Source organism: Camelus dromedarius, unplaced genomic scaffold, assembly GCF_036321535.1.
Source record: "Camelus dromedarius isolate mCamDro1 unplaced genomic scaffold, mCamDro1.pat HAP1_SCAFFOLD_114, whole genome shotgun sequence".
Lineage (NCBI taxonomy): Eukaryota > Metazoa > Chordata > Mammalia > Artiodactyla > Camelidae > Camelus > Camelus dromedarius.
Genome location: NW_026989787.1, coordinates 3,623,311 through 3,767,489, shown reverse-complemented (window position 1 = coordinate 3,767,489; position 144,179 = coordinate 3,623,311). Strand labels below are relative to the sequence as shown.

At 37.0% G+C, this 144,179-nt stretch overlaps 2 long non-coding RNA genes across 2 annotated transcripts; one reads left to right on the top strand and one right to left on the bottom strand.

Moving 5' to 3' along the window:
• Window positions 1-68,359: 68,359 nt before the first annotated feature.
• Window positions 68,360-114,490, bottom strand: LOC135320718 (uncharacterized). The gene is made up of 3 exons (XR_010379979.1): window positions 114,247-114,490; window positions 77,602-77,741; window positions 68,360-70,199 (listed from the first exon to the last, which is right to left on the bottom strand). It is a non-coding gene; the product is annotated as an uncharacterized LOC135320718 (long non-coding RNA).
• Window positions 114,491-117,293: 2,803 nt separating this feature from the next.
• On the top strand, window positions 117,294-143,794 carry LOC135320724 (uncharacterized). The gene is made up of 4 exons (XR_010379993.1): window positions 117,294-117,558; window positions 124,983-125,135; window positions 125,885-125,992; window positions 143,243-143,794. It is a non-coding gene; the product is annotated as an uncharacterized LOC135320724 (long non-coding RNA).
• The last annotated feature ends 385 nt before the right edge of the window (window positions 143,795-144,179 follow it).

Below are 144,179 nucleotides of genomic sequence, written 5' to 3'. Positions count from 1 at the left end.
ATAGTAAACAACACACTTCTACATTATACATAGGTCAAATAAGTCTCAAGAGGGATTTTAAAATGTATTCAATGAAATAAAAATAAAAATACAACTCATCAAAATTTGCAAAATGCAGTGAAAGTTGAAGGAGACTTATAAGATACTTTTGTCATGATATATAATCTTATGGATACCATAAACTCAATTTTGGGAAGGGGAATAGGAAGACACAAAGCAGCAGTTCCCAGGAAGGGAAATGATCCTAAAATTAAATTCATAAATGGTTTCCAAGCAAAGAACAAATCCAGGGTGTTGCCAGAAAACAAAAGAAAAAAGATGGAGGGGTCAAATATGAAACGAAGGACGTGAATGAAGAGTCTTTTGCTTAAACCTCAGAATCATTATGGTTGCATCCTTCGAGTATGACATAATCAGAAAAAGACTCTCTGAGGAGATATAGTATGTATCATAGATGCTTTCAAACAATTGGGCTTCTGGAAAGTTTAAGGGAGTTTTTCCTCAGACTTCTCAGCAAAAACCCAAGGTAGAGATAGGGCTACATTGAAAAGATTTGTGGGTTCAGCATTGTTGAGCCTTGATGAAGCTCACCTCAGAAGGCTTAGAACAAATTGGAGGGTATTTGTGCTAATGAAGAGCTACAGGGGAACCTGTTGATCCTGACCTGGCACTCCCATGCATGACTATACTTTTATACATTTTTCCTTACCATTTTATTCTCTTATCTGTTTTTACCCTTTGTTTTTCTTTCTTTTATCATTTCTTCACCTCTTTTTGTACAGTTTTGTGTAAGTAATGGACAGAGGACAGGCCTTGGAATCAGAGAGCTTGCATCTGAGACTAAGCTCTAGAATCAAGTTAAGTGACATAGAAGATGTTAAGTCTAATCTCTTCACTTGCATAAATGTAGGAATAATATCTAATTTACTGTGTGATCATGAGTATTAGAGATAGTAAGTGTACTTCCTTAAAGGTAGAAAGTTTCCAATAAGAGTGGCTGTTATATTGTTTTTATTACTGTTGCTACAATTTTGTTTATGTGGTTGATTTGGGTTCTTGGAGCAGCTGTTAGTAAACTCTACACTGAATTTCTTTACTCTACATACTCTTTACTATGATTATTTTTATGAGGTTGATTTTCATAGCTGATATTGAACTCTCTTAGTCTCTTTACAGCAGAGTATCCATCCCAAGATGCTTTGAGTGCTGGCTGCTAGAAAGGCTCACATGATCGCCCTTTAGAAATGCCTGTGAACTTGCATCCTCCTATGTCTCCACTTCTCTAAAGATTTCTTCTCATAGGATTCAAGCAACAAATCATCTACAGGAATTGCCATCTTATGCTTTGCTTCTAACATACTAACATTAAAAATTTTTTTTTTAATTTTTATTTTTAATACTACAAATATATCTTAGGCCTTCCACTAGCAACCAAAGATACAGCAAGCCCTCAGTTAAAGAGAATGCTAATCTATACTGTATCTGTTTCCCCTTCCTGGCTCCACTTCTGGCACGATGGTGTGCAACTCAGAATCACTCCTCAAGAAACTGATGAAAATTATTTTTAAAACACATTTAAAAATAGTTGGCCTTATGACCATACACAAATGGAAATGCCACTACAGATATACAGCAAATGAGGACACATTTAGTCAAGAATATTTACTAAAGCTCCATAAAATGATGAGTCTTTAGTATTTGAAAATCCGTACTTTTCCCCTCTCCATTCATTGAGCTGGGAACTCCACCCAGACTTGTACAACCAAGAACACAAGTTTTTGACTCCCCCCAGGTCCTGGTTGGAGGGTTGTCTTCCTAGGAAGGACATGACATTAGCATTTCTCATACTGCCCCTAGATACTTGTTGCTGAGGCAAAGTTCTGTACTACAGCAGCCAACAGGTGGGGGCCCCATTCTTCCACCACGTTTCCTCTCATGAGACAAAGGTTCTACCTTGGGCATGGTAGGACATTGAGGTCCCAATTGCTATTGACTCAGCTTATAGGACAGGGGCTTGTGCCGATGGAGACAAGCCAAGGACACCTGGGGCTCTTGCCCATATATCCACTGAGCACTTACTTCTTCAAACTGGGCTGTCACTTAGAATTGACATATTGTTCCTTACTCCAGCACCAGAGTTGTGGCTCAGAGATTTTCCCTCGGAGGAAAGGCAGACCATAGAACAGAGAGCTCAAATTATCTCCCCAAAGGAGCCAACATTATTTGCAACAGCATAAGAAGTTCAAATCTAAGGGTGCTTTCAAAAGCAGAAGAAGTGTTGGTAAGAGGCAATGGGGAGGAGACTGAAAAATTCATTGAAGATACAGGCTAAATGATAAGCCAACATTTTGCTGAAGAAAAATAAGAAACCAGCTGCAAGAACTAGAGTCTGAATAAATTTCAAACATTGACCATCAGGAACTGTCCCTTCATAGCAGCCTGAATTTGACTGGATTAGGGTGTAAATAATTTATTCTCCAGGGCATTGTTATGAACAATAGAGCTTTTAAACAGCAGTTAGTGGAGTTTCATAGGTTAGTGTGGTCAGGTAACTAGACAAACACTGCCTAAGTCCTGCTAAAACCTTGTTATCCCAAAGTGGCTGGGCATGTCCAAGGATGAATCCTTGAGGAAAAACATCAGAGGCTTTACCCGGTGTCTGTTTAGGGGATAGAGGAGGAAGAGAAGGGAATGGACAACACTAAAATAATCGTTAGTCTTTAAACAAGTAAACAAGCTAACAACAATGACAAGCACTGAAAGAGGGGAGAGATGAAGCCAGTACCCAAAGTTGCTGCAATATCTAAAATGTTCATTTTCCAAAAAATATGAGACATGCAAAATAAGCAGGAAATTATGGCCTAGATACCAGAAGAATAGCAGTCAATAAAGCCACCTGCAGGAGAGACCTGATGTGAGAAAAGAAGCCATTATAAATATGTTCAAAGAAACAAAGAAAACCATGATTTTAGAAGTAAAGCATGATGACAGTGTCACATCACATAGAGAACATTAATAAAGAGACAGAAATTATTAAAAATAACCAAATGGAAATTTTGGAGCTGAAAAGAGCAATAACTGAAATTTAAAAATTCACTAGATGGAATCAATAATACACTTAAATGGGCAGAAAGTAAAAGTACTTAAGAATAGATCAATAGAAATTATGCTATCCAAGAACAGAGTGAAAAATGAATGAAGAAAAAATGAGCAAAGCCTCAGAGAAATGTGGGACACTAATGTATACCAACAGACATGTAAAGGCAGCACCAGAAGAACAGAGAAGGAAAGGAGCAGAAAAATATTTGAAAAATTAGTGGCTAAAAACTTCCCATTTCTTAAAAAATTTAAATCTACATATCCAGGAATTTCAACAAACTGCAAGTAGGATAAACTCAAAAAGACCCATGAATAGACACATAGTAAACATGCCAAAGAAAATCTTGAAGGCAGCAAGAGGAAAATGACTCCTTGCTTAAGGAAACTCCTATAAGATTAACAGTTGACTTATCATCAGAAACAATAGAGGGCTGAAGGCAATAGGATAACCTATTCTCAGCCCTCAAATTTTAAAAACCCTTAATCAAGAATCATATATCCAGCAAAATTATCATTTAAAAATGAAGATGAAATAAAAAGATATTTGGAAAACAAAATCTGAAAGAGTCTGCTGCCAGTAGACCTACCTTACAAGACATACTAAAGTTAGTTCTTCAGGCTTAAAGCAAGTGACCCAAGAAAGTAATTTGAATACACACACACACAAAACAAAGAACACTGATAAAGGTAATTATGCAATTATAAAGGAGTATAATTGCCTATTATCCTTTCTTATCTTGTTTAAAAATCATAAAGCAGTATACTTTTAATTGTATTTGTGGGCATATAACATACAGAAATGTAATATATTTACCAATAGCAGGGCAAAGAGTTTGGTGACAACAAACCAACATTGGGTTAAGAACTGACTCCAGATGTTTCACTTGAATCCAAAGGAACAAATGCATAGAACCTGAAATGGAAAGAAGGCTAATATGAGAAAAATTATATATATAACATAAAAATTGTGTTCTACACTGGAAACTGACACAACATTGTAAACTGACTCTAACTCAATTAAAAAAAAGAAAAATGTTATACGTATAAACTTGCTCTCTTTTCTCCTCTCAGCTTCTTTAAAAGACATAAAATTACATAAAGGAATAATAATTATAATGATGTACTGTCGGGCTTATAACATGCATAGAGATAATACCTATGACAAGAATACCACAGTAAGAAACAAAAGAGAGTAGAGCTATATGGGAATGCTGTTTCTACATTCTCTGAAATTGCTGGTGTAATTGTGAAACTATTTTTGATAAGACATATATGGTAAGGCCTAAAGCAATCACTAAGTAAATAACTAAAAATATATAGCAAGAAAATCATTAAAGAATTTAAAAAGTAATATTAGAAAATATTCAATTAATGAAAAAGAAAACAGTAATGCCAAAAAAAGACTTGAGGTGTAGAGAAAATAATAACTTAAATGAGAAATGTAAATCATATTATTTTGCTTAGTTTTGTTTTTATGAACTCTGGATACAAGTCCCTTATCAGATATATTATTTGTGAATATTTTCTACCATTTTGTGGGTTGTCTTTTCATTTTCTTAACATTACTTTTTTAATTAATGCTATGTCTCTCTCTTTTTTTTTTTTTTACTTAAAATGAATCAAAGCAAATGCAACATGTGTACAAATCTATAGATAAAGCTGCTCTGGAAAAAAACGCATAAATACATGGCAAAGAAATGAGACTTGGCATTTTAATGCTGATCATGCCATCCTCAATGCCATAAAACCAAATCTGTGCTTGCAACACAGTAAACTATGTGTATCTGCTATACCCTACTTCTCAAATCCAGGACTTATGAACTCAAATCAGAATTTGCCATCAAAAATTCAAACTTGAATTCCTGTACTAGGAATGTCTCCAGTAGAGAGAACCAATGTTTTTTGAATATTCGGTGTAAGTAGCTTTAATTGAGATAAGGCTTAGGAAGGACTTACAACCCTTTCCCATTCCCATATATCTGGGTACAAAAGACATAGGCATTTATTCCATATCCATTAACAGTTTACAGAGCACCCACTGTCCCCAGGCACCACATTAGGCCTTGGGATCCTGAGAAGGAAAAGATACACTCTTACCCTCAAGGAATTTGGCCTAGTAAAGAAGACTGTCTCAATCCCCTAATAATATCTCCTTCCATCAATCAAGGAAAGCATTTACTAACTAATCATGCACTTTACTATCACAAACTACATACATATATGTAGAAAAGCACATGGAGTGTAAGCATTTGAAAACAGTAGGTTCAGGAGGGCCTTAGAGAAAATCTAGTCAAAATCTCTCATTTTATACCTGGAAACTAAACCCAGAGTGGATAAGTGACTTACCCACGATCACGACAAGAAATAAGATTAATATGGCACTTCCTATACGCCTAGAACTGCTCTAACAGTATTGTTTATTTAATCCTCACCACAACTCATTTTTGAAATACAAAACTAAGGCACAGAGAAATTAATTAACAACAAAAATCAAACAGCTCACAAGGGCAAAATCAGGATTTGAATCTAAGTAGTCTTGCTCCAGAATCCATACTTTTAGTCACCATGCTATATTTAAGTAGCTATGTCTAAAGGCTGTCATGAATTTCTGACTCATGTTTTTACACTGTCTTGTTATTTTATACTGTCAGGGTTTCCAGCATCTCTAGAACCCATTGGTCAAAAATTATCAAAGAAATCTCAAGATATTATGGTACTTCAAAGTCACAAGATACTTGATTTGGGGAAAATGGCTCAATTCAACGTGGATGTATATGTTACCAGAAGGTGAAGATGAAGACATGCACAGACATGAGAAATATAATAAGTAATCTTGTAATAAGTATTCTTTTATCTTACTTTGACAAATGTTGCCACTTGTGTCTCATTTCCTTGTTTTCCTGAATCACTTCCATGTACACCTTCTCACTTCCAAATCCCAGTCTTTAAGTGTGTTGATTCTTCAATCAAATAAGAACATGTTAATGTAGACAGAGCTAGGAATTAAATCTTGAGAGGACCCTGCACTATACAAGATGGAGAAGATGTGCATTTCAGAAGCCTCAGACTTCATTTCACCCATTCATTTATTATCTAACAAATATTTATTTGGTGCCTGCCATATGCACAACAATGCACTGAGTTCTGGGGATGTGCTAGTCTATGTGATGGATGTGACCTTTACTCTCCTGAGGTTCACAGTCTTACAGCATTCCTCCAGAGTAAGTTAGGGATCCATAGTTAAGCACTTGTCAATTCTCAACCTGTTGGGCCTCTGAATGATGCCTGAGCTACAGGAGGATGAACAGAATGACTCAGCAAGACTGGGGACTGCTAAGAGATGCTGTCACTCTCAGGTGTGCCAACTACAGAGGAGAGAGAATGTTATTTTGAAATGACAGTAATACACTGTTTGAGTGGTATGCATGAACTATAAAATAGTTTATAAATAGAAATTATTTGCATTATGATTATGTTTTGTCAGAATGCATACATCGTTTGTGTGTGTGTGTGTGTCCTTGAGGACCCTGAAGAACAAAATTTTATATCTGATTATTGAATTGGTTAAGTAAATTAAGCAAATCCAGGCATTTTATTTGATAATTAAGTTCATTCAAAGATGAAGGTAAAATTATAAAATTTACACCCACTTACATATTTGTTTCATTCTTTAGTATGCTTCCCTGCTCATTTTTACTTGTAATCAATCTGTCTTTAACTCCCCCAGTTACACAGAGGCCTTTACCAGACACCAAAAGCTATTCTGCTCACAAAAACAACAGGCTTCCTTAAGCCTTAAGTTTTTTTTTTTTTTTTTAATTTGCCCTTTAGGTCTCAATTTCTGTGAGAAATCAGGGAATTCCTCTCCACTTTATCCCACTCTTTCATATACCAATGTAAGACCCAAATACTTTTGCCCTTCAATTTTGTAATGAGATAAAGGACGCCTGATTTATTATCATACTGCTCTTTTTCATAAGGTGACCTGGTTACATTCAGCTATTATAAAGCATATTTGAGTCATAGGCTCTGAACCATGTCAATATCCTGTACTAGGAGATTTTACTCAGCCCTGAATTTGCTCATATATCCAGCTACATATTTGCCTCTATTTTTTTTAAACTATAAGTTTCTTGAGGGCACATGTTTATTTGTTTTTAAATCCTCCAAAAACAATTTGGTAGAGAGACTGAATTGGAGATAAAGAAGTTAGCAGAGATAAATTAGTAGAATAAGTGGATAACTGGAAGGTGTGCCTGCATTTGGATATATAGGATTCAGGAGACAAAGCCAAAGAGAACTGTGGTGTGGGGACACACTGGGGTTTGGTTAGTTAGTCCTCACTGATTTATCATGTCCAGCCTAACGGTCCCTGGAGGAATGCTTGGAAACTTGTGGAACCCGGGAGGGCAAAGGCCACATCCATCAAATAGACCAATGTATCCTCAGAAACCAGTCCAGTGTTTTGCACACAGTAGGCATAGAATAAATATTTGTTGGATGATAAATGAGTGGTAAAATGAAACGAAGTCTGAGATATCTGGAACATGAAATATTCCTATCTTCTTTTCTGATATAGTCCAGGATAGTTACATTAAACACATAGTAAACAGAAACTCCTGCCTAGACTGTTAGTGGCTTGCCCCAGATCTCACTGACAGAAGAGCCACAAACAGAACCCAAGATACCAATTCTCATACACTTTCTGAGTCATATCTCTTTTTCTCTATTTCTAAAATGTTCTGAATCTTGTTCTTTTACAATTTATATTGATTCTTAAAAATTCTTAACAAATTATATATGTGTGTATATATACATACATACATACACACACACACACACACACATACACACACACACACATACATGTGCATACATATTATGTCCTAGTCTTAGAGAATCAGTTAATGTTAGAATTGAAGTTCAGTATTAAATGTGTATTACAATTAACAGATAGCCTAATATTAGGCCAAGAAACACATATGCACAAATACATACACACACAGATATTGAGGAAGAAAAGATGGGAGGGGCATGGAATCAAGGCCTAGATGGTATTAGACCTGGGTTACTTCAAATCAAAGAAATGAAAAAGTTGACTATGAGGAACCTCAGAAACCAGCTGCTTTCACAGTATCAGGAAAACTTTTGCCCAGATTTCAACATGGTCCAGGGAACAGATTGAATTCTTACAGGGATCCCAGCAAGCACTATCTCTGTCACTAGCAGAACCCATCAGGGTGTTTTTTATATCACTTCACAGGAGCTAAGGAGCACCAACTCTGCTTTAATTCTAAGCTTTCAGCCTGGCTTCACTTGCAAATATCTTCTTAGAAGTCTTCATTTTATGGATGGGAAAGAGAAAATAGTCAATAACTGGCTGGCTCCTGTGTGGCAGATTCCAATATGGGACCCAGATGACAGTACATATTCTTTAAATGGGATGCATGGGAAACTTTCAAAGAAATATTTGGACATCTTCCCAGAAGACAGATTAGCTGGAGATGGCGGGCATCCTGCTGCAGGAAATCGTGTTTTTCCTTTGAAGAAGAGCCTGGAAGATCACCTACCTAACACTTGTCATAAAAAGAAGGGATGTCATATAGTTAAGGCAGAGGGTCAATCAGCACAGTGGGGTGAGAACACAGAGTAATTGGTCGTGAATATTTAAGACTGGGACCATGATAAGGGATCAGCTCACACAGAAGTGCACAGCTGGCCTTGCACAATTACAGTTTCTAGTCAACCTACCTTATTCCAAAAACACTTGTAATGTCGACCTCATCCTGTCCTTGGACTTCTCACCACTGAGCTCATTCTCAGGGGTCATTCTCAGAATTTCTCCCAGGCCCGAGGAGAGCTCACGTTAAAACTCTGCAAACAGGAGATTGAAAAGTTCAGGAAAACATGGTGAAGTCTTTGATCAAAAATAAATAAAAATTCTTCATCAATGACAATATGCTCAATCATACACAGTTGAACCAGCAGGATGTCTTTCTGAGAATGCAAAGCCATGAATGCCTTCTCACTTTTGTTCTTTTCTTCTGACCTGATGTCTCAGTAGGACTAACAAACTTGAACCCTGGTGTTGAGAAAATATTCCAAACTAGTATTTCAATTGAGCACTCTAAAGCTAGCCAAACTTTCCCAGACCCATATTCCTATGCTCCTCCTTCAACCCTGCATGGCCCACCAACCTCTCCTCCCCTTTCAGGTGCTGCCTGCTTCCCCTGTAGATTACATACCTCTCAGAAAAGGAATAACGATTCCTGTTTACCTTCGTGTTCTGCCTCACCTCTCCAGAACTCCAGTGCTTTCTTTTATACACTGTAGAATTTCAATGTTTTAATTAATTTAAAGAAATAGAGACTTTTCCATTATCAAAAATAATTTTATAATACAGAATTGGAAAATAACTGTTAATACTGGATAATATTCTGTCTTCCATTAATCATAAAAATTTTCTCATGACACAGAGAAAACTGAACTCTTATCAAGGCAGCCACATGGAGCAAAGCTGATGACACTCAGAGTCTCTCATTTTTTAATTTTTTTTTTAATTTTTTATTTTTTGGTTTCGTTTGGGTTTTATTGTTTTGTTTTGTTTTTCAGGGAATCAACTCAGAAAGGCCCTGCCAAACCTAGGAGTGAGTTGATTGTTCCATGTAGGTCATGCAGTTCAATAACACAATTTCTAGTGATCCTTTCATTTCTGTTATTTGTGACTCTGCTTGTGCCATTGGGCAGAGGAACCAGCCACATTGCTGCTCACAGTCATCTCCTTTATCATATGAATGTGAGGAGCCTACCACTAGATATTTCCCCAAACCAATGGGATGCTGTAGAAAACAGAGTATTTCTATGTCTTTTTCTTCTGGATATTCTCAGGTTACCAGAAAGAGATTGACTGAGCCCTGAGGGTGGATTGGTCATTTTAAGACAATATTTGGGGCAGATAAGGCAAACATATAGTTTAGGTCTTTCTAAATTTTACTTCTCTTTCATGAGTCTCTTTCTGATTATTATCACCTGCACTGATCCATCTCTTCATTTAAGTAGTACTTGGTTGTTTTCTATGTGTTCACCTAAGTTCTGAGCTGCTTGAGGTCAGAAATCAAGATTGATGTTTTTTTGATATTGTGCTTGATATCTAGCATACTGATGGGCACAAAATGAATGCTTAATATTTATGATGAGACTTCTAAACACAATTTTACACTTTGACAAATTTGGCTGTGGAAATAGTGACTGAGTCTTTTAGAATTTTCTATGAACAGAATAATAAATGCATATAGGAAATTTATAAAATATAGATGGGAAATAAAATACAGCAGCATATTTCAGAGACACAGCTTCTGTTTCCTTTCTCTTTCCAGATCCATGCAGGTGACAGATCTTTCTCTGTCCACCTCTGATGGAGACTACATTCTTTACTGTCCAGTAGCATATACCCTTTGATTTTCTCTTAGGTATGCAGAATTGTGAGCATATTCGAACTTTCCTTCTTTCCTTCTGTCAAATTCTTGTCAGCAGTTTTACACAAACACACACACACACACACACACACACACACACACACACAAACACACACACTTCCCCCACCACCAATCTTTTGCAGATTATAAGCAGGAGTTCTTCAGGCTTCTGCCTAAGAGCGTGGACTTTGCAGACTGGTGGGCCTGGGTTTGAACCTTACATGATCACTTTGGATAAGTTTCTGGATTAGTTAAAATTAGCTGCCAGTTACAGAGACTGCAAAGAACAGTGGCATAAACAAAGTGATGTTTGTTTCTCTTTCACATTAAAAAATATTTCTAGGAGATGGAGAAGATGGAGGAGTAGAAGGATGCTCGCAGGTCACCTTCTCCCACAAATACACCAAGACCCACATCTACAGACACACTCAGCCAACCAGAGCACCTGTGGAAATCCGACAGAACATCGCCCTCTTCAAAAGATAAAGACACCAAAAATCTGGTAGGAGAAAAGGAAAAAAGAAAGAACAAAAGGCAAAGCAGCACGGGATGTGGCCCGCGGGGAGGGAGCGGCAAAGGAGGTCTGGCGCTCGCTTGCTGGGTCTCCCCTCTCCAACTGAGAGGCCAGCGGGATGGAGGGGGAGCCTCCGAGGCTCAGATCTGTACAGAGCAGCCCTTGACTAACAGAACTAAGTTAAACGGGCACAGAGCATCCCCCAGACACCCAGCCTGAGACGCGGGCCGGCAGCCGTGGGCAGGGCCAGGCTGCACAAGCCGGGCGGAGGACGGGGGCGGCTGCACGGAGGCAGCCCCGGTGGAACACAAGGGTCTGTGCGCCGTGGCTGTGGGTGCACAGGGCAGAACAACCTGTGCCCTCCATAAAACAGCAAGGTTGATGTGCTCTCAGGGGAAGGGTGCACACCCCTATCTCTGAAAACCTGCGGAAAGTTTTCGGGGGAAGAGAGGTGGGGCTCAGGCACAGCCGCCATATCCTCTGCGCTGAGCACTCAGGATGGGGCGGGGGCAAAACCTGCATCTGCACTGAAGGGCTTAGCAGCCTCAAAGGCCAGACTGAGACTGGCCTACAGCCTGGGGCAGATAGGATCCTTCCATCCTGGCCCCTCAGAGAACTTGCTCCACAAGGACAAACAAGGAGCTGGGTTTTGCCTTGGAGCAGGGACAGGGCTGTCCCTCGGTCTTCCCAAAGCCCACAAGTGGAGCGCCGACCAGGGCGGAGCAACGACCAGGGCAGAGTGCACAGCCGCACAGAGAGCGGAACTACCGGCGGTGCAGGTAGAGGGAGAGCGGCCCCCTGCCTTTAGGGCAGGAACACAGCCCCTGACCTAGGTGCTGGGAGGGGGCACGACCCGCCCTCCTACCTGGCCTGTCTGCAACATCTGACTGCAGCATCCGGAGGGGAAGAGACCTGCCTGCCCAAAGCAGAGAGCTGCACCTGACCCAGTGTTAGGAGGAGGCACGATCTGCTTGCCGACAGGTGCTGGGAGCAGCACAGAAGAGGGCGCCAACAGAGGGCCTCTGAAAACAGCAAGCTGAGATTCCAAAACAGGACCAAGACAGAAAGATTCCACATTAAAAGAACACAGACTCCAGGAGAACACCGACAACCCCCCCTTTTTTTTTTTAAATCTGTTTTTACCTGTTCTATTTTCTATTACTCTCTTAATCTTTACTTCTTAATTCATTTCTATTTCTCTTGGGTTTTGATGTCCTGCTATTGATTAGACACAGCTTTCAAATACATCTATTCATCTCCCCCCCTTTTTTTGTAAAGGCTTTAAAAGGACGTCTCAACCTGATTAATACTCTGCTTCAACTCAATCTTCTTTCATTATACACTGTTTTCAAACCCTCTTTCTCCCTTCTTTTAAAATTCTTTATTTCTCTCTCTTATTTTTTTTCTTTTTTTTCCTAAGTTCTATTCCTAAATAGGCATCAGATAGATAAAATCCTTAAGGACCAAAATAAACAACTGATACTCCATAAACAACAGTGCCAAGGAGGTATGAGCAAGATGAAGAAGCAGAAAAACCTTTCCCAATTAAAAGAACAAGAGAAATCCCCTGAAAGAAAGATCAACAAAATAGACATCGATAGCCTACTAGATCAAGATTTCAAAAAAGGAGTGATTGAATTGCTGAAGGAATTAAAAGAGATAGTGTTTAGAGATATAAAATATGTCAAAAATGAAATTGAAGCTATAAAGAAGAGCCAAGTAGAATGGGTAAACTCATTGACAGAGATGAGGAATTATCTAATAGCTGTGCAAAGCCGACTAGATAATACAGAGGAAGAAATTAGTGATCTAGAAGACAGGGCAATATAAAGCACCCATTCAGAAGAACTACAAGAGAAGCAAATAAAAAGTAATGAAAATAGCATAAGGGACCTATGGGATAATATAAAGCATCCCAATCTTCGCATAATAGGGGTCCCAGAAGGAGAAGAAAGATCAAAGGGGATTGAAAAGGTTTTTGAAGAAATCATGACTGAAAACTTCCCAAACTTAAAGAAGGAATCAGATATCCAAGTACAGGAAGCTCAGAGGGTCCCAAACAGGAAGAACCCAAATAGACCCACACCAAGACATATCATAATCAAGATGGCCAGAGTCAAGGATAAAGAAATGATTCTAAAGGCAGCAAGAGAAAAGCAAAGAGTAAGTTACAAGGGAACCCCCATAAGGCTCTCAGCTGATTTCTCTACACAAACACTACAGGCCAGAAGGGAGTGGCAAGATATATTCAAAGCCCTGAATGAAAAAAAGATGCAGCCTAGGATCCTTTATCCAGCAAGGCTATCCTTGAGGATAGAAGGAGAAATAAAGAGTTTCACAGACAAAAAAAAAAAAAAAAGCTGCAGGAGTTTAGCAACACTAAACCCATGCTAAAAGAAATATTGAAAGGGCTATTCTAAATAGAAAAGCAGCAGGATGCTACATAAATGAGAAACACACAACTGGAAAGGTGATAACTCATGAATTACAAATAAAGTAAACATGAATTTATAAAAGAAGACATACAAATCACTGAGAGTGGGAGAGGGAGGCAGGGAAATATAGAATATTTTTTTCTTTCTTTTTTAAAATTTTTTAACAGTAGGATGGGTTTGAGATCATGTTACTATCAGTTTAATAAAAACAGTTATAGTAATGGGTTGATAGATTTAAAAAATAGGGTAACCACAAGCCAAAAATTTACAAAGGATTCACAAAAATTAAATAAAATCCATGATAATACAAAGGAAAATTACCAAACAACAAAAGGAAGAAGAAAGAAACAAAGAGGATATAACAATTCAACTGCAAATGTAAGTTCAAAATGGCAATAAACACACATATGTCATTAATTACTGTAAATGTTAATGGACTAAATGCTCCAGTCAAAAGACACAGAGTGGCATACTGGATAATAAAGCAAGAACCTTCAACATGCTGCATACAAGAGACCCACTTTAGGGAGAAGGACACATATAGATTGAGAGTGAAAGGATGGAAAAGAATATTACATGCAAATGGAAAAGCCAAAAAAGCAGGTGTTGCAGTACTGATTTCAGACAAAATAGACTTTAAAACAAAGGCCATAAAGAAAGATAAAGAAGGGCATTTTATAATGATTAAAGGAGTGATACAAGATGAGGATATTACACTCGTTAATATATATGCACCCAATATATGAGCACCTAAGTACATACAAGAACTACTAACAGATATAAAGGGGGGTATCAATGGGAATACAATCATAGTTGGAGATTTTAACACTGCATTAACATCACTAGACAGATCTTCCAGACAGAAAATAAACAAGTCAACAGAGAAATTAAATACTACAATAGAAAAACTAGATTTGGTGGATATTTTCAGAGCATTACACCCCCCAAAAATAGGATATAGATTCTTTTCAAGTGCACATGGAACATTTTCCAGGATCGATCATGTACTTGGGCACAAAAGAAACCTCAACAATTTTAAGAAGATAGAAATTATCTCTAGAATCTTTACTGACCACAGTACCATGAAACTGGAAATCAACAACAGAGAAACAAAGGAGAAAAAAAGGAAAGCATGGAGATTAAACAATATGTTATTGAAAAAACAATGGATCAATGAGGAAATCAAAGCTGACACTAAAAAATACCTTGAGACAAATGATAATGAAAGCACAACCACTCAAAACCTATGGGACACAGCGAAGGCAGTGCTAAGAGGGAAGTTTATAGCGATATAGGCCTTCCTCAAAAAAGAAGAACAGTCTCAAATAAACAATTTAACCCACCACCTGAATGAAATAGAAAAAGAAGAAGAAAAAGCCCCAAAAAGCAGCAGAAGGAAGGAAATAATAAAGATCAGAGAGGAATTAAATACAATAGAGATTAACAAGACCATGGAAAAAATCAACCAAACCAAAAGCTGGTTTTTTTTAAAAGTAATTAAAATCGACAAACCTCTGGAAAAACTCACAAAAAAGAAAAAAGAGAGAGCACAAATTAGCAAAATAAGAAAGGAAAATGGAGAAATTACAACAAACAAAATAGAATTACAGAATATCATATGAGAATATTATGAAAAAATATATGTAACCAAACTGGATAACCTATAGGAGATGGACAAGTTTCTGGAAACATACTGTCCACCAAAACTGAATCAAGAAGAATCTGAACACTTGAACAATCCGATCACTAGAAAGGAAATAGAAACAGCAATTAAAAACCTCCCTACAAATAAAAGTCCAGGACCGGACGGCTTCACCGGGGAATTCTACCAAACATACAAAGAACTCATACCAGTCCTTCTCAAACTCTTCCAGACGATTGAAAAGGAGGGAATACTCCCAAACTCATTCTATGAAGCCAAAATCACCCTGATACCAAAACCAGGCAAAGACACTACAAAAAAAAGAGAATTATAGCTCAATATCACTGATGAACATAGACGCCAAAATCCTCACCAAAATTTTAGCAAATAGATTCCAACAACACATAAAAAAATTATACATCATGACCAAGTGGGGTTCATCCCAGGGACACAAGGCTGGTTCAACATATGCAAATCAATCAGTGTAATACATCACATCAACAAGAGAAAGGACAAAAAACACATGATCATCGCAATCGATGCAGAAAAAGCATTTGATAAAATTCAAAACCTATTTATGATAAAAGCTCTCGCCAAAGTGGGTATAGAGGGAACGTATCTCAACATAATAAAAGCTATATATGACAAACCTACAGCCAGCATAGTACTCAACGGTGAAAAACTCAAAAGCTTCCCACTAAAATATGGGACAAGACAAGGATGCCCACTATCACCACTCCTATTCAACATATTCCTGGAAGTCCTAGCCACAGCAGTCAGGCAAGAGAAAGAAATAAAAGGGATCCAAATTGGAAAAGAAGAGGTAAAAGTGTCATTATATGCTGATGACATATTACTATATATAGAAAACCCTAAAAGGTCCACACAAAAGCTACTAGAGCTGATTGAAGAATTCAGCAAGGTAGCAGGTTACAAAATTAACATTCAAAAATCAGTTGCATTTCTTTGCACTAATGATAAATCAACAGAAGAAGAAAGTAAAGAAACAATCCCCTTTAAAATAGTACCCAAAGTAATAAAATATCTGGGAATAAATATAACCAAGGAGGTGAAAGAATTATACACAGAAAACTATAAAACATTGATGAAGGGAATTAAAGAACACTTTAAAAAATGGAAAGATATTCCATGCTCTTGGATTGGAAGAGTCAATATTGTTAAAATGGTCACACTGCCCAAGGCAATCTACAGATTTAATGCAATCCCTATCCAATTACCCAGGGCATATTTCACAGAACTAGAAAAAATCATCATAAAATTCATATGGAACCATCAAAGACCTAGAATTGCCAAAGCATTACTGAAGAGAAAGAAAGAGGCTGGAGGAATAACTCTCCCAGACTTCTGACAATACTATAGAGCTACAGTCATCAAGACAGCATGGTATTGGTAACAAAACAGACATATAGACCAATGGAACACAATAGAGAGCCCAGAAATGAACCCACAAACTGTTGGTCAACTCATCTTTGACAAAGGAGGCAAGAATATACAATGGAATAAAGACAGTCTCTTCAGCAAATGGTGTTGGGAAAACTGGACAGCAGCATGTAAAACAATGAAGCTAGAACACTCCCTTACACCATATACAAAAATCAACTCAAAATGGATTAAAGACTTAATCATGAGACAAGATACAATAAACCTCCTAGAGGAAAACATAGGCAAAACATTATCTGATATACATTTAAAAATTTTCTCCTAGAAGACATCAAAGCAAGAATAAACAAATGGGACCTAATGAAACTTACAAGCTTCTGCACAGCAAAGGAAACCAGAAATAAAACAAGAAGAAAACCTATGGAATGGGAGAAAATTTTTGCAAGTTATTCCGACAAAGGCTTGATCTCCAGAATATATAAGCAGCTCATACTACTCAATAAGAAAAAAATAAACAACCCAATCCAAAAATGGGCAAAAGACCTAAACAAGCAATTCTCCAAGGAAGACATTCAAATGATCAAAAAGCACATGAAAAAATGCTCAATATCGGTAATTATCAGAGAAATGCAAATCAAAACTACAATGAGGTATCACCTCACACCAGTCAGAATGGCTGTCATTCAAAAATCCACAAATGACATCGTATATTTTTAAATGAGTATTAATTCTACAGTTATCAGAGTATTATTTTACTTTAAGTCGTATGTAGCTTATAGATACCCTCATGTGTGCAATACGTATAAAAAATTCAATAAAAATTGTCACATATTTCAAAGTACATAGGTTCCCCTATAATACGTAGAAAATCCCAAATCTCTTTCTTATTGCTTTAAATAGACAGGAACTGTATTTTTTAATTTAATGGAATAAAAATAAAACATTTAGATTTTAAGCTATATTTTGGCATATTTCAAAGGAGAACACATCTTTATTTTGTTTTCATCATGAAATATTAATAACATAATAACCAAAAATACCTGGAATCTTGGTAGCCATGAATAATTAGAGATTTAATCACATGTATTACAGAGACCTGGTTCCATCTAAGGATAGACACATGGAAATAGTGTCATACTTATCAAACCATAAGAAAAAGCTGGGAAATCTGCAAAATCACACTGCTGCTGAACCCATCATAGTGCTGATTTTGAACGGCTACCATCAGGGTAAAATTTGAGGAACACTGGCATGAGCCTCCAGACAGACAAGACACTGGCAATCCCTCACCTACCCCAGAGCACTGGAAGTGTTAGGTAGTTAGATAAGGGGGGAACCAGGCAGACAGGTGGAGGAGAGAGAGGATGGTGTGTATGATGGTGGCATGCCTGCCACCAGCATAAAGGGGCTTTACTTCTTTTATGTGTGTGCCAGCAAGAAACCAGTTAGAACTAAAAGGCTGGAACTTCATGGTAGTGACAAGGACCTAACCGGACATGACCCAGTTCTCATTCTAATATAATTAGCATTGAGGTTCTGGCCCCTCCATGGGTTTTTCTGTGTTCATCATGGATAAGGGCATTCACAAAAGGGGACAAACATGACTGAGCACTCCAGGGGTCAAGAGCCATCAATCAATCAAAAGACCACCTCTAAGTGAGGGTACAAGAGGAAGGAGCAAAGACCATTGCCGTCTGCACTTGGATCAGCCTGCCTCCTGTTCTTGGAGGGGTACTTCCCTTTTCCTAATAAAATCTTTCACTGCACAATGCTTTCATCTCCCATGTGAATTCTTATCTTTTGAGTAAGTCAAAAACTGTGGCCTTTTCCTTCCTCCTTTAGGGTAACAGAAGGAGACAAGGTGGCGATGCAAACAGATACAAAAGTATCAACTAACTCCTTAATGAACTGCTCAAAGCTGAGCACTCCCAGTTGGGAGAGTATGGAGTCCTGGGATCACAGATGGTCGCAGCCCCTTCTCCATGGGCCTCACTTTTTGCTTGTGAAAAAGCCTGGGGGCAGGAAAGAGTTGAGAAAGCCTCCCACAGTTGGTGTGTTCCTGTTGTCCTGGGATGGCACTGCTGAGGGAGAAAACAATTTTTACCTGGATGCTTTCCCCAGTGGAATAATGTCTTAAGATGCTGAAAATAAAGGGCAGTAAATCCTGTCACTTTCAGCGGTTGAAAACTCAGAGTTTGGTTAATGGAGACAGGCAGAAATCCTCCTAGTTTCAGAAAATTAAAGATTTCTTTTTACCATGGAGGGCAGGGCAGGATCACCAAGGAAACTTGGATCCAAAAACTCAGAGACACGTGAGATACCTAAGACTGATGCTAAATGAGGAAAATGTGGAAAGCCTCTTTGTTCCTCACCACCTGGAGTAACCAGGACCAAGAAAAAGCAACAGCAGACCAACCCCCAGCAGAGGGATAAGAGCACACAGGGACAAAGATACTGGGTCACAGGGAACATCTACAACTGAAGGTGGACCAAGCACATTCCAGAACAAAACTCAGATAGTCTATCAGTCTAGCTCCCGCCCTAACCACAAGGTGACACTGAAGGAACCTGAGGTTGGCCACATATGGCAGGTAATTGAAACTACCAGCAAAACAGAAACACAGCTCAGCTCCTCAATGAAAGCCTAGCAGGAAAAGAGGCATGCCTATTTCCAGACTTAAACATTATTTACTTAGGCTTCTGACTCCCTACATGGAATATGTAGATTTCAACTAAAACTTATGAGACCTATGAAATGGAAAGAAAAAAGAATCCACTGTTGAAAGATAAAACAAATAATAGAAGTGAAAATCAGACAGGGAATATAAAATCACTATGATTAATACATCACACGCTCCAGTGAAAAGACTTGAAGACATTCATGAATAGATGGGTCATTTTAGCAGAGAAATGGAAACAATAAGAAAATGTCAAAGAGCAGGCTAGGAATAAATTTAAACACATGCCCAGCAAAGGGGATGAAGAATGTCTTTGACAGGCTCATCAGTAGGCCTGACAAATTCAAGGAAAGCCTTGGTGGACTTGAATATAAGTCAACAGACATTACTCAAATGAAAACAAAAGAGGAAATTCTTGGAAAATTTTAATAATTTAAATTTAAAAGAACAGAGTATCCAACAGATGTAGGCCAATCAGTCTGAAATATATTTAATTGAAGTCCCAGAATGAAAAGAAAGTAAAAGAATGAGGAAAAAAAATTGCAAAATGAATGGTCAAGAATTTTCAACAAATAATGAATTAAAAAACAACCTAGAAATAAATTCATAATGCTAAAGGCCAAAGATGAAGGGAAGCATTAAACTCTGTCAGAGAAAGTACATGATCATCTTTAAGAAATGGGGTGTCTCCCAGGCGTTTGAGACCAGGTGGAACCAGAATAAAGTTATCAACGTGCCTAAAAAAAATGATATATAATTTAGAGGAGTGAATGATCCACTAAAGTGGTTAAGAGAAATCAGAGAAGGGAGGTGACAAGGTCAGTTATCCCATGTAAAGTATGCTTTTCCTGGCTAGAATTTGGATCACCCTGTCATATATAGTGTACAAATCAATGAATCAATTAATTAACTGTATGAACATATATAAATAATGAATAAAGACAATTTAAAATTATATTCTGATGCTATTATATATTCAAATGATAAAACAAAATATGTCTCGGGATTTGTACTCAAATAGTATACATTTCTGATGATTTTTTTTAATGTAAGTATAGTCAGTTTACAATGTATCAATTTCTGGTGTACAGCATAATATTTCAATCAGACATATACATACATATATCCCTTTTCATATTCTTTTTATTATAGGTCACTGAAAAATATTGAACATAGTTCCCTGTGCTAAACAGTATAAGCTTGTTGTTTATCTATCTTATACACAGTAGTGTCAGCAAATCTCAAACTCCGAATTTATTCCTTCCCACTCCCTTTTGATTTGCTTTTCAATAACATTTGCTTCTTTCTTTCAATGTAATTTCAATAATTACTTTTCCAATATCTCAAGTTGATTTTAATATTCTACTAAGTTGAGCTTAATATTCATTGACAGATATTTTAAATTTCATAGATTAAACTGACAAATAATACTATACAAAATGCACCCAACTTTACTACTGTGAATCATGTCTTGAATCAGAAGAGCTCTGGGACCCTGAAGGAAGCAAGCACATCAGTCAAGCACTAATCCAGAGGCAGGAACCATGTGGTACCTTGAATGTGGACATTTTAATTAAAAGTATTAACTATAACAGGGAAACATCTACTAAAATGTAAAGGGTCCTACAAAAGATCTAGAAATAACACATAAAATAACAACCAGATCTCCTAGAGATGAGATCATGAACCACAGGGAGAGACTCATTTCCTGAAGTGTGGAGAACACCCAGACTTCTTTTTAGAGGGTGGGTATATCTATGGCTCATGAGAGAGTGGAGAAGTTCACCGAGGCCACAAGCCTCCCAGGGAGTACAGGAAGAAATTTTTAATAGGAGGTACCCTGCTGGAAAATCCCCACTAAGAAGCCACTGTGGAATTGGTGGAGAAATCTACCCCCCAGGACAATCCTGAGCTGCTTATAAGTCAGGTACTTCTGGAGTCAAGGGACTGGAGGAACTATGCCCTCTGCTGAGCTTGGAAGTTGACATGGTGCAGGAGCCAGCCTAGGAAAACACAGCAGACTTTGAAGAGAAACCCCTTTCTTACTCTAGTGTCTCTCTGGTACTCTCTACTAACAAAGCATGCCATCTGCCACAGGAGAAACATCTACAGGGTCCAAATATATTATTTCAGAGCAGTCATTTAAGGGTGGTTTGCAGCAGAGAGGCAATGTACTGATAAAAAATATATTACATTTTAATGTCTCTCAAGAAAAATGCATCTGGAAAAAAAAACATGGTCAGCTATCTGGTCTAGTGTGAACCACACATTTTGCAATACACGCACTTGCTATTCTAAGTATTTGCCAATAATAAGGGGAAAGAAAGAGACAACACAGAGAAAACATTCAAAAGCATCCCAGAGCTGGTTATGTCAGTGTTTTCAATTTGTGAAATCTCATCAAGCTATAAAGTTAAGTTTTATGCACTTGTCTTATCATTTATATATTTCAATAAAGACTTTTAGAGTAAAGAATATATGTGGCAAAGTTTAGTTTTTGATTATGTAGCACTCCATAGAATTCATGTATTTAGCTCTATTGGCACATGGATTTCTTTATATTTCAATTGCCAATTCAATTGCAAGGACTCTGAATTGAACATAATTGTATTTCCAGGCTCTCAATAAAGATTTTTTTTTTTTAAATTGAAGTATGAGTGTATTTTGGAAGGAAAGACTTATCAATCATGCAAAATATGTATTTTCTTTGACTTCTTAGAGGCTCCTAGTTTGCCTCTAACTGAAAGTTATAGTCATTATAAATGCCATCAGGAAGCTAGTAATTATTGTATGGTAATTATTTTATAGTAAAAAGCCAAATGACCCTCATTTCATTCACTAAGTTCTTTTATTTTAAACTGAAGTATTTTTGACTTACAATATATTAGTTCTGGTGTACAGCATGGAAATTTTATATTTTTATAGATTATACTGCATACAAAGCTATTATAAAATAGTGACTATTTTCCTTGTGCTATCCATTAGGTCTTTTTGTATCTTGTTTTATGCATAGTAGCTTGTATTCCATAATCCTCTATAATAGATTTGCCCCACCCCACACCCCTCTCTCCTGACAACCAACAGTCCATTCTCTGTATCTGTGAGTCTGTTTCTGCTTTGTTGTATCTGTTCTAATTATTATTATTATTATTATTATTATTATTATTATTATTATTATTATTATTATTATTATTATTATTACTGTCTTCACCCTTTAATGGAGAATCAGTCCCTGTCTTAGAAGACAGGTCTTCAACTGTGTTATTAACAAGCGAATCACCTTTTGTGGTAGGCTAATTTCATTCATGGTCTCATTAATTCTTTTCTAAATCCTGTCATTTACTTTGTAATTTTCTGCTCTTCCCTTTGACAATGGACTTTTCTATGTTGCAAGCTCTGGTCAAAGCAATGTTAACAATTGTGATATAAGCTGAAAATTAATTGAAGATAGAAGAGTGCACTTTTGATTGTCCTGTTCATGACATGACCTACTCTCTCTTGAATCCTCACCATCAACCTGAGAATGAGCTGAGACTAGCTTCCTGGCAGCTAAGAGACCCCATCAAGCAGGGTTAAGTCACCCCAGCTGAAGCCAGCCAAGTCTGGTCAGTTCATTACTGACTCATAAGCTTATTATACAGGAGAAAGAACCTTCAACAATGTCAGTCCAACTCAATTCAGATTAGCAAGACCTCCAAACTGAGTCAAAACCTTGCAAAAAAAAAAAAACAGGTAGATGTGATTTTAAGTCACTATATTTTGATATGTCATGGGAAAATATCTACATAGCATAACTTTTCACTTCTGGCAGAAGTTTTCTCTCTCACTCAATGTTTTAAAATTTAAAAACAATGTTTTTTGTTTCCTTAGGAAATATTATTCATAGCACTCCTCTCGAGTTTTATGCATTGACAAGGAATTAAGAACCAGAAAAAGCACTGATATTCTTATATGAGATGGTCATGTGAATTTATTATAGTTCAAAAACATTTTTCTTCATCTCAGCAAGAGAAATTATGAATCTAAATTTCACTATAAATAAGATACAAAATATTACATACTATGAACTTGTAGGGTTCCTTGGGAAGAGTTAAAAGTTTAAAGTTAAAATCTACAAGTGTTGAGTCCACCAAATGAGAGAATTGATTAGAAACTAAGAATGGTTTTTAATAATTATTTTTGGATCTAGAGATTATCATATTATCTGAAGTCAGAGAAAATCAAATATCATATTACTTACATGCTGAATCTAAAAATGATACAAATGGACATATTTACAAAACTAAACCAGACTTACAGACATAGAAAACAAACTATGGTTACAAAAGGGGAAGAGGCAGTGGAGGGATAAATTAGGAGTCTGGGATCAACAGACACACAAGGTATAGCACAGGGAACTATATTCAATCTCTTGTAATAACCAATAATGGGAAGGAGTCTGAAAAATTTTATATATATACTAAATCACTATGCTGTACAGCTGAAATTAACACAACATTGTAAATCAACTATACTTTAATTTAAGAAAATAAAATAAAGCCAGCAACCTCTTGGTGCTGGTCATTGGCAAAACAAAAACAAACAAACAAAAATAAAACAAAAAAAACAATACTGGTGATCTGATTCCCTCATTAAGAGATGTTGCAAGAGTTAAGTGAATTTCTTTTCAAAATTATTTAGAAATATTTTACAATAAAAAAGTGATAATTGAATAAGTGTAGGCTTAATCATTGTTACACCAAGTGTGCGTGAACCCAAAAGTTATTAAAAAAAAACAGGGCAAATTTAATGACTGACAATCAGGCAATTATGAGAACAGCTGCCAAAACCAAACTGTCCCAAGTCCTGAATCATTGTGAAAACTAAGGGAAAGAATCTGTGACTTGATGAATAGCCAGTAAATATAATTTATGTGAGAAATGTATTGCTATATTTTATGAAGAATTGTGTGTGTGTCACTAGGTGATGCCACGTTTGGTCTCAGCTGTGATTCATGAGTCAAGAGAGAATGGGGAGCGTTGTTCTGCTAATTGCACACACCACAGCTAAAACATACATCATATTCCAAAACAATGACTCTTTTTTTTATTATTATTTTTATGTTGTCTATCTGTTTTGGAGACAAGAATAAACAAGAATTTTAAAAATGAAGAGCACTAAAAACATTCTGTAAGACTATTTTTTTGAGAAATGTTTATTGAGCACCTCATCTTTACCAGCTACTATGAGTCACAGGCAAAGACTGCCTAACTCTCCTTTCAGAAGTTGAATGGGAAGAAATAGTTTCCTTTTAACTAATCACAAAGAAAAAGATATAATTGATGTTGAGGACCTGAAAAAAGCCATCTGATTATTATTCTACTTCTAATCTTAAATAATTTCAACTCTCCAATTTTATGTTTGTTTATATAGCTAAGAAGATACTTACAGTATTCTTGGATGATGATTATTTATCATCTCTAAATGTTGTTTTCTTTTGACATATCCTTTCTGCTTCTTTGAGCTACATTGGATGATATTATCAACCCACATGTGTTCAATAATTTTCCCATGAAAATTAAGCTTCTTAGAGGAAATCTATTGTTGCTTGGGTTAACTTTACAGCACTTCAGATCCAATTATTTATTTAGGCCATTAAGTGTTTGAAAAATGAAGACTTAGATTTGAAACCCAATTTGGTCACTGACTGGTTTCAAGAAATTGGAGAAAATTATTTCCTTTCTCTCTGTTTTGATTTCCATATGTACAAAATTGGAATTAAAACATTTGCTCAATTTATCTCACAGATAGGTGTAAGGAGAACATGAAATGCAGTTTCAGAAAGAACTTAGTAAATTACAGTGAAACGTGAAGCATATTCTCTTAATGATAAGGAATTAAAAGTTCATAAATTGACATATTTGATTCCTCATGCACTGGAGATTTCTAAATGGGTGTAAACCTGTTAGGGTTGTAAGGATGAAAGTTTTATAATTACTTCTAGCCATTCATTCCAATATCACATCCCTGTATTCTTTGTGAGGTTGGTAAATTTAAGATGTTCTGGGTTCCCTTATAAGTGAAGCTGCATATTCTTGCTTTCTCAGGGAAGGACTACATTTCTAAGGGTCTCTTTCATTTTGGCTGTGAGGGATCAGACAGCTTCATTGTTCAGATGATAGCTTCACATTCAGAGAAAAATAGGAAGGAAAAGAATAACTGGAAATCAAGCTATTTTCACAATTTGGAAAATTTAGACACATTTCTAAAATCATGAAAAATCATACAAAAAAAGTCATGACTATAAATCTTAAAAGAGCAATTCTAATGGGTTTCTAGACTGAATATATTATAATGCCTTTCTAGGAAATCATTAGTACATATCGCTAAAAAATATTTCATATCTTAGGTTAACACTTATAAGGGGGGAGACATATGGTACAATAAAAGAAAATGTCATGAGTGGTTTTTTTTCTGAGAGTTTTAAATTTTATATCATAAAGAATATCTTATTGCCTCTCCAATTTTATCTCCTGCCATCAGACTTGGCCCAGGGAGGCCTCATCCAGAACCTCCAGCTGCCCAGGATCCTTGGTATCTTGTGGTCCACATATTTGTCACCTGGGATACACTTTTCAGAATATCTCCTACATATCCTTGAGACATTAAGTCTCTTCTGGGATAACATAAATTAGGTTCCCTTTGTAAAATCTATCACTTGGCATGTTGTTAAATAATTTAAAAAAAAGTCCTGTGTTTGTGGTGAACATGAGGTTGTAACATTCTGCTGAATACAATCCTCACTGGTATATTTTTATAGTTGTATAATGGGTATATTTTTGCTGAATATCTTTCAGGTTAAGAAATATTATGTTGCTTTAATTTCCTTAAATCAAATCACTTGTATATTAACAACTCTTCCTTATGTGGTGAGAAATATTTATTCTATTCAGCCAAGTTACAATAGGGAGCTGTTTCCTCCTCACTGGCATTTTTATATTTGACCCTTTGGGACTTTCACTGGCTGGTATGTTAGACAATGCACTCCCCTATACACAGACTCCCTCCCTGACATGATCTTTTCAGCACATCAATCTTAGGTCTCTGCTCTTTTTGAAAGCATCCAAACTAGTTGGCTAATGTCCTATCACTACTATCATTCACATAGACAGAATTGAGTTTGTCAGGCTCCAGGCCAAAAGCCTATGTCTAATTTAAGTCCAACCATAGGCAATTGCAAAGGATTTAATTGAGGAAATTCACAGGGGAAAGCTGCTCAGCCCACCCAGACTCAGTGCCCAGCCAATGAATTGCAGTCTCAGAACCCAGGGCCCCTAGTCATGCATGTCTTTACACTTACCTCATTTCCTGGCCCAGGCCCTCCTCTTGGAGGCTTCATCATCAGTGTCTCACTGCAGAGGAGGCTCTCAGGCACCTCTGCCCAGAAAACCTTATCAGGGACCCTTGAAACTATTTTTCTCTGTGCTATCCTAGCCCTTACCCTTTGGCTCCCCACAGACCTCAGATCCAACATGACAGGAGCATTTGGTTTGGAGGCTCCCGGGAAAGTAAGACAAATATTTTCATTGATCCACCTGACCATTGTCTTGGGCAATATCCTGGGGGAAAGTGAACCACCATGGGAGCTGGCACTTTCTCCTGTTTAACCTCTAACTGTGTCATCTCAACAAGTGATAGAAGGCTTTACTGTTACATTCATCTGGCCTTTTGTCTTGATCAACTACTTCAACATCTGACAGCTTATCTCTCTTTAGCTCAGCAGGCTCTGGGCAAGACACAGAGACGGTGCACAGCAACAAATGCAGCATGTAGTAATAGAGCCAGAGCTTAAGGAAAATACTCTATGAAAATCATCATTTGGGGCCATGCAGCTCTCTTTCAGTTATACTCTTTTTGCGTTTACACATTTTGGAATACTCTAATTCTAAAATTTGAATATTCAAATTAGTTTCTCACCATTGTCCATTTAAGTCCAGAATAGCCACAATTCCCAGGACACAATGCTTCTCTGACTTTGAGGAGGAGGGTTACCATGGTCTCTCACTCTTTGCTGTGTAGGATACAGTTGTAAGAATAAAACAGAAATTAACATGTATTAAACAATCCTGTCAAATCTGTGACAGGAAAATCTTCTTTCTGTGTTATCCTTCCAAGGCTTAATTTCTCCTGTATCTTAAGTCAATTGCTCTCTTTCTGGGTCACACCTGCTACATTGCTTCTGTTTCCTGTGTGTTTAATATTTATGCTAATGGGTTTTTGACAGCATTCTCTCTTATGATCTTCCCCTCCCTTCTACTCCTCTTCCCTTTCCTTATTTTTTGGGGTTTGTGTTTTACAATTGTACTTGTTTGTTTGTTTGTTTATGCATGTATGCTTTCTGATGGAAAGGATAGTTCACCAACTTCTGGCCATTCTGCACTGTTACATAGTGTGAGAACTTAATGACAATACAATGGGGAAATGGAGAATGTGCACACAATCAGAAAAGTGAAACTTGTATCACTCTTGTTGTCATGCTTTATTCCTTTTGACACTATATTTTTTTATTCTGGAATTTGCCATGCATCAGTGTTTCATGTAGATTAATTGGGTGGGAGTGGTGCAGGGAAAAAGACACCATTTGTACCCTTGACTCATACAGCATGGTTCCTTGACTCTGTTGAGAAATTCCAGATCCTGTTTTAAAATATAAACATTTTTCCCTAAGGGAAAAACTAGATTTTGAAAGGAATAAAATCAGAAGAATATATGTCCTATGGAAAAACATGATTGGCAGCTTCAGGTTTAAAACAAGAAAGAAAAGAAAATAGGAGAACAAAATGTATGGTTATCCATATTTTTTTTTCTAAAACTGAGTTTCATACTTGCTTCTATTTATTTACAATCCCCAAGTTTGAAATGGAGAATATAACTAGACTCTTAAAATATTAATTCTCAAACAGTATTTTAATATTTTAAAGAATAAAATATTTTGAGTTTATTCCTTTAATAATCTTACAACAATTAATTTTTGAATGTCCTAAAATAGCTTTTAAATGCATCTGAAACTATATATATCAGATGTGTTATTAGGATCTGATAGACAGCATAATATCAATAGATGAGAAAGATCATCTGCAACCCTTCTTGTCTCCCTTTATGAGTATGGAAATGAGATACTGTCAAATATCTCTTTTCAATTATCTATTTTCAAATATCCATTGTCAATTGCTCAAAATTTTCACATTTTCCTGGGTTTTTTTTGACTTGTAATAAATCACAATTGTAACAGATCCAAATTTTTTAAAAAGCAACTTCCTTAGAAAAAAGTGTTCCCAAATATGTATTATAACCAAATAAATTAAACTGACTTTTTTATTTTCTTTGATGTAGGGTAGCTCTCAGAGGGTATTATGTCCCTTTGGAGAATTACTGAGGAACAACACTGATAGAAATTGAATACTCTTTGGAAGAAATCTGTGAGGATCAGATTTGTAAGAGGACAATAAAACATGTTTTACTATTGCATTATTCAGTAACCGTTTGGTTTAAAGTGACATTGATTCAAACTAGTTTAAGCCATAAAAAATTACTTATCAGTCCATACATTGAGAAGGATAGATACTGTGATAAGGGAAATAAGAATTATTATGGTTCTTAGTGAACTGAAAAAAAAAATTAATGAGAGACAGAAAGTGTGATATAAGCAAGGTTTTTATTAGTAAAGTAAAAAGGTACTAAAAGAGAGTACACTCCTGAGAATCGGGAGCAGGACAACCGAGGGGAAAAAAGCTCATTTCAGGTAAGAATGGATTCCAGGCCTCAAATATGTAACTAGCAACCTGTATCATTTTCTGCACCTCATTTCTGACTTCTTTCTGAGACACCCTCTCTTCATCATTATGAATGCTGCTCAGAGTTCCAGTTTAACAAAGAACTTATTTTTCAGGACCTCACATGCAGAGATATCCTCCTTTCCAAATTCCACGTTGAAAACTCCACATATATCTACTTCTACCACCCAGAAAAAAGAATCAATCAAGATAAATCAAATTAATCAAGCAATCAGGCAAACAAGCAATCCCAATTCTGTCTTGCATAGCTTAAACCACATAATCATCCTTAAACCAATTGCAATCTGTGGAAGATACATTCTAACTGAAATGTTGGACTCTGTGTTTTGCAGTGACTGCTTCTTGACAAATTATCAAAACTTTTGTTGTGAAAATTCATTTTGCTTGTTGGTTCTGTGGGTCAGTGCTTCAGACAGGGAATGGTGGGGAAGCCTTGTCTGCTTCACTTGACATCTGCCAGGGCATCTCAGAGGCAGGGTTCTGAAGTAATCTGAAGTCTCTCTCACTCATATGTCTGCAGGTTGAAGTTAGAGGGAGTTGGACAGCTTAGGGGCAGAATAGACAGGAATCCTATGGCATCTCTTCCTTACTCCATGTGGTCTCATAACCTGACCTCAGTATGAAGCTTAGGGTAATCAGGATTTTAATGTGTCAGCTCAAAATTTCCAGAACAAGAGATTCAGGTGGAAGGAAGTTGCATTTCCTTTTTCTTAGAGTCAGAAGTTATACAATGTAACTTCTGACACATTATATTCATTAGAAATGAGTCAATAAACCAGTCCATATTCCAAAGACTCATATGTCTTGTGAGAATTTGAGAACATGTTTGAAACAACCTCAATGTGCCTAATTTTGTGAATGGTAAATGACACATTTTGGTAGAAATTTCCACAAAGTAGAAGAATAGATATCCAAAAAAAGGGGGTGTATGTGTTTGTTACAACCATGTAAGAAATAAATAGATAATAATCACAATCAATTTTAGTTTTAAAGGTCCAATATGCTATAGATATTATCTTATTAATTATAATTTGCTATTACAGTTGTAATAAAGTTAACAATTATTTATATCATCTCTGAATTATCACTAAGCATTGTTCATTGTTAGACATTTATTCAATCTTTCTATTTAAGAGTATTAATTTTCCTTTTTCTATCAATTGGTTAAAATAGATTTTTTTTTTTTTAGGCAAAGTAAACAGGTTTAAATTCTTCTTGAGTCCTGTTTACTTTAAGTGGATTTTATCTTGAAAAGGAATATCTGATCATGAGCTTTTATTTTCAATATTAATCTATGGATGATGCTGTGAGTTCATTTTTTCTTCTATCATTTTGTGTTTCAAAAGAAAATGTGAGGAATATGACTTTGTTTATTTGCTATTTTTAGTATGAAGCTAACCTTTATCTTTGACTTTTCTGTTATATATTTTATGGGATGAATTTCCTTCCTCTCTCCTCTGTGTTTACATGTAGGTGTCTTAAGAATTATATTACATGTACCATTGTGAGCATTTCATTACACATGCAATGATTTTTAAACATTTTTATTTGTCTAGAAAACATATCCACACTACAATTTTGGCTACCACTTCTTCCCTTTTTGTTCTGTTCTATCAGTAATCACCAGTAATCTGCATTTTAGAATCACCAGTTTACAGCTTCTATAGATACTTGCATATTTTTTCTTGTCCTGTGAATTCAGGGAAATCTTTTCAAATTGTTCCCCATGTCACTTAATCAATAACATTCTTCTGAGAATTCAAAACAATTTCCCAAACATTTTCCAAATTATGGAACAGATCATTTTCAGAATTAATACCCTCCTTTAAGTGTTTTGTATTTTGTTCAATATATTTGATTCTGCACTATACTTTCATGGCTCACAAGTTGTTAGTAACTATGTTTTTCTTTTAATATCATTTGAATTGTAATCCCTCCAACATTGTTTATCAAGAGGTGGGTTATGTTAACTTGATCTCTATCCTTCTGACAGTGCCACACCATCTTGAATAATGTAATTTATAGAAAGTTTTGAAATTGGGAAATGTGAGTCTTCTACCTTTGTTTTTCTTTTCCATTTTTGTGGTATCCTGGACCCTTGAATTTCCATATAAATTTTACAGTCAGCTTATCAATTTCTGTGAAAAAGTTAGGTAGAATTTCAATAGGGAATTCACTGAATCTAAATCAGTCTGGGAACTACTGATCCCCCCAAAATATTGTTTGCCAATGTATGAATACAAGATTCCTTTCCACTTATGTAAGTTTATCTTAATTTCTTTAAAAGAGGTTTTACAGTTTTCAGTGTACAAGTCTTATAGTTCTTTCGATAAATAGATTTTAAACATTTTATTCTTTTATATGCAAGATCATAAATGTATGAAATTTGTCCACTGCTATTGTATAGAATTACAACTAATATTTTATACTGATTTGATATCCAACAATCTTGCTAAACTCATTTGTTACTTGTAATTGTGTTTGAGTGTGTGTGAAATACTTTGTAATTTCTGTATCCACTCACATGTCATCTGTAAGTATATGGAAACATTTTTATATTTGGCAAGGCATAACTCTTATGTTTTCCTTTAGTTCATTAAACATGATTTAATTTGATTCTTGGGAGATATTTGTAGAAGTTGATATAAAGTCTTTGTAAAGTGTATCCCACATCTAAGTTTTCTCAGGGACAGTTTCTTTACTCTTTTTTCCCTATTGTGTAGCATAGTTTCGTGATTCTTTGCATGTCTCATAAATTTGTTTGTTTGTTTGTTTGTTTTTGAAAACTGAACATTTAAAGTAATATAATGTGGCAATTGTGGAAATAAGATTTTTTTCTTACTGCTTTTTTTTTTTTTGGTACATTTCCTGAACAAATCTATAAAGTCTGTGTTCAATATCACTTGTCACCAGAACTACCTCTTTTATTAGCTTAGCGGTCACCTAATAAGTGCACACATTTTACTTAAATGCAATGTTCCAATAAGTCTCCTGGATATTGCTGAGGGGTTTTATGTGCATGTTAGACACATCTTTAATGCTCCTTCAGTTTACACTATGCTTCATCTCTCACTTTGAAGTTTCAATATCAGCCAGAAGTGAGATATTAAGACCTTCTTAGTTCCTCCTGGGCTTAAAAACTGCCCTATACATGACCTTCCACATTCTCAGGAATATATCCGAGCTATTTAAAACCCCCTATGGATGTCCTATTTTCCAATTTTTCCTTTAAAGTCTTTTGGTCATCTTCCCATTTGCTCCAGGTGTTGTTATTGGCTCAAGCAGTTGTGGTACTAAACAATTATGGCTGATGGTCTTTAACATGTGTCCTGGGGTAAATATTTCCACTTTACATGCTGACTCATATCAAATAAAAAGCAGCTGTTGAATTTGGGTTTACAGGGGGCTGCCATGCCAAATAATAATAAAAGTTATCTGTAGGAATAAGGCTCTATGGGGTAGTCCAAATCTATTCTACCTTATTGGGACACCAACTTCAGGAAGTGCTTTATATTTGTTTATATTTAAATAGATACATAAAAGTATTTAAAGAATATTATCCTATTAATGCAATGAATAGAGGGTAGCTATTTATCCTATTAATGCAATGAATAGAGGGTAGCTATTTTAAGAATAGAGGGTAGCTAATCGTATATAGCTTTCTGTAAAAGTTAAATATACTAGAAAATTTTATATGGGTTTTTTTGGTATTAGTTTCAGGTATGCAGCATAGTGATTCAGTATTTTTGCAGATTTTATTCCAGTATATGTTATTACAAGATATTAGGTATAATTCCCCATGTTATACAGTAAATCCTTATTGCTTATCTATTTTATATATTGTAATTTGCATTTGCTCATTCCATATTTTCTTAAGATTGACAATAAGACCAGATCACCCACTATCACTACCCAAACCATCATAACTTCAGTGAAGTTTAAATTATAATTCCTGACAAATTATTTTTAGTAAATACTCAGCATACATACACAAGAGCATCTATTTAATAATAGTTCAATCATTAAAAAAAAAAAGAACCTGGAAGACTTTTCCTACCCAAGAAGATGTCATATTTTAAAGAAACAAACAATGTAGTATAAACATCACAGTAAACAAATCAGCTTCTTGGAATAAAATGGAAATTTTTAAAATAGAAATAAAACACATATGAATGAATCTATTCTGTGATAAAATTATCACAAAAATTGGACAAAGTGCAGCTTGTTTAAAGGAAGGTATTGGAAAAACTGGATCATGGAGAAGATTATAACTTTGGATCTCTACATATCAATATACACAAAGAACTATATGGGAATAGTAAAATTGTAAAGGTAATAGAATAAAACCAAGGAAACTATATTCACCATTGTGTTCAGTAAGGGATTTTAATAAAGCATTTGAAAGCACATATACAAGGCCAAAAATTAAAAATTCTGGTTCAGTATTGGCAAATTTAATATTGTTGTTCAATCAAAGGCACAACTGAAAAATAAGCTGAGATAATAGACATATGAAAGTATTTGCAAAATTAGTATCTGAAAAATATTTCACATCTACACTATACAAGTTTATATCAACATAATAAAAAACAGTAGAGACCAAATGCGAAGAGGAAAAAGCTCACTAATAAGCAAAGGAAAGAGGGGCCTCTGTACATGATATGTCCTTTAGTGTATATTTTCAAGATGTTTATTACAGCATTCTATGTGGAAGCAAACAATTGGAACCATCCTTGTTACTGATTACTAAAAATAACAATGTAAATGTAGGATATGTGTAATACATACGATGCCATAATAGGTAGCAAAACAAATATGTATAAACTAGAGGCCCTCAGAGCATTTTGATGGATCTTAAAACATGAAGTTGAGCACAAACAATAATAAAAATAAAATGTCATTGTATTATCATTTCTCAATCACATTTATGCATGTAAACAATGAAGATATGCAAGAAAAATACATTATACTTAAAAGCATACATATATATTCAACATATATGTGTAGACACATATATTCAATTATTCATGCCCAAAGCATTAGAATATCTCTGTTGGGGGAACTGGGGATATTGAAAGCATGTATAAAGTAGAATGGGGAAATATGTACTTAATTCTTGTACTACAAGTCTGCAATAGTGAGAGGAAAAACAAAAATAGAGCTATTCTAACCTATTGGGTAAAACTTAAATCTTAACCTTTGATACACTAGTTTTATACTTTACCTCCTACATTCTCTTTTCACAATCAACCTATTATTTATATAATAAATAAACGTTAATTTCCTGGATGCTGATGCCCAATATCTTGGATGTGTTTTCCTATAATATCAAGATAATAAAGAAACCTAATTCATGGTGTTGTTTTAAAGATTACATGATTTAATATGTGAAAATATTTAGAACAATGTTTGAGACATATTAAACGCTCAGCAAAATTGCCTTCTTGAAATATTTGATTGTTTATATATATATAAACAAAATTTTAAAATAAATAAAAATATATGTATGCTATAATATGTACAATTTTTAGAATAAATAATACTGCAATGTTATTTCTTCATTATTAAGTGATTAGAAATCTGAATTCAGTATTGTTTCACTTACTTCTAAGGCTTATTGGTAGTCTCAATTTTGAACTTGGTCTTTGAAAAATTTGAGTTTTATAGTTAAATATAAATATATACATAATATATTTAATATATGAAATATTTGTAAATGTATATATACTCATTTAAATAAAAAGGTAACTGTTTAGATCACAGAGCAGAAAAGTTTAAAAGAGCCCTGGATTCTTTTGAATGTTAATTTCCACATTCACACATCCTCAGAAATTTTGCTTTATTTCTGTGTATTCTGTGATGTTTTGGGCATTTTTCTCCTTTGTGAGCCACTTTCACCATTAGGACAGCTCGTCTGATGAGTAAAATATATATAGGAGTTCCTAAAATCCCTATGCTACTCCAACCAGTCCAATATTCTGTTGTTCTTAAGGAGTTAGACAAAGCTTCTTTCCTTACTGCCTTAGCTAAGTGTTCTCAATGTCACATGACCTGGATTAGGTCTTGTGGTCATCTCAGAACTGAATTCTGTGGCTAGGAGAATAGGAGTCCTTCACGGAGCTTAAGATTAATCATTCCCATCGAACTCAAGGAGAGAGTGGAATGGGAATGCCATTTCACAAAAGAAAAACTGAGTGCTCTAGTTAGAATTCTAGGGAGTGAGCCTTAAGCAAAGAACCAACAAATAGAACCTTTAAAACGAATACACAATAGTTCCATGCATTCCCTCTAGAGTCTTTTTTTTTTCTTATTATAAAGGATTATTCAAGATGTGTGTCTCCATTTAATCTGTTTTCCTCATGTTTTTAAAGACTTTCCCAATATGTCTAAGTTCTTGGCTTCTCCTTATGACAACATTTCAGATATTGACAAATCCATTGGTTTCATTTGTTCATATTGTTTGTGGAGTATTTAGAGGCTCTGCTGTAAAAGGCAAAAAAAGAAGAAGCAGCACATATATTTTCCTGAAAAAAAAATTGTCCTACAAAGATATTCAATGTTGTATTTCTTTGTTATTCTTTAGCTTTAGACGAACAAAACCAAGTGCATATAGTTTGATGAAGTCTAACTGAAATTATCATGGTCAAGCTAAAGAATATAGGTTGGGTGCATCATCTAACTACATATTCAGTTTTCCCTACAGTGCAAGCATAAAATCACAGATGCTGACACTCTGAAAAGGCCCATCAACATGATGCTGAAGATGTGTCTGGTGAGGGAACCAGGATAATTTCAGAGGATGTATTATGCTTTTATTTAGAGGCATGATATATATTTGAGAATGCTTTCAGAGAATGTGTATAAAGAAAGAAATGGGTGTAGGGCTTTTCTCTCTCACCTATAGGTGTCAGATTGCAGAAAAAACACAAGCAAAAGACCTCACATTTGGGGGATTGAAAGATTGTTTAGATAAAATAAAACATAACAACATAAATAACCATAATAAATTTATCTCTGACCACTGAATGGCAAGGATTATATTTTATCCAAGAAACTTGGATTTTTTTTCATGATTAGTCTAAGCTGCAAGTGAATATTTTACTTGATGTTGCAACATGTAGCATGAAAATCACTAATTCAGCTTGTTTTGCTCCTTTCACTAAGTATTTAATAAATAAAGAAGGTACAAAAATTAGAGGAGCATATCTCAGTACTGCAAATTTTGCTGTTTGAAAATAAAAGTTAGAATATATTAAGGTACAGATTTTAAGCCTTAGGCCATAGTTTATAAAATTCAAGTGTTAGATATAAACCTTCTACATCCCAGAAACAATGTTGTAAGGCAATAAAGTCCATCAGGAAATTTTCTAGAGAATCAAGCACAACAGGCCAGCACATATTGTTAGATTTCAAATAACAGAAGACTCCAAAACAATTTGCATTTAACTGTATGTATATTGTTTGAATACAAGACATTTAGAGGCAGGACATCATGAAACTGTATTTGTTGACATGCAGTGACATCAACAAAGACCCAGTTCTTCTCATCTTTCTTCTCTGCCATCCTGAGGGTGTTTGATTTGTCCAGCCCTCAGATGAGGCTAATGGCTGATGAACAGGAAGGAAGTTGCTGCATACTGCTGTAGTCAAGGTGGGTAAATTCATCCTGCTGTAAAAATTTCTTTTTCTGAAGACAAAGTCAATGAATTTATCTAGAACAAAGTCCACAAGCTGGGATTAATAGCCCAGTGGCCTGCATTATCAAAAACTCACGAAAATGATCCCATAGTGCCTTGCACAGCCAAATAAGCATATGAAAGACTGGGCTAGACTAACAATTTCAATGAGATTTGTGTCCTGAATGGATGAATTTTTTTTTCTGCACCCAGCAGGGATTCCTACAGAAGTGAGAATTTTCTTAATAAATCTGAATAAGAATAATAAGCTTTCTCATCTAGTGTGATACTGGAGGCCATGAATGTGGTCATTCTTTGATCCCTATGTGTTCAATTCTGCTTTACAGATTTTTTGCTTGGCAAATTTTTGAAGCTGGCTTTATTTGTTTTTGTCTGGGAATAATTTTTCAAATGTCAAATCTGTGAGTAAATTTTAATCTATTTTGCTGATAGAAAATTTTAATTATTTTATATGTCTTGATGATTTCATTAGAAATGTAGGAGACTAATCTTGTGGGGGGAAAAAACATCCAATTTCAATTTGTTTTACTCTTTACATTATACCATGTGAGCGTTTCTATTTTATGCATATGGACATTAATACATTAAAAATACTTTGCATCAATATGAACATTTTGATCAGCTGTTTTATCTTAAATTACTTTATAGAAAAAAAGAACTGTCATTGATGGTAGTACTATAGGATATGTAATTACTGCTATTCATATAATTCATTCAGAGGAATCGATAACAAATTATTTTAATGAGCCTCCCAGACATAAATTTGTTTCAATCTACAAACTCACTTATGTTTTTGTGGTATATCCAAGTTAAATAGTCACTCTCTGATATTCTCAGAAATGTTCTTTCTTATAAAGTAATAAATATAGCACATAGATCAAAACAATTTCTTTACTCAAGTGTTATAGCACTTTCAAGAAATTATTAACACTTCCGGCAAGCTTTCTACTTATGATTTTAAAAAACAATATTATTAGTTTCCATTCAATATGGTAAACTCAGACATCACTTTATGATGATGTGCAGTAGAACCATGAAAAGCCACTTATCTAAAGAGTCTTATTTAAAATATTTCATAATTATTTTACCCAAACAATTGCAGCTATCACTACATAAATGTACAAATGTTTAAACTAGTAAACTCTAGAGTAAACTGCGTGGATTGGAATTCTGGCTCAGGTATGTTCTAGATATAATCAAGTAACTTAAAGCCTTTATGCTTTAGTTTCCTTATCTGTAAAACTAAGGATTAAAATAGTACTTTCCAAGTGAGTGATAATGGCAATTGATATTACAATATAGGTAAAATGCTCATTTAAGGCATATTATTTTAATTATTAAATATATTTCCTTATCTTGAATATATGAATATATGTGAAACATAGGATATATATTTGGTCTTTGCTGCCAATTTCTGACACAGAGCTTCTAAGTCTCTTGTAACTTCCTGGATGATGAGAATATCTTTTGTTCTAATGGGTAAATTCTTGTTGGGCTTTTGGATAGCTTCAGCATCAGAGCTGGTCATGAGAAAGAAAAAGCCATTATCAGAAGTTTGGAACTTTCAGCCTCATCCCCTGTTCTCCAGGGAGGAGAGATAGGCCAAAATTGAGTTAATAATCAGTCATTTCTACCTGTATCTCAGCAACTCCCTGTGTCTCAGGGCTGACAGCTTTTCCTTTTCTATGTGAAAAGAAGTGTTTCCTATATTCTGTGCATTCTCTGAAAGGCAGAGAAGGGCTCCTTGTTTCATTTTTTCTGGACCACTACATATTTTCTGCTTCTAAGCAAAGATCACTCATGCTATTTAAACTTGAAAAGATTCAGTGCCACTATCTTTAAGGTGTTAATAAGAAAGAAAAAAAAAGAAAAAAGACAAAGATGGAGAGGACAAAAGAGAAATAAGCAAAGAGAATAAAAGAAAGGAAAGGAAAGGAAGGAAGGAAGAATGATATAGGGAAAATAATAGGCAACAAAAATAACACTTAACATTGTTTTGTTAGCTAAACTATAGAATATAGGATGCAACAGAAACATCAGAATTCTTTGATATGACCCTTTAACATCAGATGAGAAAACTGAAGAACTGCTGTGCTTGTATCCTTGAGTTCATTCATCAGTGTTTATTTAGTGCTAATGAAAGTCAGGCTTTGGTCTAGATGCTAGAACACAGCAGTAAATAAAAGAAAGTCCCTATTCTGGCGATCTTCTTAGCAGAATTAAAATTCTTGTTCTGATTTCCCAATTCCCAATTACTCTGCCTACCTCATTACACTCATGCCCTAGTGAAAGTGACCTCAATGATGCCATGAGCCTGGTGTGTATTTTTGGAAGAAGTGGCTACATTTAGCATTTTAACATGCTAAGAATCTCTGGTCCTAAAAGTAATTATTTAAAACACCAAATTATTAATTAGAAAATTATTTCCATAACATGTATTCTACTGAATGTGTGCTGGCCTCACTAAAAAAAGAATAAATGACTTGTGGTTGGTAGATAAAAGCAGCAAAGGGATCATTCTTAGAAAGTTACATTATTCTTTGTTTATGTTTCCAGTCTTTTAGTGTGCCACTTATTCTGGCAAACAAACAAGCAGCCCTTAAATACTGTTACAACACAGAAAACTTGTTAGGAAAAGATAAAGTCTATATTAGAGAGGATTTTAAAATACTTGGAAATATTGCATATGCAAAACAGATAGAGGAGTTGCAGAAAATGCTACATTTTTACTTGTCTTGATTGGCATAGGTAGGGGAATGTAAATTGCTTGGCGTCCATCAAAACATGGCAGGTGACTCAAAGATGCCCAATGTGACATTGTACAAGCTAGACAATTTGTCACTAGAAACCTCTCCATTTTTGAGTGTGTCTTTGTTTGGAATCATATTGTTGAATTATCACATTTTATAGTGCATTCAGTATGCATTTATGTAAAAAATAAACATTATTCTGCAAAAAATGTTTTCTGAGAAGAGATTAAAAAAATGTTTAAGAGCTTTGTAGCAGGAAAGCATAAACTGAACGGTCCTATGTCTGGGAGGTCTACAACCTTCTCCTGGTTTTACCTTCTTTTCTTCTTATCAGAGTCTCTGCCTTTTCTTTTCATTTTTTACCCCCATGGGGAAATGTCTGTCTCTTTATCAAGGTCAAATTTAAATGTCAGCACATTGTGAGGCTGGTCACACCTCCAATTCTGTCTTTCTTTTGTCAATCTCTTCCTTTTCTGCCATTCTGAATCCTTCACATTTACTTCCTTTATAGTAGTTTAGAAAGATCAGTCCTGCAGTGTTGATAGGATTAGAGTAATGAGATGAGGAGGCAGGAACACTAGTTAAGAGTCTGATTGCATGATCCAAGTAAGAATTGATGCTGACCTGATATAAAGTAATGTGGTGGAGATGAACAGAAAACAATAAGACAGGTATTAGGAAATATAAAATAAAAATATGAAATTAAACAAAGTAAAGCACAAAACCAAAAAACAAAATAAAGGCAAAAACAGAAAACCCGGTGAACTAAACTAACAAAAAACCCTTGATTCATCAGACTAAAGAAAAACAGTAGAATAATTTGGGTGAATATATAATATATCATCTGAATCAGGAAACAGTTTAGGGTGAAAAGGAACACTGTTGATAATTAAATCAAACAAGAAGCTTCTAACTAGAGCAGGCTTGTGAAAACCTGGGCATCTGGTCACCCTGAGGATAATGGCATCATTGCTGAATTATACATTGAAATGTATTTAAATCCTAATCTTAATTAATCACTAATTTTCTGGGAAAATTTTTGAAAATTAGCTAAATGATTTGAGGGTTAGTTTTATCTTGCCAAAATTGGTCTAGATGTACTGAAAATGGTGGGTGAAAAGGACTGAAATCTAAGCATCTAGCTATTTTTCTAAGATTGTATGAAAACAAAGAGGATAAAAGCTCTCCTTCCTCTTCCTTCCTTTCCCACCCATCCTCCAACTCCTGAACACAAATAAGCAAACAAGACCTCCTCTGAAGAAGCCAGGTGCTCACCATGATCACATTGTCAACCCATGGGAAGATGTTACTCCTTGCTAACCACACTCTTTAATCAAATGATTAAGTTCCAAAGCTTCAACACTGTGTTTTTACTGATGCTTTCAAAATATGTATCTCCAATCTCAATGTCTCCAACGAATGGAAGACAATATATTTTATGGGGTACTCACCTCAAATTTTTGAAAACTAGCATGTATTTTACACTTAAAAGATCCCAATTCTGATACTAGATTTTCATCAATTACTTGATCTGTATTTGAATTTTATAAAATTTGCAGTTCAGAAAGTACAGTCACAACGTAAGTTGATCCAAATACAAGGAAAATTTTTCAGTGAGTTGAGTAGCAGCTTTAAATTTAAGTTTAACTTCAGTAGATTAAATAAAATGTAAAATTTGGTCTCTGCTAAGTACCAGAGGCTACCACACAAAACAATGTAGGAAAAACAGGTGTCTCAAAGTTACAGATTCACAAATTGCATGTTTACCCTACCCTCATTTCTGCTTCTCTCCTAGGCTTCCCGACTACAGTACCTGGCACTGTCATTTGCCTGTGGGCTAAGGTCAAAAAACTTGAAGTCAGACTTAACTCTAGGCTATTTCCACCCCTCATATCCAGTGTCCAGGAAATTGTGATACACATGTAAAAAAAAAAAAAATACTGACCACCATTCACCACCTCTGCTGTTAAAGCTCAAATATTTATTGATTCTTCTTCTTTCACTTTTAGTGCCTATATGGTATTTCCCAGGCTAACTAATCCTTTTCATCTGAATGTGCTACTTAGTTGCTCAGAGTTCCTCAAAATATTTTCATTACTCATAAAAAAACATACTGCAATCAAAAGTCTGACATGATCTGGTCTTTTCTCGCTCTGTTGACTCATCCGCCATCTGCAGATCATCCAAGGTGTTTTCTTGATTATGCCCTGAACACAGGAAGCACATCCCACAGTAAGGCTTTACCTTTGCAGACCCCTTTGAAGTTCTTTCTCATGTAGTTACTTGGCTAACTCCCTTATCTTCACATTGAGGCTCTCCCATTTTTTTTACTTTATTTCATTTTTTTAATTGAAGTATAGTCAGTTACAATGTATCAGTTTCTGGTGTAAAGCATCATGTCCCAGTCATGCATATATATATACCTATATTCATTTTCATATTCTTTTCCATTAAATGTTATTGCAAAATATTGAATATAGTTCCTTGTGCTATATAAAAGAAATATGTTTTTAATCTATTTTTATATATAATTGTTAACATTTGCAAATCTCAAACTTCCAAATTTATCCCTTCCTAACCCATTTCCCCCAGTAATCATAAGATTGTTTACTATGTCTGAGAATCTGTTTCTGTTTTGTAGATGAGTCCATTAGTGCCCTCTTTTTCCTTTTTCTTTCCTTTTTTCTTTTCTATTCTTTTCTTTTTTTTTTTTTTAGATTCCTCATATGAGTAATATCATATGGTATTTTTCTCTCTCTTTCTGGCTTACTTTACTTAGAATGACAATCTCCTTATCCATCCATGTTGCTGCAAATGGTATTATTTTATTCTTTTTTTTTTTAATGACTGAGTAGCATTCAATTGTATAAATATACCACAACTTCTTTATCCAGTCATCTATCAATGGACATTTAGGTTGCTTCCATGTCTTGGCTGTTGTATATATTGCTGCTATGAACATTGCGGTGCATGCATCTACTTCCTTAAATAAAAACTCTATCACCTTTCACACATTAATTCTATTTTCTCTTAACAAGTTACACTCTAATTTATTTTCAGAACTCTTCTTCCATGGAGAACTGTCATAGCATAGTGGTTAGGAGTACAGACTTTTTGGAGCCATATTTTCTGGGTTTTACTTCTTAGTAGTTATGTGACCTTGAGCAATTTTACCTTACCACTATGTGCTCTGGTTTCCATAACCCTAAAAATGAGGCTAATATTAGTGCCTTGATAGTGATAATGTTACTTTATCTAAGGAGCTTAAAACAGAGTCTGGCACATGGAAAATACCCAATGTTAGGTTATATATTTATTAATTATTATTTATTTCTCACATTAGAGTGAAAGATACATGAGAAGAGGCAATTTGTCAGTTTACTTACACAATCTTCCTAGATTCTAGAAAAAATGCCTGGCCTATACGAATAGAAAGACCAGAGTTAAAAAATATACATACAGATGCAAGAAGACATCAACAAATAATTATAATTAAATAAGATAATGCCCAGAAGAAATATTCAAACAGGGAATTGGGAGAAGAGAGGATTAAAAAGAAAATCTATCTGTACTGTTTTGAATTAAATTAAATTGTTCTTTTAGCTTCATTCTTTTGTTAGCTCATTTCTGCATCCATCCTTCATTTAATATTTTACATAGGTAAGGCTAACTTGCCTTGGCTTATCAACAGGGCAAATCATGTGACATCCAAGATGCTCCATTTGAAAGCATGCCATGTAATGAAATTAAGAGAGGACCATGTCAGTAAATAGGAACCTGGATTCATTTCTTGACTATACCACCACAAGGGATTGATACTGCTTTGTGTCTCTCATCTTAGTTTTCTTATGAATGGAACTGGATTAAGTAGTTACTATTAACCTTCTAGCTTTCTAATTTGTTGCATTTTTGTGGTATGCTCTGACTTTTTCCTGAATGTTTTCTATCTTTGTCCTCTTTCTGTCCTCAATTGGCACCAGTAGAAGGCATCAAAGTAATTTTAATATCATGGTAAACAGAGCATAATTGCAAAGATAAACATAAGACACAAAATTATATGCTATACATGTGTACTCACTGATAGTTCAATGTTATGCTATTTGGATTAGCATGGGTAATATTTCTTATTTTGCCCAACCAAATATGGTAATATGAATTGATGTTAATTGATAGGATAAAGCACATGAAAATGAAGCAGTAAAAGTAAGTGAAATAGAGAAAAGAAGGGTACCAGATAAAATTACAAGTGGACAAAATGAGGACAAGCAGATACTATAGCCATCATAATTTATATATTTCCTATGGCTTCAAATTCTTTCTGGTTTCACAAATTAACCAAAACTGCTTCCTAGTGGAATAAGAGAATGGAGAAAATCAACAAATATGTGTAGTCCTGAATCTTATTTCCAAATGGGCATCTGATTCAGTGAGGATGTGTTGTCTTCAAGTTGCAGAAAATCTGAATAATTTTGGCTTCTACTGTAGGCACATGTATGCTTTCCTTTAATAGAGATTCTAGAAAAAGAGAATCTCACAAAGGGTGCTCCAGTGATGGAATGATGGAATCCTTTTCAAGCATTCTGCTGAATATTCAGGCTACTCCTCCATTCATCAGATGGTGCTGGGGTTTCAGTATCACATCCTCAGTTAACAACATCTGAAAGCAGCAAGGAAGGAGTGTGTAGAGGAGATCTTTCTTACTACTCTCCCTTTTCATCAGGAAGAAATAATGTTCCCTGAAACACCAAGTATTTTCTCTTATGTTCTCTTTGAAGACAATCCCTGGCAAACTAAGCCAACTGGGCTGAATATTGGTCATTTCCTGAGTTTAAGGTGTCATCTGAAAACACTGATAACCTTATTAAGTTTATTTGTGGTTTTTAACACAGAAGTGGGAAGGAAAGACAGGCTGTTGGGATCAAAGTGTGTTTGTGTATTTGTAGTTGTTCTTGCTTTTCACACGTCCTTTAATAGGTAATAGTTCTAAACAAGTCTATATTATTTTTGGCCTTGTATAGATTGTGCTCCATTTCTTTACCTTTTATTTTAATATGATTTTCCCCTCAGGCTGAATATCCCCACCGCCTTCCCAGGAGCAGGAGGTGAAAAGATGGAGTCCTTCTTTGGAGTTTTGCTGTAGGTTTTTGTATAAGTAAAGCTGATAAACACACATGGGAACATTTCTGGACCTACTATGTGGTGGTGCACTTAATACTTTTTAGATTTTTAAGTATCATAACTGCTGACTTCCATTGATCTTCACAAAATGAAAAATAGAAATAAGTTGTGAACAAATCACTCATAAACTCTTTAGCCACAGTTGAATCAGTCATTTCCTTGTGATGGCATTTTGGGAAATGAGGGTTACCAATAAAGCAAAGTCCCTACTGGGAGAGTTTCAACCACCAAAACAACAAAACAAGTGTTAGATATGACACTGTCTTCTTAAGAAGGAGTCCTTAACATTGGCCAGTGTAAGAATTTTTGTGTTAGTGTGTGAGTGTATGTGTGTCTGCATATGTGTGTATGGAGTAAATTATTAAATATCAGGGCTGCTGTTAATTCTTAGAATTATTTGTATTATTAGGAATAAAGAAGTATTCCATAAGGGCAAAGCATTTGCCATAAATTTTTGTGTCCTTTATTATAGTATTTTAATAATTTGTCAGAAACTATATACCTATACATTTTTATTAATTATATAATTTATTGTAACTTCATAAAGAGTAACTATATAATTTATTACAATAATATTTATCATAACTTATTAGAACATTTTAAGGTGCTCAAATGTTTTATTATTTTGATATATAACAGAAATATGTGAGAAATTAATATATTAAAAAATCAAATAAGGATAAAAATTAAAATAAATTCTTAAATGCTAAGTAGTACACAAATTTCATGTTGTCATGGTAACCTAAATATCAGCGATCAACTGGAGCATCAGACAGAATGGCAGGCAGCTTTAATGCGTTTGTTTTAGAATTTTTGCCTCATGTAGTGATATTTTATGCATTTAACTACAATTTCATTCATGTATTATCATCTAATGATTAGTATAAATGACTGTCAATGAACCAGATATGTTACTGTAGAAAATATATTTTTAAAAGACATGAAATCAAAGTGAATTTTGTACAAGTACCATAAATGCAGACTTCCTTCTCATCACACATTAATTAAAATATTATTATTAAAATCCTCTCAGTACAATGATTTTCAAACAGAATAACATATATTCAGCTCTTAAAATCATCTTTATATGAGTGTCCTGTTTTCCTGTGGAGTTTCAAGTTAAGTGACCATTTCTTCCTCTTTTGCTGTCGTCAATCAGGCGCATATTCAAAACATAGAGCTTACACAGTCATTGTCAAATGAAGGGCCAATCCGAAGGAAAATAAAGAAAAATAATTATCATGGACATCCTTTGAAAGCAGAATCTACATAGCCAAAACTAATGCCAAGTAAATGCAAGGGTTTTTTTTTTTTTAATTTTTTTTCTCTCTCTCATTACTGCTGTGTTTCCTCTGAGAGTAAAATTCTTTTTAAAACTGCTATATAATTTTAGTTTTATTGAAAAGTCTCCAACTGATTTTAAATACATGAGAATTTACATCAACCTATCTGAGACTGGCCTTTGGGGGCAGGAAAATGGATATTTCTGCCTCTTGAGGTCTTCAGGGTTTTTACGAGTGACAAGATGACAAATGCTAATGTCATTGTCCTGGATGAGCATATCAGTGATTTGATATATGACATTCTGTTTTGAACCACTTGTTTGGGATATTGAGATTGAATGCTATTGCATCTATGTGATTGAAATTGTATTAAACTTTATTCTCCACCCCCCATATTCACAATCAAATATCAGGGGAAATATTAAATCCGTGGTTATAGACTATTTCATTATGTTTCATTGATGGATTTCAGACAAACACATAATCCTGATACTTATCACAATTAAGTCTCGATAAATGCTCTATCCTTGGTCACACTTTGGGGAAAAAATATCAAAGTATTGTGAGAGAAGTCCTTAGTGTTTATGAATACTAGGTTTACAATTGGTAGCCTCCACTCCAGTGTTTGTGTTTTAGTGCCAGTCTAGCAGTTGTACATTCTTAAATAATGTCCTAGGATTTAAATTTCCTAATGTCCAAAATTACTATTTTTTGGCTTCAATCACCAAATATGTACTGATGCATCTCTCATCTTTATTTCCAGATTAAAGAATCTTTGCATTCATCTTAATTTAATGTTGTTAAAATAAATAGCAAGGTGAGTTTTTAGATTTACCAAATTCTCTGTAACTTACAGGTTACTATTTTAGTGGGTCATTTTAGGATAAAGAATAAGAGACTTTGTTCCATTCTAAAGAATGTGTTACTAACCCTTTAACATAATAGAAAAATTTCAGTGTTTTCTCTTTAGAGCTTGAACTGAATGTAGGCATTAAGAAATAAAGAAATTGTGGTAACAATAGAAGTTACATATAGAAAAGTAAAGAAAATGATCACTTTTAATTCCTAATTTTAATGACTTTGATAATGATAATAACATAAAACTATAGTATAAAAGTCTAGATGTTCTAATAAATTAATGTATTTTATCCTTTAAAGCCTCCCTGATAATTCCATGAGCTAGGTTTCATTATTAATCCAATTTTACAATCAAGAAAACAGATATTAAGAATTTAAGCTACTTGTCCAAGATCACACTACCTAGAAATGACAAACTTAGTATTAGAGCCAAAGGAGACCCAGCTTTTTACACTAGGTTGATACTTCTTTCTCATAAATTTCAGACATCTTTGGTGTCCAAACATCACAAATTTCTCCCTGCTTCTTCTTAGTCTATACATTGCTTTTATCCTGCTACCTTTTGAATATATATGAACCAGAGTTTAGTTCTAAGATTTTATATTCTCACCTTGTACCTAGTTAACTTGTTAATGTAACTAGAGTAATTTATTTCACAAGGCAGCAATCTTTTGGAGATTAAGACATTTTTACTCAATATTATTCAGTGGCTGCTGGAGGCATCTTGCCAATGATATTAAATCTTAAATGCGATTGAGCTCTGCAGTCGTCACATATGTTAATACAGGCAGACTTCCAAGTTTTCATGCTGTTGGGTGTAAGCCTCCTGGGAACCATGAGATATCTCTGCCCTGTTTGCCATCAGGTAGAATCTCATACAAATCAAACCCTTCTTGCATTTCATCCAAGAAAATTTGCAAAGACTTGTATACAAAAATTCTTCCCTTTAATGCATCAAGCTTGCAAATATCTTGTGAACATGTTTGATGGCAAGCTGTTTTCCAAGGCAGGGCAAACTTCTTCCATGAGGAAAATTCATTTTTCAAAAAAAAAAAAGCATAAAGCAATAAAAAAGATCAACTTATATCACCTTTAACAAATGGAACTAGGGGACTTAAAGTTTTTCCTGAATGTTTTTCCTTTGATGAATGTGGTTAAATTGTATGTCACATATCTAAGGACAAAATGATGAGTTTTCATTCTTTGATTTACAAAGGCCTCTCATCTACTTCTGCTCTTCAACACACATGCCACTTTCCCCTTCATAGGACAGTAGGGAAGAGAGTTCTGGATTTAGAAATAAGAGATCATGGAGTAATAGTCCTATTCAAAAAAAAGATCCACAATTGCTTAGGCTCCTACATATGGATATGTGTAATGCAGTCTTTCTTATATGCATAATGTGTTTTAAAAATAAGATACCAAGTGCATAGTTCACACATAAAAAAGGAAGTCCTCTATATAAGTTTACAAATATATATAATGGATATTTTGTATGTTTGCTTGTGGGTGTGTGGATGTGAAACTAAGTAAATGTATTCATATACACATATATATATATATACACATACATATATATACACATATACATATATATATTTATATACACACACAAACATATATATATTCAGTGCTGTTCCAGAAGGTAGATTATTACCTACATTTTTCAGATATACTGGAGGTACAAATACACTAATAAACATTTTTCAAAGACATTAATCCATGCATAAAGTCTCTACCAGTTTAGCTATTTGCTTAGTTTCATCATTTATATTATAGTGGGCCTCATGGTGTTAGATATGAATGCAAAATGGTCTATTATGTCAGGCCCCAGGTTGTTAAACACTCCCAGTGAGCTGGTAACCTTTTCAGAAAATTGCATTGTCATAATACTTGTCAACCACAAGCAAATATTAAGAACTTACTTCTTCATTGTGCATTGCTAATTGCAGGATAATTAGTTGAAGGGTTTTGTGACTTACAGAAGCAAAGTCCGTGATCTCTCTGGTATCATAGACACAGTTATATAACAGCCTTAGGAAATAGAGATAGGAAATGTTAATTAAAAATGAATATTTGGATAAGTACTAGAACAATATAAATCAGACATCCAGGAAGCTTTTCATATAGAAATACCAGAGAAGAATGCCATAGAGGTTTGAAAGATTTGGAAAAAATTTGTAAATTGAGCTGGAAATTTGACATATATTTTTAAAGAAGGAAGGGATATTGATTTGGAATTGGATCAAACATCTACCTTCTTTATGTGATTTAAAGGACTTTTCAAACATTTCTTCTTCAATGATTTGATGAACTTAACAACCACAAAACAAGTTTTCAGTAATTCCTGTTAATCCACTGAAGAACTTCATTCTAACTCAACTATCCACATATATATGAGTTTTATGTTGTTATTAGCTTCTACTAGCAACCATCACCCATAGCTGAATAAATAATTGTACAACTATTTTGATGTCACAATTTACAATATTCTCACTCTTACATTTGAACCTCAATATAATGTGAGTTAAGGAGGACATGGTATATATTTTTTCAATTTTGCAGATGAGAAAAATGAGCATGGCATCTTGAATCAGATATACTTGATTTCAAATTCTGGCTTTATAACTTACTATCAATTTGCATTCCCATACATTCTTCAGTATTTTTTAAATAAAATTGTTTTGAACAGTTAAATTAAATAGAGGAGGTAAAGCTGTTAGTACAGTCTAACAGATTAAGAAATGGTAGTCATTTTGTTTTAAATTTAAAGCGAACATTTTCTCACTCTGTCAAGTTGAATGCTAAATCTCAATCATTGAGGTATTTTAGAATTTTTGTATACTAGACAGTGTATTCATAAATATTCATGCAATTTAACTTTTAAACCCTGAGCTGTATGTTTTGGCACATATTCTATTCCCTATGTAATGACAAAGACATGCGAGTCCCAGTCATTAAATGGGGTTAGGTGAGGCAGAAAGGAGAAATGACACTGACCTTTTCTGTGAACCACAGATGTTTACATTAAGCTGATTAATATTTTCATAATTCACAATAGATTAATTTATTGTGGGTTGCCACCTCCAGCTCTTTTATAAATCAAATTATTAAAATTGTATTTAATAAATCATTTTCATTTTCTAAAAATATGTAAAAAATTTAGCTGTCATATTAACATATATTGTAAGTCCACAAAGGAAGATTTTTTGAACTCTAATTCCCATAATACAGAAAGAGATTTCATATATTGAAATACAGACAGCCTTTGAAAACATTTGTACATCATTATTAGATAATAAGTTTAAGGCAGGTGTCATCTTTTCATCTTTATCAATCTGATCAAGTTTGTCCAAATATTGGTCAAAAGAAGAATCTGAGTCTATAATCTTATTCCTGTTTCCTGCCCTTACAAAGTTTTAGTTTAGTTTCTTTAGAGACCTCTGTTGGAGGTACATATTTCATGTTAACAACCTTCTTTCATCTCTCTATATATTTTCTTCTCTCACATTTTATGATTATAGTTTTCATATTATCTTTAAAAATATGAGCAGATTATTCAGAATGATTTTGTAATCAAGTAAGTTAATTATTCATACTTGACCCTAACTAGAAGCAAATCTATAAACTAAAAATGCTATTAAATAATTGATTTCCTGTCTTGTTTTAAGCGACCTGTTCAAACTGTGATTGTTAATTTTGCTGGAAATTTCAATTTAATCTCCTCTAAGATAGTATGCAGTTATTTTACTAGTTTCTTCTCTCCCTATCATAAGTTTTTAAAACAATTTTCTAAATGTATTATTGATGAACTTTACCTACCTATCTATCCATCTATCCCTTCCCTTCCTCAGGATTTAACTCATTTCTCATTTCCACCCTTCTGCTTATCTGTTGTGGACTGAATTGTGTCTTTCTAAAATTCATATGATGTCATATGATGTCCTAACCCCCAATGTGATTGTGGCCATACATAGGACACTTATGAGGTAATTAGTTAAATTAAGTCATTAGGGTAGGACCCTAATCCCACAGGACTTCTGTCTTTATCAAAAGAGGAAAAGATACCGGTTCTCTCTCCATGTACATACAGAAACGGGGACATATGAAGACACAGAGAGCAGATCATCATCTACAAGGCAGAAAGAGAGGTCTCCCAGAGACCAACCTGTTGGCAACTAGATATCAGACTGCCAGCCTCCAGAATGGTATGGAAATAAGTGTGCCTGTTGTTTAATCCACCCAGTCTGTGGTATCTTGTTATAGCAGCCTGAGCAGTCTAATCCTAAGCAACCAATTTCTACCACCCTTTCAGATTTCTGTGTAAATATTACCTTTTCCAAAGCCCTTTCTATCACATCCATTTTCATCAACAACACATTACTAGACTTGCTGCATTTTTATATGTTCTAGCTAATACTGTTTTGGATTTCTGTCACCTGTGACTGATTTAGAAGCTTCTTCAGTTTAGAGACTGTTTCCCACCAATTAAACATCCTTAAGACCTATCACAGTGAGTGGTGAATGTTAGGCTACAAGAAATATTTGTTGAAGTGCATTTTTGGAGACATATCAGTACCTGGAAGGCTACCTATCATAAAGTTGTCAAACAATTGCACATGTTCAATTTAACTTGAACTGAAGTTCTAAAGATAGTTTTATGTGATAAAATCATGGGGTTCTTCTCACCAGTGAAGTAAAATAGCTACCAATGAGAGTATTAATTATATTATGCTATATCAACTCAATATACATTTAAGTGGCCTCTAAAAATAATGATTATGAACTCTGTGTAGCATTGTGGAAATATTATAATAAACTGTATATGAATTGCATGTAACATAATAGAAACATTATAATAAAATGGAAAAGACAGGAGGTGAAATTGCTCATGAACTATGATTCCAAGATTTAACAGATTGAAACATGAGAATATTTAGAGAATAATTGTTATAACATGTTGTCAATATGAATATTTTCTCCATTTTCCAAATTTCTGTGTTGTTTTCTGTTTTCACCATTAAAATATTAAATTTACTTAAAATTCAAGGAAACATGTGAGTAGCATAGATAATACGTATTAGAAGAACACGTGTTAAAAAGGTGAAATAGCATGGCAGCTGGACTCGTGGGCATGGGCAAACTGGATGGAGTTAAATCTAATATTTAATGCTTACTAGCTTGATGATCTTGAAGAAGTGATTTGCATGCTCTGAGATTTCACCTAATTGTCCTTTGAATAAGAAATGATATTAACATAATGCCCACCAAAGAACTAAGACTGCTGGAGTATCAGGAGTGCTCTTAAATGCCAGCTAATAATTTCCAATACAGTGTAAACTCTGTGAGGCTAGGGACCTGTGAATTCACTACTATAGATTAGTGCCTGGCATTTGGTAATTTTATAATACAACTTTACTTATAGATAAATGAATAAAAGGGTGAATGTAATGAAGCTAATAGAAAAGACTTCATAGAAAGTCTAGGAATTTTGAAGAAAATAAGAGCAGGACTTTATATACATATACGTGCATATCTATCTATAATTTCATTATATGCCTGATGTCTAAGCAGATAACTAAATAAACAAACACTTTCTGCTTCCTGAAGAGAATTAATCCAGTTTTCCTTTAAGTTGTTTCCTGAGTAAGATAGTTTTTTTCATAAACTGCTTTAACCCATAAATTGTGATAATTTACTGTGTCTCTGTTCAGAATGATTTTCTTGTGATAGGTTAACTCAGGTTCTAGTAGAATCAGCCATGGTAAATATGTAAAATAAAATTACTGTAAGAAAGATGAATAACATTGGTAAGATCATTTAATATTTTTGGAAGAGAAAAAAAGCAGAAACTGCCTAAAACTTAGAATGCCCCTAGGAACAAGCTGCATTCCCTGCTTTCAAAATCCTTCTTGCTACTTCTGCTCAGTGATGGCACTGAAATTCACTGATGCCTCTGCACACAGTTTTCTTTTTTCAACCTCAGGTCATATCACATTTACAGTTTACTGTCTTAAAAACACATCTGGAATGCACCCAGTGTATTGATTATCTCTCATATTTAAATTGAAAAATATAATGGACTTGGAAGGGAATAAACCAAGTGGTGGGCAGCTTTCTCTATCACTTTTTCTGTGTGTAGCACAGCAGATATATCTAAACATTTTCAGGATAAAAGGAGATTCGAGTGAGCCACTCAGTGATGTCATAATAAACTTCCTCCCCATGCACACATAGGAGTGTAACACTGACTTACATGTGTTCCAGGAGATAAACCACTCACCCATTTTTTAGGAAATAATTATGAATGGAGTAAGTCAAAGTGTGTCTCCCTGTCCCCTCTCCAGCCCTTAATAATATATTCATACATCTATTGATTCAAAAGGTTTGTCATTCAAATATATATACTATGTATTCATCACACATTTTCTCTATACTAAAGGTCTGTGGAATTTTTGCATTCCAAGAACTTACATTCTAACTGGGAGAGAGACACTGTAAATGAAAAAAAATAAGTAAAGTAATTTCAGAATGCAAAAAATAAAAAAGTAAAGAAGAAATAAGGGGCAGAGGTATAGAGTGAGGATGTTTTCATGGCTATTTTAGAGCTAGTGTTCTGAATGTCTTCTCTTAGGGAGTTACATTTCAAGCTGGGGTGTGACAAATGGACACTCAGCCACAACAGGATATTGGGAGAAGAGAATGTCAGGCTTAATTTCCAAAGAGGATAGTGGCTTGAGGTTTCCAAAGAATTGAAGAAGAAAGGGAAAGAAGGAAGAGGGAGAGAGAGAGAGAAAGAGAGAAAAAGATGAGAAAATGTTAGTGGGATTGAAGAAAACCATGACAAGTATAATGGGGTGGATGTGAAGGAATAATATGGGTTCAATTTGGCCATGAAAAAGTCTTAGGTATTCTTCTAATTTCAATTGATCTTCAGTGGAGCATTTTCTCTAAGGCAGCGATATTATCTATTAGATAATTTCTTAAAAAAATTACACACACACACACACACACACACACTACTCCAACATCTTTTGTCTTATGAAAAAGTTGTCTAGACACAGAGATAGGACACCATATACTGAAAGATGTCCAAAGGAATCAATGTGAGAACTGAATTGTGAAAGCTTTGAGTTCCAGTCCAGATGAACAAGAGGAAAAAAGCACTTTTTAAGTATTTAAGTATTGGTGAATCAACTTTACACTAACATTTTTTAACCCTTGATTTTGTCAAAAAACATAAATATCAGCAAGATGCAACTGAAATTTTTTGACATCCCTGAAGTTTTAAACAGTCTAGACGTGTTTGCTTAAAGGTTGAGCAAAGGTTGAGAGGTTGACTTCTCAAGTATCTGCATATATTTTATTTACTACAAATATGAAAATTTCTTGTATAACAGAAACAGAATAGAAAGTGGTTCCTCAAAAATATGTTGGTGTATATTTGTAAAATGTCTACCATTTATTGGACTATTACACTCTTCTGCACATATTTTAATTTTTCAAGAATTCAGATTTGAGGAAGAGGGTAGAGTTCAGTGGTAGAGTGCATGCCTAGCATGCACGAGGTCCTACATTCAATCCCGGACCTCCATTATACAAACAAACAGACCAAATTACCTTGGTCCCCACTCACCTCAAAAAAAGATTGTTTTAAAAAAAAATTCAAAATTTACATTGACACTAACAGGGAACTATTATCTTGTTCAATTTCCTTTTGAAGAAAATGAGTTTCAGGGAGGCTTCCCCAGCTCATTTCAGATAGCAAATGTCGGGGTAGGACTAGATCTGAGCTCAGGTCCACCGAATTATTCTGCTGTCCCACACAGTTTAAACCATGGCTTCTTTCAAAGCATGCTTGAGTATTCAGCAGTAGAATGTGGGTTTCTTTTACTGTGTGGCTTACTCTGAAAACAGTAAAAGCACATAAAATTGTGAAAAAGAGGAAAGAAAATATATACATTGCTTTTTTGTAATTTTTTAAACTACTCTATATCATTCTTCTCCTCATCCTCTTTTCTATTGTCCTTTCTTACTTAATGGCTTCAAACTTTCTTATGTCCCTTCTTCATGTCCTTTTTCATACTGTGCTTTGTTTCTTTGTGGCATAAGCCTTTATTCTTAGATCTACAGTCTTATAGTACATTTATGAATATATCTTATCTTTTTAAGAGAAAAATATGTAATATACATATGATCATAGAATAGCAAACTTTATAGGACTCCTAAATCTATAATTTTATACAAATATTTTTGTCATTTTTAAGCTTATAAGCAAAATCTCCATGTGAATAGTATATTTGCAAATACACAGACACCAAATATAAAATGATATAATTTAGAGTTTTTATATATTAAAAGCTATGGAAATAAGCCAGAAGCAAAGTGCTTATAATTGTTGTCATGGCAGAGAGAAAGTTATGTAGTTTACATAGCCTCAGAGCATCTGTTATCTGAATATGAACCAAAAACACTCTTTAAAAGATCCTGGGCACATTAATGGAATCATGATTTCCCCTAAAAATAAATAAACCTATAGATTAATATTACAGGAAACTGTGTAAGAGGATATAGTAAAATATTTATTCAATGTTATTTAAAAAAAATACTACTTCTGTTCTACCACGTGAGGACATCCAAGTATCAAGAATTTGAGTGGAAAGAACAAAGGAAGAAAAATAAATAAGTAGAAAAAAAGCTTGCAGTCAATTTTCCTAGAAGCAGTAACTTTTTCCTGGGCTTGGCACTTTATAAAATACAATTGTCTATGCCTGCTCTTCAAATAGGATCATTTATAAACATTGTGCAAATCTATATTATGAATTTCATAGCTCCTGCCAAAATTAAGGATATTTTCTTACTTTGAAAAACACCTCATTTAATTGTTTTAACTGCAAAATTAATGAAATTCAGAACATCTAAGAAAAATTACAAAACAAATGACCAACATATTTTATAGCACCTCCTATTCAAGAGATGGAATCTGCATCTCAGTTCTGTGAATCTGGGCTTGTCTATGACTTGCTTTGACCCAGAGAACCTGACAGAAGTAATGGTTATCTTTTTAAGTTGTTAAGTTTCCAGGTGTTTCTTTCATTCAACACAAAATAACTGATACAACACTGACCAACAGGAATTGGACAAAATTATTTCAATAAATTTTCCCTGACAAATTAAATATCAAGTGATATCTAGATATTAAGTTCACTATTCATGCCCCCTGCCAGAATGTGGCTTTCTTCACCTGTCTAGAAATTCTAGAGACCCTGAGCTGTGGTTGCTTCTTTCTTAGAGAGGATGGATGAGAGTGGACTAGCCTGCTTATAGACCTTGTCCTCTGTCAGCCACATCTGAAGGTAGCTGCTCATCTAAAGGTGGGATTCTGCACTGTTCCTATTTATTATTTTCTCCAGAGCAGAAACTGTGGACCTATGGTTACATGTGATCACAGTCCATGGAAGGACACATCACCATGGTCTTTTAAATAGATATAAAATGTCAACAGGCCTGGCTTATTAACACATACAGGTCCTTAATAAAGGCTTAGGTAAAGATTGATCTTTGAGCTTCAAAAATGAAACAAAGAGCTATTGGAGGTCATCAATGAGAGGATATGACTTCAGCTGACTCATGAGCTGGACCCACCAATCAGAGCTCCTCAACCCCTCCCCTGCCCTTTCCATGTACCTTCTGACCACCTTTCCCACAGCTGGAGCTGTTTTCAAGGACACAGCCTTGAGAAAGCAATGTATGATGGAGACCATCTGGAAAGTACATGTGACTGAATCCAGTAAAGGCCTCCAAATAAACTTTTAAGATTCTGGTTGGCAGGTTCAGAAGTCTATTTGTCTCACAGCCACCCAAGACAAACCTCATATGTAACTTCCCATGCTTATTAAACCTGCCACATACCAGTCTGGAGTGGTTTGCCTCTTTCTTCAGTCTCTCTTTGCACTGTATGTATGGGGTCCGTTTTTGAACCAACAAGAGCAGCTTCATTTCTCTAATGTGGCTATTGGCAGAAACCATAGATTGAATAAAGCACATCTGGTTACTACCTCCATCTACCTTAGAGGGTGGAGGAAGAGGGCAAAGGATAAAGTGCTCCTGAGTTGAGTCCATGATGTTTGTAGAGAGGAGATTGCTCACTGGTTGGTAGTGAGTTCTTGAGTGCATTATCTCAGCTTTACTACTTCAGACAAAGGCAGTGATTTTCGTAGGGAAAGGGTGACAGCTGCGGCACTGATTCCACCAGGTTTCCAAGGAAGAGAGGCTGAAGGATTATGCTTTTAAGTGGCTAGGTGGGTTGCTCAGAGTTTTTTATGTATTTATTTATTTTTTTAAGCAGTAGGTCTCCACCTGGAGTAATTCTTCCCTGGGACATTTGGTAAGATCTGCAAAGATTTTTGATTGTCATTCTAGGAGTGCATTGCTATTGCAATCGTGTCTAAGATGCTGCTAAATGTCATAAAATGTACAAGTCAGCATCCCTCCTCACTCCCCCCCTACCACAGACACACACATAAGCACAACCCTGTCCAAAATGGCAATAATGCCAAAGTCCAGAAACCCTGGTCTGGAGGAGATAGGCCTTCCTTCCCAGATCAGGAGCACGCAGGTAGTTTTTGCTCTCAGTCTTTCAAATTGTGTAATTAAATCCCAATGACACTTCTATAATTGAAACAGAATGGTTGTGCTTAAATTTAAACTACTCTATTATAGCAAAATAATGTTATCCTATTTAAAATTTACAGGGAACAGATTTCAAATGATTTAGGGGAGAATCTGTTATTCAAAGGGAAACAATAGGCCCAGGTCCCCAGTGTGGGATTCCATGAAACAATTTACATAATACATTTACCATTTACTAAATGGTATTATTTATTATTATTATATAATTTTAGTTTTATAAAGAAGCTTTCATGTACCTTGTTATTAACAATAGCCCCAAATCACTGCTTAAAAAACTCACCTGTTACCCAAGTTGTAAATGAATCATTTCCTTGTGATGTCAGGGATCTTGGGGCCCATAAAAGGAATTTTTTTAGTGTCTATCAGAGTACACTACAAAACAGATATCATTAAGCATATGAAAAGCAATATAATGCCTTTATTTTTTGAGAAGACTTAAAAGAAAACACTTATTTAATGAGATCCTCACACTGAACAGTATACAAATATATGTGCAGCTTAATTAGGATTAAATTTAAGCCTTTTTTAAGTTGTAATTTAAATTATGCTTTTATGTTAACTTTTTAAAAAATCTATTTACATGTATTTCTGAAATTTGTTTGGATGGACATTTAGTTATATCATATTTACTCCTCTCATTCTTTCTAAAATAGAATCTAAAATAGGTTGAGGGTTGTTTATCATCTGAAAGTTAAAACTCAAACTATAGATGATTTTTAGCTCCTTACGCCGTTCATTATTTCCTCCATTTTGAACTGGCCAAATGCTGTAGTTATTTAGAAGTCTTTTCCATTGTCTCCTGGAGAGAGTGAAAAGAAAAAGAAATGGGATAGGAGAAATTAGCCTAACGCATTGACTTTAAGAAGAAATAAATGTGAAATCTGTTATTGTACAGTTTTGCAGTTGGATAACTATTGTATGAAGTGACAGAAAACCAATTTTTATAGAGGTCTTATACCATTAAATGTATACTTAATTTTTTTGAAATTCTTGTTTTTGCCTTTGTTACTTACAGATCAAAATTTAAAATGAGTGCTTTTTGTTATTTTTTCTTCTCCATGAAAGTCATTTTGATAATTAGTCCGTTTATTACTGTGTTCCTTGATTTTAAGTTATTTCTGCTTCTTCATTATCTTGATTACATTATCTTATACAGTGACCCAAAAAACTGCTGTTAACCCTTTTATTTACTGATTGATAAGGCAGTGAATATAGTTAGCAGAAATTTTGTAAAAACTGTAGTGTCTCATGTATGTGGAAGAATTTAATTTTATTTTTCTTGAATCTATATCCTGACATTGATGTTGTCATTCAAAACTGCTTTAAGCATTACTTTCTAAATTCTTACATTTATTCAACAAATATTGAATACATATAACACATCAGAATATCCTTAGACAAAGGGATATAATGATTAAAACAAAATATGCTTGCCTCCACGAAGCTTGCATTATAGCATCCTCTATCCTTCTGATTATGGTGTTTCTCTTGATTCTTTCTCAATCTATGCATTCATCTTTTTAACAAATATTTATGGTGTTCTTATGTGCTTGTCTTTGTTCTACATGTTTGGTACATAATGGTGAGATGATTACTATCTTCGTGGTTTTTAAATTAGAATGGGGAAATGAATATTATATAATAAAGGCAGACATGAATACAAAATAATGAGATTTTAATTATTAAGAAAGAGACAAATGCTCTGTAAGAAAACAATCTGGGTAGCAGATTCTTGTATAGAATATGCAGCCCAGTATTGTCCTTAAAGAAGTAAGTCAATATGAAAGCTGAGTGAAGAGAAGGAAATAGCCATGCCCAAGAATTCAAATTCATGTTTTTCTGAAAGAATATCATCACATTTAAGTACTGAGATGGGTAAAAGTCACAGTCTTCAGTACACCAGAGTCCAGTGCAACTGAAATTCAGTGAATAAAAGGAGAGAAAGATATTAGAAGATGCTGGGTGGTGGCCATGATGCTGAAGATCAAGAAGGTGTATTTTAGAAATATAATTATCAGGAATTGGTGATATTTTTTATGTGAGGACTAAGGAATACAGAAGTATCAAGGATTACCCCTAAAATCTGAGCTTAAGCAGCAAAACAGGGGACACAGTTTATGGAAGGAGTGAGATGAGTTTGAAAAATGTGTTAGAGACACCTTTTCTGGCACTAAAGCAGAGATGTCAGGTGGAAAGCTGAGTATAGGCCAAACTTCAGAGGAGGTGATCAGATTGAAGTTAGAGGTACAATGAGATGTGTCTTGGGCTGCAATTACAAGTCATAAAAACAGGTTCCCCAAAGAGTGTCTAGAGAAGATACTTCCAGTATAGATTCAATAGTAAGGTTTGAGTAGAGGAATAAAGTCTTGGAGCATGCACTAGGAAATGGAGATACAGAAAAAATGGAACAAAGCTTTGACTTCTAGGAGATTAAGGTCAAGCTGAAGAGATATACATGTATCTGAATAGTTATATGATAAAGATATGTACTAGCTACTAATGGAGCACAATGGAGAAAACATTTAATTCTACTGAGGGTATTTCAGAGGAGAGTTACAGAAGGATAATATGGAGCAATTCTGAAAAATCTTCAAAATAAATAACAAGCTAATAGGACACAGGGAAGAACATTCTGAGCAAAGGATTTGAGATTAAAAAATTCAAAGCATTTGAACAATTGTAAATAGTTCAGCTTAATTACACGGTTATAGCTTGTTTCACAATTCAAGATTTAGGTTAACCTTCACTGATGTACCTGTCCACCTTTATTTTACATTCCTGTAGTAATTAACAAATCATATTGCTTTTGCCCTCTCATTGTCTGCATTAACATTTTCTCTCCTGACTTGTCTTTAATCTGCACACTAAAAAGAGGTGCATAATTCCTTTTTATAATCAAATGCTCATGCAGTTCTATGCAAAGAGCAGATGGTCTACAAATGTATCATTTTCTAAACAACTGTACTCTTGTCCCTTTGTCCTTGGTGGAGATGGAGGTAAAACTTTTAAATAGTTTGAATACCAAAATAACAGTTCCCCCCCAAAATATTACAACATATTCTATCCTATCTGTGATGCCCTGATGTAAGTAAAACAATTCAGTGATCTGAAATTAACCTGTAATTAAAGTGTTGAGAATCAATCAGTACAATTTAAGTTTCATTAAACTCAAACACACTCAAAATTGAATCAATTTATTAAGCTTACTTATTTCCCAGTCCCCAACAGACACAATAATACCAACATGTAACAAGTTCAGACATAAACAGCTTCACTGTTCCACTAACAGAAGTGAGACTACAACTTCCCAATTAGAATAAGGTACACTCTAAATACAAATTAAAAGCAAGACAAGACACTCTAAATTGGAGATCTGCTTGCTGTTGGTGAGAATGCCTTGAAGTATTGTTCTTGATCTATATGCAAAAGTATAGGGACACACACTTCTCAAAAGAGAATACAAAGTTACATCTAACCAATCCATCTTGTGCAGATTTTCCCTTCATTCAGTGCAAGTTTAGAATGTATAAATTATTTTGATCAGAATTCAGCAATAAAATCTTAACTCAAAAACAAAAACAACAGAAGTGTCTTGTTCACACAATGCCTGTGTGTCTTTGAAAAAAGAAAACTACCTGGAAGCAGTCCTTTCTGTAGCTTTCTGCGAATTTTGATTAACAGATTCCCTCATCTTGACTTGGAGCAACTCTCTTAGAATCATAAATTTTGAAAATGAATTGCACATTAAAGGTTCTGGCACCCAAGAACCTTGAGTTTTCCAAATAATGTTTTTCAAGACATTTAACTAAATGTAACTATAGTGTAAGGAGAAGGTAGTTGTCAATATGAACACTTCAATAGAGTAGAAGTAGTCATGCTGAATTTTTTGCATTCAATTATTCATTCTATGTTATGTGATAACACGTAATCTATCAATTATTTGTTAACTATCACAATTAAATTTGTCAGATTCTTTTGGTAAAACCACTACCAAAAATAGCAATGACTAAACATGCTTTTATAAGGATCAAGCAACCAATGCAGTTTAACACATAATCCATTAGAACCTCACATTTCAAAGCCTGGAGTTCTTTGACAGGTGGAAAAAATGTACACACTGTATACATTACAGAAGAGATCTTACAAACTTCTATCAATAAATATCCAAAAAACTATTGCATGTCACTGCTAAAATTCAATTTCACAATTCTGTTGAAAAAATTCCATTGGTTACATATCTCATTTAAGTGTTGGAACGAATACTCAGTGACTTCTAAGAAATGATGGACAATCTGAATTAAATAGCTAATAAACTTAAAATCAAAACTATAATAAGTTACATATTTGATAAAAGTAATCTATATGTGTGCTTATCACACTAATATAATGTAGAATAAGATGGATATAATTGTGGATGACTAGATATACAGAGGTAGTAAAATGGTCCTGCTAGCTAGCAAATCTGATTATTAAAATCAGGACAGAATAAGAAGAAAGTAGGGAAGAGAGGGAGAGAGGAAGATGAGAGGGAGTGAAAGAGAAAAAGGAGGGAAGGAAGGAAGGATTTGTAGTCAAACTGTTACATGTCAGGCCCTAAAATAAATTATTTCCTTAATTCTCCAACACTGGTTCTGTTATCCCCAGAATTTAGTTTAGCTTTTTTTTTTTTTTCCAAGGTGAAAACATCAAGGTTTAGGAAGATTAAATAAAATTTCTGTGAACACATAAATAATGAAAGAAGAAACAGGTTTTTAAACTATTGACTTTTTATTACATCTGGACAACACAATTTACTTAAACATAGACTGATTAAACAAATATTTACTACTATTTGTTTTTATCATTTATGTACTTTCCTATAACTGATAATCACCAGCAAAAACTCAGGATGTAATGTCTCTTTATTTCACCATTGTAACAGGAGAAATAGAAAACATATTTTCTATACAAAACATTTGATTTTTAGATTTTTTTACTCAGCATGCTGTAGATAAATTCAATTAATGGTAGTTAAAATTAATCAGCAAGAAACTGAATGGGACAAAGGGCCTAATTGTTCCTTAAAACATTTATTTCACAGTCTGTTCTAGATGTCATTTTTTATGACATCTTGTTGGGACATCTCTTAATAATAAAAATAGTTACTTTTTTGAGATACACTTTTGAAAGGTTGTGATAATATAATACAAATAGAATAATACTGTTTTACTAAACTTGTGTAAATGCAAATTCCAAAACACAAGCATAAGGTCAGCTTTGTTTCTCAGTACAAAATTAAACTATACTAAATTAAACTATGCTAAAGGGAAGTGCTTGGCTAAGGGAGTTTGGCCATTTCAGTAAATAACCATCATTTATGCAGTTTGCTCATTTCCCTGCAATTCTTTTGCATGTTAAATAAAAATTGATATGAATGAAAGGATATGAAATCTCTACTAACAAAGTAGAAAGAAAAAGTAACACACTAACTTAAAATATACTTCAGCTACCTGTCATGAGCAAATTTTGAAAAGGCTTTAATGAAAAGAAGTGCAGTACTTGGCAATATCAGTACTTGCTTCTATAGACGATTCAGCTTATTTGAGTCTTAAAAAGGACTCAGATATATTCGTGTCTTCATATCTGAATGCTATGCGGTTTTCCTGTGGGATAAGGTGAATTATTTCCATTTAATAACTTTAGAAACAAAAGATAGGATATTTCCATATTAAATTTTAGATGTTGGTATTTAAAATAGCACCTTTGGCCATAGCTTGACCTCATATTTTATTTCTCTTTATTTTATATTAATCTTGAGTTATCATTTGCAAAATTTTGTGCATCGTACTTCTTGTGAATAATTAAAATGGGTCAAACCAAGGAATTGTATTTGACTTCTTTAGGGCAGAAAACTGGGAGAAAAAAGTTAAGAAATTCTACCAATTTACCAGGGATTGCTCAGCAAGGCTGACTGCAGGAGACTTTCAACTGCTTACCCATGCAAGGGTTCATCAGTAAACTGGCAATTTCAACTGTCTGTATTTACAAGTTCCTGCTGTTCAACATCAATAAACTCACTGACTGAATTCATGCAATTCAGCCACACAGCCAAGCACTGACTGCAACTGCAAGGAATGCCTTTGAAAAATTGAGATCAAAGATTGAATACTTGCACTTTTAAGTGTAGATCCATTCACATTCTTTATGACTCTTTAGGGAAGCACAGCAGTGGACAGTCATATAACTGCTATGCACTTACAGTTGGTGTTATTTGTTAAGAAAATGTATGGCAGTTTGAAGACCAGTAAAGGGATTGCCAAGATGACAGAGTAGAAGGACACATAGCTCACCCTGTCCCATGAACACACCAAAAATTATATACAAATACAGAACAATTCACACAGAATAACTCCTGAAATTTGACATAATTTCTCTTACTTTGGAAATACAAGGAAAGCCCCACAAAACCAGGTAGAGGAAAAAAAGAAAGAAAAAGGAAATTGGTGCATGATATGCTTCACAGAGAGAGAGCAGCATAGAAAGAAAAGTGCCCTCACCCTGGGAAGCTCCCTCTCCAGCAAAGAGATCCACAGGGACAGAACAGGAGCTTCAGAGGTTTAGAGGAGGCAGCAACAGCAGCTTAGCAGAAAGAACTAAGAGAAACCAGCAGTGAGAGTCACTGTGAACCCTAGCCTAAGACATATGCCAGTGGGGACAGGCTTGGCTGAGCTGCTGGAACTCAGGCTTCCATGGATGAGCCTGGGGAGGGGACTGGGGTTGACTGCACACAGGCAGCCTCAGGAGCCTGGAGTGTAGTGTGGGCTGTGGCTAGAAGAGAGTGCAAATCAATCTGGGTCCCTCCATAGAAAGCACCATTGCATGTGGGATGAGGGGTGCATTGCAACCTTCATAGCTGCCATCTCCACTAGTGCACAGGGTATTGCTCTGCACCAACGTTGATGAGCATTCTTGTGAGAAGAGTGGTGGGGTTCAGTCACAGCCATCTTCTCAGCTTGCTCTGGAGGGGTACAACTGCTGGTGCTTGTCTTCTGGGCAGAGGAGGGGCTGAAACATGAACCGTTACCCAGGGGCCCTGCAACATCACAGGCAAGACTGTCATTCTAGTCCCAGGCAGAGGTGGTTGATTTGCTCTCCTGGTGCATTTGTGGACCTGTGCCTCTAAGACAAATGAGTGGAGATTTGGTGCACATTGGGGATGGGTTTGGCATCAACCGTGGGTCTGTGTACCCTGCTTTTGATTTGTGGTTACCCTGTTTTTTAATTATGTTAGCCCATTAGTATATCTATTTGCTTTAGAATGGTAGTCCTATAGGCTTTAACACATCCTATGACGAATGCAAATAAAATTTACATTTGGTTTCACTGGGCAATTCTACCAAACATACAGAGAAGAACACATATTGATCCTTCTCAAACTCTTCCAAAAGATTGAAGAGGAGGAAATACTACCAAACTCATTCTACAAAGTCACCATCACCCCAATATCAAAACCAGGTAAATATACTACCAAAAAAGAAAATTATAGGCCAATATCATTGATAAACATAGATGCAAAAATCCCTCACTCCAACAACACATAAAAAAGATCATACACAAAGATCAATTTGGATTCATCCCAGGGATGGTTCAATATACACAAATCAAACAATGTGATACACCACATCAACAAACGAAAGGACAAAAATCACATGATCATCTCAATAGATGCAGACAAAGCATTTGATAAAATTCAAAAGTCATTTATGATAAAAATCCTTACCTAAGTGGGCATAGAAGGAACATATCTCAACATAATGAAAGCTATTTATAACAAACCCACAGCCAGCATAATACTCAACAGTGAAAAGGTGAAAACCTTCCCTCTAAAATCTGGAACAAGACAAAGATGCCCATTCTCATCACTTCTATTCAACAGAGTAGTGGAAGTCCTGGCCACAGCAATCAGACAAGAAAAAGAAATAAAAGGAATCTAAATTCAAAGAGAAGAAGTAAAATTGTCACTAAATGTGGATTACATGATACTATATATAGAAAACCTTAAAGGCTCCACACAAAAACTAATAAATCTGATAAAAAAATTTGGCAAGATAGCAGGATACAAGATTAACATTGACAATTCAGTTGCATTTCTTCACACTAACAATGAAATATCAGAAAAGGAAAGTAAAGAATCAATCTCTTTTAAAATCTCATCCAATTAAAAAAAAAATTCTTAGGAATAAATCTGACCAAGGAGGAGAAAGATTTGTATCAGGAGGACTACAAAACATTAATTAAGGAAATTAAAGATAACTCAAAGAAATAGAAAGATATCCCATGGTCTTGGATTGGAGAAATTAATATTGTTAAAATGGCCACACTACCAAAAGGAATCATTAAAAAGTCCATGAATGATAAGCGGAAGAGAGACTGTGGAGAAAAGGGAGCCTTCACACACTGCTGGTGAGAATATAGTTTGGTACAGCTATTATGGAAAACAATATGGAGATTCCTTAACAGAAACTAAAAATAAACTTACAATATGATTCAGCAATCCCACTCCTGGGCATATATCTGGAGATAACTCTAATTCAAAAAGATACATGCACCCCAATATTCATAGCAGCACTATATACAATAGCCAAGATATGGAAGCAGCCTAAGTGTCCATTGACAGATGGCTGGATAAAGAAACTGTGGAATATTTATACAATGGAATGCTACTCAGCCATAAAAAGAATAAAAGAATGTCATTTGCAGCAATATGGATGGACCTGGAGGTTATCATTCTAAGTGAAGTAAGCCAGAAAGAAAAAGAAAATTATATATGATATCACTCATATGTGGAATCTAAAACAAATTAAAAATAAAGACACAAATGAACTTCTTTACAAAGCAGAAATAGACTCACAGACATAGAAAAAAGCTTATGGTTACTAGGGTGAAAGGAGGTGAGAATGAATAAATTAGGAGTTTGTAGATATACGTACTATTATATATATAATATATAAGCAACAACTTTCTTCTGTATAGCACAGGGAAGTATGTTCAGTATTTTGTAGTAACCTATAATGAAGAATAATATGAAAACAAATATATGTATGAATACATATATGACAGAAACATTATGCTGTGCACCAGAAATTGACACAACTTTGTAAACTGACTTTACTTCAATTGAAAGATAGAAAGAAAGAAAGAAAGAAAGAAAGAAAGAAAGAAAGAAAGAAAGAAAGAAAAAAGAAAGAAAGAAACTAAAAAATTTAAAAGAAAAAAGAAGGCCAACAAAATTAATAAACAAAAAGAGGAAAATTGGATTGGATTGTTTCAAAGTACCCCTTTATCTTATTATTTATAATTTAGTCAGTCCTCTATTCAACCATATATCAGTTGGTTATTGCCCCTGACCATCACTGACCTACTTTCTGTCTCTATCGTCCTACTTATTCTAAACATTTCATATAAATTGTATCCAATATGTGGCTTTTTGTGTATGACTCCTTTCACTTAGCATAATCAGAACTACATTCTTTTCATGGCCAAATAATATTGTATTCTATGGATGTACCATATTTTATTTACAAAATTACTTGTTGATAGTCTTTGGCTTGTTTCCATTTTGGGGCTATCATGAATACTGATGCTGTGAATATTTGTGTACAAATTTTTGAATGTATTTTTAAAATTTTCTTGGGCATGACAGTGGAGTTGCTAGATCATATGATAATTCTTTCTTTAACTTTTTGAAGAACTAGCTGCCTTACAAATTGGCTTCACCATTTTACATCTCCCCAGACTCCAAGCAATGTATGAATTTTCCAATTTCTTCACATTCTTTTCTGTTATTGCCTGTCTTTTTTTTTTTTTAATGATAGCCATCCTGGTAGGTGTGAAGTGGTAACTCAAATTGTATTAAATTTCTTAGAATTTACAAACTAAGTGATATATGTGTAGATATGAAAGTAGATTCATAGGGACATAATTAGATACATGATAGAATGAGGTATACAGGCATATCTCAAAGATATTGCATGTTCAATTCCAGACAACTACAATAAAGCACATATCACAGTAAAATGAGCCACATAATGTTTTTGGTTTCCAAGTGCATATAAAATTTATGTTATACTACATTGTAGTCTATTTAGCTTGCAATACTATTATATCTAAAAAAGCAATACACATACCTCAATTAAAAATACTTTAAAAACTGTTAGCCATCATCTGAGCCTTCAGTGAGTCATAAATTTTTTACTTGTGAAGGGTCTTGCCTCGATGCTGACAGATCAGGCTAGCAGTTGCTGAAATTTGAGATGTCTGGCAATTTCTTAAAATAACAATAAATAATAATTGATAGCAAAATATTGATTGATTCCTCTTTCACTTGAACACTTAGAGGCCATTGTAGGGTTATCAACTCATCTAATTTAAATATTATTGTGTCTCAGGGAATAGTGAGGCCCAAGGAAAGAAAGAGAGATGGGGGAACAGTCAAGTCAATGGAGCAGTCAGAACACACACAGCATCTGTGAATCTGGTTTTCATCTCTTGTGAGTGGGGTTCATGGCACTCTGAAACAATTACAATAGTAACATCAAAGATCACAGGTCACCATAACAAATATAATAATAATGAAAAAGTTTGAAATACTGGGAAAATTACCAAAGTGTGACAGAGAGATACAATGTGGAAAAATGGCAGTGATAGACTTGCCAGAGACCAGGTTGCCACAAACTTTCAATTTGTAAAGAGAAAACTCAGTATCTGCAAAGTACAGTTAAGTGAAGCACAATAAAATAAGATATAACTGCATATAGAAACTGAGAAACAAATTATGCAAATTCATGATTTTTTTTTCTGAGAAAAAGCATACTCACAAGGTCAGATACACTTTTGTGAGAGGAATGACCCTTTTGAAGTCACTGGCATTGACTGGTTTTTGAAGGATGAACACTATTCACACAGAGTGAGAAGAGAGAGAAAACTCTTCAAATAGAATATTTAAAGTAACATTTTGGGAAGGCAAAATGTACAGGGTATCATTGTGAAACATTGGGTAGATCTACTTTGCTTGAGCAGACAGTTTTACAAGAGAAGAAAATAAACCTGGAAAAATATATAACCATCACAACTAAAATAAGGCAACATAAATAATTAGAGTAATTACATACATTCAATATTTTGAAACAATGCAAGATGATGATAAGTTTAAGTGGCATCATGAGTGAAACATCATAATTAACATGATGTGCACTGAAATTTTCATAAGAGTTTCAGAAAGGGATAGTATTTGAATGGACATAGACACATCCCAGGTTGGTCCAATAGCAGAAGGAACTATTGAGAATTAGATAAGAGATGGGCAAAGCTGTGCCTGCTATTCATTTTTCCCCACAAGCCTTGTGCTGTACCATGATATCCCACTGAATCTGGGCTTTCTGAGGACCCTAGAGCTAAGGTTGCTTCTGATCTCCATGTATTTCCATTCTTTTGAACCCAATTTGGCTACTAGTTACATTATGTTTATATAAATGAAGTGTTTTATGTGAGGGTATTAATTAGCTATGTCAGCACTGGACTGCACCCTGCAGGTCTACAAGCCCTGTACTTGCCCAGCTTCAAGACCTGAGAAAGATCCCAGAGTCAGCAACAGAGATAATCAATAGTTTAATGATTAGGGTGATCTTACACATCTGAAGCAAAGTCCTGGAGCAACATCCTGCCATGTGTGGGAGCTGGAGGGCAGGACATGATGGCAGTCTTTGCTCCTGGTGGGGAAGAAGAGGTTACCAGTCATAGGGGAGTTGATGTCAGGTTGGCTCATTGGTTATGTGGGTAATCAGCACAGGGTCATGCCTCTCACCACCCCTTGGATAAGCATAGTGGTGAGTTCTGATCTAAATCTAGAACAGTCATTAGCTGGGGCCTGGGGTGAATATGAAGGAAGATCAGTCTTATGAGTTGTGTGTAGGTGAAGCAGGCACCAGTCAAGCAGGAGATGTATAGAGAGAAGCCATCTTGAGTTGCCTGACCATACAGCCATCATCAGAGGTACATGTTATTTATTGACTGAAAATAAAGAATCACGGAGTAGTGACATCAGAATTCCCATACTCTCTTAAGGTTATAATTGCTTGTTCTCACTGTATGGGCAGAACCCTTGCCCCCAAGTTTCTGTTGAAACTCAGGTTTCAGGGAAGTGTCTTCCAGAATAATGTTCCTTGTATACAGGAGGTGGAACTGGAAATTAAGAGAATGGTTAGGATATCAGAAAACTAGACAAAATGATGACAAAGGGATGGATATCCATTCAGAGGAGAACATGAGAAAAGAGAGGGGAGAATGGCAATCTGATAGGGGACACTTAAAATAACCAACGTCAGAAAACAACCTTTGGGAGGACATTTTACTTTTCAACAGGAGGAGATCACCAAAAAGGAAATCATAAAGTCGGCTTGGAATGTGTGCCATCATCCTAAATAGTCTTAAGACGTGTGATGTGATATGTCGAGTTCTCTGGTGAGTGGAGTGATTAAGCTGTAATGACAGCTCCACAGGGCACAATGTCAGGAACCAGTCCCGATTGCTTTTCTGTTGAAGAGGGCAGTAGGGTGGAGGTGGTCTTCCATTTTCAAGTTCCTTCAATATGCTGGTCCTCAAGCCAGTGCATATGTATCTGGGGCAGCTGAAAAGAAGAAGGATGAAGAAGGGCATTGAAACCCTTTAAAATTGTACTCAAAGAACAAGTGACACTTACTTTTATATGTGACTGACTACAATTTAGTCACTAAATCTAGCTACAATTCATGCTGGGAAATGTTCCCAGATAAGTACAAGTATCATTTCTACCCAGGAAAGGAGCAGTGGACATTGAATGATAGATAACTGGCAGTCTGGCCCACATCTCCTTTAATAAAGGATCAGTGTAAATCCTCTTATAAACCTGTAGTTTTATGACTCTCAACACTTGTCTCACAGAAAAGAAAAGTGAGTTTCAGAATCAAGAGTAGGCATTTATGTCCTGCCTTCCTCTGCTCTAACGTCACTTGCTCTCAGTAAGTCAGCTGCTCATTCAGAGGAGAAAATATTTCTCAGATGCCAAAAGCAAAATTGATCTATTGTGAAAGAGTTGAAGTGTGTTCTAAAGAAACTTTAGACACTGCTCAGTCCTCGACACTGAAGGCCTTCAGGATGTTATGTGATTGTTATAATTATTTTTGGTTCCTTTAAGTTTGTGCTAGAGCATGGGACAGGTAGCTGTATTTCATTTTAAATATATTTGGATGATGCTATTCATTGAGTAAATGTTGGTCGGACTTAATGCATATCAAGATCTGTGTTAGTCCTGATAATTCCTTTAGAAGAGAACAAAATATAGATCAAATTGTGATGTGTTACAGACCCCCAGACACTCATAGTACAATGAGAAGATGACAAGTATTTCAACAACCAGCATGAACAACTTTACCACACATACACATGCCACATATAGAATATGTTATGTTATACATGCTACAACATGTATGCTACATATTATATTATACTATAGTGTATTATACTATACACTTTACTGTAGAGGTGAGTAATACATTCTTCCCATTTTCCAGGAGATAAATCCTTAGTAATTTGCATTCAAAGGGAAAGTAGAAGAAGAAATGTTTCCACTTGTTTTGGGAAAGAGACAAGGTGTAAAGATACTCAATCAATAGGACAAATGATTTGAGGGTACTTCCTTTTTTTATGTGTTCCTCAATACATGTACTTTCTTGCAGAAGTGTACTTGAGCATTTTGATCACTAACATATACATATCATGAAGATGCTGGGTGAAGATAAGTGTTTCAATAGGAAACTCCGTAGCATACTCAACTGGAGAATTCTGCCTCTGGCTAGAATGACAGATTCAGTGTAAATGTCTAAGCACAGCACTAAGACGACTTAAGTTTCCCTTTTGTATGTGAAACACTGAGGTCATGCTTCTTACATGCAGCATGCTTGGGGGGTAATTGGAGAAGGTGATCAGGGCAATCACACTACCTGTGGATGGCTGTAGGGGATGGTGGGCACAGAATGCTCTGGAATATGACACGATAGATTACTACTCCTCTTACAATGTGTACCCCCCCAAAATAAGCTACTTTTTAGTATTATATATATAATAGTATTATAGATATATATAATATATCTCCTTAGATATTTAGTTTAATTCAATTAAACTTCTGGACAAATTATGCAGTGTTATAGTCTGTCAGAAATCCTGATGTTACAGGTAAATAGAATACAAATTTAACACATTTTAATTCCCTGTGTAGAAAAAATAGAACACTTTAACATGAGAAAATTCACAATTTCAAAATTTTCATATCAATCTTTAAAGGCCACTATCTGCTTTTAGCTTGGGGAAGCAAACAATGAGGACTTTTGTGATTGAAACAACGTGGTTTCCCATTTTCTCTATGACATATTGTCATTACTCAAATCTAATTTAATCAATCCATCTTATTAGTGTTTTCTGATATTAAAAATGATATAAAATTACATTTTATTGATTATAAGTGTGAGTAAAATAGCTATTAATATTTCCTGTGGGTTGATGTCCATGCACCAGAATGCAATTGTACTATTTTATTAAATTCAAAAATGTTTCTGTTTTTGCTGCCATTTGGTTTGCACATTCTGTGTCTTGAGTGATGTTCATAAAGTTTTCTTAAGATTTGTTTCTGCCATTGCCACAATACAACACATTTTTATAGTAATACATTCTTTCGTATTTTAAGACAAAAAGATGTAGTATTTTGGAAATATGGTTATGTTTCTAACAATCCTTCCTATGCTCTGGCAATCAGAGGAAATCAAATTCTGCATTTTCTAAATGTTTATAAAAGCTTTATAGCTACCACAAATAATTTTAATATGAGGGAACATAAGACAGAATAAAATGATGCTGACAATATAAAAAATAGTATACACATATAATATTTTGATAAAAAGTGCATTTAGACAACATAATAATATTTAATTTTCATAACATTCTGGTGCAGGAATGCTATTATCTACAATTGAAGAGAAGTGAGTCCGAGAGGTCAGTAAACATGTTCAAAGTTGCACAGTTTAGATTTCAGATTCAGAACCACACAGTGAATCTTGTGACTCCAAATCTCTTACTCGTTCTGCTAGACCATGTTACTTCCAGAAATAGATCCAGGCAGCCCAGATCTATCTCCACAGGATACTTTCTCAAAAGAAATTTCAGGTAGGCCAAATTAAATAAAAAATGGAACATCTATTTTTTTCTCATATTTAATTCAATATCAAACTCCCTCTTCTAAATGTCTCTTTATATTTGACCTTCACTTCAAATCCAAGTGCCTTTTTAAATGAGTTTAAATTTATTGTCTCTAGTTTATCTTTTAAACTAAGTAAATAATTTTCAACATCAGCCTCTACTACCAATTGAAACTGGTTAGTAAAAATGACTTTCCTTGTGGTCATATTTTTTAAATTTTGTTTTGATGGGGAGGTATCTATCTATCTATCTATCTATCTATCTATCTATCTATCTATCTATCTATTTAATATTTGTTTGTTTGTTTGTTTATTTAAATGAAGATACTGGGGATTGAACCCAGGATCCTCTGTATACTAAGCATGCACTCTACCATTGATCTAGAATTTTGTTATAGAATGAACTGTGTCCCTGTATAATTTGTATGCTGAAGTCTAAAACTTGGCTGCCTCAGAATGTGACCTTATATGGAATAGAGCTGTTGAAGGTGTGATTAGTGAAGATGAAATCATGGTGGGCTAGTGTGGGTCTGTAACCTAATACGAACGGAGTCCCTGTGAAAAGGGAATATTAGAGCATGGATACACATGGACACAGGGAGAATGCCACGTGGAAATGAAGGTAGAGATCAGGGCAATGCTTCTTCACACCAAGGAACGCTAAGGACTGCCAGAAAAGCACCAGAAACTAGGGGAGAAACCCTAGAAGGAATCAGCCCCACTAACACCTAGATCTCAGACTTTTAGCATCCTAATCAATAAATCGCTGCTTAAGCCATCTAGTTTGTGGTATTATACAGGCCTCATCGTTTAATACATAGCCTTTTCCTTTCTTTATCAAATCCAGTATTCTTGTCAGGCTCTTTCATCTTTATTATGTCTCTAAAAAATTTGGATTTACCATCCCCTATAATGCCTAAAATGCTGGTCTTCTTAAGGATCGTCCTTTATATACAGTTTTGGAATAATATCAAAAGCTGTGGTTTAAACTAGTACTCATTTATATACCAAAATTGCATATGTCTTCTAAAATCAGGCACAGACTACCCAACATATCTAAAACTGAATTCAGTACACTTGGTGCATTTCCCTATCTTCTTATCTCTTCCCCACTCTCTATTGCTGTAAGTCACTCCTTTGACTCAGTTACTCCAGCAAGAATCTTGAATGAAGGTCAATCTATATTTGCCAACTTCATGTCCTACTTTTAAATAGTACATAAGCCCATCAATTCTATCTCCTTAATAATTCTTGAATAAATCCACCTTTTTTAACCCTTTACATTCTCTCCTGGTCAACTTCAGTACTTTCCTAACTAGCCTTTCTGACTTCTGCCTTGTGTACTTCCCCCAACTCATTGCTGTTCTGTTTAAAGAACCATTCTGTTCTGTAAGATATAATAGAGTGTATTGTGACTTTTTAATTTTATTTTTCATTTAACTCAGGAATAATTGACAAATAAATTGAAATTGTGATTCTTTTTTTATTTATTTATTTTTTATTTTTACCAGTGTTCAGCACAATTTTTCAGTTATTCATGGACATATACACACTCATTGTCACATTTTTTTCTCTGTGAGTTATCATAACATTTTGTGTATATTTCCCTGTGCTATACAGTGTTGTCTATTCTACAATTTTGAAATCCCAGTCTATCCCTTCCCACCCTCCACCCCCCTGGTAACCACAAGTCTGTATTCTCTGTCTGTGAGTCTATTTCTGTCCTTTACTTATGCTTTGTTTTTGTTTGTTTGTTTTTGTTTAAAGCATTACTGAAGAGAAAGAAAGAGGCTGGAGGAATAACTCTCCCAGACTTCAGACAATACTATAGAGCTACAGTCATCAAGACACATGGTATTGGTACCAAAACAGACATATAGACCAATGGAACAAAATAGAGAGCCCAGAAATGAACCCACAAACTTTTGGTCAACTCATCTTTGACAAAGGAGGCAAGAATATACATTTGAATAAAGACAGTCTCTTCAGCAAATGGTGTTGGGAAAACTGGACAGCAGCATGTAAAACAATGAAGCTAGAACACTCCCTTACACCATATACAAAAATCAACTCAAAATGGATTAAAGACTTAAACATAAGACAAGATACAATAAACCTCCTAGAGGAAAACATAGGCAAAACATTATCTGACATACATTTAAAAAATTTTCTCCTAGAAGAAATCAAAGCAAGAATAAACAAATGGGACCTAATGAAACTTACAAGCTTCTGCACAGCAAAGGAAACCAAAAATAAAACAAGAAGAAAACCTATGGAATGGGAGAAAATTTTTGCAAGTGAAACCGACAAAGGCTTGATCTTCAGGATATATAAGCAGCTCATATGACTCAATAAGAAAAAAATAAACAACCCAATCCAAAAATGGGCAGAATACCTAGACAAGCAATTCTCGAAGGAAGACATACAAATGATCAATATGCACATGAAAAAATGCTCAATATCACTAATTATCAGAGAAATGCAAATCAAAACTACAATGAGGTATCACCTCACACCAGTCAGAATGGCCGTCATTCAGAAATTGTGATTCTTAATACACATTAATGAGAAAAACAGTTTTTAGATGCAGTTCATTTATGCAACACATCTTTCTATTTTTAGCATCTAGGTTTCTTTAACCTTAATGCATTTTGATTTCCATTCTTTGTAATGATGAAACATTGCAGATTTAAATAAACTTACATCAGTGTTTTTATTATCTGTTAAGTTTAAAACACCATAAACAAAGCCTCTTTTTTCCCTGTCTACTTCACCTTCAAACCTCCTGCCCCTCCCCAAAAACATGCATACACATACACACACACACACACACACACACACACAGAGTCATCACTCTCTCTTTTTTTCTCAATTGTGTCAGCAACATGCCATGGATATAGCAAACATATTTCTTGGTTGGTCTTTTTGTGAGTCTGAATGAGGTTCTTATGCATCTGTAAGTGATTGATTAAAAAGAAATTTTTGATTTCATAGAAAAAGTGGTAAAATGCTTTGGAAAGTCTTTCAAAATAGCATTTCTAAACTTGAAGTGGAATTTTGACATTTTGGCATTTAACATTTTAAGTTTTATCCATTTATTAAGCAATTTAATGTGTTTTTGTCACCTGGCCTTTTCTGTCTTATTCATATATTTCCAGATGGTACAAATTTCTTCCCCAAAGAAAGTGCATAATGGCAAGAATCTTAGTTATATTCTTGATTTTGTGTTCTGTAAGGTTTTATTGAACCATACAATTCTAATAGCATCTTTTTTCTTTTTTGGTGGAAATGGGAGAATAAAAAATCATTTGTATCATTATAAGTCAAATACTACTTTCTTTCAATAATTAAATATTTTAAGTAAACTGACCTATTAACAGTTTAACTTTTTAATTTTTTCTTGTTCATTTCCCACCATGAAAATCCCTAATTTTTAGCACAGTAAGCAAAATTTCCTTGGGTGACTAGATCTTAGAAATTGGAAAATGCATTTGCTCAGGCAATAAGGGCTTTACTATATCAACATATTTCTGCCATGCTTATAAAATCATTAAGCTGACACCTTTGGGATGATTTTAATTAATTACAAAATGTCAATTAATTGATGGAGTAAAATGAACAAAGGTAACATGGAACAGATTTAGCAGTATACGAAAGAGTTGGATATCTTCAGTCTATGCTTGATAGAAAGTTCTAATTTCCCTATCTTGAGAACAAAGGACACTGGACTTAGACATCTGTTTCCAATTTTGCTGTTAAGGAGATTTGGGCCCATGTAGGTCACTTAACTGATGGACATCTCTTTTCTCATAAATGAAAGGACAGGATCAGAGTAGGTAATTTCTAATATTCTTTCCAGCTCTAATATTTTATTTTTTTTGTCAAAATCTATCAGCCTCAGTGATACATGTTGTCAAAGACTAGAGATATAGAGAATGATGATGATGATAATGATGATTTTGATAATGTCTAATATTATTGAGTGTTATATGCCTGCATTTGATTCCCTAATTGTTCTAATAGGGGAATATTACTGCCTTCCATTTTATTAATGAGAAAATTGAAAAAATAAAATTTAACTAATATGACCAATATCATAAAGCCCTATGCCAAAGTCAACTATTGCAAATATTAAGCTTTATGGAAAGAATATTATCAGTGTTCATCAGTATCCTTTCTGTGCACCAGCAAGACTACATTATTTATCCACTTGAAGATCATTAAGGTCATGTGATTAGCTTTGTCCAATGGCCATGAGTCAAATTTACATATATAAGTTTTGGCACAAAGCATGGAAAAACCAGCAATGGCTCTGCAGGTGCCTCTTTTTCTGAGATGCCCATCAGGAGGCAGTAAGCTCCATATGATGTTGCTTCAAGATGGTGGTACTTTCCTTGTATTCTGAATCACTGAGTTGCTGGTTGTGGGACAGTTCATCTTGCTTCTTATCTGGATACAGACTTTGCTAGAGTAAATTCTAAATCTTTGTTGTTTAATCCACTGGAATTTGGATTAAATCCACACACACACATATATGAGGACATTTAGCCTATATACAAAATCAGGACAGTTTCATCTTCAATGAAAGTTAAGGGCATGAAGCTTTGAAGGTTTTCCATGTTATCAATTATACCAGTATTTCCTGATATAACCAGCCACCTGGTAGTTAGCATTGGCTACCATGAAAACATTCTTAAGCATGAATCATTCTCTCCTGCTAGATTATCTCCTTTTTTCTCACTTCTATCTCTCTTGAAACCTCTTATTCCTTGCTCCCAACCTCTTTTTTTAGTAAATACATACCTTAACAACTCCTCTTTTTTTTTTTTTTTGGAAATACTCTTTCTTTCAAGATTGACAAATAGTATGAAATATTTGATTTTCAATACTGATGTTTAATAGCAGTGTGATCTCATCGAAGTTATGTCTCAGTCAGATTCAATCTGAAAATGAAAACAAGTATGAGTATTATGTGAAAAGGGGTTAGATATGTGATAGCACTTCCCCAAATTGTGTGTATTGCTGGGGTCATAAATTTCTAAAAGGGAGAATTGGAGGCTCATGGAAAAGACAATAACCAACCCTTTGAAGTAAAGCAGTTTGGGCTGCCCAAGTGGGTCTGCAAAGGAGACCTGGTGCAAAAGATTATGGAAAGCTGCTGTCTCCACATATCTGTTGGGTCTCAGTGGCTCTTGGTCAGCAAGATTTTCATTTGGGAAGATGATGTGGGTGTGGAGCCAAAGACAGCAAGAACTAGCTAGAATCCACATGTATCTCTTTGTTACTCGTACCTCTAAATTAACAGATTTCAGATGAGCTGCTTTATTTTCCCCTTCCAAAATTTGTAAAAAGAATTTCTTATTTGGGCCAGTTAACAAACTATCATACAGGATAGGGGATTCTTGTAAACTATTCTAGCTTAGCCAAGATGACAGTATAAAAAAATTGCTGCAAGTCAATTAATTTTCCTGTCCTTTAATTTCTTTATTTCTAAAATGTTTGATTTTGCTTCAGCAACTCAGTGTCATAGTTGTTGGAATCACATGTGAATATACACTGAAAATTACAATAATGATTAAAATTATTGTTGTTTCAAAGTAATTGTGACAACATATTTTAAAATGATTTGCCTAAACACATCAATCTGTGAAAATAAATATTTAATACATTTTAAAAGTAGAAGCCTCTTGAAACAGTGTGGGCTTAACTTGTCTTGTGTATAACTGCTTGTTCTATAGTCTATGATTGTAGATTTCAAATTTTTACAGTGCAGTATGCACAATTTACATAAAAAATTCAATAATCATCTGTTAACTAAATCCTTACTTGTGACTTATAAGATAATACATTAATAATTTAATGTTCATGACACATACAGACAAAGAGGTAGATAGCTTACAAAATCTATTACATGGAATTCTGAAGTTCTTATACTACCAAGAAAATTATAAATATAGATTTGAATTTTATGTAACTGCTGCTCTGATAAAATTAGTTGGAAGGAAATTCAGTGCTTTGTGTTTTTAATAGTTATGATTTTTAATACTTATTTACTTCAATTTTAGCTAATGAACAGTGGAGACCAACACACATTTAAGCTGGTAATTTCTACTTCTGGCCAGAAACACATAGGAACTGTGTATAAATAAATGCAAATGCCATTAATGTATAGATTTTTAAAGTTCTACTATATTTTTCTTGGAAATGAAGAGAACTTTCAAAATTATCTTTCTTAATCCTATCATTTGATAGATAAAAAAAGAAAATTACCCAGATAAAGTAAGAAAAATTATATAGATCATAAATAAACTTTTTGTATATGTTACTGAACTTTTCATGTGCCTGCTTTATTTTATTATTGCTTTTTGTAATACAACTGACTACTTACACCAACCACCAATTGGTATATATGTTACCAATTGTGCACATATTTCTATGATTCAGTCATACAAATGTTGATTATGGTTTGTTCCAAATTCATTTGGATTTGCAAACCTAATCATAACTAAAACAACTGAGGAATTAGAAATTCATTTTAAACAAAAATCAGAGGAGACCTTGCAAGATACTATCCCAATCAAACCTATGGCCCTATTGCAGAAAACAGATTTTAACAAATCTGGGCTAGGCCTTGTTATGTACATGGTATATAGACTGAGGTTCAAACCACAGTGCCTGATGTTGGGAGTATGTGGTCTTATTAAGATAGTGAAAGACATGTAGTCAGTAGTTACAGAGCATTGCAAGTATTTGACAATGACTGTTTCATAGGAGAGGCAGTGAAGAATTCATTTCTGTGTTTTCATCAGAGATATAGAGTTCAAAACAATGACTTTGGTCCTAAACTTAGGAGATTTTATACTACAATAAATAGTAGTAAGGAGGATGTGTGGATACATTGTGTTGTGCATGTGGGGGCACACACACACATGCCTGTTGTGGGCAAAGGTATGTGTTATTGACAGGGTTAGCTCGTTTAGCCAATACTAAAAACAAGGGGTGGGACATAGATCCCAAGTGACTTTGTGATTTTTACTATTAATAATTCAAAAGAAAAACACTGGCAAAATAAGTAAAAATTACAGTTTTTCTAGTTTTTAAATCCAAAATCTGTTTATTTTTTCAAGCTACTGTTATTCTTAGTGAAGGGGAATAACAGTTCCTGCCTTTTACAGTGAAGGAATAAAGAGTATTCATGATGTGACTTTTCATTAAAATATGAAATTTTCTATCCTAATTTCCTCAAAAATGAGTTATTCTACCCTGATCAAAAATGGTCCTCTGGGCATTGGCTCATATGGGATAATTTAATGGAATTTCACATTCTGTAATTGAGACTATATGTTCATCTAATGATGCCAAGCATATTTTAAAAACCTCTCAATGCTGAAGTTTCAGTCTCCTGCCATGATTGTTCATACGTCTCAGTTGATTAGTAATTCTAAATGACAATGCAGATCAAAGTGAATTTTCATATTGTGTTTACACCATTAGTGAAAATCTAATTAAATATCTAATAATTAATGCAACTCCTTCCAGGAGAGTTAATACATTAGAGAATGTCAATGGGGAATATCCAGTGGGAATATTACCTTCATTGTTGTGTTTCATATTGTGAATTGAGTGAATTATAGTGTATATTATATTTTATATGCATATTTTTTAAAAACTGTGTGGGCAAGACAATCCAGTTCTTGGTACAGTAATGTAACTTTCTTTTAGTTGGACATTATTATATTGATGTCTTACACCAGGTCACACAGTCAGCTAGCCAGTAAACATTTAGAGTGTGCCTAATACGTGACCAGCACTGTGTTAAATGTTAGTGATATAGAAAGTGTTAATATAGAGACCTTTTTCTCAAAAGGATCTTTTCTTAAATTACTATCCATTATAATTAACTTAAGCTTCTAATTTTCAGTGGGGAACTTTTGAGTGGAATTCAGAGAAGGTTATGGTGTGTATTAGAATATCCTTTGGCATTCTATTTCCACATGAGGAGTATTTATCTTCTCCTACTTTTGGGCTTGAACTTGTAACTTGCTTTGGCCCGTAGGCTATCAGCAGATATGATGTGATGCAAGCCAAGGCTTGAAATGTGCTTATGCACTGGGCTTTCTGTCTTGTACTCTACCTCTATCATGAGGACATGCTGAGTAGACTGATTGGCCTCAAACAATTCAAAGGCACTTAAGATTAGACCTGAACTGAACCCATGTCCTGGAACTAAACCTAAGTGAGGGCATCAGAGTTCTCAGCAGAGCTGGCCCAGTGGGTCAGCAGTTTGAGGTAGAACCCCAGATGAACAATTAGTCAGTGCATAAGAATACTTAGCTTTATAAGCCTCTAAGCTTTGGGATGTTTTGTTGCAGATCCATAGCTGACAGACACAAATGAATCTGTGGTCTATAGTGATTGCAATAACAGATCTGTTTTTCTTTTTAGATCTTGTATTTAAAAATATTTACAAGAGTATAAATATGTGTTCTCTGTTTTAAGGAAACAGAGGCTTCATCATTATTTAACTATAATTTAAGAACCAAGCAACAAAGGCAGAAACAGTGAAAACATCAATGGTATAAATGTAATAATATGAATGATTCTATTCTGCCAAATGTATCCATGACAATTTCTTAAGTGATCATCTAAGTATAGGCAAATTATTCTCCTCGGAAGGCCCTGTAAGCTCCCTGTGTAGTTAACCAGCTTACATAAACATGGAAGACAGTGATGGAGTTGCTTCTTGATTTAAAAAAAAAGTTGTGTCAGCGTGTTTATGTAATTTTTTAGAGTTGTGTTTGTGTTTCATCTGAGTTGGCTCAAAAAATGACAAATAGGCAACATAAATATAAAAATTCAAGGACACTAAGAGAAAGAAATATGTGCTAGACTTAAAGCCATTAATACGCAATTGTTAACTCCTTAAAATAAAGCACACTCTTATTTTATATTATACACCTCTAGTCCTTAGAGCTATGTCTTTCATGATGTTGGTATATCATGTATGAGCAATAAATAGTATTATGTGACTCAAACAATGATCACACATAAATATATTACTAATGAAAAGTTAAATGTTTAGGGACTTTTGTATTGTTAGTCCTTGTATAAGTTACTAAATTTACTAAAACAACCTTTTCATGTACATATGTACATTAATAATAGAAAGTCATCTGGCATAAATTAACTGTATTTTCAGTGATTATAGTCACACCTCAAATCTCTGGAAGCAGTTATTTGGTACACTTTGACATGGACCTTTTAAAAACTAGATTAAATTATTAGTAACTGTAAAATCTCTGACAAGAAAATGCTTCTTCCAGCACATTATATATAAATATAAAATTGAAAGAAGGACGTACCCTCCTGTGAGAAAAGCAAATGTAAATATCCAGTTGTGTGGATTAGGTGAAGCAAGGCCCTAGCGTTCACTCTACATACTTCTATAGTGGGCGTTTTTTCACCGTGACTCTTTCACCTCAGGTTGACTAAATGTGACTTGTTCACAACTCAAAATTTAAATAGTTTGAGCTCATGTACGCCTTATGAAAAAAGCGAGATTCAGCATTGCATATTTAACTCTTAAAGTGTAAACTGTCTCATATTTACTATCACACAAAATAACAGAACAAAAATAGGTAAATACAGTAGAAAAATATAAATCTGTAGGCAAAATTGACCTGTAAAAATAAATGGGATTATTCCAACAATGCAAATTAGTTTGCCTGTATACAATAAATTAATGTAGTATGGCACATTAATAGATTACAAAACTACAAGGGGAAAAGCAATTGATCATTTCAGAAGATGCAGAGAAAATACGTGATTAAAGTCCAATACTGGTCCTAATAAAAAGCTCTTAGAAAACAAGAAATGAAAGAACTTCTTTATTCTGACAAAGAATACCTGAAAAAAAAAAAAACAACAAAGTAAACTATTGTGATGAATACAAAAAAGGTAAAAACATTAACTTCAAAATTAGAAACAAGTTAACAATTACCTCTATGAACTCTTCCATTCATCATTGTAAGGGAGGTACTTAAGACCTTAGTAAGAAACAGAATCAAGTTTATTATTTACTAGAATCTGAATGAAGTAATCTAAACTGTTTATGTTAAAAAAACCAAAAAGATAGGTATAAAAAGAGTAGTATTCAGAGACTAAGTATCAGGTGTATTTCTATGCCTAGAAACAAAATGTTAGAAATGCAATAAACAGATACAATTTTAACCACAGAAAAATATGAAGAAAAGAAATTCACCAAATAAAAGTCTTGCATGCCATCCGAAAAAAAAAATATGACTGTGTGGAAATGCATTAAAGATACAAAAGTAACTGGATAAATATAGCTTCTTCATGAATATGGAAAGCCAATATCTTAACCATATAAAATCTTACCAAAGTGATTCAGATTTCATCTCTATGATTAAATTCTGGCAGAGGTTTGAATGGTACTCAACAAACTTACTCTAAAATTTATATGGAAAAAGACACAGCCAATAATAGTCAAGTTATTCTTGAAGAAAATTAGGTGAGTGTAAATTCCAGCCATAAATATTAGCCAGTAACACTTAGCAGAAAAGATAGAAAAACACACAAATATGAAACTTTAAGTTTAAACTTTAAAGTTCAAGTACAATAGATGTGGTGTTGGGGCAAGGAATAGCGACTTTATTTGGAAAGCTGGCAGACCGAGAGGATGGCCGACTAATGTCTTGGAGAACCATCCAGATCCAGTCACAATACAGGCTTCTTTTATACAAAACAAAAACAAAAACAAAAAACAACAAAAACAAGGGAGGGTGTATGGTTGGTTGTTGCAAACTTCTTGCTGTAGAAATTCTTTGTTCTTACAGCGGTCCATGTGGGTCAGTTCATGGTGTCCCTGTAAACCTCCAACAAACAAGTGTTATTCTCTATTCTGCAGCTTCTTATCTTTATGTGAGTGCAGAGCTAGCAAGACTAAGCCTAGGAAACAGGGCACAGTGGTCAAAACTAAAGGAACAGATCTAATATAGAGTCAGATTTGTTCTCCTCTATTACATTAACTTCAGAAAATTATAATATCCTTATAAATTAAAGGTGTACACACACGAACTCCAGCAATTTTTTTCCTAAGTTACCTTCAACCTTCTGCATGTGTTCTGTGTTCACCAAGATAAATATACAAGTATGTTCATAACATCATTGCTTATAGTAATCAAACATTGTAAATAACTCAAATATCCAGTTTTTGGAAAATGGATTAATGGAGTAATTTCTAAGTTGCATTCTAAAAATTTCAGTTTTATAAAAACTAATAATTCTAAATATAAAAATTGTAGTAAAGTGAATGTTTCAGGGGAAATTGAACAAAAATATAACATTTAATAAATATAAATGGCAACTTAAACTAAATGATATCATTTTATTGATATATATATGTGTTCAAGAAATTATAAAGAAAAGCAGGAGAATGCATTTTAAAATCTCAGGATACCTCCATAGTGAAGAAAGAGAGGTAAATAGGATAAAAATAAAAGCACATTAGGGGCTTTAATAATAAAGTACATGCTTTAGTTAATTTCAAAAAGAAGGTTCATAAATTTCAGTTAGCCAGACAATTATCCACTTTTGTTGTTTAAATTTTATCTTACTAATTTTTGTGAAAATAGTACAACTTTAGCCTTATGAAATTTGTGGACACTTCCTTTCTGACTTACTACATAGTTACTTTTTGTCATTTTTATATGTACCTTTAAAAATATATATTCTGTGAGGTGTACAAATTGTTAGACAAAAGTTGGAAACTCTATAAGAAAATCCTCTCTGTACTTTTTTTGTCTAATTAATCTAGAAAGTTTCAAGGGGTTTGTTTGTTTTTATTACTGTAAATCCTCTCACTTTAATTTTGAGTTTCTCAATATCCCGACATTCTTTTTTATCAGTCTAACCTATATCTACATATATGAGAGGACAAAGACCCTGATGCCACAATCATTCTTCCCAGAGGAAGCCCATATCCTGGGATCTATAGGACCCAGCAGCATATATAAATATATATTTATCTACACTGGCACATTATAATCACTCATAATTACATTTGGACTCACTTTTGGTGTTGAATACTCTATATGTCTGGACAAGTGTACAATGGTATTTATCCATTATTACAGTGCCACACACAATTGTTTCACTGCCCTAAAAATCCTCTGTGCTTTACCTAATCAATCTTCCCTTTCTCATAACACTTAGCAATTTTTCATCTTTTTATTATCTCCATAGTATTGTTTTTTTCCAGAATATCATGAGGTTGGAACCATGTAATACATAGCCTTTGTAGATTGGCTTCTTTCACTTATCATTATACATTTAAGGATCTATATTATTTTTCTATGGCTTAATAGCTCATTTCTTTTCAGCACTGAATAATAATCCATTGTCTGATTGTACTATGGTTTATCCATTCTCCTACTGAAGGATATTTTTGTTGCTTCCATGTTTTGATAATTACAAACAAACCTGATGTAAATATCCTTGTGTAGGTTTTCATGTGGACATAGTTTTCAGCTCCTTTATGTAAACTGCAAAGAGTTGACTTGAAGGATTTTATGGTAAGAGCACATTTAGTTCTGTAAGAAACTGCCAAACTATCTTCCAAACTGTTTTAATCATTTTGTATTTCCATCAGCAATAAATAAGAGTTCCTGTTGTTCTACATCTTGGCAGGATGTTTGGTGTTGTCAGTGTTCTAGATTTGGTTAGTCTAATAGGTATGTAGTAGTAACTTCTTGTTTTAATTTGTAGTTTCCTAATGACATATAATGCTGAACATATTTTCATATGTTTGCTTGATATCTGTTATCTTCTTTGGTGAGGTGTCTGCTCAGGTAAATTGCTCATTTTTTAAATCAGGTTGTTTAATGTTCTATTGTTGAGCTTTTTAGAATTCTTTGTATATTTTGGCTAATAGTCTTTTATCAGATATATTTTTTGCAAATACATCCTCCCAATCTGTGGCATGTCTTATCATCCTTTTGACAATGTATTATGCAAAGAAAACAAATTGTAATTTTTTTTAAAAGTTCAGCTTTGAAATTATTCCTTTCGTTGATCATGCCTTTGGTGCTTTATCAAAAAGAAAAGTGAACAAAGTCAAAATATGGACTAGATAATCCTTTAAATAACAGAACCAAATTTCCAAAGATGGAGCAAAATACCATAATGTACCTATAATATAAAAACCAGTTAAAATGACTAGTTTCTTGATATAAAGTAGAAAATACATAAAAATATATAATTAGAAAAAATTTAACTACAGAATAATAACTATCAGGAAAAAACAACAAACAGGTTGTTTTTTTATATAATATTGGCAAAACTGGATTAAAGAAGACAGCTTCTTGAAATTTATGTTTTGTAGAAAAGTCATCCTGAATTTTATATTCTAGAAATAGCCAAAATATTATACAAGTATGAAATAAATGAAGGTATCTTCAGTGATATAAAGAATGAGGGGTTTAATGCCTGAAAAACACATCTGAAGGAAAAACAAAAGAAAGTCACACAAAAAAATGAGAATAAATGAACAAAGTTTTATGTGGAAAACAAAATAGACAGTCATAAATAAATTAGTCAATAATACATATGGATAAGCCTAAATTGAGTCAATTTTCCTATTAAAAGACATTAAAATGCATAGATTGTCAGATATTTGGGGGGAATCTCTATGATATTTGCAAGAGGAACACTTAAACATGCTACAAAAATTATTGAAAATAAAATATGGAAAAAGAAACACCAGAAAGAAATACCTATTACTATAAAAAGTAGTTATATCAGTTTTAGATTTAAGCAACATAAAAGAGCAAGGGTAAATATATTGGAAATGTCATGTTTTATTTCTCAGTTTGGGTGGTAGAGTAATGGATATATATTTTATAATCATAACCTGTATGTATCAAATGTTTCATAATTTAGAAATGCAAATAAAAAATATAATCAAATCTTACTGTAATGTAACAAATAATTAAACATTTTTTTGCATGTAATTCCTGGGTATTAGTTATGTGTGTGTAAGTTATATATATGAATGCTTTTGTCCTAGAATCAAATTATGCACACAATTTTGCTCTATGAACATTAGACATTCTATATTGAGAATCCCTTATGGTTTTAAAAGACTTTAAATATAATTAATAACAAAGTAAATTTTTATTTGTGAAAACCATAAGAAATATAATTACTCAGCTTTACTGATGCTGTTACATTGTTTTTAATGCTTCACACTGGCATTTTTCTATTAAAATAACCATTCTAATATCTCTTTATTTATGCATTTGAAACGACTTTAACTTTGTAATTAAGTTCTCAAAAATCTTTAGTGAATAATATAGGTTATGAAATTTAGAGACAGAAAAAATATTACTCACAAGCCCATAATTAACTAAATTTAATCTTTGATATAGTGACTTCCAGAACGGAATCATTAAAAATATACTCAATATTGTAATCATAAATTTTGCACAGAAATTTTAAAATATTTTACATATCCAAGAAGTCATTAACTCTGTTTTCCTTTTCTTCTTTTTCCCCACTACTTATACCTGATATGGATCAGTCTTGAAGGGATCATCAAGAGGACATGACTGCTGGAATGTGTTTCACTTGCCTTCTCTGAAGAAGCCCCACCAAGTACTCAGCCTTGTGACAGTAATGTGCTTGTTGCCAAGACTACCTGGACAGTATTTTAAGGCTTCTATATAAACTTTTAAGATTCTGGTGGGGTTGCGAGGAGACTCTTGTGGCTGCTCAAGACAAGTCTCATAAGTAAGTTATCTTGCTGATAAGACCTGCCACCCACTAAACTGCAGTGCTCTGCTTCTTCCTATGGTCTCTCCTTCCCCTCTGTGTTGGACCAGTTCGTGGATCATCAAGCAGACTGGGCTGAAGTACATCCTCCAGCAATTCTCTCTGTGAAGATGTCTGGGTGTAAATTTTTTGGCATCCTTTTTATTTCTAGAAGTATATTTGGTTATCACTCTCACAACTGCTAATTTGTCCAGATGCATAGTTTTAAGCTTAGAGTGATTTATCTTCCATTCATCATGATGAAAATGTCTCTCCTTACACAGATTCATTATCACGGTGGCCCAGTTTTTTTTTTTTTATTTCAATTCGAAATTATATAGGCAGAGGTATCTTTTCATCAATTGTGACATCAATGTTTTGGACAATTTTAATATACATGCTGTTTACTGAAATAAAATTGTATAACGTAAGAGTTGTGGGTTAAGTTTTATTTGGGGCTAAATGAGGACTATAATCTAGGAGACAGCATCTCAGGTGGCTCTGAGGAACTTTTCTGAAGAGGCAGGGGGAAACTCAGTATTATATATGTAATTTTAGTGAAGGGGAGTATGTGCAGTCAAACACACATTGAGTTCTTTTGCCAGTTATGAGGAGCAGACATCACTGTTAATGAATTTAGTGCTCTTCTAGATATAAGGAGATGCAAGAATTGGGGCTCATAAAATTTTCTCCTGAAAACATCTATCTGAATCTCTATTTTGTCAGTTTTCCCACAGCACAAAGTGCCCCATTCCTAATCTCCACCGTGAACTTTCAGGGAGTGTTGGAGGTCAGCGGCTACAGTGGCTCGTGATTGGTTACAGTACCAAGCAGAGGTAGATGGCAAATGGTATAAATGATTATTCTACTTAACATTTTTATTTGAATTATTTTTGATTACTTTTTTCTCCATTATAATTTTATATTTTACTTGAAAATATAAAGACTTATGATTGATAAAAATTCACTGTTAAATCTTTTATTTGTAAATATTAGAAAAGAAAGTTATTTTTGCTATCTCAAGTTTTTTATACATTTTCTTTTAATTGTATCTGTGTTATTAACCATATAATAATCAATAATGCAAATTGATATAAAGTAACATGCATTTACAAAATCAAACAAGTTAGACTGAAATATCATTTTAAGAATTATTTTTATTTATTGGCATTTATTTTGAAATATTTTCAAAATAGACGTGATCCTCACTTTGTCTACCTGTAGATTCAATACCCTTTAACATAGCATTTATATAATCTTGTCTTACTTCTTACATTTTAAAAAATATATCCTTTTCTTAGTACTTACTATTATTTTTTTAGGATAAATATATAGTTACCATTCCTTCTGATTCTTTGAATGTCTTAGTATTACTTTGGCTTAACTACAAACATAACAACCTTAGTGGTAACACAATTATAGAATTATAATATTTTCCTCAAAGCTTTATAGCTATTTCCATAATATATTGTGGCTAGTCAGTCTTTAATAGAAGAAGACAAGGCTATTCTTTGTTTTCTCTAGAGAAGTAATTTTGTTTATATTTTTTTCTGGTCCACTTTTAAATTTAACATTTTGAAATAGATATAGATAAATATCTATTTTGCATTATAATTAAGCTTTAAACATGGTATATTCTTTTACTTATGTTGATATGCCTATTTCCCTGCCCTGGGAACAGATCTGGGTATCCAACAGTTTGGCACATTTTCTTGGTTGTTCTCTGCTAAGAGTCAGGTCATACCCATACTTTAGCAACTGCACTGGATGACTGAATTTCTAATGTTATTTCCTTCTTTTGAGCTGCAGTTTCATTAAATTTATGTATTATTTATTGTAGAAGCAAATAAAAGCTTATATTTATAGGTAAATGGCATAAGTTTTAGTGGAATGTGGAGGTCACAATACACATGTTTAGTTGATATAGATCTTTACTCTAAATAATGATGAAATTTTTTGATGTTAATTTGCCTTCCTGCTTTCCTTTCCTCTTCTTTTCTTTCTTTTTGATTGGTATTTTTTGCTCTAAAGTTTATTTTTTTGGCAAAATCTTATTTGAATTGATACAGAGATGAAGGATACACACACACACATAAATGTCTATATAAACTCTACTAAATAAATAATCATAAAATCCCTGTTTCTCAAATCAATTCAAAATATTTTAAGAATGCTGCTTTCCTTGAATTAAACTTAATTCTTCTCCTCACTTATTTATTAAGCAGCATTCCTTTGTCATGCAGTGACTATAGCCTTGTTCTTCCTGTAAGTAATTGTGTTTTATAAATTTGTAAGCAACCAGAGTGATTTCAGAATTTGTTAAAGATTTACAAAAAATTGACATGATCTTAACCACATGCTGCTATTGCCAATATGCCCTTTAGAGTGATGTTTTTACTAAAAGCAATGTCTGACTCCTTCACATTCCTACAATAATGGCCTTATTATACTACAAAAGATGACATCTTCAAACAAAAAATGTCTAACTCTATAACAATATTCCATGAATTCACTTATTACACAATATTAACAAACTGCTTAAAGAATGAATCAAAACCATATAAGATATTATTTCTCATGTATTGGAAAAAAATTATACGATGAAGTAAATTAAATCTAGTAGTGTGAAAACATTCTAAGCCTTTCTAATGATAAAAACTTTAAACATAAAATATTCTACTTCAAAAATGCTTTCAGAGATGTTATAAATGGTGAGAGGATGTATATATCATATATAGTTTTCTGTTTATGAATTTGATTATATTATAGCAATGGAACAGTGTAATATTAAATTTTAAAAAATGCATATCAATTGAAGATATAAATTAACCTCAAATTTGGGTTGTAAATAATTTTATATTTAGCTTTCAGTTTTCTTTATGTGTTTTTATATAATTTCAGGAAAATAATTATCATATATAAATGTACACATCTGAGTCTTTATCTAATATGTCTCAATCTCAAGAGTTCTAAAACCCCTCAATTTCCTTCTTTCCTTCCTTCCTCTTTCCTTCTTTCCTTTCTTCTTTTCTCCCTTCTTTCCTATTCCTTTATTGGTAATTTGGGGTATAAAAGTTAATTGTTGGCAATATTTTATCAGAACTTTTAATGTGAATGAAGGATGAGAGATATATACATATATACACACACACATATAGTGATGATCCAACTTGGAATAAATATTCCCATATTTCTATGAAAAATTATGAATGCACTTAACTATAGTATGTTATTCCTTAACATTTTTCATAATATACAGTATATGTACTTACAACTTTATACTGTGAACTTAATTGTTTAATATCTACCTTCATGCATGGAAGAGTTTTTATGTTATTATAACGTATACTTTAATAATGTGATAAAGGAGAATGACATGGTGTTAAGAAATTATGTTAATGTAATGGGCTTTATGAATTCACAAATTAGCTGAACACTGAGAGCGATTGGAATTAGATAGGCAAATCTCTTGAGGGGAGTAGGGCATTGATGTGTAAAAGATTATTTCTGAGAGTGAGAATAGCATGTGTATGGCCCTGTAGCATGAGGGAACATAGTAAATACGAGGATTCTAAGACGTATATCTATGGTAATGATCATGAAGGTGAACAAGGAGTGATTTGAGGCAACTAACAAGGGTAAGGCCAAATATATAACAGTCAGCATATTACAGCAGGCTGTCCGGCGAGCCGGCCCTCCGCCCGCGCCGCGGGGTGGGCTAGCGCCCCGCGGGGTTCTCGGGCTCCCAGCCCACTGCCCCGCCTCCCCGCCACCCGCTAGGCGTCGTCCGGGGACGCCCCTCGCCGAGAGAGACCCTCAATCACAAGTCACCCCGCCCTCCCCACCCTCCTCGCCGTGCCACGCAACCCCGCCCCCGAACCGCCCTCCCGATCTCCCTGCAGTACCCCTCGCCCCTCGCCGGGAAGAAGTGACTCCAGCAGCCGTGGCGGCTCTTTGGGCCCAAGGGGCGGGCGCGGCAGCCATTGGCGGAGGCCGCTGCCTCCGGCTGTCAATCCCGCGGCCCGGCCCCGCCCCACCGGCGGAGCGTGGCAGGACGCAGGGCCGCGGGGGCTGTCGGGACGGCTCCAAGATGGCCGCGCGCTTGGGGTCCGCACCTGCTGGCGGCCCCGAGCACCGTTAACTGCCACCGCTGCTGACCAGAGCCGCCGGTCGGCCTGGCGACTCCGTGGGCTGTCCCCGCGGGGCGGGAGGCCGCCATGGCGACCCTGGAAAAGCTGGCGAAGGCCTTCGAGTCCCTCAAGTCCTTCCAGCGGCCGCCGCCTCAGCCCCCTCAGCCGGCACCGCAGCCGCCGCCGCCTCACCCGGTACCGCCGCCGCCTCAGCCCCCTCAGCCGGTACCGCCGCCGCCGCCGCCTCACCCGGTGCCGCCGCCGCTTCAGCCCCCTCAGCCGGCACCGCAGCCGCCGCCGCCTCAGCCGGCACCGCAGCCTCAACCGCCGCCGCCGCCGCCTCAGCCCCCTCAGCCGGCACCGCAGCCGCCGCCGCCTCAGCCCCCTCAGCCAGCACCGCAGCCGCCGCCGCCTCAGCCCCCTCAGCCAGCACCGCAGCCGCCGCCGCTTCAGCCCCCTCAGCCAGCACCGCAGCCGCCGCCGCCGCCGCCGCCTCAGCAGGCACCGCAGCCTCAACCGCCGCCGCCGCCTCAGCCCCCTCAGCCGGCACCGCAGCCGCCGCCGCTTCAGCCGGTACCGCCGCGGCCTCAGCCCCCTCAGCCGGCACCGCAGCCTCAACCGCCACCGCCGCCCGTCCACCGTGGGTCAGGAGCCGCTGCACAGACGGTAAGTCCCTGCGGGCCCCTCCCCAGCCCTGCGCGGGTCTCCGTCCCTCCCTCGGCCTCCCCCGAAGGGCCCGAGGCGGTCCGGGCCCCAGGCCTCTGCTTTCCCGGCTGCGAAACTCGGGAAGGAACGGGGCTGTGTTGTGATCCGAGGCCGCGCGTCCCGTTCGGCTTCCTCTGGGCCACTCCCCACCCCTCTCCTTCTCCGGGCCAGGTGTAACATTTTGTCTTCCCTTTTCAACTGAGGGTTTAAAACAGTGTTTCAGATAACTGTCAAAACGCTATGCATGCAAAACCCTAGGTTAACTTAAGGGAAGGAGTAGGAGAGAAGAGGGGAAGGAGCGAAGTTCACTGGTCACTTCTGTGGGGGTGGGTTAGATGGTCACAGTGGTGAACGCTTAACTGCTACATGGCCCCGTGCGCTTACCAGCATAGTCGTTACTGTTACTAACCCCGGACAGCACTGGTGTTAAGGAGGCATGACCACGGACCGTGTGCTCATTGAGCTTAATTTTACACAAACTAAGATTTCCACAGAATCAAGACAGGCAGTAAACGCCAGCTGCGGAGGACAGCTTGTGCAGGGTTGGGGAACAGCATGGCATGATCAGAACTTTAGTTTGACTGGCTTGAAATGTAGAGGGAAAGGGAAACTTCACACTGATGAATCAGAGAGGAGATAGCTGTTTTTATTAAACTAAAATGGTTAAATGAGCCTTGTTGGTTAATGATTTGCCTTAGCAATGTGAATTTGGATTCTGCAAGTATTTTATAAGTTCTGTAAGAAGCTTGTTTTAAAATTTCAAAACTCTTAAGATATTAGAAGTTCAGTTTTACTTTATAAGAATTTTTTAAAAAGTGTTTATTTAACTCAATTAGAACTGAGTTCCTTTAACATAGACTTTATTATCTCATGTATTAATACCCTCTAGAGGTACACAATGAAAAATGTGATTTATAAACAGACACATACAGACACAAGGAAAACAGAGTATATAGCTTCAGTAACAGTTTAAGAGAAAAGTCAGAAACAGAAATTTTCCCTGGTCAAAATATCAAAAAAAGCATCTGGGGCTTATATCCTTTAATTGATTTGAGCTCTAAATGGACAAATACACATTTTTTCTTTTTAAATTGCTAAGAACAAGATTCTTTTTCACGTTGAATAATGATTTTGAAGTTTAAATAAATACCAACAATAGAGCTATGAGGGAGGAAAAATATAAAATACTGATTTTTTTTTTAATCTCACTGTAAGGTGCATTCTTAAATACATAGGAGAGAACTGTCATGATTTGCGCAACTCGCTTGCAAATAGTTCAACAGTATTAACAATGATTGAATTTAGATGGTGGGCATATGGGAATTTATCATCCTATTAAACAGTTTTCTGTACTTCTGAGACTTAGAATAAAACATTGGAAGGAACCTGTTAGACATAATGCTCTATGTGAAGTAATTTGTTCCCTTTGTGAAATTCTAGGAAGGTTAAAATGCATGTTCATAACATCAAGAAAATCACAAGCATTTACGATGTAATCAGAACTACCTGAGGATCTGTGAAACTTGGTGAGTTGGTGAATTTTTTAAAATGTCTTAAAACATTTTGTTTTTACAAAGATTACAGGAATAAGAGAAGATAAATTTTAATCAACTCTTAATATTTTTTTCCTGGTTGATGTGATATAATTAAATGTGGGGAAAAAAGGTAAATTCTAAAAGGAGACACTACCTTGATGGTTTTCTATGGAGGAAACTCAAGCAGGAGGAAGTTTAATTTAAAAACATAAATTACTGCTCTTTATAATACATTCTAAGTTGTCATTCTTTTAAATGCCTTCCTTTCCAAACAGGTGTGTTATTCTGGGAGATCATCAGGACTTCTGGGTATTTGGAGGTACTGACCTAACCAGTGGAACTGCTGATTTATAAGAAGTTGTCCAGAATTTTGGAAAACTGATTAGTAGAGGTAAATAATGTTTCCTGGGCAAGTGATGACAGAAAGTGACTTGAGTGAATTTTCCTTTGTTTTTAGGCAGATGTACCTAACCATGTATGTTAACAATGATTACAGGCTGGAGACCGAGAAGAACTACCATTTTTGCCAGCTGGGATGCAGAAAAATTTGGACTTCTGGGTTCCATAAATGGGCTGAGGTAACTAAGACAGAAAACGTATCTTCTTGGTCAACATGTATCTCAGGGTAATCACAGATGTGTTCCATTACCTGATATTGTTTTAATTTGGATAAATACTCAAGAAAATTTAAGAAATAGAGTTTGCTTTTGCTTTTACATCAGTTTGGTAAAACAGAACAACCTCTTAATTACTAAGTACAAACCAAGTTTTTCATTATTTTTAAAATATTTTAGTTTCTATTTGTATTTGTTTTGTGATAATTAAGTAAAATCTGTAAGCTCAGAAAATAGTCAAACCTAGGAAGCTGCTTCTGACAAGTGAATTAGCTTATTGAAAATCTGATATAGATCCTTGGCATTAATTTTCAAGTTTTTACAGTTTCCTTGGATTTCTTCTATCTAGGAAAACAACATGCTCTTTTAAGATGACTATACTCTGATTATAGTCTCTCCTTTATGGATTCCGTACTAAATTGTAACCATAGGTATATTTTACCATTTACAAAAGTGCCTGATTGGGAAGTATAATACAATGATTTTGTAAATTGAATTACTCTAAAATTTCAAAGATTTATTTTTAATTCAATTATGATTAATTTTCATTTGTCACTGGCTCTTAATGCTTTATTTTAAAGTGTCTTTCATAGGCCCCCTTCTTTCGTCTTCTTCCCTTAGGCTCTCTGTCCAGTAACTCTAAGTTCTTACATGTTCATGGTAGGCTTGTGTGTTTTTTTTAAAGGCAGGTGCACCAAAAAGCACTTTCCTGTGACTATCCTCTGTTTTGTTCATCATTTATGAGTCCAAATTTTATAGAATTGATTTGAAGAATGTCATATCTTTCTTATCATTGTGTTTGGTTTTTAAAATGCTTTCCTTCTGACTCATTTCTGCATACTTTAAAATAATAATATGAATCAAATAAGTATGGGAATAAAATCACAGTTACTTGTATCACATTTGATTCCATGTATATTGCAAAGTCTTATTATTATGTTGGTGTTATGAACATGCATTTCATAATACAGTTATTTACATGAATCAGATCTTATTCATTAAGGTCATTTACTTTTAGAAATATGTAATTTCTTGTGAATACATGTATATAGAAATATATGTGTCTTTCTATAATTTAAGCAGCTTAGAATACAGATAAAATAAATCCAAGATACAAGATAATATGCCTTACATTAATTTAAATTCATGTGAGTTAAAAGACAATTTGAATATTGTTTCCCATTTTCTACTAGCTTCTTGATCATATTCAGCAGCACATTTACCTTTACATATATTTAAGGAATCTTTTTTATTTCTACTGTAGCTCTGTCATAATGGAAACTCTGCAGCAGAATCAGCTGTCATCTATCCCGTGTGGCCAAGTGCAGAGGTGAGAATTCTCATTTGTGGGATGACCACTCACAGCTTTAAATGTTTTTACTGTAACTGCTCTTATAAGGTAGCAAGCTAGAGAGAGAGAGAGAGAGAAACAGAGAGAAGAAAAGAGTTCTCTCTGCATATTCCCATGTGTGTGATGGCATTAGTCTTCTTCTGCTGTATTTTTCTAGAATGTGTGTGCGTGTGTGCATGTATGTGTGAGAGAGAAATGTCTTGTCTTTGTCCTAATAGCCACTCTTCTCTCCCTCTAGTTTTTTCTCTATCCTCCCCTCCTTTCTTTTTCTTTTTCATCAATATCTTCTCTTTCAAAAAATTCTTGATAAATCAAATTTCCAACTTCCTCACTTTTAATATGGTAAAGTTACTTGGATCCCCAACGTCAAGGGATCTCATACTTTAATGTCTGTAAGGATTGCCAGGGACACCATTTAAAAGTACAGATTTCCAGGCCTTACTTTGAGCAGTTCTCTTCCAGTAGATCCAGGGTGAGGCTGAGCATCTCCGAGCCTTCCCCCTTCATATTATGGTGCAGGGGATCAGGGGCAGTTTTCCTCTGGGTCTCTGTGCTGTTGCTATGAAAAGTGGCTACAGCATCACTAATATTTTTCTTTCTTGTTTTAATTGCATTAATATTATCAAGCAGTTAATAGCATTTTCATAAAATTATGGTCAAAGGCATAGGCGTTTGATTTATAATGGTACCTGCAAACCACTCTTTTACTGAATTAATTTGTTTGTTTTGCTTGTATTTCCACAATTGTAAATGCTGTGAGTTAAGTGACTGCTTTGCTTCAACTACAGGAGAATGTGAAAACACTCCAGGAGAGAGAGGTTGCATATATCAATGCAGACTCATACACAGAAGGTAAATTTTATTTCAGATTGTCATTAAATAGTATACCAGTATTTAAGTCTATCAACTCCAACTCATAAACTAGGATTATCCTCTTTCTATGAGATGCCTCAATAATACCTCCATTTCTCCATTTTACCAGAGAGAACATTATTATGATTCAAATGAATCAATATGATTCATAACTAAGCTATTGATCCTAATTTCTTTAGAATATTTACCATTTGCCTATCTTGGATTACTACTTAAAACTTTAGTACTTTTGACATTCTTCCTGTGGAGCTATTTTTAAAAGTTGGGGTAAAATATTTCATACAGAAATAGTTCCTGTATGTATTGGACCAACTCTGAAATAAGCACCCACTACAGACTTCCTTTTGACCCTGACATGTGGCATGTGCATCTGTAGGCTTTCATCATATTATGGTTATTTCTAGGTAAGTGTCACAGGACACATGTTAGTTACTGACATGCTCTAGTCTAAAGTCTTGATATTGAATTGAATGAATGAATAAAAACATGAACATTATGGCCTTACCACTTCCTTTGCCAAAGACCCCTAGGTACTGCTGCCGTAATGAGCAATGGCCCTTAGTGTTACTGCAGGAGCTGCGGCCTTAGCAGCAGAGTCCGCCTCTGCAGCCTCCTATCCTGAGTGTGTGCTGCAGCCTCTCTGGCTCCTGAAGAGTTATTTCCACCTTGTGTTTTAGTTTTAGCCAGACTGTTTGTCTGTCTGTCTATTTATCTACCTACCTATCTATCTATTCTAAAATCTTATTTATTTGTTTTTACTGAAGTACATTTGATTTATAATATTAGTTTCAGGTGTACAGCAAAGTTACACAGTTATATACATATACATATACATATACATATACATATACATATACATATACATATACATTTTTAGATTCTTTTCCATTATAGGTTATAATAAGATACTGAATATAATTCCCTGTGCTATACAGTAGGTCCTTGTTGTTTATCTTTTTCATATATAATAGTGTATATCTGTTAATCCTGAACTCCTAACATCTCTCTTCCCTTCCCCCTTTCTCCTTGGGTAACCATAGTTTCTTTTCTATGTCGTGAATCTATTTCTGGTTTGTAAATAAGTTCTTTTGTATCATTTTTTTGTTTGTTTACATTCCACATATAAGTGATATAATTTGATATTTGCCTTTCTCTGTCTGACATACTTTACTGAATATGATAATCTGTAGGGTCCACCCTATTTTTAATTCTCCAGGAATGATGCCTTCAATTTGAAATCTGTTATATCTTGTTTATAATTAGAAAATAAAGTTAGAATTAAATACAGGTTTGAAGTCCATTTGGAGGTATTAAAATACTCTCTTATTTATTTTGCAGGCAATTATACCCTCAGAGTTGACTGTACACCTCTTCTTTTCCAGTTGGTATATAAACTGACAGAAGAGGTATGTAAATAGATTTGTCATAATGTTTTCTGATGAGTAGATAAGTCAATAACTTTTGTTTTCTAAATTACTAATATTTAAACTGGTGACAGACATAGCTGATTTGTATAAATAACAAATCAGAACGAGCTTTAATACACTTTTTATGTGACATAACTATGAGAACAGTAGTGCTAGTCTCTGTTCTAATAATAGTTCCTAATAATTGTATACATTTGTTAAAATGTGCAGGGTCTGTTGTTTCATGGGGCAGAGTCTCTTTGATGTAACAGAAAGAATACTGAGCTGGGATGGGGAAGCCTTGGCTGTGAAGATTGCCTTGGCTATTCATTCATTCATTCAGCAAGTATTTACTGTGTGGTTACTATGTATCAGGTCCTATGAAATGAATTCTAGCAGCAACAGTGATAAAAGGACAAGGTTACTGAATCCAAATACTTTGTAATCTAGAGAGGCCACAGACCTGTAAATGAGGACTCATACTTCACTTGAATATTGGATACTATGTACAGTGGAGGACAGTTGCGGAAGAGAGAAACGAAGACCCTGGGGTAGCTGGTGAGGTTGGAAAGCATTAGAAGGTGTTCACAGAAGGATTAGTGGTTAGGCTGTAAAATGGAAGGATGTGAAAGTGGGGAGGTTTCTCCTCAGAGGACACAAGACCAAATAAAGACATAGATGTGTGAAAGAACATTTCCTGACCTCTGGGTAATGCAATATAACCTAATTGTAAGGTGTTGGTGAAAAAGCTGGTAAGAAACGGGGCCTGACACATAGGCCTAAATGTTCATAAATCTGGTGATGGAGAAATTAAAGAATCTTTAACAAGTTTGTACATTATCATTTTTATTCATTAGAAAAATTACTCTGTATCAGTGCAGTGAATAGGTTAAGCTGTAGTAAGTCTAAAAGCAAAATGGAAATAATTCCACATACTTATTTAGCACACAGGAATTTATAAATACTAGTTATTGTTGTAAAAAGTACTCTGAAAATGCTAATGCACTCTAAATCTCTAAAAATTAGGTGATCTACTCATTGAGAATATGTGTGCTTCATTTAAATAACCCCCTATTATAGAATTTAACTGTAGAAATGTTTCTTTCAAGTAGGTATCACTTAGATGACAGTGGGAAGTAGATGTCACATCTCTGTGGTCCTGTTTCCCAATCGCCCTTCATCTTGCCCTGTCCTTTTCACTGTTAGTGTCTTTAACATCTCATCCTCCCAAGTGAGCATCCTCCCATGCCCATCACAACTCCCACCATACTGGGAAGCTTAGGTCCTTGATCCTTTTATTGAAATGTCCCATAAAAACATCTTATCTAAAAGCACGCTGTAAAGACAGCCCTTGTTGTGGAATCCTTCTCAGGAGATACATTTACACTCTGTCCTACAGAGGAGGCTCCTGCCTTTATAGGAGGTGTAGTAAGAATTTTAGGACCAAGAAGGAGAAGCTTAGGTCTATCCCCTTTGTACATTTATTTAATAAGTATTAAATGTGTAAGTGGTTACCATAATGACAGGATAAATCAAACAGAGATTCTGCTATTAGTGTGTTACCTGTGTAGCCAGGAGAGACTATGATCAAGAATTTTCAAATCCAAGATAGAGATTAAAATCACCAAAGTGAATACAGATAAAAGTGTGGGAAGCAAAAAATAAATATCTTAGTTTATTATTTTACATGTTGGAATTAAACAGCCTGCTTAATGGGAAATTGCAAATTTTTTTCCAATTTTAAAGCCTCTTTTATGTTAATTTGAATTTAATTTGTATGCCACTTGTATTAGATACAATATATTTGTCTTTCAGAGTTTTTGTTTTAGGTAGTTTTTTAACAGTTTAACTGGGAAATTAAAATGTATCTTTAGAAGTTACATTATCAGGATGAACTAATTAATTGTCCAGAAGAGAAGAGTGAGATTTTATAATCTTTTTTGATTTGATTGTCAGTGGAGGAATCAGACATCATTCATCTGGAGAAATGCTGTTGGTTGCTGAGGGCTCAATCCCGAACTGGATGATTTGATTTAGAGACATTTGGCCCATTGGCTTCACCACCAATTCGTCCATCTCTGAGTGAAGGTGGGAATCCTTCTATTTTCTACAAATGTTCTTTGGTAAACACGTGAGCCTTGTTCCACCTTTGGATCCTTGTGTAAGTCGGTTTACCTTTCTGCACCTGAATATCCTCATATATAAAATCAGTTTGACCAAGACAATCATTATGAAACTGTGCTCCAGTGCGGTGCCTCAGCATCTGGTGCAAGGTCAGGGTGGTGGACACTAAATAGGCAAAGCTCTAGCTTCCACACGTGACCTCACCTCTTCCTCAGCTGAGTAGTGTCTATTGTATTTCTTTTATATAGAAGAAGGTTCCACTGCTGTATCCTTCCCCCACCCTTAAAAAATTAAGAAACCACTGGACTAGACCATCTCTAAGGTCCTCACTTAGCTCTAAACTTTTCACTACTATATATATATATATATATTAAATGAGGTTTACAAGGAGTAGTTGTGGCTGATAATCATAAAAACTGTATTTGAAATCTGAAAGCTTGGGTTCTGCTTCTGATTCAGACCTTTTTAAAAAAATTTCTTACTTTTAGCAAGTCATTTAACTACTTCTTAGCTTCAATTTTCTGCTCTTTGAGGGCACAGAATTAGATTCTTGAAATAGTCTGTATTCTTCAGGTTTCTAGTGTGTTTTAGAAATATTTGTTAGGGGAGCTAGAACAGACAGGGCTTCCACTTCAGCAGTGCAGTTATGTTTTTACCTTTTTAGAATTAGAGATTGAGAAATCATTTCATTTGAAAACAAAATGATTCCATTTATTTTTTATGAAAAGTTTAAAATCCACAGGATTAGATTATAAATTGCCCTTTTTTTCTGAAATTTAATATATTTATATATACAGATTAAGTAGTACAATGAAGACTGCAGTACAGAATTTCTTTCTCTTATAATATAGTGTGTTAGTTTTCTTTGCTTCATGAAGGAGTTGTATGAAGCTTGTTAATAACAACACAGTATATCTTTGATAGAGTTCAACTTTTCTTCTTTTTTCTTTTTTCTTCTTAGTCTTTCCAAATTAGGATAATTGTGGTCTCTGACTTTTTTCCAGTTAAATTTTTAAAATATATTTTTATTTTTTACATTCTACAATCACTTTTGACTTTTGGAATTAATATAAGATAGAGACAGGTAGGCAGACAAAACCAAACACTAAATGATAGTATTTTCTTCTAGAAAGTTAAATTTTGGTTATAATTATTACAGGGGGGAAAAAAAAAACTTCCTAAGACAGTGGAAACTACTGATAACTTTTAAATACTAAGTCAGTTTATGCGAGTCATGCCTCCTTTCATAAGCATGTCATTATTAACAGGAAGTTTGTTGGCTGTGATTTATTCTGTGTTCCTATTTTACAGGTTTATTTAATGCTTTTGGTGAAAATCATGACAGCCACATAGATTTTAAGGAGATATCCTGTGGGTTATCAGCTTGTTGCAGAGGACCTCTGGCTGAAAGACAGAAATGTAAGTGTGTTAAACATCACAAAATTTGGAAGCTATGCAGAGAAAAAAATTAGCATCCATTCATGTAAAAAGTCATCTGATTAAGGCTTGAATTTTCATCCCTTTGGCAAATAGCAATCTCTTGCTGAGGTTTTACTGAGGTCAGTGTAAAGGTTCAATCATCTATTCTTTTTTACTGTGGAGTAATTTAAGATCTTTGTTATTAATAATGGTTGATTTTCCAGATGAATGTACAATTCATGATAAATGAACTACATCATTCATGATGTGTTTGAAAATGTTAAGCATATAGAAAATATTTTCTGGTAGTCTATATAGAAAATTTGTCTTGCTTAACTTGAATTCCAACTTATTTTCTAGCACTGTGTATATTGATATTAGCAAAATTAAATTTATGATAAAACAATTTTATTAAATACTAAATTTATCTTTTAAACCTAGCTAAAATATTATAGCGTAATTTATAAGCATATTACATTAATAAATCTTAACCATATTTGGTTAGGAAAATGCAGCAGTTTACATTTAATTGGAACCTAATTCTTATATATTCACTAGGGTCATTATCTCTGCATATTTCTAAAATACAGCTTCACAAATACTGCGTATTTTGGGTATGATACTTATTAGTTCAATATTCTTTAGTAATGTTGTACTGTGATGTACTCAGTTAATTTAATAGCATAATTAATACATAATTATTACACACACAGGTGTGTGAAGTAGATAATTATTTAATCTTAAAAATTTAGATTTCTTTTATCTTCCCTGATAGTATACCATTACTCTAACCTGGCTTTGTGATAGATTATTTGTTCACATTAAAGTTCTGGTATTAAAGAGGCTGAAGTCTTTGTTTCTCAATTGAGGTTAATTATTGTCTTAAATTTTTTTTTAATTTATTTTTTGCCAGTGGACTAGTGGAAGTTAACTAACTAGACTAACGAGCAATTTTGCTGATATTGATGTTAATTAGCAAAGTGCTGATATTTCGGATTTTTAGCTTGTTGTATATAAACTTCATTGAAGATTTGAGATTGTTCTTAGGCAAAAATATTGGGTGCACATTAATTACACTGGAGAGGCAAAATCTTTATACAGTCATCTCTCATTATCTGCTGAGGATTGGTTCTGAGACCCCCTGAGATACCAAATCCATGGATGCTCAAGTCCTTATGTAAAATGGCATAGTATTTGCATATAACCTATGCACATCCTTCTGTATACTTTCAATCATCTCTAGGTTACTTGTAATACCTAATACAATGTAATTATTTGTAAATACAATGTAAATGATATGTAAATAGTTGTCAGTGAATAGCAAATTCAAGTTTTGCTTTTGAGAACTTTCTGGGAAATTTTATATATATATATATATATATATATATATATATATAATTTTTGATCTATTGTCTATACCTGTGAATGCAGAACCAATGGATACAGGGGGCTGACTGTACCAGCTTTTTGTTGATTCTTAATGTAGATGGAATATTTTCAACATTGTAAGAATCAACTCTGAAGTGATCAGTTTTAAATATTAGAAATTAATTTAAAAGCTTGAATTACCTTCTCAAAATCTGTGAGATATTGTATAGTAACTTGGCCCTTCTTTTTCAGTTTGCAAGAAATTTAACTTTAGATTTAGGTGAAGGATACAGTTCTCTAAGCTGGCTAATGATATAAGGAGAGAGACTTGTGAAGTGTACAGGAATTCCTACAAGTACAAAGGACTTTAATGACACAATCTCCTCCAAATAAGAACTTAATCCAGAATGTAATTGAGGAACTAAGTAATTTTACTAGGGCAGCTTGTAATAAAATGTATTATACTTCAGAATATGAAAGTAATTTCCCTCCATAAGAATTTCTTTTCTTTAGTTTGCTTCAAGGTATTTGATGTTGACGGTGATGGAGTTCTCTCTAGGGTTGAACTGAGAGACACGTGGTTGCACATTTAGAGGTCTGGAAGGACAACTGCACCGATGATACCCTGGTAAAGTCTGATTGTATACATCTTCTTGAATGTAAACTTCCAACAGGAACATAGAGTGAAGAACTTTTTAAAACAGGTTGAGAAAAAGATTTCTTACTACTTCTAGGTTCTATATTATGCTACTCAAAATATTCATAGCCAAAGATGCAAAATTGGGAAGAGAATTTGCCTTAGAAAATTTAATAAGCTGAATGTATTATATTAAAAAAATGAAACCACTGGAAAATTGTCATAAATTTTTAAGGCAAACAAGCAACCTATTTCTGTAATTAAAAAAAGAAAAAAAAAGTTGACCGAAAATACTTTATACTTCAGCTACTGGCTAATAAAAATGATACCTTCTCTATCCTAACTACTGATTTGGGTTTCTGGTTTTAAAGGAATTACATGTGGATGTATCCAACATTGTAGAAGACACATAGAATGCACATGACACCACAAAGGTGAGTCTAGCAGAGACTAATTTATTCTTTTCTAAAAATACATTATATTCTGAATTGGTATACATACCTTACATATACATACTTGAATCTCTTCTACATCATCCCTGCTAAATGCTTATTTGGACCTGTGGTTACAATACCTCCAAGTTGTCCCTAAGGAAAGCCCATTCCACCTTTAAACAACTCCATTAAGTGTTATTTACATAAAAACATTATATTTTATAAGCTAGGCATTTTATAAAAATTAAGTAGAGACAGCCCTTGACATCTGTAGTTTATAATCTTTACTTCTCCCATTTTAATACATTATGGTAAGACAAAGCTTATATTGAGCAAAAGAAGCCACAGAATAAAAGAACACATTGTACAATTCAATTTATACGAAGTTCTAGAACAGAGACAACTCATGTTAATAATTGTTACAATAGTGATTTTGGAGATGGGTCATTTAACTGGGAAGGACCATAGGATATCTGGGATGATGGAAATTATTTTTTATCTCAGTCTGGGTGGTGTATATAGTTTTAAAATTTTTTTTCAATAATATTGGTGAGGGTCTGTTCTAAGTTTTTTAATAGCAGCCAGAATAAGTGTATAATAGCGGAAACAAGCATGTACTTTACAAAGAATAAAGCCTTGAATTTTTTTTAGTTTCACAACATTTATTAAAGATATTATAATAGGTTTGCCTTAATGTCTATGTATCCCTGTGAAACTAAAGATAATCCATATATGTGAGACACATATGAGTTAATTTGACCCTTTCTATTCAAATGTTGACATGTACCAAGTAGCAGATGGTAGGATGTAGACCATAGTGGTCTTCTACAGGCTTAGAAAAATAAGTAACTTTTTTTTTCAATCACAAATCCAGAAGAAATCATCATAGTCTTATTAAGTGACACTCAACAGAAATAAATAATAGAAATGAATTTTTCAGGGCTTGATCTTTGTTTGGCAACTCAGGTAACCGTCTTCATTTACTTTTCTGCCCAAAACTAAGGTAGCCATTTCTATTTGGTATATATGAAAACAGAAACATAGGAAAGTTTCTGTTAGGAAATACCTTATGTAGAGATACAATTTCCATCGCCTTTTTTTGGGTGTTTGATAAGTATGGAGGTTATCATCGCTGTCTATTTTTATGTAAGACCGTGTTTCTTCTTATGGCTGTACTTTTGAACATTAAAAAAAAAAGATCATTTAGCTGCTCCATCTCCGTGTAACCATAATAATGAAATGGTAAAAATTTAGAATAGAATTTGGACCTTTCAACCAAACCTATTACCCATATTCACTGGTGACTAGACTGTGACAATATTACCCATTATTTTGTACCATTACATTGGTGTTAATATACTTTTATGGAAGTTGCATCATGAAAGCCAATAATTACCATCATAGTGCTTTAAAATCTTTTCTTATAATACATGGTATTATATATTGAATGAATACATGAATATCATTAATAATAAATATTAAATATAATTAAATAATAAATCATTAGATAATAAAAATATAATTAAGTAATAAAAGCTAAGAACATTATTATTCATCTAGGATTGTTAAGGTGATTGTTCAAAACATGAAGTAAGAAGCATTTGGTTATATTTTTGCCTGCCAAGAAATATTGTCTACTGTATATAAATGTAATTTTTGGTACACTTTGACACCAAAAAAAAAAAAAATACTGCTTTATTCAACTTGTGAAAGTAATGTTAAATTTTATTTTGAGGAAATGTTAATATAGATACTCATTTATTATATATATTTAGTTTTTTTAAATCTCTTAAGAAGTCTAATAATATTGCCAGATGTTTTAAAGAAGATCTTAGAAAATTGTTAGGGTCAAAGGGCATAATCCAGAGAGTTTGGAAAGATGCTTTCAAAGTTAGTAAATAGTCCTTTTTCTCTAACCAGAAACTTTTGTGGGTTCTGTTAGTAAACTTCACCTTGAACCAGAAGATACTGTGAGTTATTTCCCAGGTCTTACTGGAGGAAGAAGATTTTTGGTGATAAATTGCCCACGTTGTGACTGACTACATCAGAGTTTGGTTACTTTTGAACTTATTCTTGCTGGCCTACTTTCAGATGAACACATAGCATCTACGTTAAATCATTAGTTTTCTTTCAGACAAATGACCATTGCAAGTTTAATAAAACAGATTTTATTCAAATATAAGAAGATGAAGATTTAAGATATTCTTAAATATTGTTTCTCTTTCAGAATGGCCATCTTAACTCTAGAGGAATATCATCTCTGGAGTGTGAAAAATGTTCTTGCCAATGAGTTTTTGAATCTACTTTTCCAGGTATGTTTAAGGTAAATGACAGAGACCGAGGGCAGTGGTATCAGTAGTTCTACATCTTTTCCATTATGTAGTAGTTAGACAACTAGACTACAAAACCATATATTGTCAAAAGAACTGCATTAACCTGTACACCACCTGCAGATGGTAAGTTAGAGCGTGCGTGCTTCTCAGAGTCACAATGTGCATGATAGGAAAATAGAGTATAGCTGATAATGTTTATCTTAATAACTCATGATAGAGCAGATTGTAGACACATAGAAAAGAATTTAAAATGTAAAAGCCATTATAATTTGCTATTTTTCTTTACTTTTTTTTTTTTTTAAGACCCTTCCTAACAAGTAAGGTAGTGTGGACAGAGACAAAGATCATAAGTCGGCAGCTGTAAATTTTTCACAAAGTATACAATCTTTCCAGTTAGGAGGTTATTTTAGATGCAAATCTGTTTCTTAATTTTCTTTTATTCTTTCTTTCTTTCTTTTTTTTTTTTTCTTTTTTTAATTTAGTTCTTTAGAAGGTCCAAAAAAGATTGAAGGAGAAAGGAGGAAAAAAAGCTGTCAGGGGTGAACATGAAATCATAAAACTTGCCAGATTTTAACTATTTTCCAGTTAAAGTAGTTCTCTTTGCTCCAATTTAAAGAAACAACTTATAGTTTCCCATTTTTCATAGTTCTTCATAAATATATGTTGATTTAATAGTATTTTACAGGGTGTGAGTAGGGACAGACTGGAAGTTCAAGATTTGTAAATACTGACAGGTATCTATAGAATAGATAAACAAGTTTATACTGTATAGCACAGGGAAATATATTGAAAATTTTGTAGTAGCTCATGGGGAAAATATATGAAAACAAATATACGTATATTCGTAAAGTACTGAAAAATTGTGCTGTACACCAGAAATTGACACAACATTGTAAACGGACTATAACTCAGTAAAAAAATAAAAACAAGATAAAACTGTTAGAACACTATAAAAAAGGTAGTATTTTAGATTTTTCTTATTTTATTCTCCTTTTCTTATAAAAGCACCCCTATGAAGATCAATAAGGCTTGATATCTTTATATCTATCATGATCCTCCATTGTAAATACAGAGTAACCTGCCTGTGACACAGCTATGTTAGAATAAATGAAAATTGAACTCTTCCTGACAGCTAATAATTAATGTATATTTAAAGCATATGAAATCTGATAAGTCTATGATACCCATTTAAATCAATCAGTTGCTCCACTGTCAGTTATCAGCCAGGATCTAAGTTGATGTTTTTATAAAATATAAATACATATAAAAATAATATAAACCTACTATAAACAGAAATGACTTGCTTAGTAATATGAAAATTGAGCAGCTATTTTTATCTCATTTAAAATGATGTCCTCAATTACTTTAAGTTATCATTAATTATATAAACATTTTGACCACTTAAGTTTGTGTCTGAGTCACCTTGCAGCTCTTACATAGCAAAGCATTTTGAACTTTTATATTGCCTTTCCTATTTTCTCATGTTTATCAGGGACTTGCATAGGCACTATTTTTTCTAGGACTCTATAAACAGATGTATGCCTGAGATTTTCTTTTGTGTCTGTGATTCTAGCATATTACTGACAGATTTTTTTGTTGGTTATCAATCTAATTTTTTTTCTTCGTATATATAGTCCTTTCAGCCCTTTCAAGTATATATATATGTAGTCAGTTTAAAATGTGTCAATTTCTGGTGTACAGCACAATGCTTCAGTCATACATGAACATACATATATTAATTTTCATACTTTTTCACCATAAGTTACTACAAAACAGTATTGGATATAGTTCCCTGTGCTATACAGTATGAACTTATTTATAAATTGGGAGTTTGAGATTTGCAGGTACTAAATATTAACATTACATTTTATGATGCTTACTTTATCCCATATTCAGACATGCTTTTAAAACTTAATTTTCACTTAATATATAAGTAATCAGACTTACTCTAAATTGTTTTATTTTCTGTCTGTTTCTAAAATAGAATTAGCTAGTAAATTCAGTGATAAAAGCTTGAATTATACTTTTATTTTATTTGCCAAGATCCCACTCCTGGCTGACCATTTTGGGTATTTAAGTATAAAGTAAGTAAATGTCAGTAGAATTAGGAAACCATTCCTGTGGTAATATTATTTTCAGTCCTTTCAAATAAACTCAGTGCTCAATATTTTGCAGAGGAAGCACTCTAAACATGATCAGGATCTTCTATCTTGTACGTTAGTCAGAAAGCGTCAAATGTTAAACAGTTTGATAAACAGAATAGTGCACCACACTGACCCCTACCTATATCCATGCTCTAATCCTGAAATCTGTGAATATGTTATTTTACATGGCAAAGGGGATTTTGCAGATGTATCAGGTTAAGGACTCTGAGACAGGGAGATTAGCCTGGATTATCTACATGGGCCTAGTCTAACAACAGGAGTCCTTAAAAATTGAAAATCTTTCCCAGCTGTGGTCAGAAAGATAAGACTTTGGAAGAAGGATTAGAAAGCTGTAAAGCTGTTAGCTTTGAAGATAGAGGAAGGGCCATGGGTAAAGAAATGTGGGTGAACTCTAGAAGCTGGAAAAGACAAGGAAATATATTCTTCCTTTGACCTACAGGGCATACAGCCCTGCTGACATCTTGATTTTTAGCCAAATGATACCTGTTCCTGACTTGAACTACAGAACCATAAAATAATAAGTTTGTGTTGCTTTAAGCTGCAAAATTTGTGATAATTTGTTACAGCAGTGATAAAAATAAATATAGGGGAGGTAATCCAACTTTATGGATTGGAGGGCTCAGCATTTTAAAGATGTCAGTTCCCCTTCAACTGATTCAAAGATTTATATGTGCACATCAAAATCCCCAACAGTTAATTGTTGTTACTGTTTTTTTGTAGAACTTGACAAGCTGATTCTAAATACATAGAGAAGCGTGAAGGGCCAACAATAGCCAAGATGATATTAAAGAACAATGTTAAAGGACTTATAAAACAATATTAAGTCTATGTGATAACTACCTAAAGTTAGACATATAGACCAATGGAACAGCATTGAATTAAACCCTGTACCATACATGAACAGTAACTTTAGATAGATTATAAATCTAATATATTTGAAACATAAAGCAAAGCATCTGGGGGAGGGTAAAGCTCAGGTGGAATGTGTGCTTAGCATGCATAAGGTCTTGGGTTCAACTCCCAGTACCTCCATTAAAATAAATAACCTAATCCCCCACCAAAATAAAGCATCTAGAAAATAGTGTAGGAGATAGTTTAATGACTTTGAAGTGGCAAAGAGTTCTTAAACCAGACAAAGCATGAAACATAAAAGAAGAGTTTTAAGTTGGACTTCAGTAAAATTAAGAATTATTTTTATCAAGAGATACCATTAAGAAAGTGAAAAGCTAAGCCACACGGTGGGAAAATATATTTGCTATACCTATATCCAACAAAAGACTTGTATCTAGGGCATATAAAGAACAAAAACCAGCGGAGAAAAAGGCAGAACCTCAATATAAAAATATGCAAAATAATTGAACAGGTGATTCACACACACACAAAAAAATCCACATAAGCTATGAAAAGGGGCTGACCTCTTTAGTAATAATGGAAATATGTACTAAAACCACACTTGGAACACCATTAGACATCCACTAGAATAGTTAGTTGTTAAGTGATATGAAGCATTGGTGAGGGCAGCAAACAATGGGGACTCTTACACATGGCCAGCGGGAATATAAATTCTTACAAATACTTTGGAAATAGGCTTTTTGAATGAAAGTTATATATGTGTGTGTGTGTGTGTGTATATATGTACACACACACACATACACATACACACACACCCACACCCTATTACCAAGGGTAACCCATGTGTGTACCCTTCAGAAACTTCTACATATGAGCACCAAAGGACATCCAGAAAATTCTCATAATCAGTATTTGTTATACCCCCAAATAGAAAATGACCCAAACACTTGTCAACAATAAATACATAACCATAAGTGGTGGCACATGCATACAAATTGTATACTTTAAAGCAATAAAAAATATACTAGTTTACAGAAAACACTAGTGGATGAATCTTACATAATGTTGAGTGGAAAGTACGGGACCAAAAATTTCAAAAGCAAAAAAACCAATCCATGGTGGCTGAATTTAGGATGGTGAATCCATCAAAGGGGTGCCGTAGTAACTGGGAAGAAACCCAAAGTGGAACAGCAATGTCCTGTTTCTTGACTGGATGAAGGTTACATAGATGTGTTTACTTTGTGAAAAATCACTGAGCTGTATACTTAAGATGTGTTCACATTTAAGCATGTATATTATATTTGCATTCTTTAAAAAAAAAGTTTGCTTGCAAAAAAAGATATCCAAAGCCCAAGTATTTATCAGTAGGAGAATGGATAAAACAAATGATAGTATATTCAAACAATGGAATACTACTCAACAATAAAAAAGAATCAACTACTGATACAAGGATGAACCTCAAAAGCCTAATTTATACATTTCATTGTCAGGTAAATTTTAACTCAGAAGGTAAACAAAACTAAACAGGCATGTGCCCTGGGGGGAGGGGTGCTGTAGCCTTTGTCTCCTCAGACCTGTGCCATTACTGGCACATCTCGCAAGAAGAGAGGCAGGGCTCAGCCACAGCTACCATCTCCTCCTGTGCATAGTGCCTGGGCAGGGGCGGGGCTGAGGCCTGAATCTGCACGTGGGGGCTCCACAACCTCCTAGGCAGGACTGAGACTTGTTTATAGCCTGAGGCAGAGAGGATCTTTCTACCCTGACACCTCAGAGAACTTGTGCTGCCAAGAGAAACAAGGAGCTAAGATTTGGCACAGAGCATAGGTGGGGCTGTTCCGCAGTCTTCCCCGAGCCCACCTACAGACCGCCTACCCGAGGCAGAGCAGGCAGCTGCACAGAGCAGCAGAGTGACCAGCACGAGGAGAGGGCAGGTGGGCAGCCACCCACCTTCCTGGCAGGAACACAGCTCCTGACCACGGTGCTGGGACTGGGTGTGATCTGCCCACCTGCCTCCCCCTGATCACAGCATCTGACTGTGGCATCAGGAGGGGGAGTGACCTGCCCGCCCACCGGGTAAGAGCTCAGCTCCTGACCTAGTGTTAGGAGGGGACACAATCTGCTACCCAACAGCCACTGAGAGCAGCACAGATGAGGGCGCCAACAGAAGACATATGAAACAGCAAGCTGAGTTCACGAAGCAGGGGAAAGATACAAAGACCTGTCAATCAAATCATTAAGGGCACACCATCTCCAGGTTAAGTAGGTAACTGATACTCCTTAAGCCACGGTGCCAGAGAGATATGAGCAATGTGAAGAAGCAGAGAAACCACTCCCAATTAAAAGATCAAGAGAAATCCCCTGAAAGCATGATCAAGGAAAAAGACATTGATGGCCTACTAGATAAAGGTTTCAAAAAAAGAGTGATCAAAGTACTGAAGGAACTAAAAAAAATAGTGTTTAGGGATATAAAATATGTCAAAAATGAAATAGAAACTATAGAGAAGAACCAAGTAGAAGTAGTAAACTCATTGTCTGAGATGAGAGCTGACCTAAAGGCTGTGCAAAGCAGACTAGAAAATACAGAAGAACAAGTATGTGATCTAGAAGACAGGGCAACAGGAAGCACCCAATCAGAACAGCTGAGAGAAAAACAAATAAAAAACAATGGAAACAATATACGGGACCTACGGGGTAATATAAAGTGTGCCAATCTATGCATAATAGCATTTCCAGAAGGGAAAAAAGAACAAAGGGGATTGAAAAGGTATGGGAAGGACTCATGACTGAAAACTTCCCAAACCTAAAGAAGGAATCATATCCAAGCACAGGAGGCTCAGAGGGTCCCAAACAGGAAGAACCCAAACATACCCACACCAAGGCATATCCTAATCAAGATAGCCAGAGTCAAGGATAAAGAAATGATCCTAAAGGAAGCAAGAGAAAAACAGAGTGAGTTACAAGGGAACCCCCATAAGGTTTTCAGCTGATTTCTCTACACTGTTTACAACAGCTAAGACATGGAAACAGCCTAAAATGTCCATCAACAGATGACTGGATAAAGATGTGGGATATTTATATGATGGGATACTATTCAGCCACAAAAACTGACAACATAACGCCATTTGCAGAGACATGGATGCTCCTGGAGAATGTTATTCTAGGTGGAGCAGAACAGAAAGAGAAAGAGGAATACCATATGAGATCACTCATGTGTGGAATGTTAAATATATGCAATGTCTTGTGGTAACTCACAGCAAAAAAAAAAGTGACAATGAATGTATGTACGTTCATGTATAACTGAAAAATTGTGCTCTACACTGGAATTTGTCATAACATTGTAAAATGACTATTACTCAATAAAAAATATTTAAAAATAAGTAAAATAAAATATAACCTTTAAAATACTGTATAATGAGAGGTGTGATGTTCTAGTATCTGTTCTAAGAAGTACGTTAGACACACATAAGAATAACCAATGGTCAGAAAGATCACATGTTACCAGCTACCACCCCATGCAAATTAATGGCATTTAGGAGATATTCATATATGTATGTACATATGTAAAATATGTATTATATATATGTAAATCAAATAAAATATTATAATCTAATGTAAAATCATATCAGCAAAAGCACTGTGCTGACATAAGTATCTTGGTGTAAATAGATTACAATTTTTTATTGAGTTGTCATAATGGGAATATTGTGAACCAAGTGGAAGTTGTAAAAAAAAAGTCATCCAAAAAAAAAAAAATCCTGACTACATGAAAAGATGCACAGTTACTATAAGGCCTCTCCCCTTATTTACTATCAGTGTGAGAAAGTCTCTTGGAATAAGTTAGGAGAATTAAAAACTCTTAACAAGACACAAAAATGCACTCTCTGTTAAAGAAAATAAACCAAAAGAAAAAACAAATGAATGGACAATTAAGATCCTACAGATAAAAATACCAATTTTTATGGGAAATATAGCCTTAAAATAAAAAATGAGATTATATTCTAATTTCACCTTTTGAATAAAGATATACAAAATTTAGCTGAATACCTTCGTATTTTGCACTTACGAAGAAAAAATGTATTTGCAATGAAAAAACAGCCATTATCCTGCCTTTTGAGTATTCTAAAGTTTTAGGTTTGAATATATTTCATCTTAAAAGGTCTTACGCACTATGCAGTGGTTGGTGTTTTAAAAATACCACTGTGTGTGGAACTTCTAAAAGTGATTCAAAAAATTTATATTTTTGTAATAATTTAGTAATGACCCGGATATTATTTTTAACAAGACTACTCACCATGGAATGGTGCAAGATTTTTTCGATGAGTTTATATTCACACATGTTAAAGATTGTCACTATATTACGAGAAAATGTCAACCATGGCAGTATTTTGACTTGAAAACGAGATAAGCTGAGAAGCATATTTTAAGTATAAAATAAATGATTGCATGCCTTTAAAGACAAGAAAGTAAAAGCATGATAAACTCTGACTTTGACACACTTAAAATATAAAAATTAACATAATGTGATTTACACACTTCTCTTTAAATCTTTCAGTACTTTTTCAGCCCCTTTCCCATTACACCTGCGTCCCCGCTCCTGGCCCGCGGTGTACACACCCCCGATCACACGGGGGAGGGGGACCCGGGCGGTGAGGACCAGGGGCTCGGACACTCACCCGCTCCCTGCGGGCGAGGAGAATAGTCGAAGCGGGCCCGCCAGGGCACCAGTCCCCTCCTGCCCAGCCGGCCGGGGCCCCAGCTCGGTCAGGTCCACACACACCCCGGCAGGAAGCCGGCGCAGGCAGTGGGAAACCGGCGTAACTTCAGACAGCGGGCGGGGAGCGTCCTCCTCCCGCGGACACGCAGGCAGCCCTGTCCTGGAGCCTCCATGGCGCCGCCCGCTCAGTCCTGAGGAAAACAAGCTCCGCCCCCAGGGAAGATGCTGGCTGCTGACGCGGACTGCGTATGCGCACCGCCACCTAAGACACGCTGGCTTCGCGCGCCCCCTGCAGGTCCTCGAGGGCGGTGCATTATACTCAGAACTCACTGTAGAACACATGACCCCTCCCAGCCAGGATGCTAAATCACTGGAAATCTCAGTGCCCTGGCCTCTTTGTTGATGGCACTGGCGATGCGCTCATCCAGCCATGCCTGCTCTCTTGCCTGGCACATGCCTCAGTCTTTGGAATCCCGCCTGAATCAGATTCTGTTCTGGAGGAAGGACAGGTGCAGAAGAATCTCAAAATTCCAAACTTAGAAGATGATCAGGAACCCAAACTCAACTCTGTCAACTCCCTGGGGTCCCCTGAGGAGTGTGGTTTTCTCAGACCATCTGCCCTGTGTCAGGAGCAGACCAAGCCTCAGGTAGCTTAGAGAGACTATCATGCAGCACATGCTTTGGACGGTTCTCAGTTCTGACCTGCATGATCTTGAGACCATTTTGTAACTCCTAACACTGTTTTCTCATACCTATAGTGATGGTTATTGATGACTGAGTTAATCCTCTTACAATGCTGAGGTGCTGTTGTTCCTTGGATAACCGAATATTTTGAAGGGATCAACTGTTTATCACTTCCCCCTAATTAAGTATGTTTTTAAAACTAGAAATGTTTCAGGGGGCACTCAGGTCCTCCTCTTGCACCAGTTCCTGGTGTTGGCAGTTTCTGCTCTGAGCTCCAGATCCTGATCCTGCCGGTGGTCTATGGTGATGCCAGTGTGTACATGCTCTTCCTTGTGCACCGGTGTGGAAAGGAGGCAGCCCTTCCCCTACATGAGGCTGCAACTTGCTGACACTCAAAGCAGGCACAATGAAGAATCAGCTAGAGTTCCCGGTACCAGCTGTCCCAGGTAGAAACATCACCTTCACCACAGTGTTCCTGTGCTCCTATCAGGCCTTCACTACTCCCATCAGGCCATGCATGAGCAATGTGACAGGTGACTGCCTGTCCCAGCACAGCATGGTGGTGATGATCCCACCTTATCTGTTTGTCTTTGGAGTGTCCCCACACCTCTCTGAGCTTCACTTTGCTCTTCTCACAGGCAGGCTTGTACAGGCATGAACCTGACAGGATTATGGTAGGTAGTCATGGTAGCTGCTCACACAGTGGCAGGCTCTGCCGAGAGGGCTACTGGGAGTGCTGTGTGTCTTCACACGTCCTTCATTCTCCCCAATGAAAACACTCTTGGCCTTATCCTTCCCTGGCCTGTGGCCTTTCTGTGTTTGCAAAAGAACATGGAAACAATCTGTTTGCAAAGAAGTTTTGAGGTTCTGTCCATCTGGTCCAGGAAATGCTGACTCTGCTAGATGTGCTGTTGGGTGGGCTCTCATGGGAGACGCTTGGGCAGGACTTCCCTTGGCAATAAGCTGCCCCACCCAGGCCTTTCCATGATCCAGACTCCTGGGACCAGGGTGCAAATCCCCAGCTCCCCACTTGTAAACAATGTGACCTGGGCAACTTTCTCAAACCCAAGCTTTGTCCACCCAAGGTCATCAGAGATGGGGGATAACAGGATGTCCTGCACAGAGTGTCTGTGCAGATTAAGTGAGGTAGAACAGACAGAACAGTGGTGGGGCCTGGCCCATTGGTTGGCAGAAGGGAGCTCACCATGTGCAGCAATTTCCGCGGGTCACCCAGCAATCTGCCCAGAGGCTTAGCTACTCCATCACTATCATGTATCTGAAGTCCACTTAACCACATGGGAGAGAAACAAACACATATTCTGAGTGTAGCTGCCACAGGAAAAAGTGCATCTGAGCAGGGAGTAATACCAGAGGGTGATCAGGATGGTGGAAGATGCCCCCTTGGGTTGAGCAGAGTGGAGCTGCCCTCTGGAGCCTGGGGTTAGTGAGGATGGGCTTGTAGAAATGCCCCTCTCCTTTACCCATCAATGCTGGGTCCTGTGGGTACTGAGTCCCACAATCGGTGTGCTGCTAGTGCCCTCAGCACAGAGAAAAACCCAGGGGTTCCCACAAGGCTTCGGCCACGTCCTCTGCTTCCTGAACTCCCATTCTGGTGACCCCACCTGGGATGCAGAGATGAGGTGAGGCAGGGGCTTGTGCTGTCAACACCACTGCTCTACCCTGGGAATCTGACACACAGTAGGTGCTCGGTAAGTCATTGTTGAATGAACAGCAGTACTGGGTCAAGTTTCTGTGGGTGTCTGTGCCCCTAGATCAGGGACCCCTCAGGGCCCACCTCACAAGTGACATGAAAATAATAATGCCACCAGGAGCAATAACAGTTCCTCAGAATAAGTGGGCTTTTCCAAGCACTCTCCACCTGTTGCAAAGGCCTCCCAGCAGGGAAGTGGGCTGTCAGGGGCAACACTGCACTCTCCACTGTAATAAGGAGAAAGCCAAGGGCCACAGAGAGGAGTGCCTTTCCAGTGTCACTGCTCACTTTCCCACCTTTTGGGAGACTGGGAGGCTTTTCTACTACATTCTGGCTCTGAAGCCCCAATATTGTTTGGACATGTCTCCCTCCCTGGAGCAGGGAACCACTAAGTGACCTGTCACTTGTCACCAAGCAGACAGGCTCATTTCAGCTCATTGTGCCACCTGCAGTTTGTGCTAGTAGCAGGATCCTCTGGGAGACATCACAGTCTCCCAACCTGAAAACAGGTGAACAGCTCACAGGTTTCCTGGAGAGGATGGTCACATGGCCTTGATCTGGCCAATCAGCATTTTCCATCCTCCCTGGCCACTGTGATTGTCTCAGGGCTGGGCACCAGCCCAATCAGGCTCCACGGAGGTCAGGCCTAGTTGCTGGAATCCTGGGAGCAGAGAAGTTCTATTTCAGTTGGGAGTTGAGGGGTGGTGATGTCAGCCTGTGGCAGTTGGTGACTATCTTGCTCTCGTAAAGGCAGAGCCATGTGAAGATGACACCAGTGGCAGAGCCCAGAGGTGGGGAAAGATGACTTCTGCTGATGTCACTGAGCACCAGGTACAGCTCTGCCTGAAGCTATCTCCTTGTGGATGTCTCAGTTAGGTAAGTCATTCTCTCCTGCCCTGTTTGCTTCTTTAAGCCACTTTGGTTTTCTGTCACTGGTTTTAAGAAAAAGTTTGACTATTCCTTCAAGCTGGCTAAATGGAGACCCTGGAACTGCAACAGTGTGGTGACAGGCAACAATGTGGCTAATAGACTCCAGAGGCCTCTGTTCAAACAGGGGATTGTAAATGACAAGGGAGAGTACACATGGCCTCAGTGAACAGACTTGCTAGTGGTAGCTCGCAGTTCCTGGATATTAGAGTGCATGCACTCAGCCAAGTCTCAGCCCTGCTCTCACACCTGCTAACCCATACATCTCCTCTCCCACCTGCCTGGCCTAGGGGCCTGGACACCCCCAGGCACCTGAAACAGCCCAGGGCTTTGTGTTGTAATTTACACAGGCTGCCCCTACTTCTGAGGGTGAGGGTGACTGGGTTCCAGTTTACATAGAAAACAGACTAGACGGTCTCACTAGTGAGCTGTGGGGGTGGGACCCCAATCTACCATCTGACCTATGACTTCAGAGTGGACAGCCTACCCACCCTCAGCCAGGATGCTTGCTAAGCCTAGGGGCTCAGGAGTCCTGCTCCCTCCAGCACCCCTCCTGGAGGTGAGAGTGGGGGGGCTCTGCCCTATACAACATTCACCCCTGCAGGGGCACATGTGTGACCTCACAGTCTGTCATCCCTTCCTTATGACCTGGACCTCCTTGGCAGGGCATGAGAGGTGCCTTGATGTGTGAGAACTGCAGTTCATGGGTGCACATGTGGGCAGGTGCACCATGACTGAGAGGACAGCACCCCAATTTAAGCCCCCTCCATGCTCAGATGATTACATTCTGGAATTGAGGGGTTCCCAGGGGTCAGGTGGCCAATTCTGGCCTTAGGGGCAAATTCTTATCACCCAGGAGGCTAATTTTTAAATTAAATTAGACATTTACAGTTCAATAGTCAAGCCCCTTTCTCAGCAGCCTTGTAGCCTCTCAGCTTTTACCTCTCGCTGTGACCATGTTCTTAGCTTCAAATTGAGTGCCATTATGGACATGAACATGTCCCTGTCATGTGTCACCTTCAGAGTAAGGGGCCACCCGAAACTCCCCTCCCTTCCCCTTGTCGATACCTCCACACAGGGAGTAGGGCCCTTTCGATGCAGTTGTGCAAATGTGTGAGCTAAGGGTTTAGAATGACCAGGCTAGGAGGGGTCTGCCCCACATGGCAGGGCAGGTGGGCTGGCAGGGGTTGATGGTTCACTTGTAAAACTCAGCTGGTGTCAGGCAGCGACAACAGACTGGCAGCCAAGGGCTCAGCTGGTGCAGAGTAAGCGGATTAAATGTGTTCACCCCGACGCCTCGGGGATGGCAGCCCTGGAGTAAGACTACAAGTGAGGAAGGTGGAGGGTCCCCAGTGCCTGGACCTCCACCTTGTAAAAATCAGGACTGAGATGTGGCTTTGAAATCAGAACACTGGAGTTCAAAGCTTCCCCCACCACTTGGTCAATAATTCAAAGCAAATGAGCCTCAGTTTTCTCATGTGTAAAATCGGAACATTGAAGCCTCTCCCTCTGAGGGTGTGGAGGGAAGTAAATGCGGTGACAGCAGAGCACAGGAGCTGTCTGGTCTGAGCCTGCACACAGGCAGGCCATTGTTGCTGACATGACCACCGTCTTCCAGGGCAGGGTCTGCACACTCTCCCTGTGAAGGTCCAGACAGTAAACATTCTAGGCTTTGAGGGACCTACAGTCCCTGTCACAACTACCACCCTCTGCTGTTGGGGGGCAAAGGCAGCTCCTGCAGTAGGTAGTCCAGGCTCGCACCCCCGCTTCCTGGGATAAGTATTCCTGAGATACAATTGTCACATAACTTTGTTGGCTTTAGGTGTGCAGCATAATGACTTGTTACATGTGCATATTGTGAAATGATCACTGCATTAAGTTTACTTGACGTCTGTCATCACCCATAGTCACACACTATTTTCCTTGTGATCAGAAATTTTAAGAGGTACTCTCTTAACATCTATCAAATGCACAGTGCAGTGTTGTTAACTACAGTCACCTTGCAGTACATTATGTCCCCAGGACTTGTTTATCTTCTAACTGGAAGTTTGTACATTTTGATTATCTTCCCGTATTTCAATCACCCCCTGACTCACCTCTGGCAACCACCAACCTGATCTCTGTTTCTATGGGTTTCGGTTTATTTTATAGATTCCACATATAAATGAGATCATAGGTATTTGTCTTTCTCTGTCTTATTTATTTCACTTAGCATAATACCCTGAAGGTCCATCCAAGTTGTCACAAATGGCAGGATTTCATTTTTTTAATGTCTGAATAAGATTCCATTATATATACATATATATGCGTCACGTTTTCTGTATCCATTCATCTGTTGATGGACACTTAGGTTGTTTACATATCTTGGTTATTGTAAATAATGATACAGTGAACGTGAGGGTGCAGTTGTCTCATTGACATAGTGATTTCATTTCCTTTGGATATATTCCCAGCAGTGGATTTGCTGGATCATATGGAAGTTCTAATTTTAAATTTTGGGGGAGTCTTCTTACTCTTTTCCAGAGTGATGGCACCAATTTACATTCCCACCAACATTGCAGAAGTTTCCCTTTTCTTCACACCACCACCATCACTTGTTATCTCTTGTATTTTGATGACACCCACCCTGACAGGTGTGAGGGGATATCTCATTGTAGTTTTGATTTGCATTTCCCTGATGGTGAGTGATGTTGAGCACCTTTTCATGTACCTGTTAGACATCTGTGTGCCTTCTTTGGAAAAATGTCTATTCAGTTCCTCTGCCCACTTTTTAAATCAGATTGCTTGTTTTTTTGCTGTTGAATTGTAAGAGTTATTTATATGTTTTGGGTGTTAACCCCTTATCAGATACATAGTATGAAAGTACTTTCTCCCCTTCTGTCTGTTACCCTAACCTCTGCTTTCTGGATGACAGGGGTCCAGGCACTTGGGAATCTCTGCTTCTCACATGTTTCCAATGGTGGGTGGGTGAGGGCTGTGTTGTGATAAAACTGTGCACAACCGTGGGTCACTACCCCTTCTTTTAGAAGGTGGGCTCTGAAGAGTGCAGTGTGGGCAGGGATGTTTCCCTGAAGTCATCATTTGGATGGTCATGTGCCCTGGAACTCACATCTTCTAGCCCGGATGTGATGGGGGAATTTGCAAAGGGAGGACCTTGCAGCTAAGAGACTGACCAGGTGTTCTTGTGTCTTGTTGGAAGCACCTGGAAAAAAAGTTGTGTGGAACAGGGACTCCTCCAGGTCACAAGGCTCAGTTCAGGCTTCTGGGATGCAGAGACCTGCTCTGAGCCACTGTCACTGAGGAGGGAAGGGCCTCAGGCAGGAGGGAGGGGTTGCTGGATTTCACTTGCCCTGTTTGTCAAGTATCAGCTCTGGTGATGTGTGGCACATGGGCTTAGCTTTGGGCATGTAAGAGGAGAGGTTCCTGGGGAAGGGCTGGCTTTTTCCTCTGATTGAGGTCCTACTGTGTGCCAAGCACAGCAGTCTTCTGAGTCAGAGCTGGAAAGCCAGACACAGAGAGGTCAGGGAGTTTCCAGGTCACACAACATTAGGGGCATCATTAGGGTCTGATGCAGACCTGACGCCCAGCCTACATTCTCTCTCCTTTCCCAGGACCATCATGATCCCACATGTCAGCATCACCCAGAGAGGCCCAGGTATGGGCACTGGGACCTTTCCTGCCTAACATGCCAGGAGCCTTAAGAGGGAGGACAAGACACTTCCTGAGTCCATGATGCCCAGAGGCTGCTCTCAGCGAGAGGCCCAGCACACACTATTGGATGAATCCTAGCTCTGTCCTGAGTCACTCTATCCTCCCTGCCTCAGTTCTTCTGCCCACATGGGGCTGGAAACAGCAGCCACTTCACAAGGGTCTAAGGAACCTCCAGGATCCTGGAAGCAGCACCCTCACACAGGGAGCACGGTGGGGTCAGCCTCCATTTTCTCCTTAAGTTTTCCTCACCTCTTTGCTGGATGAGGAGCCCTAGCGGGGCCCTGGCTTGTCCCAATTCTCACCCCAGATCAGGGTCCAGCAGGGGGTGGTGTCCAGGCTGGACTCTGTCCTCTGCCCCTTCTGGGCACCCTCATTCCCCACACCTTGGCTGCCTGGACACTGTCTTCCAGGGGCCACTCTGTGCCTCCCACACCTACCTAGCATCCACCCACCCTGGGTTACTCCATCGCCCTCTGGCCCTTGGACACACACCTACTCCGTGTTGAGTGGAAATGAGGTGACGGACATGCTGGGCCTCCTGGACAGTCTGGGGGAGCCCGAAATCCCCATCCTGCCCACCGCCCCAAGAGCCCAAGTTGGGGAGAGGGTGTGCCTCCATTCATACTCTGATTTGCTCAGATTCTCAGCACCTACTTTGCTGGGTGGATATGGGGCAGAGGGATGATGTAAAAGCAGGAGACCTGGACAGCAGAGCATGAGAAGGGGGCTAGCCCAGGCTGGTCTCATAACCCCCTTAGCCTTGGCTTTCTCATCTTTAAAGTGGGACAGACTATTTTGAGGTGAGCAGTATCCTGACCCATAGCCAGGCACTGTCCTACATGCATAAGAGATCACTGACTCCTCATGAAAATCTGTGGGGCAGGGACAGGCGTTATCACCCATTTCTGCAGAAGTAACTGAGGCACAGAGAGAACAGGGGAGGTGACCACTCCAGATTACAGAGCCCAGGCCATCTGGTTCCAGTGTCCAGGCTCATGGTCAGTGCCCACTCTGGGTTTCCTTCCTCCCTTCACCCTCCACTGGGACCCATGGCTGCAGCCTCATCTCAGTGTGATTGTTCATGGGGAGCAGGATGGGGGCTCTGAGGGCCCGTTTCTCCGAGCACTGCTTTCCCAGAAGGCTCAAGGGGTTGACTGTATTCACTACTGGACACCCAGGCCTGGGCCCAGGCCAGCCACACTGCAAGGCCTGAATCAATGATTGTTGAGTGAATACCTGAACCTCTGCATATACATGCATGTTGCTCCCATTTCCTCATCTCCACAGCTGGCTACCCGGCCAACACCTTATGTCATCAGGCCTCTGCCAGGGACAGTCAAGGGGACCAGAGCTGCTCATCTGGGGACAGGGAGCCTCAGGGGCCCTGTGTCTGTCCCAAGCATCTCCTGGGCCAATTCACAGGGAAGCCCAGGCAGCTTCCAGGAACAGCAATCAGGTCCCAATCCCAGTGGTGTAGAGTAGGTCTTGAGGGGTGTTTCCTGAGACTGACTTTGTGTATGAAGGGGTCCTGGGGGTCAGGCTGCTTTCAACCTCCATTCCAGGCCCACACCCCTGCTGGCAGCATTGAGCTAGTAATAAAGGACACAGGCCGTGGGGCCAAGGCTATAGCAGGGCTCTGCTCCCTCTCTGTGGTTCAGTGTCCTCATCTGTAACAGAGAACTAGTAACAGGGCCAAGGGAGGGCTCACTGAGACCCTCCTCTGTAGCTTTGGTTGGACACTGCCCTCTCTCTGCTCAGTGCCCTTCTCTGTAATAGAGAACTAATAACATTTTTCTTAGCCCCTTTTGGCCCCGTTTTTCTGAGTCTCTTTCCACATTGGGCCCAGTGCTTTCACAGAGATCACAGACTTGGGAGGTAATCAGAGTGTGGTCTCAGCCCTAGTGGTCCCAACTGAGGCCAGAGGAACTTCAGGAGGGGTGGGAATCCAGAAGTGCTTCATGGAGGAGGTGAGATCTGAGCTGTGTCCCCAAGGATGAGCTGTCATCCAGCTGAGGCCTGGCACTGAGCAGGACCCATGTACATGGTGAATGAGGGTGTGAATGAATGAATGGGCACCCCTCTAACAGAGAGTGAGGGGGGAAGTCCCCCAGGCCAAAGCAGGAAACACAGGGCACCCTGGGGGAGCAGAGGGCGGGGCTGCAGTGTGATGCCTGCCTCACCCTTTATGGGTGTCTTGCCCACACTTTAGCCTGTGTTCTGGTGGATTGGGAGCCCTTGCCTCTCCTCTGCTCCAGGATCCTGCTCTTCATTCCCAGCAACACCCACCTGTGTCACCTCAGTGTCCCCTAGTGGACCGGGACCTGTCTTGTGGGAGATTGTGAAGAGGGATTTGGTGTGCAGCCCAAGACTGAAGTGGGAGGGAGAGGATAATAGGGACCTCCAGAGGGGATCATGGGCTGGGGGAAATCGGAGGGGTGGGGAAGGCAGAGACTCAGGGCTGAAGGATCCTGCTAGTGGTGGCTCCTTCACAAGGGGCTTCACAGGGAGGAAGCATTCATGGGGTAAAGGCAGAGCTCAGTTTGGGGCTCACTGACATGGAACAGCTCATCACAGAGACGTCCAGAGGAGCTGGATATAGGGAACAAAGGTGCCACTGATATCAGGGTCAGAGCCTGAGACCCAGATGAGGTGGGGTGGTGGTGCAGGGGAAGGGGCTTGAGGATGTCAAGATGTTCATTCATTGGGGTCCTCAGGGTGGGGACCTTCATGTTCATTTCACAGCCACCTGGTGCCTGACAGAGCTAGGCTTAGGGAGGTCACTGAGTAGACACGTGCTGACAACCTAGATTCTCCTGTTTTCACATAAAGTCCCTGGTGTGAAGCCAGGTGGCACTCTTTAGAGTCATACACCCTCACCCCTGGGCTCTCTGTGTGCCTAGAGCCCAGTGGCACCTTACCTCCCACTCCCCACTGCAGGACCCTTTGCACACCTGCATTTCCACAAGCTATAAAACATCTTCTCTTGCTGTGTGTTTACCCTATGAAAACTCATTGCCCCAGGAAGAGAGGCCTCACATCCTGCCCTTATTAAAGTGGTAAAGCCTGTTGTTCAGAGAAGCCCCTGACAGATCTCACAACCAACCAGGTACCTGTGCATGAATTGATCATGCAGCCCCCTCCTCCTTGTGTGAACAGCACCCCCCCCAATAACAGACCCCACACACTCAACCTTGGCGCTCGTGTAGGCACCTCTTGCCTGTGTGGCCTGATGTTTCCTATAGCAGTGTCCCTATTAAACTTTCCTAGACCCTTCTCAGACGCTGGTAATTCTTTACCAACCCAAGTAACTAGCCCGCCATTGTGCCCACAACACCTGAAACAATTGGCTAAATTATGCAGATTGATGATGCAGTTTAATTTGCTTTAAAGGTGAAATCAAGGTTTACAAATAAAAGCAACATACGTACTCAAGGCAGGACTAAGAACTCACACGGATAACTAAGACCCTCCACGCGCATCCCACTGTGGCCTCAGGGCCTTTGCGCTGGCTGCTCTTTCAGCCAGGATCTCTCTCCGCCTGCTTCTTGAACACCTCCAGGAATCTGCTCAAATGTCCTCCCTGACCTTATTTTTCTCCATGGAACATATCACCTCCGGACATTGTGTATATTATACTTAATTTTCTCTGTGTCCCCCACCAGGCTGTCTGCTGCATGAGAATGGAGACCTGCCTGCTTCACTCCCTGCTGTGCCCGGTATATGGAACCCGCCCAACACACAGTAGGACCTCAGCGAATGTGTGACGGGTGTGTGATCACTGTAGGCCACAGACAAAGGTCTTCCCAGCAGTGATGGTAAGAGTCATTCATTCTCTACTTACTGAGCCCTACTGTGCACTGGATACTGACCTGGGTGGGAGGCATGCAGTGGATGAGACACAGTGAGCACACACAGCATGTTAGGAGGGACACGTGCTCTGGAGAGCACACAGGGCTGGGGGAGTGAAGGAGTGGAGGAGAAGAGGGTCAGGTGGAGACATTGGTGGCAGAAGAGACAGAGAGGTGGGGCCCAGGTCGTGCAGGGCTTGATGGCTCCTGTGAGGGCTTTTCCTCAGGGCAGTGGAACCATGGCTGGGCGTGGAGCAGGGGCCCGGTTCCTGAATGCTATGCAGGAGATGGAGCAGGTGTCTGCTTTGGAGATGTGCGTGGAGGAGGCTGTCCCTGTAGACTGTGCAGGCAAGGAAGGCTCCTCTGAGGGGGTGACATCTGAGCTGAGCCCTTATATGGACCATGTTTACACCTTCTGTAGACTGGATGCTTTCGTCTGCCCTGCAGGCCTATGCAGGACACACCCTGTTCTCAGTCACCTGGACTTGGCCTCCTGCCTCCCTTGTGGGCCCTCCCACCCCAGAAGGAGTCCTTCTAGATCGAACGCACTACCCCCTCCACTGGACTTGGACTCACACTGAGCCACTGTCCACCTGCCCAACTCACCCAGAGTCAAGTCCAGACACTTGGGGGAGCCCCTCCACCCCAGAGCCCATGAACTTACTCAAATGGCCAGTCCTCAGCCTGCTCACATGCCTCACCCTCCCCTCCTGCAGAAACCCTGTGACAGATCCTGTCCACAGCACCCTGCTCCTCCGATCCTGACCCCAGGCTTTCCCATGGGGTGTGACCCCGCATGGGGTGCAGTCCCCTCCTCCAGTCTGGTGAGTAGAAACTACCTTTTCTTTTTTCTTTTGTTAATATATTTATTTTTTAATTTTTATTTTATTGAGTTATAGTCAGTTTGCATTGTTGTGTCAATTTCCAGCATAGAGCATAATTTTGTCAATTGTGTTTACTCTTTCAAGAAACCATCTCTTGGCTTGATTTTTTCAAATGTTTCTAATATCTCTATTTTATTTATTTCCTCCCTTATCTTTATTATTTCCTTCCTTCTGCTTACTTTTGTTATTTTTTGCTCTTCTTTTTCTAATTCTTTTAGGTGGTAATTTTGATTGTTTATTGCAGTTTTTCCTCTTTTTTGAGGTAGACCTGATTCTCTCGCTATAAACTTCCCTCTAAGCACTGCCTTTTCTGGATCCCATAGGTTCTGTGTGGTTGTGTTTTCATCATCATTTGTCTCACTGTGTTTTTTTATTTCTTATTTGATTTCATCATCCACCCTTTTTTTTTTAAAGTAGTATGTTGTTTAATCTCCATGCTGTCATTTATTTCTCCTTTATTTTTCTGTAGTTAATTTCTAGTTTTATGGTATTCTGTTCAGAAAAAGTTGCTTCAAATATTTTCTATCTTCTTCAAATTGTTAATGCTTCTTTTGTGCCAAAGTATATGATCTATCCTAGAAAATGTGGTACGTGCGCTTGGGAAGAATGTATATTCTATTTTAGGGAAATATAATGTTCTGAAAATATTAACCAAGACAAATTGTTCTATTTTATCATTTAATTTCTATGTTGTCTTATTAATTTTATGTATGGAAGATCTGTCCAGTGATGTTAGTGGATAGTTAAAGTCTTCTACCATGACTGTATTCCGATCAAATTTTCCCTTTTTATCTGTTATGTATTTAGGTGCTCCTATGTTGGGTTCATATATGTTAATGAGTGTAATATCTTCATCTATGACTCCTTTAATCATTATAAAATGTCCTTCTTAATCTTTCTTTATAATCTTTGTTTTAAAGTCTATTTTATTTGAAATCACTGTTGATATTCCTGCTTTCTTGTCATTTCCATTTTTGTGGAATATCTTTTTCAATCCTCTCACTTTCAATCTATGTGTGTCCTTCTCCCTAACGTGGGTCTCTTATATACAGTGTATTGTAGATACTTGCTTTATTATCCACTCTGCACTCTATATTCTTTGATTAAAGCATTTAGTCCATTGACATTTGTAATAATTATTGATAGATATGTGTTTATTATATTTTGAATTTTGTTTTGCAGTTGATTTTGTATTTCCTCTTTGTTCCTTTCATTTTCTTTTTGTGGTTTGATAATTTTCCTTTTTATTATCTTGGTGTCTTCTTAGTTTTGTGACTCTATTGTAACTTTTTGGCTTGTGGTTACCCTACTTTGTACGTATATTAACCCATTACTATATCTGTTTGTTTTAAACAGATAGTAATATAAGCTCAAACTCATCCTACCAAGAACAAAAGAGAGAGAGAGAGAGAGAGAGAAACCTGTAAATTTTCTTGTTCCCCTCCCCCACCCTTAATGATTTAAATGTCCTCTTTTATGATTTCATGTTTATTCTGTTGTAATTCATTGTAGCAATCACCTTTCCAATCATGGTTTTCTCCTTTTTGTAGCATCCTGCTTCTTTTCTGTTTAGAGTAGGTCTTTCAATATTTCCTTTAGCATAGGTTTAGTGTTGCTAAATTCTTTTAGTTTTTGCTTGTCTGTGAAGTTCTTTATCTCTCCTTCTATTCTAAAGGATAGCCTTGCTGGATAAAGTATCGTAGGCTGCATCATTTTTTCATTCAGGACTTTGAATATTCCTTGCCCCTCCCTTCTGGCCTGTACTGTTTGTGTAGAGAAATCAGCTGAAAATCTTATGGGGGTTCCCTTGTATCTCATTCTTTGTTTTTCTCTTGCTGCCTTTAGAATCATTTCCTATTCTCAACCCTGGTCATCCTAATTGTAATATGTCTTGGTGTGGGTCTGTTTGGGACCTCCTTGTTTGGGACGCTCTGTGCTTCCTGTACTTGGATATCTGATTCCTTCTTTAGGTTTAGGAAGTTTTCAGTCATGATTTCTTCAAATACCTTTTCAATCCCCTTTGTTCTTTCTTCTCCTTCTGGGACCCCCATTATGAGTAGGTTGGCATGCTTTATGTTATTCCATAGGTCCCTTATATTGCTTTCATTGGTTTTTATTTGTTTTCTCTCAGCTGTTCTGTTGTCCTGTCTTCTAAGTCACATATTCATTCCTCTCAATTATCTAGCCTACATTTTACAGCCTTTAGCTCAACTCTCATCTCAGCAAATGAGTTTTCCAATTTTCACTGGCTCCTCTTTAGAGTTTCAATTTCGTTTTTTGACATATTCTCTGTCTCTATAGACAATCTCTTTTAGTTTCTTCAGTACTTTGATCACTCCTTTCTTGAAATCATCTAGTAGACTATCAATGTCTATTTCATTTATTGTTCTTTCAGGGGATTTATCTTGTTCTTTTAATTGAGAGAGGTGGCTCTGCTTCTTCATCTTGCTTATATCTCTCTGGCACTATGGCTTATGGAGTATCAGTTATCTACTGTCGTCCTTTAGGAGTTTATTTATTTATATAAAGTGGATGCAGAAATAAAACTAAGCACAAAGAAATTAGTTTTAAAAGCAGTATAATCAATAACAGAAGAACATATTGAAACAAGATAACAATTGAGTTGGGATGAATTTTTAAAACATTAAAGGAAGAAAAATATTTGAGAACAGAGTATAATCATAACAGAAGAACAAAACAAAGATAAAAATGAAATTGGACAAATTGAAAGATAATAATATTAGTATTTTAAAAGAAAATTTTAAAAGGGATTAAAAATAGAAATATAAAAATTATTTAAGAAGTAACACTTAAAAAGTAAAAGAAAATGGAACAGAAAAAGAAGAGAGGATGTTCCCGTGGAGATTGTGTGCCCTTAATAATTTTATCAAGAGGTCTTTCTTAAATAAGTGTGGTTGCCAAGTCTTACTTCTGCGCCTTTTGTCTGTTATCCCTTTGGTTACGGATGTGGCCGTTAACCTGTTAACCAGAGCCTACCCTGACTATTGAATGGGGACTCCTATTTGTTTTGTGGTTGTCACAGCTCCTGCCCCTGCCTTGTTTCATGAACTCAGCTCATTGTTTCCAGAGACCCTCTGGTCACACCCTTGGTCTGTGCTGCTCCCAGTGCCTGTAGGTAGACATGTCACATCTCCTCCCAATGCTGCATCTTGGTGCTGCTCTCCTGCATGGTAGGTGGGCAGGGTGTGCCCCTTCCCAATGCCGTGTCCAGGTGCAGCAGTCCTGCACAGTAGTTGGGTTGGTTGCTCCCCTGTTCAGTGCTACTCCCCACTCCACATCTGTTCCACACTCTGTAGGTGGGCTTGAGGCAAATGGCCACACCAGCCCTAGTCCCTGCTCTTTGCCAGAACTCTGCTCCTTGTTCATTTGTCTTAGAGGTGCGAGTTCATAGACGCACCAGGACAGAACCTTCCTATATGTCTGGGGATGTAAACAAGTCTCAGTCCCACCTATGAGGCTGCAGAACTGCCAGGTACATATTCAGGTTTCAACCCTGCCTCTGCCTGGGTGGGTATGATGGCTGTGGCTGAGCCTCATCTCTCTTCTTCTGAGAAATCACCAGTTATGTTGCTGTGGGTCAGCAGAGACAAAGGACAAATCTCCCCTTCCCTCAGGCAAGCCAGCAGTGTTGCTTTGCTTTATTTTTTTTCTTATTTTATGGGGGGCCCAGGCTGTTCTGATCTGTATACAATCCAAGCAGTTGTCCACAGCACACTGTAGTCCCCCAGGGTTACCTCTGTACAGTCAACCAGAGTCTGCCTGGATCCAGCAGCCTGTCCCTTCCCATCCCTGATTCACTTCTAGGTTTGGGGGTTGTTGACACACTTTGTGCCCATATAACTTAATTCTGTCAGTCAAGGGCGGTTCTGTAAACATCTGAGCCTCAGAGGTTCCCTGTCCATCCTGCTGACCTCTCCGTTGGAAAGGGGGAGACCCAGTCAACCAGCACTATCCTTCCTTTGCTGCTCCCTCTTCAAAGGACCAACCCCAAGCCATTTTGCATTTTCTTCCTTCTTTTTTCCGTTTCTCCTACCAGATTGGTGGCACATTTCGTCTTTTGAAGATGGCAATGTTTTATCAAAGTTCAGCAGATGTTCTGAGTGGATGGGTGTGTCTGTGAATGTCAGTCTTGGTGTATTTATTGGAGAGGATAAAATACAAGTATCCTTCTACTCCACTATCTTGGCCTTTCTCCAAGAATATGCACTCTTAATAATTTTGTCATAAGGTTGTTTTTAATTATGGGTGGTTGCCAAGTCTTCCTTCCATGCCTTTTGCCTGTTATTCCCTTTGTTGGTGGTGTGGCTGGTGTTCTGGTGGCCTGAGTCTGCCCTGGCTATTGAGCAGGAGCTCCGTTTTTTCCTGTGGTTGTCACACTCCTGCCCATATCCTGCTGTGAAAACTCCACTTGCTGGTTCCAGAGGCCCTCCAGTCGTGCTCCTGGTCTGTGTCCCAGCATCAGTTTGTGGGTGGTCTGCACCCCCACCAGATGCCTGGTCCCAGCACCACACTTGTGCAAGGTAGTTGGCAGGTAGCTCCCCTGCCGCATTAGGTCCATGCTTCATAGGTGGACTCAGAGAAAACAGCTGCACTAGCCCTCATCCCTGCTCTGTTCCAGAACACTGCTTCTTGTCCATTTGTCTTAGAAAAGCCAATTCAGAGAGGCATCGGTGTGTAATGGTCCCCTCTGCTTGGGACTGTAAACAAATCTCAGTCCCACCTATGAGGTTGTGGAGCCCCTAGGTAGGGATTCGGCTTTTGACCCCTCCTTCACCTGGGAACCATGAACCAGAAAATATGGTGGCTATGGCTGAGCCTTGACTCTCTTCTCCCAAGAAGTCTCCAATAATGGCACTGTGGGTCTGTGGACACAAAGGCTACGGATCCCCTTCCCCCCAGGGCACAGCAGCAGTGTTGCTTTGCCTTTTTTTTTTTTTTTTGGATTTTATGGGGGACCCAGGCTGTTCTAATCTGTATACTCTCCCAGCCATGGCACACAGAACATTGCAGTCCCCCAAGGTTTCCTCTGTACAGTCAGCCCGAATCCTCTGCTCGACTCAGACAGCCTGTCCCATCCCACCTCTGCTGGTTCACGTCTAGGGCTGGGGATCATTGGGACTCTTTGTGCCCAATTAACTTAGTTCTGTCAGTCAAAGGCTATTCTGTACAGATCCGAGCCACAGATGTTCCCTCTCCATCTTGCTGAACTCGCCATTGGAGTTGGGTAGACCCAGTGTATTAATGCTATTACTCCTTTGCAGCTCCCTCCTCATTGGAATGGTCCTGAACTATTTTCCTTTTTCTTCTTTTCTCCTACCAGATTTGTGGAAAATTTTATCTTTTGAAGAAGGCAATATTCTGTCAAAGTTCAGCAGGTGTTCTGGGTGGTGGGTGTGTCTGTGGATGTCACTCTTGGTGAATTTGTGGGAGAGGGTGAGCTCTGAGCATCTTTTTTACTCCACCATCTTTCCTCCTCCTTCACTTTTTCTTTTGATTGGAACACTTAGTCCATTGACATTTATAGTAGTTATTTTATAGATGTGGTTTTATTGCCATTTTGAAATTTGTTTTCCAGTTGATTTGGTATTTCTTATTTGTTTCTTTCTTTTAATTTTTTTTTTCATTTTTGTCATATGATAAATTTCTTTTCTATAAGCTTGGTTTCTTTTTGGGTTTTATGACTCTTTATATACTTCTGATTTATGGTTATCTTGTCTTTCAAGTACGGTAACCCCTTACTTCATCTGTTTGGTTTTAGTTGATAGTCATGTAGGCTCAAGTGCATCCTAAAAAGAAAGAAGACAAAAAGAAAGAAGAAAAAAAAAAAAGGGAACAAAATCTATATTCTCTTGCTCTCCTCTTTCACCTTTTATGATTTTGCTATTCTCTCTTTCTTTCTTGCTTTCTTTATTGACTTACTGACTTATTTATATCTTCATGTTTTCCCTTGCAATTCACTGTATTTATTGCATTTCCAATTATGGTTTCCTAATTTCTATAGCTTCCTGTTTATGTTTTATTTAGATTAGAACTTTCAATTTTTTTTTAGCATAAATTTAGTACTGCTGAATTCTTTTAGTTTTGCTTGTCTGTGAAATTCTTTCTCTCTCTTTCTGTTCTAAAGGAGAGTCTTTCTAGATAGAATATCCTAGTTTGCAGCCTTTTCTCATTCAGGACTTTGAATATATCTTGCCACTCCCTTCTGGCCAGAAGTTTTTATGTAGAGAAATCTGCTGAATGCTTATGGGGCTCCCTTGTAACTAACATTTTGTTTTTCTCTCACTGCCTTTAGAATATTTTCTTTATCTTTAACTTTAACCATTTCAATTATAATATATCTTGGTGTAGGTCTGTTTGGTTTCTTCTTGTTTGGGACCATCTGTGCCTCCTGTACTTGGATAATTCTTTCCTTCTTAAGGTTTGGAAAGTTTTCAGTCATGATTTCTTTAACTATATTTTCAATCCCCTTTTCTCTTTCTTCTCCTTCTGGGACCCACTATTATGCATAGGCTGGTGCACTTTATATTATCTTGCTTTAATTGGTTTTTATTGGCTTTTATGTCTGCTGTATTGGGTTATTTCTTTTATCTTGTCTCCTAAGTCATTTATTCATTCCTCTGCATTATCTAGTCTGTTTTTGATTGCCTGTAGTTGAATTTTCTATTTTTAACTAGCTCTTCTTTATAGTTTAAATTTTCTTTTCAAAGTTTTCTGTCTCTATTGATAGTCTCTTTTAGTTCTTTCAGTGTGTTGATCATTCCCTTTTTGAAGTCTAGTAGACTATCAATCTATTTTACTGTTTGTTCTTTCAGGGGATTTCTCTTGTTCTTTTAATTGAAAGTGGTTCCTCGGCTTCTTTATTTACTCATATTTCTCTGGCTCTATGTATTTCTTCTAGACCCGTTTCTGAGCTGTGGTGTGTAGTAGGCAGGGTGGGAGCACTTCAGTTGTGAAGAAAAATAGGCAGGAGATTTCCACTGGGGAGTTCCCTCTGTGGTGTTGTCTGTCACTTGTTATGCAGACTTACAAAGTACTATTTGTTGATGTTGGCTTTATCCCTGCTTTAGCTATGGGAATGTCAGCCACCTACTCTGGTGCCCCTCAGGTTCTGAGCCCCAGGAAACATCAGTGCAGATCCAGCAGTGTCAGTCACTTGGACCTGCCTTAGCAAGTGTGTAGTCACACACATGAATTTGTGGTCCACTACAGGTTCAGCTCAAACCCCAATCCTGCATCCACATATGGAACCATACACCACCCTGTTGTAAATACCCTCACTGGCCACCCTTCTTGAGTCAGAACTGCACTCACTGCCTGTAAGTCCCAGAGGTGTGGATCCACAAAGTGACCAGAGAGAGCAAATCCACCCTCTCTGCCTGGGGCTGTAAACAAATCTCAGTCCTGCCTGTGAAGTTGCAATGGCACAGGATATAGATTCAACATTCAGCTCTGCCTTTGTGCAGCAGTGTTGGCTATGACCAAGCCCCATTTCTCTTCTCATGAGAACACACCAACAATGGAGCCAAGTGGAGAAAGTGACTTTGGCACAGCCATGCATCATTCCTCCCCCATTATACCAACATTGGTGCTTTTTTATGAGAGTTTCAGTCTGTTCTGTTCCACACACACACACACACACACAGCCAGAGCTCACACTGCCCTCTAGTTTCCTGATGCTGCCTCTCTGCAGTGTGACCCAGCCCTCTGCCTGGGCTCTTCACTGAATCCAGTAGCCAGTCCTGGCTCATCCCTGCTAGTTCATGTCTAGGGCTGGTCATCACAGGGACCCTCTGTGTCAGTATTCCCCAGTTCTGCCTGCCATGCAGTTGCCACTGTGTCCTCCAAACCTTGGAAGCTCTGCTTCTTTCCTAGCTGATCTCCCAGCTAGAGAGGTTGTGTCCCAGTGTGAGGGTGCCTTTCTTCCCATGCTACTTTTTCCCTGCAGGATCAGTCCTGCACTGAATTTGTCTTTCTTCTTTTTATTCCTTACCATATCTTGTGAGAATCTTCCTGTATTTCAAAATGAGAGACACTGTGCCAGAGTTCAGGAGGTTTCTGTGCAATTCAATGTTTTTGTAGATGTAATTCTTTGTGTATTTGTGGGAGAGGTCAAGCTGTGTGTCTGTCTACTCTGTCACTTTGACTCCTTCAAATTTTAAAATAGGGCTAGGTCTTTCTTAATTACTCTCAACAAGCTGTTGTAGTTTCCAGCGTACATGTCTTGTAATTTTTCCTTGCCTCTATTGGATGCTGATTCAGAACATACACAACCTTCTAGAGAAACCTGTCCCACCCTGCCATTTGCTGCCAACTAGCTGGCCTGTGTCTGAGTCACCAAAAGGTTTTGTTCTTTATCTGATTCTTAATTCTTTAGAATTTATCATTTTACTCTCATAAATGCTGATTGTACTTGTAACAAATACTTTAAAATAAAAATAATAAACTTTATGCTGTGGATTCAATATGAATGAATCTCAAGTAACATATGCTTTAAATACCTTAGAATTAGTAAAGCAATATAGATACATTATGAACACTTGAAATGTTGCCTAAAGGAAAAGTGCAGAGATTTGCAAATCCCACCCCCAGAAGTGACCGTCATGAATGGCTTGGTGAACATCTCTCAGTCTCTATCTCTCTTATTCTCTCTGCCTCTGTCTCTCACACACCACAAGATTCATTTACATCTATGATGATTTGACACATATGTGGTCATAGATGGCATCTGGGATGTAGATGATGGATTAACAAGCATCCAAACTGAGGGCTTCCTTGACATCAGGTAAAGACCTAGCAGTCATTTTTCCAGCTGCACAACAATCATTCCTCCATGTGAACCAGAACTGATGAATCCCACCCCCTCTCCATGAACATTAGTGTTGCTTCCAATCTCCTACTAGTTAAACCAGAACTGTGATGAACATCCTTGAAAAGACATCTTTGAAAAATTGTGCAAGAATTTTAGTATGATCAACAATAAGCATCAGCACTACTCGGAAAGGGGTGAACTTGTGGAACTGTAAATTATCCTGCATACTGTTCTCCCAGAGAGGAGTGTCTGCTCACTCTTCCCTCCAGGGGATCTACTGTGGCCTCTGCCTCCTCATGTTGTCACTAGAGCTGGTTGTCACCAGGCTAAAGTCCTGCCAGTGTGATGGTGACCAATGCTGTCTCCAAAGTGTGTACATCTGTGTGCATCCTCACTTGAGAGGTCAAGCACCTCTAATATACACTGGCCACCTGCATTTCCTCTTGTTGGAATTGCATGTGTTTGTTCTGTTTCTGTTTAGAACATAGTGTTTCAAGAAGTTTTTGGACCACAGGGATGTGAAACCTTTCTCTGACTTTAGGTTATGAAAAATGATTTTTCCAGGTTGTGGTTTGACTTTCATGGCTTTTGAATATTATTATTTTTTATTTTTTAGGTTATGTTTTGCCACAGGAAGAGCTAAGCATCTCCCTTCTGGCTCTGGTATCACACATAGAATAGCAGTGCCTATCTCGAGATTATGCACATAGTTACTAAAAATTTTCATTTTGTACATCTCATGTTTAATCCACCTGGGTTTCCCTTTCAAATAACCAAAATACTACTTCAAGTTAAAAAAAAAAAAACACCAGTCCCTTGTTAAAATATGAGAGCGGACACAAACAGCCACCTTTTGTATGATTTCATTGATAGGGAACATCCAGGGTAGGGAAAGACACACAGAGAGAAAGAGGATTAGGGCTTGTCAGGGGCTAGGGGAGGGAGAAAAGAGAATGTGTGCTTTGGATACAGGGTTTTATTATGAGGAAAGAAACAGTCTGAAACTAGACAGTGATGATGGTTACACAGCATTGTGAATGCACTTAATCCTCCTGAATTGCACAATTTAAAATGGAAAAACATCTAAATTTTATTATTGTAAACTTAAAACATAAAAATAGGTGATACTCTAAATGACATGAAAGAAAACAAGGAAATTACAGAAAAAAAAAAAAAAGATTCCAGGAGAAGGGAAGTAAAGTTCGGGTCTGGGAGTGGGTTGATTCTGAGAATTAGATGACAGTGTTGGTGTTTGCAGAGGCATCTCAGCCCGTAGTGGTGGTGATGCCTGAATTGGCTCTGGGTCTCATAGAAGTGTGTGTGTAGGTGCAGGAGGAGCTACAAGATCAGGCTCAGGGTCTCCCTGCAGGACTGGTAATGTAACCTGGCTCTAGGTCTCCTGTAGGGCTAGTCTTACAGTCTCCCTGCAGAGCTGGTGGGATGTGACACGGTTCTGTGTTTTTTGCAGGTGCAGGTTCGGGTTCCCCTGCAGGGTTGGTAGAATGGGACCCAGTCCTGTGTCTCCTGCAGGATCCAGCTCAGGATCTCATGCAATACCAGGCTCAGGGTCTCCTTGTAAGGCTTGTGGAATGAGACCCCATCCTTTTTCTCCTGCAGCAGCAGATTCATGGTGTCCCTGCAAGGTTTTGCAATTTCACCCTACTCTGTATCACCTGCAGGAGCAGGCTCAGACTGTCCCTGCTGGGTTGTTGGAATATGACCCATCTCTGATTCTCTTGCAGAAGCAGGCTCAGGGTCCCTCTACAGGGCTAGTCAATTTTGTTCCAGTCCTAGGTCCCTTGCAGGTGCAGGATTGGGGTCTTCTTTCAGGGTTGGTGAAATGTGACTCAGCTGTTGGTCTCCTGCAGAAACAGGCAGAGTTTCTCCCTGCAAGCCTTGTGGAATGAGACCCAGTGCTGGGTCTCCTACAGGAGCATGCTCGGGGTCTCTAGGCAGGGCTAGTGGAATTGGACCTGGCTAATGGTCTCCCTGCAGTGCTGTTGGAATTGGTCCAATTCTTGGGTGTCTTGAAGGTGCAGGCTCTAAGTCTCCCTGCATTGCTGGTGAAATGTGACCCAGTTGTGGTTCTCCTGAAGGAACAGTCTCAGGGTTTCCCTGCAGGGCTGGTGGATGGGACATAGTCCTGGGTCTCCTGGAGGAGCAGGCTCTGGGTCATTCTAGAGCTGTTGCAATATGACCAATCTCAGGTTCTCCTGTAGGAGTAGGCTCGGGGCCTTCCTGCAGGGCTAGTGGAATTGGACATGGCTCATGGTCTCCGTGCAGTGCCATTGGAATTGGTCCAAATCTTGAATCTTTTGAAGGTGTAGGTTCTAAATTTCCCTGCATTGCTCATGGAATGTGACCTGGCTCTGGTTCTTCTGCAGGAGCAGGCTGATAAATTACCTGTAGGGCTGGTGGAATGTGACATGGCTCTTAGTCTCCTGCCAGAGCTGATTCAGGGTCTTTCCACAGGGCTGGTAGAATTGGTCCCAGGCCTGGGTCTCCTGCATGTGAAGGCTCAGGTATCCCTGCAGGGCTTGTGGAATGTGACTAGGTTTCTGTTTCCTGCAGGGGCAGGTTCAGAGTCTCCTTGCAGTGTTGCTGGAATGGCACATGGCTCTGAGTTTCCTGTAACAGCAGTCTTATGTTCTTCCTACAGGGCTAGTGGAATATGACTCAGACCTTGGTCACTTGCAGGAGCAGGCTAGTTTTCTCCCTGCTGGGATGGTGGAATCAGACCCTGTCCTGGGTCTTCTGCAGAAGCAGGCTCCAGGTCTTCCTGCAGGGCTGTTGGAACATGACCCCATCACTGGTTCTGCTTCAGAAGTAGGCACAGGGTCTCCTTGCAAGGATAGTGTAATTGGACCCAGCTCAGGGGTCACTACAGGGCTGATGGAATGTGACCTGGCTCTGTGGTTCCTGCAAGTGTAGGTTCTGTGTCTCCCTTCAGGGTTGGTTTAATGGGACCCATTCCTGGGTCTCCTGTAGAAGTAGGCTCAGAGTCTCCCTGCAGGGCTGGTGGAATGTGACCCATCTCTGGGTCACCTGCCAGAACAGATTTGGACACTACCTTCAGGCTGGAGGAATTGGGCCTGTTCTTGCATTTCCTGCAGGAACAGGCCTTGGGTCTTCCTGGAAGAATACTGTAATATGACCCATCTCTGGTTCTCTTGCAGGAGAGGCTCATGGTCTCCCTAGAAGGTTAGCAGAATTTGTCCCATTCCTTGGTCCAAGGCTCAGGGTATCCCTGCAAGGTTGGTGGAATGGGACCTAGTCCTGTGTCTCCTGCAGCAGCAGGTTCTGTTCTCTTTGCAGGGCTGGTGGAATGTGACCCCACTCTGTAGTATTTTTTGCAGATGCAGGCTTAGGGACCTCACCAGAACTGATGGCTCTTAGTCTCCTATGGGAGCAGGTGAGGGATTCCCTGCAGAGCTGGTGGAATTCATCCCAGTCTTCAGTCTCTTGCAATTGCAGACTCAGTGTCTCCCTGCAGGGTTTGTGGAATATGACTTGGCTGTGGGTATCCTGCAGGAGCAAGCTCAGTGTTTCCGTGCAGGGTTGGTGGAATGAGATCTAGTTCTGGCTCTCCTACAAGAGGAAGCTGGGATTCTCCCTGGAAAGGCTGATGGAATTGGACTGGGATGTCTGTCTCCTGCAGGAGCAAGCCTAGGGATTACCTGCAGAGCTGGTAGAATGTCACACAACTCTTGTTCTTCTGCAGGAGCTGGCTCATGTTCTCTTTGAAGGGCTTGGTCTCCCCCAGGAGCAGGTTTGTAGTCTCACTACAGGGCTGGTGTTATGTGACCCACTCTGTTTTCTGCAGATGCAGTCTCCGTGTTTGACTGCAGGTTTGGTGGAATGGGACGAAGTCCTGGGTTTCCTGGAGTAGCAGGCTTACAGTCTCCCTTCTGGGATATTGGAATGTGACCCAGTCATGTGTTTCCTGCTGAAGTGGCCTCAGGATATCCCTGCAGGGCTGTTGGAATTGTACCTCGCTCTGTATCACCTGCAGGATCAGGTTTGTGCTCTCCCAGCAAGGCTGGTGGATTTGGACCTATTCCTGGGTCTCCTGCAGGAGCAGGTTTTCAGTCTTCCTGCAGGGCTTCTGGAATATGACATATCTCTTATTTTCCTGCAGGATCAGGCTTGTGGGTCACCCAGCAAGGCTAGTGGAATTGGACCCACTTCAAGGTCTTAGTGCAGAGTTGATGGAATGGGACCCAGTCCTGGGTCTCCTGCAGGAATTGGCTCAGAGTCTCCCTGCAGGACTATTGAAATTGGACCCATTCCTGAGTCTCCTGCAGGAGGAGGCCCTGCATCTTCCTGGAGGGATTGTGGAATATGACAGAGATCTGGTTCTCCTGCAGGAATAGGCTCAAGGTCTCCCTACAAGGCTAGTGGAATTGGACACATTCCTGGGTCCATTGCAAGTGAAGGCTTGGGGTTCTTCCTACACAGCTGGTGGAATGTGATTTGGCTCTGAGTCTCCTGCAGGAGTAGGCTCAGGGCCTCCTTGAAAGATTGGTGAAATGGGACACAGTGCTGTGTCTCCTGCAGTAGCAGGCTCAGGTTCTCCCTACAGTGTTGGTAAAATTGGACCTGGCTCCAATTCAACTGCAGTAGCAGACTGAAGGTATACCTGCATGGCTGGTTTAGTGTGAAGGAACAGCAAGTCTTAATACATTGGCCCACTCCTGGTAAAAGTATAAACAGGGCTTGGTGCATGGTCTCTTGTATTGTCTGAAAAAGCCCCTTGAGATGTGTTGATTATGATGACCTCTTCCAAGAACTTGAACACTTATAGAATCTCTGCCAACTCATCTTGTTTAGACTGAAGGAATCTGCCTTTCATCAGTTCTTGGAATAGAGATCAACACAAAATGAAAGAGGGAAGAAAAAATTACCAATCTATCTATTAAGAAATCAGCTGAAGACATTAGAAAGTTCTCTTGCAATGCACTTGTTTCTATTTTGGTGCATTTAGAATCATTTCTTTATTATCAACTTTGGCCATTTAAATTAGAATATATATTGTTGTAGGCCTACTGGGGTTCATTATGCTTGGACCCTCTGTGCTTCCTGTGTTGAGATAGTTGGTTCTATCTTTGGTTTAAGAAAATTTCAGTCTGATTTCTTCAAATATCTTTTCAAACCATTTGCCTTTCTTCTTTTCCATGTGGGTTCCCTATGAGTCATAGACTGGTATGTTTTCTCTTATCCCAGGTTTCAGTTGCATTGCTTGCATTGGTTTTCACTTGCTTTTCTATGTCGTGTTCTGACTGAGTGATTGTGGTTATCCTGCTTTCGAAGTCACTTATTTGTTCCTCTGCATTATCTAGTCCGATTTGGACTGTCTTTAGCTTAGCTATTCTCACCGTTGAGTTTTCTGATTCTATTTGGCTCATCTAAAGTGTTTCTCTTTCCATTTATACTAGCCTGCATTTGTATTCATAGACTCAAGATTTCCTTCAGTGTTTTTATGTCCTCCCTTTTCAAGTCATGTTCTAGTAAATTTTGGTGGTCTAATACATTGCATGTTCTTTCAGGAGACTCCTGTCTTTTGAAAATTTGGAATGGTTCTTTTAATTTTATTATATCTCTCTATTGCTATGGGTTAAGGATTATCAGTTATCTATTATAGACTTGAACAGCTTTTGTAAGTGAAATCATTTCTGTGCACATTTAGTATTAATGCTGTGAGGATTGTTTTTGGTATGTAATGATGCCATGCATTCCTTCTGTGTCTGTTGCCTGTTATATCTATGATTGCTAGTGTGGTTTTTGTTGTGGTGAATACAACCTATTCTAGTAAAGTTAGCAGAGTGTCATTTTGGTTAAATGCTTATCATAGCTCTGACAGTGCTGGGACTAGTAATTTTTGCTGGAATACAGGCTTCCAAATGGTTTCTGGGCTGCCGGCTGGATATGTGGATAGGGAATGGTTCCAATACACTCTCATGAAAGTGCATTCGTCCTTACTATTGCCACGGAAAAGTCAAAATTTTATAATGGGTTCCCTCAGGTTCTCTGCAAACAAAAACAAAAGTGGAAACAAATCTAACGATGTCACACATTAGAACCTGTTGAAGCGTGCAGTGCCACAGTTGGGTCCTTAGTGTAGTACTGGGTCAGCACCACAACTATTGTTGCATTAGCATGTGGTAGTCAAGTCTGATGGAAAGGCTTCAAATTCACATATTGTTCAGCAGATCTCTGCTCCAAGAACTCTTGCAATAAGGCATTGGAACTCAAAGGCAAGCATGGGGCATTTCAAAAACCTCTGCTTTGGACAATAAGAAATTTCAATCCTGCCTATGAAAGTTGCAGATCCTTGGGCTATAGAATCTGATTTCAACAATAAATTTCCCTGGATTCTAGAAACTAGATGAAGATGGCTCTGAATGAGACCCATTTCTCCTTTATGGAGAAAATGAGCAATTATACCGTGGATGTGGAAAGACTGTGACTAAGGCCCTGGGTTACTAAGCTAATCCACAACACATATGCCAGCAGATTTAATATTAAGAGAGGACCCAGGCAGATCTGTTCTCTAGATAGTACCAACCACAGCCCAAAACAATCTGCAAACCCCTGGGAATAAATTTGTGACATCAGACACAGCCCTAACACACAGATTCCACAGGCACTCCTAGCTCAAAATTAACAGGTGGAGTATTGGTCTGGGAATGAATTGCAGAGAAATTTTGTGATTATTGCTTTCAGATATGTCAACCAAACGTCCACTATGCACTCTTTTAACCCTCAGCACATTGTCTTCCATCTCAAATGACCTGTCCACTTTAGAGTGTGCATTCCAGTAAAACACAGTTTCCCATTTACTGCTCCCTCACCAAAGGTCAGGTCCTGCACTGATTTCCATTCTCTAATTTGCCTTCTACTCTTTCCAGGTTATGTGAGAATTTTCTGACTTTTGAAGTAAGAGATGTTTGGGCATTTTTCAGCAGGGTTCCTGAGCCAAGGGCTGGGAGAGTGTATGTTTATCTTGCTGTATACATGGGAGAGAGTGAGCGAAGTTTGCACTGGTTCTCTGCCAGTTTGGCATGGATAAATTAACACAATTTAGTCATAACTCACAGACACTTGATTCTTGTTTAGCTATTTTTCTGTATATCAGTTGTGGGAGGATGTGTCCGAAAACTCCAGGTCTGACAATGTGTTCATACCTCATTGCAGACTTTCAAATAATAAACAGAATTAAATTACATACATGGGAAATGTATCAAAATAAATACAGTTTTAGAAACATACTATATCTAACTATAAGACAGAGTTGCCAAATTTAGGTACCAGCTTGAAATATCCAAATAAGAAAAATGCACAGAAAATATAAATTAGCTGCCAAAAGTCATGAAGGAGGCAGGTCAACAGTTTTTTCTTGGTGCCTCCAGCACTAACAGAAACAATGAAATAATTCTTAGAACCATTAACAACCACAACCCTAGGTTTCCATTGTGCATGTGGTGCCCTTTCCTAATAATGACACATACTGGTCAATGTTGGCGATTCAAGGGGAAAAATTATTATTTAGGAAACCACAAAGAAACCCAAACAATGTATTTTTACATAGGCTTGGTTTCAATAGCACTTAGAGATATTATAGATATGAGAACACTGCCGCAGCTTTGCTAGGCTATTGACAATCATGTGCTCTTCTATCAAAGATGAGAATGTTTAATCGACTAATTATGTTGAGAAAAGCAATTTAACCCAAAAAATACAGCAATCACATTATATCCTGCTCCTGGGACTTGACAAAAGGGAAAAGACGGTCCACAAAAGAAGTGTCACTACATATCTATCCCAACAATTACACTTCATTTCAATAACTGAATTATAATAGTTACAAATACTGTTTTGAAAAAATGAGGATAAATAAATATCCAAATTCAGGCAAAAAATTCACTCACTTACAAAACTCCCTTCACACCAAAGTAGACATAAGCCCAGCATTTGCTGAATCTAGGGGAAGATCATCATATCAAGGTGTGAGCGAAGAATTCAATACCAATCTGTTTTAGTCGAGAGTAGTTGACAATGGAGGAGTTCACTGTTGTGCACAGAATGTGAAGGAGGAGGAACTCTGATACAAGGAGGGGCTTGCTCAGCTCCTACTGGCTTCATTGCAACTCAAGTGCTGATTCTTTGATATCGATACATGAGGGGAGGGGAGGGAAGAGCAAGTGCTTGGTACCAAGGGCCAACCCTGGGAAAAGGCTTACCTGTGCTTCGTGCTTGGTCGTCTGAGTGGTTTATAAATGCCCCTTGGGACGTGTGGATTCTCACGACCTCTTCCAAGAACATGAGCGCTTTTATCATCTCTGCCATCTCTTCTCTTTTAGACGTCAGTAATCTTGGACCCGTTCTTGGAGCAGAGAATTGAGTACCTTCCTAAAGTGTACGTTGACACTCCATATGTTTCTGCCAGTATCAGCGAGGTTCAATATGTCTCATGAATGTCTTTTGAGCCTGGTATTCTCAACAGAAGTCTCCATGCCAGTATTCTCCATTGTAGCAGAACAACTCTCATCAATGTGTTCGCATCTCACCTCAATTTGTGCAGCCAGCTTTTCTGCCAACTTCCTTCATGTCTCCTATAAAGTCAAATTCTAAAGGACAGGGCAAGTCTGAAAGTACCTCGGAGCCTCACCTGTAAGCTGATGACAGGCAGATCTTCCACTATCTGCCCTTTCAGATTCTGGAAACTGACCCGTGAACTCAGGCCATTGCGCAGCACGAGTATCTCGAACTTACACAGATTCCAGAAAAAGAGACTTAAGCCAAGCTCCATAGAGGGCGGTACCGCCTTCATGACACTGATCCACCCACAGAATTCTGCCCAGTTAACTTGGATCCACCAGCCACAACAATCCTGGCAGAACACACCAAGATTCCACCTGGAATCCAACTGGTAACTGCCATCCCCAATGGTTGCTGCATCTTGTCAGTGTTGGGGGAGGGGCTGCATCAGACGAGAGGTTCCAAAGGTAAATGTGATTCTCTCCATTAGCGTCCCATGATCAGTTTTTTCTTCCCTCTATCCTTTTGTACAGATCTGTATACACAGTACAAACGGAGGGAATTCTGTCCATGTTAAGTTTATGGTTTCACACGTCTTTAAACTTTCTAACTGTTAACATTACACAAAGACCCACTATAAGAATCTTTTGTTTGTGTAATATCCATTCACCCACAATGCATATCCGTCTGTTGCTTTTCTGCTGAAATACACACTCTCTCAGAACATGGATCCATTTGTTTCATGGGGGCTGAAATTCC